General features: G+C 39.4%; 3 protein-coding genes across 3 annotated transcripts; all 3 read right to left on the bottom strand.

Annotated features, from left to right (window-relative positions):
• Nucleotides 1–4,480: 4,480 nt before the first annotated feature.
• Nucleotides 4,481–36,916, bottom strand: LOC121520097 (NACHT, LRR and PYD domains-containing protein 12-like). Its single transcript, XM_041803368.1, has 11 exons — nt 36,647–36,916; nt 34,248–34,358; nt 21,938–22,048; nt 18,951–19,026; nt 18,613–18,829; nt 16,606–18,385; nt 16,356–16,523; nt 16,110–16,277; nt 12,425–12,592; nt 11,941–11,987; nt 4,481–7,277 (listed from the first exon to the last, which is right to left on the bottom strand). Exons 2-11 carry the CDS (start codon nt 34,349–34,351, stop codon nt 6,748–6,750), a joined length of 3,369 nt encoding a protein of 1,122 aa, XP_041659302.1. The 5' UTR covers nt 34,352–34,358; nt 36,647–36,916; the 3' UTR covers nt 4,481–6,747.
• Nucleotides 36,917–52,229: 15,313 nt separating this feature from the next.
• Nucleotides 52,230–85,472, bottom strand: LOC121520116 (NLR family CARD domain-containing protein 3-like). Its single transcript, XM_041803394.1, has 10 exons — nt 85,455–85,472; nt 73,301–73,376; nt 72,963–73,179; nt 70,956–72,735; nt 70,706–70,873; nt 70,450–70,617; nt 70,192–70,359; nt 63,955–64,122; nt 61,307–61,353; nt 52,230–52,777 (listed from the first exon to the last, which is right to left on the bottom strand). The coding sequence occupies exons 2-10, from the start codon at nt 73,301–73,303 to the stop codon at nt 52,245–52,247; spliced, it is 3,252 nt and encodes a 1,083-aa protein (XP_041659328.1). The 5' UTR covers nt 73,304–73,376; nt 85,455–85,472; the 3' UTR covers nt 52,230–52,244.
• A 29,618-nt stretch (nt 85,473–115,090) lies between these two features.
• On the bottom strand, nt 115,091–116,366 carry LOC121519853 (the record flags this gene model as incomplete). Its single annotated transcript, XM_041802929.1, has 3 exons — nt 116,309–116,366; nt 116,108–116,208; nt 115,091–115,729 (listed from the first exon to the last, which is right to left on the bottom strand). Coding segments are annotated over exons 1-3 (798 nt in total), but the record flags the coding sequence as incomplete, so codon positions are not given.
• Between the last annotated feature and the right edge of the window lie 4,402 nt (nt 116,367–120,768).

Here is a 120,768-nt window from a genome sequence, read left to right as displayed (position 1 = left end):
CAGATTAGTTGTTTGTACACTCAAAAAACGAATGCGCCAATTTTGTCAGTTTTACGTATTTCAATTACATAACAAATTTCCATCCAATTGAATTAAGTAATTCTAACATAAAACATTTAAATAACTCTAATGTAATGAAATTGAAAAAAAAAAAACAAATGTAGCTCATAGAATTTACCTAATTTACTTAAATTCAGTTTATGTAATTTCTCTGAATAAATTCTATGTGACTCAAATATGTTGATGTACCCAAAACCATGGGTGAGACTGTCAGTGCTCTGTTAGCACCGGCAGGCAATGTTTCCACCATGAAATCCACTCGTGGCAAAGTCCATTCTACCAGAGTGAGAGTAACTAAACTGATCCACTGCCTGGATCTAGTAATGTCATTAAAAGGCTTTAAATTATTGAGAGATGTGGCTAATGGTGGAAGTCTATATTTTCTGAGTGCGTTTCTAGTTCTGTGTTGTGGCAAGCAGGGGTAGGAAAAGGTTCTCAGACTAGTTGAGTGACTTTGACAACTTTCTGCACAAGAAGCATTAACAGCTATTGTTTACTCTGCACCTCACATTCAAACAGGGTGGTCTGCAACATTGACCCCCTTCACTCATAGTGTCACACTTCAAAAAACAATTCTTGCTACAAAAACATGAACTAATGAACCAAACATGCATAATAACAACTTTGCAACACTATAAAAAAATTATGCATGTTTAGTTTATTAGTTTATATTTTAGTGAGGGGTTTTTGAAGTGTGACACCATGAGTGAGGGGGTCAATGTTGCAGATCACCCTTTTTGTATGCATCTGTCCGTAATTCAGAATAAATAGTGTAGCTACTGATGCTTGCCGTACAAGACCTTGTCAAGGATCCATTTCTCATCACTGCCTGCCATAATAGGAAACTAGAAAAGCACAAAGGAAACTCACACCTCCACCTTTAGCCACGTTTCTCATTATCAAAGTCCCTTTGAAAAGGAATGCTGGATCCCAACAATGATCTAGATAAGTCACTCCCTCCCTGGTGGGGTGGCGACACAGTGAAGGAGAGCATTAGCTTTGCAATTTGTGCAAATCATGCGACAAGCATTGCCTGCAGGTGCCAACAGATGCACTGACAGTCTCACCCATGGATTCTTCAAAATTCTGAAATAGCTCCTCCCCTCAAAGAACTAAACATACTAAGCTATCTCAGCTTAACATGATCATTACATTGCATCTTTCAGCTGAATAGTACAAACCACTAATCTGATTTAGTAATGTCAACGTTTTTTGACAAAACATAAAAGAATAAGTAATGATTACTAAAAAGTTGAAGTAGAAACAAAATCTGGGTTTACACTGTAGTCTGTACTAAACCTTAAGCACTCATAACTTTCTGACCTAAGTACTCTACACAAAGGAATTGGAGTTATTTGAACTGAAGTGCAATTGTTCTTTACTTAAAAAGCCTTTTAAGTACAATGCAAAAATCTCTATTTTACTCTACTAGAATCATAAAGTTGCTTGTTTTTTTTCAAGGCAATTGGTTTGCATGCTTTTTTTTAAGTAAGGATAACTAATTGGATTTTACAGTGTACTTGTAGTAAACATGGGCAAGCCCAGGTGGGGCCAACATGGAACCCATGGACAAACCCACATGGGACCCATATGGGAGCCCACATATAACCCATATGGGGCCCACATGGAAATGCTGGCTGGGCAATTAAGAGGACAAGAGGCTGGCAACTTCAAATTCAGTTTACATTTATTAAGAGTTTGTCAGATAAGAAAGTCCAGCTAGACTGGTCTAATTAAAGGCAATCAAACAATAACAATAAACACAGCTACCACAGGAATGTGCAAAAATGCTTCCACCATCTCATTTGATGCAGTAGTAAAACAGTAGATGCTCTTTAATACTTCACACAGTCCCAAATAAAATTTAACTCGCACAGCAAAATTGGATAAATCACTACAGTTAAACAAACACAGCAACCAAGGGGACCGATGCCTGCAGAGCAGCTACACGTTCTGTATTTTACTGTGACTTGAGGATTGCACTTTGCGCATTAATATTGCACGTAGCCCGTTCAGCAATTAACTAATCTTAAAAATAACAGAGTGGGAAAAGAAACAGTAACAGATTTAACTAACACAGCAGTCCTAAAAGAAAATAAACAATGCGTCAAAATACTATACACACATATGTAAAAAATACAATTCTTTTAAAGAAAACAACTGGAAACATACCTTAAATTTGTACACCAAGCACTTAATCAGCAGTGCGACTAATGTTGTGGTAAACCCAGCTAAAAACATAAAAAACAAAATTACAAATCTGGCCACATGATTCAACAGCTTTGATTTGATTTGATTGGATTAAAGCAGATAAACATTTACTGTAATCAGCAGGTGAACTTTACCACCAGTACTAATGACTACACTAAAACAAACTCATCCTATGCAGTCATTTACAAGAGAGCACAACAGTGATTTAATAAATAATCACATGTGAAACAGCCTACCAGTGGTAATGCTTCAAGATGGCATTGCTACGAAGTGTCCGTCCGACACCAAGTTTTCTTGGCGCTACAAAACAAATACATATCATTTAATGAGTTTTCTTGTGTGAGCGCTCATGTTGCCTAGCCAGAGTTATGATTTAACCATGTAGATTGCCTACCGCAAGCAAATGTTTGTCATGCGTGTACTCCAAATGGCACTTCCTCATTTAGTGACCCGCAGCAAAGGGAAAGAGAGAGGAAGAGCCCTGGCTATGTCACCCTTATACAGCCTCCCACAGGGAAACAGCGACACAACATTACACTAAGAATGATTAAGAAGGGTTGAAAACTTTACACTTCCAGTTTTGTGGAGGCTGTTTCCTGGTTGGATGCAGTCACTTTTTGAAATCCACATGGGATGCTAAGCAACCTCAGCAGCCTCCAGAGAGTTCCAGAAACACCAGCAAGAAATAGGCCTGCATACAAGCAACAGCTTTAAACAACAGAGAGACATGTTTACACCTCTGTTTCTGTATGGATCTGATAGGAATGCACCATATTATCAGCAGATATCAACATTTCTGCCAATATTTACTACTAATATTTGAACTCTAATAATCTGCCTAAATCAGCTGTAAATATTATAAACAAATAAGTGAGAGGAGTTTTAGTCTGGACCAACAGACCTTTGTAAGCAGAAGTCTTTTTCTTTATTCATCATTCCTTACACTTCAAAGTTTGTTTGAAGGATTGAAATGTGTTCATGAACCTACTTTAGTTTAGTTAACCCACTTTGTTTAAGTACATTTTCAGTCAATAATATCATTCATTTCATATTTTGGCATCTCAAACCCTAAAAATGTCAGGTGGTGAGACCATCTGCTCCCTCCAAAAGCAAAAAGAGACCTTGCAGCTCTGAGCCTGAACCTCAGAGCAAAAAGCTCCAACCTGACCTCGTAAGTCAAACTCTCTTCATCTTATCGTCACAGAAAGCCTACTCACTTATTTTTCTTTGATTTGAGCCATGAGATCCACTGCTGACACCAGAAATGTTTCTCACAGAACGCTCCAACCTGAACATCTCAGCAGACATCCTCATGCACAGTTTACAGAGTGAGACTGAGTGAAAATAGAGCTGCATGGCTGTGCTTTATTTCAGCCACTAGAGGGCAGTGAAGCCTTTCTGCTGGCCTTTAACTCAAACTGTAGGAGGAGACAGACACTCAGACACTGTTCACTTGGTGACAGCCAACCTGATGCAGATTAGAGTTAAGGGAGCATCTCTACTCCCTGTTTGAAATGGATTTCACTGGAAAAATTAATGATTTTTGTCTCTTAATGCACTGATTTGCACTCCAGATGATAGTGGCATTTACTGATTGATGCTTTTGTGATGCCACAGCATCCCAGAGCTGAATTTTTTCACCATTTAGAAGCTCAATTCCTACTAAGTTCTCTTTCTAATAAAAACAAACAAATGTTGGCCTGCTTGTTTAAACACAGACTTCTGTTGTTTATGAAACTCAAAATGTTGGATTAAAAAGGTTTTTATAGCTTTCAGGCTCTGCTGGAATCATCTTATCGTTTTAACTTTTTAAATGTCAAAATCATTCATCATACGTTTTGTTCATATTTTATTCCTGGTGAAATGAGGTTGACAGTTTCTGGTTTAAAGGTGACCCTGTTAGGCCCTCAGGTTAGACCTGAATCCAGAATCCGGCCCCTGCTGTGATTGAGTCTGACACCCCTGCTCTACGTGGACTAATTTGACAAAGTGTCTTCTTTGGAGCCTTTCTAGTAGGAAAGTTTGACAAACTGCCCCCTTTGGTGCCTCCAAGTGGGCAAAACTGGACAAGACTTCTGCAGCGGTGCCCCACAAAGTCCTGCAGGTGTCCTATTTATGATTCTTGTCCTTGGCCCTCAAACATCCTGAGTCTGCTGCTGCTTTCAGGCATCAAACTTCAAAATGACTCCAAAGTCTTTTCTACACATGATTGTTTTTCAAATGTGTGTAAACTGTATTTATTCATTGGAAATGTCCATTTGGCGTCTGCTCCCTTCTATTATTTTGACATTGACATGTGATTTGATGAAGCTGTGAGTCTAACATCCATATTTGTCCTTTTGTCTCTCACAGAGAACGCTTCTGATGGAGCAGCTGACCTGCAGGAAAAGCAACATCTTCACCCTCCTGCCTCTTCATCACCTACACTGTAAAACCAAACTAGTTGAAATGAGCTGACTGAGCAGCTGAAAATGACTTAGACTCACTTTTACTTGGACATTTATGTTGGTTTCACTTTTTGAAGGTCAGCTACACTGTGGAAACTTTTCCACACTTGAAAAATCAATTGAAAGCCAACTCATAACAACATGTTTAAGTAGTTTAGTGAAGCTACATGTAGCACAGCCACTACAGTTTTCCTTATTTCTAGCACAGACTTTAATCTTCAACATTTATGCCACTCAAGGTGTGCCAGCTGAAGAGACTACAAGTTACACTAATCAGAGAGTGACCTCTGGATCAGGAAATCCTCTTCCATCCAGATTCTGTAGACTATCCACAGTCGGGAATTCTCTGACTCAGTCAGCAACTTCACTCCTGGTGCAGAAGTGCCCAAAGGAATTCTGGGCTATTCTAGCCATGTTGTTGTTGTAACCTCCTAAGGCCCTGCATGCACATATGAGGACATTTCATTTTGGCTTTTCTACAACATAGCAATCATTTCTAAGCTTAGAATTTGTCAGAGAATAAATCAAATGCATATTGAAGTTGAAATCATTTGCAGGATGATGGCAGAATTTCCTGTTTGGATATTTTTGGGAATTTGTTTGAAAATTTTCACCAAAGTTTTGGGATATGTTGGCATATTTTTGAGTCTTTTTTGGAAGTTTGTGGAAATTTGCTTTATATTCTTTCTCTGGGTATTTATGAACATTTGTTTGGAAATTTTGAGGCCATTTCATGGAACTTTGTGACATTTTTATTTTTAAATTTTTGGCTAATGGGGGAGGGTTCTTTGAATTTTTAAAGAATTTTTATGCAAGTTTCCGGGATTTTGTTTGGATGTTTCTGTCACTTTCATGGAATTTCGGGGACGTATTTGTACATTTTTTTGGAATTTACCTGAAAATTTTCAAAAATTTACACAGAATTTAAAAAAAAAATTGAATTATGATCAAGTTTCACTGAAACATTTTGGGACTACTTGAAGACATTTGTAGGTATTTTTCACGGAAAAAAATTCTTTAAAATATATTGAAGATTTTTTTTTCACAAAATGTTTGTTATTTCTTTGAAATATTATGGAACATATGTGGAGTTTGGACAGTAAAATTTCCAAGAAATTCCTGTCCTAAGACCACGCTGATGTTTTAGCTTATAAGGTTCTACTGATCCAAAATAAGTGGGAGAAACTAAAATTGCATTCCGTTCACAGCTCCTCATTGATGAATTGTATTGTAAAACTTTAAAATCAGGTTTGTCCTTGAACCTTTTCCAGTGTTCATGTTTTTACCACAGGTAGAACGGGAACATCATCACAGCTTCATCATCACACACACAGACTTCCAAAAATCAATCCTGAGAGAGCTGCTTCAAAGTTGCTTTTGTTTATGACCAAAATAAAAAAGATCAATGAAAAATAAAAGTTCATTTGATAGGGTTTCTGAGTACAAATCATTCACAGCTATCTAAGCCTGCACTCAATGACAGTTTGCGCTGTGACCCATCTTCCTGGCTGTGCGTCAGCTGCTCATTTTACTAGGCCAACGCCCTCACCACCTGTGGAGGGCGCCCACAAAATGAAAGAAAAGTCAACAATGTCAAATGAAAGCATGTCAATAAAAACTCAAATGTGGCTCCTACAACAATGTTGGCTCAATTGTACGCTGTATGAAACATTTTTGAAGCGTGTTATTGTTCACAGAGAAAGCCGCTGTGTGTGGCACTATTTTACAATGTGAGCTTCGGCTACAGGCTACGTGCTCTTCCACCTCAGAGTATCTGATCAGCTGTTTGTGTCTGTGGGCTTGGTTAGACCAAACAAGAAGTATGGAAGCTAAAACAAGACTAAAATGGACTTGATCATATCAAAATGACTGCTGAGCAGTTCAACAGTGACATATACACCAATGCAAGTTCAACTAGTGAAAAGAATTACTGACAAGCTTTGAATCAAATCAATCAGGTTAATCAGAGCTGATAAATCATCTAGTGTGTAGTCTGACTAAGCTTTGGATTCAGACAGCAGAGTTTGAGCTACAGAGAACACAGAGACACTGAGGAACCTTGACCTGACCTTAACCCAAACCCAGGATAGAGCGGTTCAGTGAATGTGGTGTTGAAGGTGTGGAGGTGGATCAGTCTGTCAGAGGAGACTCTGTAGAAGGACAGAGAGCCAGCAGGATGGTCCAGATACACCCCTACTCTACCAGAGGATGAAGAGGAGGAGATGTATGTTCTTATGTTATTGTGATAGACACGGTAACCACCATCAGAGCAGCTCAGACTCCAGGACTGATCATTCCATCCAAACAAACATTCTTTCTTGTCTCCTCTCCGTCTGATTCCTCTGTAACTCACTGAAACATTAACCTCTCCTCTCCACTCAACCTCCCAGTAACAGCGACCACTCAGACCAGTCTGACACAGCAGCTGCTCACAGTCAAATCTGTCTGGATGATCAGGATATGGCTGATCCTCCTCCACACGTGTCACCGTCCTGTTGTTGTCAGACAGTTTGAGTCTTCTGTCCACTGTGTTTGTGTCCACTTCCAGCTCACAGGCGTCTGATGGAGAGGAGACACAACACAGCTGATGGTTATCATCTGATCATTCCTAAACAAGGTTACTGACAGAGTCAAACTAACATTTCATATTCAGCCCTGAATCCTGTTTATCAGCCCTGAAATTCTACTTCCTGTTTCTATTTGAATGTGAACAGACCACAGTGAGCTGCAGCTCCACAATCACAGACAGACACCAAACAGTTCAAAGTTCAGACATTTCTATGGCTTTGACTTTAGATTCATGTGTTTCATTTCACCTCCTGTGTCCAATTTTGGCAGCTATTTTTAATTTTAGTCTTAGTTTTAGTCTTTACATGAAATGCATTTTAGTTTGAGTCACATTTAGTCACATTTTAGTCATTTCTATCCTTTTTAGTTTTAGTCTAGTTTTAGTCCATAAAAAGTCCTCACATTTTAGTCTTTACTTTTAGTCCAAGCATTTATTCTCTGGCCTAAATCTGGTACCAAACCCAGGTAGTGTATTCTATGCACCCGGCCAAACCTGGGTCCCTGCTTTCTACAGCTGAGAAACAGAATAACTACAGCTGCATTGTTTTTGACAGATTTATCCTCAGTGGATTTCATTACATTTTAGTCTAGTTTTAGACATCTTGATGAAAACTAAACTTTTTTGTCCATTTTAGTCATCACAGATCTATTTTTGTTAGTCTTAGTCTAGTTTTTCTCATGGAAAAAAGGCTTTCAATGAACATTTTCTAGTCAGAGTTTTCGTCGACGAAATGAAAACTGTTGTTGACACAAATCAACAAGTTGCTCCTCCATTTCTGACGTCCATCTAACTTTATACTTCCTGTTTACTATCATTGCCATGGCTGTGCTGTCGTTTTACTTCGTCCTTTGGCTTGTGTCTGCTCAGCTGTCCTCCGTGTTCACCACACATAACAGGATTTATGATCCTAAATATTGAACATGGGACATTGGGACTGCAGAGGTCACATTAACTGAAAATTCTCTGTCACTGACAGAACTTTTTATAGGATGACAGAAAACTTGTCCACCATTTTTTCTGACTGGAATAATGATGATGACCCTGCGTGCCAGCACACACTCTAAGAAATGAAATAGTGATGTTGTTCATATTATATAACTTTGTTGTGTTAAAATTACTCAAACGTTTTAAGTTTATAGAGAAGATTTAACTAGGTTTCATTGATATAACTTAACTCTTTCCCCGCCAGAGTATTAATAAAAAGTTGCCAGCCAGCGCCAGCCGTTTTGATCATATCCACTAATCTTTGAACATCTATTGAAAATGTTGTGTTAGAGGTATGTGAACACTGCAAAAACACCAAATGAAAGAATAGAACTTCAGCTTTTAAACACAAAAAACTATTTTGTTCTATCTTCATTCGTTCTTGAGTAATCAACATTTGAATATTGGTAATTTTCATAAAAAAACAAAATTTTGAACAAAAAACGGAGAAAAAAGCTTTTTTATCAAAGACATTCTTTATGAAGATAAAACTGATTTGATAATTACATTTTTGACTCTTTTTCATTTACAAATAGTAACATAGTATTCAAAATAACAAAATAGAATAAAAATACACATAATAATGATAATAATTATGAGTTTGAACATTAATCACAGTGTTAGGGATCACCAAAACTTTACATCAAACTCTACACAAAACATCTCAGAAAGCACTAGATTTCTTATCAACTTTACAGATTTTCAAAAATCAATAATAATTCATCCATATATCAATTTAGCCTTTCTATAAACCCTTTTATATTGCTCATTTTCAACAAAAACAAATGCACAAAATATATTTTTGGCTATAATGTCAACACTATGAATGACTGATTGGGATTGATTTATTGTGATTGGTTGTGATTAGATTGTTTGTTCAGGCATTATAATGTGCCTTTGAATGGTACACTGTGTACCTGAATGTAAGGGGACAACACAGCCTTTCATCTGTTAACCAGTACATTTCAAGGTCAGGCTTACAAATGATACCAGTGAGAAAAAACTGCCTCAGGAAGGTTTTCACTTCTGAGACTGTTACTGGTTTCCATGCATGAATATGAGCATGTGGTGAGGCATCAGTTTCAGCCTGAATACACTGATCTGCATACAGGTTAGTCTGGTTGACTATGTTCTCCACAAGTTCATCATAAATAAACAACTCTGCAAAATCACCTGGTTGCTCTGAATCAAGAGCTGCAGCAGCATTGATAGGCCCAGGGCTCAGAGTGAAAGGAGTATTTATTGGTTACCAGTCCTTTTCAAGCCACTCATTACCAGGTTCGGGAGCTGCAGCTGGATGGTGGTCAGGGGCCCTTGCTTGTTGACTGGCTGCACCATGCCTTCGTGTTTGACCATGTTGTCTTCCTCCTTGCTGTGTTTGATCTGTAAATAAACATATGAACATATATTTATTTATCCATCTATCCAACTATCTGTTTATGTATATATTTATATATTTATCTATATGCGTGTGTGTATGAATATATTTATCTATCTATGCATGCATGCATGCATCTATCTATGCACTTATTTATTTATATGTGCATGTGTTTGTAGATGGGTGAATGTACTTATTTATTTATCTATGCATGTATCTATCTATGTATGCACGTATTTATTTATTAATTTATACAAAAGCCACATAAAACAATGTCTTACCCCTTGCACCTCTGGTATTTGGGAGCTGAGAACGAAATCTATGTCTTGAATCCCTCCACTCCGTGTCCAGAGTGTCCCAATCCGAACTCCCACTGTCTTCCAGATAACGACTAGGTGCCCTTTGTCTTGTCCCACGTCTGGTCGTCTGTCTTCCCCTGGAACGGCCGCGAAAATTGTCTCTGACATCTGTTTTACCTGGAGTCTCTCCGTGTCCGCCACTGTGTGTAACTTTTTTTTCCTCCCTCACCTCCACTTTCTCCATCGCTGTCCTTTAAGGCGTCTGTAACCGTGAATGTTTTCTGGGGAGCCGGCATCTTCCAAAGTGCGCTGATACTGTATACGAGTTGCCATGAGATGCATACAGTATACAGTTTGTGCAACTTTGTTGCAACTCAGTTTCCCAGGTTTCCCAGATGAGCTGCTTCTTCTTCGTTTGTTTTGTGTACCCGGGAGTGTGTGGTAATTCACAACATACGCAACAGCGCCCCCCCAGACTATGACGGTGAAAACACAAATTGATGGAAAATCTCATCAATGGCGGGGAAAGAGTTAATAGTTAGAGATTTCAAGGCCACACAACACAGTTGAGTAAAACGAACATATCTCACTTAAATCCAACACGCACGCAAAGATACTCTACTATGACACATTCTTAGACATGCGGAATTTAGCAAAACAACCATCGCCACTTGCACGCCATGTAGCAGCGCAAGTGGTGTAACAGTATTTTTTTAAATCACATATTGCTTGTTTGTATAAGGTTATAGCTATAGATATCAAGATGTAGCCAACACTTGGTTATTACTCAAATTACTTGAGTTTTGACAAATCTGAAGTTTTCCCAGAATGCCTTTAGGCACTAAACCTCTGTTTGCTGCTGCTGTCTTGGCCAGGACACTCTTGAAAAAGAGATTTTTAATCTCAAAGAGGTTTTCTCCTGGTCAAATAAAGGTTAAATAAAATATTTAAATAAAGTGCACCATGAGTGAAGTTTCTGTCTCAATTAAAATGATCCCGCCTACAGAGGGCAGTGTTTCTATTGTTAATGTCAATGAATGGAAGACAACACACTAACGTTGATGAAACATCATCTACTGATTTGGCAGATGACCAACAGCCATTATCGCAAATATCTGCACGAGATGATTCACCTCAGATGAAATGATAATAAAAAAAAAACATTTATGGAATCTAAGCAAGTTTTTTATGTGCAACTGCCAAAACTAAGTAAATGAGTAGGATCAACAAAACATTTTTATCAGTGCACTGTGCAGCCCTGCAACGTATATTGTATTTATTTAATTTTGTCATTAATCAGTACAACTTAGGTGTTGTATTAACACAAGCCTACCAACTTAATAATATTCATCTCTGTTAAGTTAGTATAACTCAGTCATATTAAGTAAACTTAATGTAGTGTCAGTAAATCCAACATAGTAATATCATGTAGCTTTAAAGTAAGAAAGTTAAGTTAGATTTACTTTACTTTGTTCACATTACCCATGTTTTGCTTGTCCATTTTATACACAGTTGTGTGGAACCGGTTGACATAAGTTAGTTAAGTAAAATCAACACTTTATTTCTTAGAGTGCACTCACACAGACAGACACACAGACCTTTTCTATTCTGCACACATGGTCCATGATGGAGGTTATTAAATCTATTCAAATATTCCTCTGCTAGCCTGTGGGCTCTATCACTGACTTGGACACCGTTGATTGTAAAACAGTATGATGGAATTGTTAAGACCCTGTCCATCAAAATGACACACAGCGAAAGTCTAATCCAGCCTCTGAGGGACTGAGCCGTAGTGTTTCCTCTCCTCAGAACTCTAAAACTGTTTCTGTTTGATGAATGTCAGTGATTGTGAATGTGGACGTTCATACTCTCAGACCCAAAGACCAATATGGATTCAGACACAGCCTCAATCATTGTTGCTTCAGATCCTTACCTGATTCAGGAGTCAAATTCATCATTGTGTTCTCACAAATCAAAAAATCAGACACTCACACTTCTGTAGACCTGGTTTCAGTCTGTGCTGTCCACCATGGTCCAGCCTGGAGGAAGAAACAGAGCCAGTTTAGACATCAGGGATGGGTCAGGATAGATTCAAACACTTTCATTCTTCATCTGACTTCATTTTCCTTTAGTTTTTCTGCTTGTTATGCAGGACTATCACCAGATGGTGGCAGTAGCACATCTGAGAGCTGTTTGATCACCATCATAAAAATCACCAAAGAAGGAGAGGTCCACTTCATTTTCAGTCAGTGATTTTCCTCCAAATTCATATCCTTATCTTATACAATAGGCCTGTACTCAAAAATCAATACTCAATATTCCTCTCTCTCTCACTCGCTCTCTCTCTCCAGTTTCCTACTGTATCCATCCACTATCCTATCAAAATAAAGGCATAAAGCCCTTGTATAGCTGAAGTGCTGAGAGCCAACTTTAGTAGCTAGTAACAGTCCGTCTCTCTGTGTCTTTCTGTCTGTACCTCAGTGTCTCCAGTCTGCAGTGTGGATCCTTCTGTAGAGCAGACAGTAGTTTCTCTCCTCCTTCTCCTGGATGATTGTAGCTCAGGTCTAGCTTTGTCAGACAGGAGAAGCTCAGAGCTGAGGCCAGAGAAGAACAGCCTTCCTCTGTGACCAAACAGCCAGACAGACTACAGACACAGAGACAAACAGAGACTCATAAAAAAAGGCTGGAACTGAGGCGTTACAGTCCCAGTATAGGCAGGTCATGAGACCAGCGAGATCTCTTTGTATGTTTAGTTATTTAGGGGGAGGGGCTATTTCAAAATTTTCAAAAAACCATGGGTGAGACTGTCAGTGCATCTGTCGGGATCGGCAGCAACGCTTCCACAATGTCTTTTATTGTGGTAAAGCAAATGTTTCACCTCACTGTGTCTCCACTCCAACAGTGAGGGAGTAAAGGGCTGATGTGGATAGCAGTCCAGGTTCAGGGATGTTTCTAGAAGATTCTTCACTGTTGGGAGATAGGGCCAATAGTGGAAGTCCATGTTTTCTGGGCACTTCTCTAGTCTCATTTTGTGGTGAGCAGTTATGTGGTATCGCCCCCAGACAAGTTGAATGATGTAAGCAAGCTCCAGCTCAGGAAGCATGAGCAGCTATTATTTACAGATACAGTCACATACAGACATGGTGGTCTGCAACATTGACCCCCTCACTCATGGTGTTATTCTGTATAATGCAATGTATATATACTTATATATATATATATATATATATATATATATAATATATATAATATATATATATAAATATATATATATTTTTTTTTAATCAATGTTGATGTAATTCTACCTTCTTTCAATGTTGCTCATATAGTTGAATCGAGGTTGATTCATTGTCAAAATTGATTGAAAATTCAACATTATTTCCATGTTGATCATAGCGAGCACTTTCAATGTGTTTTTCAACGTCTGACATCAGTGTTGATTGCAATCTTCAGCCTGACGGTATCGCAATGTTGATTCAATGACTTTTTGCTAACTGGGTTGAGTCTTCAACACCCCGTCCTAAGATCAGATCAACTTTAATGTTCCACAGAGTGAGACATTTGTCTTTGGCTCTTCACCCACACTGCAGCCAGAATGAAAAACACTTCAACATAAGACGCTGAGTATCAATAAATAACCCCACCCTAAAATCAACAGACAAAAGAGGTGTATAAGAGGCAGGATCTTCTAAATGCTGCTGAATGAAATGTGTCACAGCTATAATGGTATTATCTGTTACTCTGTTGTTCCTGTATGCAAACTGAAAAAGATCTAAAAACCAGCTGACCTCCTTTTTCACCAGATTCATCACAATTTACTCAAAACACTTCATTACAACTGAAGTAAGAGCTGCTGGGCCAAAGTCATGAATCTCTTTACAGCTTGGTTTTTAGGAACGGGAATAATAACAGAGCGCTTCCACATAGAAGGAACAGAATGTGTTTAGAGATTTCTGCTAGATGGGGCACCAGGCCTCTGCAGATTCTTTACTGCAGGATTTCAGGCCAGAGATGCCGTCTGGTCCTGGTGCCTTATCAGGACAGATGAGTGAAAAAAGTCTCTCCACAACATGCTGGTCAACAGTCACTAGAGTTGAGTGCAGCTAAAATGTCCACAGCTTCTTTTCGTTCCTGTGAGAAGTCTCTAGTTTCAAACCTGCAGTAAAAATCATTTCACTCATTTGCCCTTTCTCCCTCATTGAACACATTAATACTGCTCTTAGCAGGGGACATGGTCCTCATCTTTTTCATTGAGTCCCACAGGTTTCTGGACTTCCTACACCTTTCTAGTTGGGAGAATCTGACACAGTTCTCAATGACTGCGCTTACATGGACTTGAGTATCCCATTTTCTGTCGGGTTTTTTGAGTATCCAAGTTTCTCTTTGTTCCTGTATACGCCTGCAGAACCTGGAATATTATAGTATCCCGGTTTTGAGAAACCCGGTTTTGCTACCTGGAGAACTCCAAAAGAAAACGGGATACTGTGCAATGTATACCCAGTATCCCGTGTTCTGGCTGCTGTAGACTACGTGCGCAGGTGCAACTTTGATTGAACTTAAATTAACTTCAGATACTTGTAAATACTGCATCCGTGTGGCGGAGGATCAGCTGATCTCTGCCCGGAGAGAGTGACAGTTGAGCGGCTGTATCTGCAGAGGATCAGTCTGTGATCTGACAGCAGTCAAAACGCGCTCATATTTAGAAAAAATGTGAACTATCTATTCACATATCCATCTATTCATCCATCCATCCATCTTCTTCCGCTTATCCGAGATTGGGTCGCGGAGGCAGCAGCCTGAGCAGGGAAGCCCAGACTTCCCTCTCCCCGGCTACTTTGTCCAGCTCTTCCCGGGGGATCCCAAGGTGTTCCCAGGCCAGCCAGGTGACATAGTCTCTCCAGCGTGTCCTGGGTCTTCCCCCGGGGCCTCCTCCCAGTGGGACTTGCAGAACACCTCACCAGGGAGGCGTCCAGACCAGATGCCCGAGCCACCTCATTTTGCTCCTCTCAACGCGGAGGAGCAGCGGCTCTACTCCGAGTCTCTCCCGGATGGCCGAGCTTCTCACTCTGTCTCGAAGGGAGAGCCCAGACACCCTGTGGAGGAAACTCATTTCAGCTGCCTGTATCCGCGATCTCGTTCTTTCGGTCACTACCCACCACTCATGACCACGTGTGAGGGTGGGAACGTAGATCGACCAGTAAATCGAGAGCTTCGCCTTCTGACTCAGCTCTTTCTTCACCATGACAGACCGATGCAGAGACCACATCACTGCTGACGCCACACCGATCTCCCTCTCCATTCTTCCCTCACTACTGAACAGTTTAAATTTTCAGCCATGAATGAAACATGAGCGTAGTTTACTGAGAATGACCGCTTATGCCATGAGTTTGAGCTCTGTGACCTGAAGATGGAAAGACGGCACTCGATAAGCAACCCGCACATTCCATCAACTCCTCCCAGTCCTGACATTCAGAAACAATTACCTTTCCAGTATGTTTTTTCAAAATAAAAGTGTATCCCTTTTAAGACCCACTTTGAGCAGCCCCCATTTTCACAGACTTTTATTTTGAAGTAGTTTCCGGGAAAGTTATTTAGTGAAGTCAGTGAACTTTAAGATGCTTCGCTATTTCTTGGCGTCTCTGCCAAACTTTCGTAGAGTTTAATAATATTAATAATAATGATAATAATAATAATCGCCTAATAATGATAACATTTGAATATCAAGTTATAATAACCTTTTTCTTTTGATATCTCCCTTTCATTCCTTACCATCCTCTCAGTCTCCTTTTTTCTGCAGATAAAAGCAAGCATTCTGGATATAAACAAGAGCTTTGTTTTCTTCTGTTGTTGGAATGAGGTGGGTACCATTTCTGCAGCATTATGCTGGCATTTAACTGTTTTAAACCCAAAATAACGGTGATCTAATTTTTCTCAAATTTCAAACTTTATGGTGCTGTAAAATAACCTCAACTATCTGCACAGATATGATTCGGTGATGAGACACCGGGATACTAGTTTCTCTCATGTATACAGGGATATGAATAACCGGGTTTCTCTGTGCACGTGTAAACACAGTATCCCAAATATGATAAAAACTGGGATATGACTCATAACCGGGATACTCAAGTCCATGTAAATGCAGTCATTGTTGTTGCACTAACCTGAGAGAGTCCAGCCTGCAGTGTGGACTCTCCAGTCCAGAAGACAGCAGCATCACTCCTGAATCCTGCAAGTGGTTGTTACTCAGGTCCAGATCTCTGAGACTGGAGTAGCTGAGGACTGATGACAGAGCTCCACAGCTTCTCTCTGAGAGGTTACAGACACTCAGCCTGTAAAAGACTTTAGGTTAGTCAAACAAGAACTCACAAAGGTCTAGATAAATTAGACAGAAGTTGTGACATCCAGACCTGAGAGATTCCAACTTAGAATGTGGATCCTTTAGTCCACAACAAAGTTGCTCAATTCCTGAATCCTGCAGGTCGTTGTTACTCAGGTCCAGATCTCTGAGACTGGAGGAGCTGAGGACTGAGGACAGAGCTCCACAGCTTCTCTCTGAGAGGTTACAGCCACTCAGTCTAGAACAGAAACAGACATAGAAATAAGTTGATGTTTCTAAATACAGACTACTTTTATCAGGGCAGTTGTGAGTTCACCTACAGAGCTTTGTTGGAGGCTTTGGCCACTGGCAGCAGCCTCAGAAGAGCCTCCTCTGAAGCAGAGTATTTCTTCAGGTCAAACATGTCCAGATCTTTTTCTGATGACAGTAAGATAAAGACCAGAGCTGACCACTGAGCAGGAGAGAGTTTATCTCTGGAGAGAGGTCCTGATCTCAGGTACTGTTGGATCTGCTCTACTAGAGAACGATCATTCAGTTCATTCAGACAGTGGAACAGATTGATGCTCTTCTCTGCAGACAGATCCTCACTGATCTTTGTCTGGATGTACTGGACTGTTTCCTGTCTGCTCTCTGAGTCACTTCCTGTTTGTGTCAGCAGACCTTGTAGGAGATCCTGATTGGTGGTCAGTGACAGACCCAGGAGGAAGCGGAGGAACAAGTCCAGGTGTCCATTTGGGCTCAGTAAGGCCTGGTCCACAGCACTCTGGTAGAGCTGTGTCATTGTAGATCTGGATGCTGTTTGTTCTTCTTCCATCAGATTGACTCCAGAGTTGATGAAGGTCTGATGGACATGAAGAGCAGCCAGAAACTCCTGAACACTCAGATGGATGAAGCAGAACACCGTGTCCTGGTACAGTCCTCTCTCCTCTCTGAAGACCTGTGTGAACACTCCTGAGTACACCGAGGCTGCTCTCATATCCATGCCACACTCTGTCAGGTCTGGTTCATAGAAGATCAGGTTCCCTTTCTGCAGCTGCTCAAAAGCCAGTTTTCCCAGAGACTCCATCATCTTCCTGCTGTCTGGACTCCAATGTGGATCTGTCTCAGCTCCTCCATTATACTTGATGCTCTTCACTTTGGACTGAACCACCAGGAAGTAGATGAACATCTCAGTCAGGGTCTTGGGCAGCTCTCCTCTATTCCTGGTCTTCAGCAGATCCTCCAGAACTGTAGCAGTGATCCAGCAGAAGACCGGGATGTGGCACATGATGTGGAGGCTTCGGGATGTCCTGATGTGGGAGATGATCCTGCTGGCCTGATCCTCATCTCTGAATCTCCTCCTGAAGTACTCCTCCTTCTGAGGGTCAGTGAACCCTCTGACCTCTGTCACCATGTCAACACACTCAGGAGGGATCTGATTGGCTGCTGCAGGTCGTGTGGTTATCCAGAGGCGAGCAGATGGAAGCAGGTTCCCCCTGATGAGGTTTGTCAGCAGCACATCCACTGAGGTGGACTTTGTGACATCAGAGAGGATTTCAGTTTTGTTGAAGTCCAGAGGAAGTCGACACTCGTCCAGACCGTCAAAGATGAACACCACCTGGAACTTTTCAAACCTGCAGAGTCCTGCTTCTTTGGTTTCAGTAAAGAAGTGATGAAGGAGCTCCACCAAGCTGAACGTTTTCTCTTTCAGCACATTCAGCTCTCTGAAAGTGAATGGAAATGTGAACTGGATGTCCTGGTTGGCTTTGCCTTCAGCCCAGTCCAGAGTGAACTTCTGGGTTAAGACTGTTTTCCCAATGCCAGCCACGCCCTTCGTCATCACTCTTCTGATTGGTTCATCTCTTCCAGGTGGAGCTTTAAAGATGTCTTCTTGTCTGATGCTTGTTTCTGCTCTGTGTGCTTTCCTGGATGTTGTTTCCATCTGTCTGACCTCGTGTTCATGGTTGACCTCTCCAGTCTCTCCCTCGGTGATGTAGAGCTCTGTGTAGATCTGATTCAGAAGGGTTGGGTTTCCTGCTTTAGCGATCCCCTCAAACACACACTGGAACTTCTCCTTCAGCTTAGACTTGAGTTTATGTTGGCAAACTGAAGCAGGAGTTCCTGAAAGAACAAGCAACAAATGATGTGAATGAGCTGATCCTGCAAAAAGCTGTCATCTAAAAGAGAGGCTGTGCAGTTCTTCTTCCTCCATCAGTTTCATCCAAAAATCTCCTCAGATGTTCAGTGGGTATGTGCAGAATATTAAAGCAGAGTGTGGAAATGTAAACCTCCTCTTCATCTCTCCATCATCTTAAATCTACGTTTCCTTTTTACTTTGAAAAACTTACTGTTCCTCAGACAGTCAGCCAGCTCGTACTGCTTCATTCTCCTCAGGAAGTTCTCTGTGATCTTCACAAAAGCCTCTCTGCTGCTCCTCTGCTCTTCATCTTCACCAACCAACACCTCCTCATCCTCACTGTGACGTTCTGGGTTCTCCTGACTCAGAGCCTTCTGAAATCTCTTCAGTTCCTTCTTCACAAAGGTGATAATGTTCTCCTCCAGCAGCTGGAACACAAAGACAATCTGAATGTTTAGAGGACAGCCTGTGTTTGATCAGACAGACTGAAAAACACTTTACCATGATATCTAGATAGATGTGCTCCACTGGAAATGATGATGTACACACCATAAATATGGAGTCCAGCTCTGTTTGATGCTGCTTGGACTGATCATTGAAGAACTCTGATGTTTCCAGCTGACCTCTGGAGAAAAAATATCAGCTTTAAGGACATTTAATGACAGAGTTTGAGAGCTCAACAAAATGGCACAGGGTAAATGTAGGAGCTTTAAATGATAATCACACATTTACTCTGGTATGGATGTAGGCTTATTGAAAGAGATCAGATCCTCAATAACTGACCCCCTAACACCTCTGACTTAAACCCCATTGGCTCAAAGGAGGTCTCCAAAGTCTTGGCAGTCTGCTGTGGTGGCCCCTCTACTCAAAGATGGAGACCCTCCTCTAGTTGTCAACCTCAGGCTACTTTACAGAACTACAACTACCCCCTGGAAGAACTTGGAGGTGCTGACCCTCATCCTGTCCATTTCACACTTGGCTTTGAACCGGTCTAACAGAGGACCCTGGCTGAGGACACCAACAAAACCACATCATCTGCAAAAAGTAGATTCTGAGTCCCTCAAACCAGAATGTGTCTGACTTAAGAAAAAGGGATCCATCATCCTGATCTGTAGGGATGAGAACCAAAATCTGGTACCAACCTGGCACCACATTTAAAAGGTCTGGAACCTAACAGGATGAACCAGAACACAGATTTCTATGCTTCATTTTGGTTCCTGCCACCTCAATGCAACCCCCTTCAAAATGAAAGGCACTAAAATACCTTATGGAATTAACATACAGGGTTTTTCCTGGTTCAGACTGAGGCAGAGGTGGTACCATTCTGATCATGGACACTCTGACCTTTCCAGAAGGTTCTGGGGGCGTGCTCCCCAGGGAGGAAAAGTTGTGCTGTAACACTTCACTTTTCTCAAGTCAGCGTTAACCACACACAAAGGGGGAACTTTTAAGGAAAATAGAAAACCTTTTAAGATAAAGAATATTTCACTATTAAATAAACAACAGCTCTGAACCAAAATAACCAATAAAGCTCTCAAGCAAGCGTCATAAATTCAAAAGATCTCACATTTAATAAATCACAACCAAAACAATGCGCGCACCGCGCGTAAAGTTAAATCAAAACTGGGTCACAACCAAAATAATAATTATAACACCGTCTTTATGATTTCTAAATAAAATACAAGTCCCAAACTAACGAAAACCGCAAACTTGTCCTTTTCCAATCACTTTTAAGTGTCTTTTAGGAGTTTTAAAAGTCCGTGACGCACGCAAACGTAATAGTCCTTACTCCATCAGGAAACGAAGAAAAAAACGCAATAAATCCACTGATAGAAAAAAAACCCCGAAAACAAAAATATGCGATCGATCGCCGCTACTGGTATACCAGGCTAAAATGTACAAAAAGAGTCGGTCTCACCCAGACCCAGGAGTGTATCCCACGGGAAAGCTTTCTTTGTCCGGCTCCCGGCGCATGCTCCAGCGTCCGCACAGAGAGGTCCAGCAGGAAGATTGCAGTGTTGTTGTTTGTAAGCTGCTATCCGGTTTATTATTTTGAACTTAATGCTTAATTTCCAGACAGCTAGTTACTTTTTTATCTTACTTTCAGGCTCTAGTTCTTCAGATATGCCTGCTTCTTTGTCTCTTTTCCCGGTCCTCTGCCTCTCCGCCTCTTCCCCCACGACACATCCTCCTTATATTATCTCGTCTTTTTTTTTCCTCATTATTTTGATCACATATTAAAACAGATAAATGACAGCAGGTACCCTCACTCCATACCATTACATATACAGGGAATAATTTCTTACATATTTAAAGAAAACCTGCCGTTTTCATCATTCCTTTCATTATCCTTTCGTCACATACACTCATGAATTTATTTATTTGGTGACACCGTCACAGTACATTTTAAAGTTGATAACATCAATCTAGTGCACTTTGAGAGCAACATTAAGAGGCTAAATCTATAAAAATGTTTCTCTATAAATTATTTTTTGCTCTTGTAGGACTTAAACCAGAGACACACAGATTCTGATTCGATCTGCCCATTCTAGTTTCCAGCTGTTTCCTGGTCTGACCTCCTGATTTAGATTTTGGATGATTCCAGGTTTTGTCCTTAAAAACTGTCATTAACATCAAAAGCTTTTTACTCTTTTTTTTAAAATTTCATGTCCAAAATTAAAAAAAAATCTTAAAAACTGTTTATGTCAGTCATGTGACCCTCATAATGATGCAGTTTTTCTTTAATTTAAAGTGTTTAAAACCATACAGTTTCTGTTCAAAGACACATGTTAAGTCCAGTTCTGACAGTCTCAAAGCTGTTAAAATGATCCAGGTCCTCATGCAGGACCTCTGCTCACTTCAGCTGTGATTACATTTTTCTTGCAGCTAAACTAAACTGTGTCCAGTGATTTTTTTTTCTCTCTGTACCAGAACTGTGCAGGTTGTTGACAAAAGAGGAAAACTGTCCTATTTTGTGTGCCTGGAACTTTTTTACAGAATTATCTAAAGGTGTTTTGTGTATCATTGATGGTTAAATTCATTTTTAATTTTCTACTTACAGGTACAGTGTGTAATATTTCACCAAGTAACATTAAGCAGAACAAACGTGATAAAACAGGAAGATAATATTCATATTTAGCCCCATCTAATGTTTTATCATCTGAATATATACAATTATTTTAGTTTTTATAAACTTAGATTTTGCTTGTGTCTACAGTACCACAGAAGGGAGCAAATAACAGATAAACATCTTATTTAGCACCACTGGTTTCCATGGTTACCATCAGAGAAGTGAGCATGACAATCTAGAACCTGTTGTTGCTGATGATCCTAATTTTTTTGCAGACTGCACCTTTAAGCACATCTCAGAGCATGCACTTTTTTACTTTTACTAGAATGAAGGAGTTGAACAAAAGAATTATTTGGGATCCACTGGTTTTCAAAAGACCCTCTAAGTTCACTGCCTGTGGGCCCCTGGGACTCACCACACTGATAACATGTCAACGTAACTGTCAGTTTATTTCATCATTTCTTACCTTCCATCTGCAGATCGTTTTAAGGTAATAGAGCGACCATTAGACCGGTCACTCTTCATGGACACACAGCTGGGTTCAGGAGAGTCTGGGCTCTGCTCCTCCATCCTGATACTGAAAAACAGCAAGATATGTTTAATTATCAATATGTGTACATAGAGATGATATGTTTATGGGTCAGTGACATATAACCCTTCAATCATTGAGGTTGCACCATTTGACATATGCAACTAATTTTAATTTAAATAGCTTAGCACTCAGACACATGTTATATTTGTATTAAACAAATGTTTTTAAAGTAACATGAAGAATTTTTATGGTAAAGTAAAATGTTGCTGTTTTACCTTGGTTGTACCACCTGACAGTGAAAGTGTACCTGCCCACCTGTGACTGAAAAATATTTTTATCTTTACTTAAAAAGGATCTACAAACAATTCCCCTCTGCCATGAGTGTCAGCTGGAGTCAATGATACATTATAGTATAATCTGTTTTATCACTTCAGTCTAAAATAGTCCCATGATTACAGTTGATCCACGCTGACATTTAAGAACTTGCAAATTCCAGGACAAAAGTTTTCTGACAGTGTCAGTAATGAGATAATAAATATGGAATTAATTTTATAAGTCAGATGTACTGAAAATATTAGATTTATTTAATAAAAGAGTTAGTGCTAAATATTAGAGTTGAGGACATGACTTTGATAGGCAGAATTTCATGGAAAAAAAACTTTCAAAGTACACTTTGAGTACTTTTGCTGTGGTGTTACTAGTGCTTTTTATTTCATTTTAAAGAACTTTTGATACATTTTTAGTTGTGTCAAACTTTTTTGTCTCTCTAACATTGTGACTGCTTGTTGAGGACAGGCTAAGTAAGCATGTTTTCTGAGAATTGACTCTACATTTTTATAAATTCTGAGTTATGATCATTTAAATAGTGGATGGAACTCCCACCGTTATCAGCTGTGACTGCTCCTCTTACAAATGATGCCTGCATGACACAGGCGGTACCAACATGGACATATGTGTGTACGAGCAGACCCTCCCACAGAACTGGCTGGACCCCTGATAAACCCACAGAACGGACCCTGATAAACCCAGAGAATGGACCCTGATAAACCCAGAGAATGGACCCTCCCCAGTTGTGATTTATTGATGATATCAGTTCATGTATGTTGGATCAGCAGCACTGGTGCTAGCATCCCGGCTAACAGTTACCTCATGTTGGAGCTGAAAAGTGTGTTACGCTATTATTGGGTTCTGATGTTGGATTATCACCACTTTATATGATCCATGATTACGACATCATTTTGCCATTTTTAAACCAGTTTTGCCCCTTTTGTTCCCATATTTCCTCATTTTACCCATTTGTGTCCCCTTTTGTTCAAATTGGCCACTTTTGGACATATTTGCCATTTCATGCCATTTCTGCTGCATCCTTTTGCAACAATTTGCCTATTTTAGCCTCCTTTTTTGATTTTTGGTTTAATTTCTCGTTATTTTCTTCTACTTTTAGTTTAGATTTTGCATGTGTCTACAGTACCACAGAAGGTAGCAAATGACAGAAAAGCATCTTTTTTTTTTTGCACCAATGGTTTCCATGGATACCAACAGAGAGGTGAGCAGTACAATCTAGAATCTGTTGTTGCTAATGATCCTAATTTTACAGACTGCACCTTTAAGCCCATTTCAGAGCATGCACTTTTTACTTTTACTAGAATAAAGGAGTTGAATCAGATGCTGGCTGGCATCTGTCTCTACAACTCTGCTTTTACTGCTTTTACTGTTTAATCCTAATCTCTTGGTGTTTTTATTGCCTTTACACCTCAGTAAGTAGATTTGACTTACCTTTATGGACTACTAAAGACCAGGACCCATTTATTTTCGTAAGCCATACTTTCTGGGGCCAAATGGCAAATAATACATCTGAGTGTGCTCTTAACATCTCAAAGCTGAAGAAGAGCATCACGTCTTTGACAGCTGAGGTTATGGAAAAATTAACCTTATTGTGGAATTTTCCACTGTGGCCACGATTCAGGCCAAGCACCTAGCAGTCCTGAGTACTTCCAGTCATGGGTACGTAACACAGCCTGCCTTTCTTGCTGCTCCGTTCCAGTTGCTCCAGAAGTGGTTGGCGACTTCACTGTTCCGTGGTTCGGTTCCACAATTGCTGATGTTCTGGAGGCTGGGACTGCCTCAGCCCTGCTGTGGGATCTATGGCTCCACCTGGTAGCTAAGCCCAAAACATCAGCGCAACCGACTCACTGTCACGTAGCCCCGGATGCACAGGTGTGTGACGGTGGAGCTAAAGTGGAGGCTCTGGAAAGCTCCACTCCCAGACAGCTGGAGCTGTGGTCCGTAGCATGCAGGGATAAGCATAGAGCTAAGCCTACTTTGCCCCTCTCTACACCTACGGGCATCCCGCTGACCAGTCAGTTTTGACGCCCTGAGCAAACAGGACTTTCCTCTGCTGGGTGAGCATGACATCCAGCAGCCAGCGGTGAAGACCTCCACCGCCCACTGCAGGCTGCTCAAGGAGGCCGTCATGAGAAGAAGCTCCAGAGGAGCCCTTCTAGAGGAAATGGGGCAGCCAGCTGCCGGGAAAGAAGCAATCCCTGTGCTCCAGTCTGACCGCACACATGGCTGATAGGATACTGCTGCTCGCTCAGCATTCCATTTGTGGATAATTTTACAACTTTCTTGAATCATCCCTACCTCTTCCGACACAATGGAATACACCTAAATGTCTGCGGATCACGGCTCCTTGCCATGAACATGTACGGTGGCCCTGAAAGCTCACAGCACTGCAACATAAGGAAACACATGCAAAAAGACAAAACACAAGCAAATTAAGAAAACATCGTCATCAATTTGACAACACATGCGAAGCATTTAGAAAACATGCTGCAAAGACCACAACACAACACATTAAAAAAACCCGCTGCAAACACCACAACACAACACATTAGAAAAACACGCTGCAAAGACCACAACACAACACATTAGAAAAACGCGCTGCAAACACCACAACACAACACATTAGAAAAATGTGCTGCAAAGAACACAACACAACACATTAGAATAACGTGCTGCAAATAGACCGCAACACAGTGGAAGTGTTTCCAGAGGACACTTAAAAGTGATGCACACATTCGGACACACTTGTTGATGTTGTTGACCGTAGATAAGGATACGTAGATGATGTGTCCACAGCTATTAAACGTAGCCGCTGTGCATCTGCCGGTCCACCATCTTGGAACAGGCGGGATTAATGAAAGCTCAATATAAACAAGCCTACTTCGCCTGTAAAATCTGCCCTACCTTGCTTAATCCTGAACCAATCTACATGAAATTTGTTTTGTTATAAAGCTGAAACATCATACTGACTACTTACTGGAGTTAAATCGAGGTACTGATTGTGGGTCTCATCAACTTTAAATTTAAAAAAATCCTATTATGTCTATGATGTGTACAGGGAATATCGAGTAATTGAATATTTAGAATCTATAATTAGATAGTTTTTGTTTCTCCAAATAGATTTATATAGATAATTTCTCTCCCTCTCATCTTGCAACTGGCCTTTACTCTAGGCTACATGCAGGCATACACTGTGAGTCATCACGCCTTTTCTCACCTGATGATTTTTGAGTTTGCAGTGCATATTAGCCATGTGAGGACACAACGGCCGATCTCGGCTTAATTACTCATGCAAGGGATGAATTTCTGACTTAAACACCTGCAGAGCCAGCAGATTCCAGTAACATTTTCTGAGCGGATCATCAGATGAGAGGCAGAGAGAGAGAGCTACATGAGGAAAACTAAAGTCTCAACAGGTAAAAGTCCCGACGAGTCACGTGATTTCTAATTTCTTGTGTTTTTCTTCTTTATGGTACAACAAAAAGTTGCAAAACAAAGAAGGAAAGACCAAAGTTAAAGTTGAATGTTCCTGGCTTCTTTGATCATCTTTATGTTGTCTAAAAAGCCTAAATCAAACTGATACTAGACTGACCGTACAGAGAATTTTCCAGCATTTAAGTCAAATACCAGTCATCTGATGACTTGATTTATTGGTTTGTGGGATAGCAGAAAATTAAGGCAAATATTTTTGGAGTGGGCGATAAGAACTGCGTGCTTTACTAATGCCAAAATGTTTTATATCACTTAGTTGTATATTTTAAGTATTGTATTTAATGACATTATTAAAACAACACTGAGTAAAAAAATAAATACTTAAAGCCAGGAGGTGCTTTCTGCCAGCAACATTAAAATGACCAGTCTGACTTTTAACAATCAGATGATGGTCAGTATTACACATAGTGAAAGATTCCACATTTCCTTCCAAAACAGCAGGTGCATTGTATTTTAAATAAGGTAACAACTTACAGTCATGGACAAAATATTGGCACCCCTGGAATTTTTCCAGAAAATACATCATTTCTCCCAGAAATTGTTGCAATCAACAAATGTCTTTGGTATACACGTGTTTATTGCCTTGATGTGCATTGGAACAACACAAAAAAATCAGAAGAAAAAAGACAAAATTGACATAATTTTACACAAAACTCAAAAATGGGCCGGACAAAATTATTGGCCCCCTCAACTTAATATTTGGTTGCACAACCTCGGAAAAAAATAACTGAAACCAATCACTTCCGATAACCATCAACAAGCTTCTTACACCTCTCGAATGGAATTTTGGGCCACTCTTATTTTGCAAACTGCTCCAGGTCTCTCAGATTTGAAGGGTGCCTTCTTGCAACAGCAGTTTTGAGATCTCTTCATAGGTGTTCAATGGGATTTAGATCCAGACTCATTGCTGGCCACTTCAGAACTCTCCAGCAATTTGTCTCCAACCATTTCTTGGTGCTTTTTGAGGTATGTTTGGGTCATTGTCCTGCTGGAACACCCATGACCTCTGATGTAGACCCAGCTTACTGACACAAGACCCTACACTGCAGCCCAAAATTTTTTGATAGTCTCAGATTTCATGATTCCTTGCACACAGTTAAGGCACCCAGTGCCAGAGGCAGCAAAATAACCCCAATTTTGACTGTAGGTACTGTGTTCTTTTCTTTGTAGGCCTCATTCCATTTTCTGTAAACAGTAGAATGACTTCCATTTCCAAAAAGCTCTACCTTAGTCTCATCTGTCCACAAAAAGTTCTCCCAGAAGGATTGAGGCTTACTCAGGTACATTTTTGCAAACTCCAGTCTGGCTTTTTTATGTCTCTTTGTCAGCAGTGGGGTTCTCCTCGGTCTCCTGCCATAGCGCTTCATCTCATTCAGATGACCATGTATGGTCCCAGCTGACACTTTTGCACCCTGAGTCTGCAGGACAGCCTGAATCTGTGTGGAAGTTGACTGAGGATGTTTATCCACCATTCCGACTATCCTGCATTGCATTCTTTTGTCGGTTTTTCTCTTCTGTCCACGTCCAGGGAGATTAGCCACAGTGCCATGGGTTATAAACTTCTTGATTATATTACACACAGTGGACTAAAGAATTTCAAGATCTCTGGAGATGGTAATGAAATCTTGAGATTTTTCATATTTTTCCACAATTTTGCTTCTTAAGTCCTCAGACAGTTCTGGGCTCTTCTTTCTCTTCTCCATGCTTGGTGTGACACACACAGGCACACAACACAAAGGTTGAGTCAACTTTTAGACATTCTAACTGGCTTCAGGTGTGATTTCTAGATTGCCAGCACCTGTTACTGCCACAGGTGAGTTTAAATGAGCATCACATGCTGGAAATAAAATGATTTACCCACAGTTTTAAAAGGGTGCCAATAATTTTGTCCGGCCCATTTTTTGAGTTTTGTGTAAAATTATGTCAATTTTGTCTTTTTTCTTCAATTTTTTGTGTTATTCCAATGCACATGAAGAAAATAAACGTGTATACCAAAGACATTTGTAATTGCAACAATTTCTGGGAGAAATTATGTATTTTCTGGAAAAATTCCAGGGGTGCCAATATTTTCGTCCATGACTGTATAATAAACAACCCGGTTGGAAGTCCTGTACATATTTAAGGCCAGACCACTAACATCAGAGCGAGGAACCCATCATATCTGTGGGCGTCAGCACACGAAGTTGGCTTTTTCAATGCTGTCTGCCCATATAACTCTGTTGAACTCTCACTCTTTTGCCCGCGCCTAGATGGCGGCCCCATAGACGTACCATCAGATAGCGAACGCGTCATCTACGTCTTGATATCTATGTTGTTGACGTGGATTTTAAGTCACAGTGGTGTTGGAAAATGAGAGAAAAAGTAAGTGTTTTTGATTTATTTTAACAATGTGATCACATGATTCAGATATGAGCCTGTAACTATCGTTAGCCTTTTGCTTGTAATTAGCCATGTCAGCAAAACCCACCGGTAGTATTACTTGCTCTTCCCCTATTAAGGGTTCTGACAGTAACTATAGCCAGCTAACAGCATGTTTCACACTATGTACAGTCTATGGTTTCACAGCGAATTAACCGTGTGTATCATTTCATCAGGTTATGAGAATTGGCAGGCTAATTACAAGCAAAAGGCTAACTATAGTTTAACAGCAGTTCACTGCAATAGGCTAATATCTGAATCATGCGATCACAATATTAAAATAAATCAAAAACACTTACTTTTTTATCCCATTTTCCAACACCACTGTGACTCAAAATCCATGTCAACAACATCAACAAGTGTGAACGGACGTGTGCATCCCTTTTAAGTGTCCTCTGGAAACACTTCTGTTGTGTTGTGGTCTATTTGCAGCGCATTTTTCCAATGTGTTGTGTTGTGGTCTTTGCAGTGTGTTTTTCTAATGTGTTGTGTTGTGGTCTTTACAGCGCGTTTTTCTAATGTGTTGTGTTGTGGTCTTTGCAGCGCGTTTTTCTAATGTGTTGTGTTGTGGTCTTTACAGCGCGTTTTTCTAATGTGTTGTGTTGTGGTCTTTGCAGCGTGTTTTCTAAATGCTGGGCATGTGTTGTCAAATTGATGATGATGTTTGTGTGCGTCACTTTTAAGTGTCCTCTGGAAACACTTCCGTTGTGTTGTGGTCTATTTGCAGCGCGTTTTTCTAATGTGTTGTGTTGCAGTCTCTGCAGTGCGTTTTCTAAATGCTTCGCATGTGTTGTAAAATTGATGAAGATGTTTTCTTAATTTGCTTGTGTTTTGTCTTTTTGCATGTGTTTTCTTAAGTTGCAGTGCTGTGAGCTCTCAGGGCCACCATGAACATTGATCTGGTTTTAATCTCCAGTAAGGCAAAGCACACCTAATGTTTGGTGAGTCTGTTCCATAACTCTAACTGCAACACTGTTTCACAAATTCCTGTTGTAATCACCCACAGACACAAACCCCATCATTTCCCTCTAATACTCAGAAATTTAGACCATTTAGTATCAGTATGGACTTCAATCATCACTCCCCAACACTACAACTAGGATTATTTTATTATTTCAGGTGATTTCATTACACATGTTGACAATCAAAATGACCAGAATGCCAAAAATTTTCTGAGCTTGCCTGATGCTTTTGGCCTCTCACAGCATGTATCTGGGCCCAGTCATAATAAGGGACACTCTGGACCTAGTTATATCTAAAGGCCTGACTATTTCTACACTCTGTGTTAGAGATGTTGCCTTGTCTGATCATTGTTGTATTTTCTTTGATGTATCTGCCTCTCCTGTACGGCAAAATACTGTTGAAATAATCAAAGAATGGTTTATTGATGACAACACAATTGAGAAATTTGAGAAAATTTTAAATGAGTGACCTGTGCTGATGATCCTGTGATGGATTTTAACTACAAATGACAAAATATTATTGACAGCATTGTACCTGTCAAAAACCAAAACTCTTCAAAACCAAAGAACTCCATGGAGGAATACAGTGGTCATTAGACAGCTTAAGAGACAGTAGCTGGGTTTCCATTACACTTGGAAATGTGCAAAATCGAAATAGCACAATAAAAAAAACTGGTAATGGAAACACCTGAATTTCGAAAAAACCCTAAAATATCGCTAAAAAGTTTTTTCAGCTTTCATGAGGAGGTTTTTCAGGTGTTTCGGTATAGAAATATATCGAAAAAGTGCAATGGAAACACTTTTTCTGCATTTACAAGTCACGGGACGTGACATACAGTGTCACGTGATCGATCACTCCGAGACAACATGGCGTGGTACGCGTAGACAGAAGAAGAGTTCGAGACTTTTCTTAACATCATACTTCTACCCTTACGCGTGGCTTTTGCCATACATACGGACTTTACCTCTGAACTATCATCCGTTGCCGTCGTCTTTTGTTCAAAATGATCAAGGCAACCGCCGTAGATGTAACCAAAACCGTGAGATGAGATTTTACGAGAATTGCAAGGCCTACGCCCAAAACTCCCTTCAATGGAAACGCATTCAAAGAGCAATCGCACTTAATCTAAATTTAAAAAATATTGCTTTTATTTTGCGAAAAACTGTAATGGAAACCCAGCTAGTGTCGGCTATCTGAACGGAAGTGGAGAAAAACAAACTTTAGATTCACTACAACATTTACTAGGATACACTTTATGAAGAAATCAAATTAGCTAGACAGTCTTATTTTTCTAAAATCATTAATGAAAACATCAACAATAATAAAGCACTCTTTTCTACTGTTGACAGACTTATCAACTCACACAGGCAAATCCCAGCACAGATGATTTCCACTGATACCTGTGAACAGTTTGCCTCTTTCTTTCACAACAATATCATCACCATTAGAAAAAATATCAGTACCTGAAGAACATTAAATACACTTCACCCCCAGTTACCCAGAAACAACATCATTAATGCCACCATGTCCCACTTTGACCCACTGAATCTCCAAATGTTAGAAAATATTGTTCAGCAGTCAGACCCTCCACCAATGCTTAGATCCCATTCCCACCAAACTGTTTAATAATGTTTTTTTAACTGTTTAGCTCCTCTGGTGTAGCAAAATATCAACTGCTCTCTTCAGTCTGGCATTTTCCCCTTATCTCTCAAAACTGCCACGGTCACACCTCCTCTAAAGAAAAGTCATCTCCATGCAACAGTTACTGCAAATTATAGACCCATCTCCAACTTACCATTTCTCAGCAAAATACTTGAAAAATCAGTTTACTCTCAGCTTACCGGTTACTTAACCACTATCAATATTTTAGACATTTATAGTCAGGTTTCAGATCCCTCCATAGCACAGAGACAGTCCTACTCTAAGTTCTCAATGATATCCATTCAGGGCGCATTCACACCAGAGCTGTTTGGTCCACTTTAAACCAGTGTTCAATTTGGCAGCTGTTTATAATTGTAGTCTTAGTTTTAGTCTTTACATACAATGCATTTTAGTTTTGGTCACATTTTAGTCATTTCTATCCTTTTTAGTTTTAGTCTAGTTTTAGTCGACAGAAACTCAAAACATTTTAGTCTAATTTTGGTCCATACAGTCCTCACACTTTAGTCTTTACTTTTAGTCCAAGCATTTATTTTCTTGTCTAAATCTGGTACTGAATTATGTTGGTGTGTTCTCTGCACCCTGCCAAACCTGGGTCCCTGCTTTCTACAGCTGAGAGGTAGAAGAGATACAGCTACGTTGTTTTTTTGACAGATTTATCCACAATGGAAAAGTATCATGGATTTTGAATGTCTGACAAAAACAACATCACATTTTAGTCTAGTTTTAGTCATTTCAGTTTAGTCAGCACAGGTCTATTTTTGTTAGTCTCTAGTTTTTGTCAAGGAAAAAAGGCTGTCTGACATTTTTAGTCAAAGTTTTAGTCTACAAAATTAACACTGCTTTAAACGAACTCTGGTCTGTTTTCCCGGGGAGTCCGGTTCAGAGTGGTGTGAAAGCTCAAACGAACTCTGGTGCGGACCAAACAAGCAGACTCTGGTCCGCTTGAAAACAGGGGGTCTCGGTCCGCTTCCAAATGAACCCTGGTGCAGTTCGTTTGAGGTGTGAAAGCAAAGCGGACCAACTTGTGAACCAAAGGAAGGAAGTGGCATAAAGCGTAATGATATATGGATTTATATGTGATTTAAAACATTCACATACATGTTGGTATCTCAGCTGGCGTCTGTGTAGCCATAGCAACACGTCGTAGTCTGTGCTGATTTATTTGTCTCATGTAAACAACAACATGCTGGACAGCTCACCACCTTGCTGCCTGCTCATGATGCCCCAATGCAAGAGCAGAAACAGTGTTAATTCAGTGTTTTTCATTGTTTATGTGGAAGAAAAGTCCAGCAGAAGGAGATGGATTTCCTGTTTGTCTTCTTCTACACCTTCTGTCCTTTTGGTCACCTTTTGTTTGTGAATACAGTGCTCCTACTGGGCAGAGGTTGTAGGTGTTCAGACGGTTTGGTCCGTTTGAGCCAAGAGCAGTGTGAATTCGAACCAAACCAAAGGAAAGTGCAACAGTGCTGCAATTTCTGTTCCAAAATGGACCGAGTCTCCCGGACTATCAGGTGTGAAAACGACCTTAAACACAGATCCTAACAGATTATCCATTATTGTTCTTCTTGATCTCTCCACAGCATTTGAAACAGTGGACCACAGCATTTTATTAAACAGATTAAAAGAATGGCTGGGGCTGTCTGGATCAGCCCTAAGCTGGTTTAAAACATACCACCAAAACAGGCAGTTCTTTGTCTCTGTTGGAGACTTCCATTCAAATAAAGTGAGTGCTAAGTGTGGAGTTCCCCAAGGTTCCATTCTTGGACCACTGTTATTTAATCTTTACATGCTCCTGCTTCCACTGGTCATTCAGAAATACAATATAAACTACCATAACTATGCAGATGATTCACAGCTTTACATATCTCTATCCTCAGACGACCTTAGTCCCATAAACTCCCTTACTCAGTGTCTAAAAGACTTACACATTTGGATGGCAGAAAATTTTCTTCAGCTCAACAGAGACAAAACAGAATTCCTCACTTTTGGTCCAAAAACTCAAAGACAAAAAGTTTCTACTCATCTCAGTTCAGTCTCTCTAAACTCTAAGAATGAAACACAAAGCCTTGGAGTAATACTAGACAGTGATTCAAATTTCAAAAGCCACATCAATCAAATCACAAAATCTGCATTTTATCATCTTAAGAACATATCAAAAATTAGAGACCTTCTGTCAGCATCAGATGCAGAAAAATAGTTCATGCATTCATTTCAAGTAGACTGGACTACTGTAATGGTTTATTTACTGGCTTCACAAAATCCTCTGTTCAGTGATTACAGCTTATTCAGAATGCTGCTGCTAGAGTCCTGACCAGAATGAAAAAGTCTGAGCACATCACTCCTGTCCTCAAATCCCTCCACTGGCTTCCAGTACAAAGTAGGATTGATTTTGAGACTCTGATACTTGTTTACAAAGCACTGAATGGCCTTGCTCCTCAGTACATCAGAGACACGCTGATAAGTTATTAACCAGTTAGAACTCTCAGGTCTACAGGTGGTGGTCTTTTGATGGAAAAAAATATATAGTTTTTATTATAATTAATTATTATAAATTATAAATTCCAAAGCAGGGAGGCTGCTTTCAGTTTTATGCCCCTTGTAAATGGAACGCCCTGAGAGGGGCTCCAACATTAAATACTTTTAAAAGCAGATTGAAAACTTTTCCTTATGAATCAGTTTACAGTTAGATTTCATTGCCTGTTTTCAGTGTGTGTGTTTGTGTGATTGTTGTGTGATATAAATCTGTGTGAATAATTTCAGTGGACATGTTGAGCTTTTATTTCTGCTTAGAATCTGTATATCATGTTCTTCATTTGAAATACAAAGACAATACAATCACTTGTTTTTGACTGTGAAGCACACTGTGTTGCCCTGTGTATGAAATGTGCTGTTTAAATAAAGCTTGATTTGATTTGATTTTACTTTTACCAGTCTTTTTCACACAAGTATCTGGACTTCTACTGAAGGACAGAATGTGAGGACTAAATAAATAACTGACGTACTGATAAACTTTACCGTGTCTGATGAAAGAGTCTGAGACTAAATGTACGTTTTAACACTGCTCATTCATTGCTGCTCCACTACATTATGTCATTAAACTGTAATTGTCATTCAAACATTTCAACAACTCTGGGTCAAAAACTGCTTACCTTCAGGTGGAACACCTGTCCAGACAAAGATCTGTTCCTGTTTATAGAAACTAGCCCTCATTGGCTCATAAAACTGTCTTATATAAGACCAAGTTAACATCATTAATATTTCAAGGAACAAAAAAGTAATTTGTTATCCACTGGTTTTCATAAGACCCTCTAAGTTCACCGATAACATGTCAACATAACTGTCAGTTTATTTCATCATTTCTTACCTTCTATCTGGAGATTGTTTGAAGTTAATAGAGCGATAAGCAGACCGGTCACTCTTCATGGACACACAGCTGGGTTCAGGAGAGTCTGGGCTCTGCTCCTCCATCCTGATACTGAAAAACAACAAGATATGTTTACATATAGATAATATGTTTATATAGTGATGATAGGATGATGTTAGCTGTTGTTCAATAGTGAAGCTCCTATGAAACAGTGATGATGATGATGATGATGATGATTGAAAGAGAATACCCTGTTTGATCAGCAGTGGATCATAAGTGACCCTTTGCTAAGCCACTCCCTAGAATAGTCACTATCCAATCAATGCAGGATTAGTAGGAGTCTATTTTCAGACTGAGCCCCTGATAAAACCAGAGAATGTTTCCTCCCCAGTTGTGATTTATTGATGATATCAGTTCATGTGTGTTGGATCAGTAGCATTGATGCTAGCATCCTGGCTAACAGTTTAATCATGTAGGAGCTGAAAAGTGTGTCAGGCTATTTTTGGGTTCTGATGTTGGATAATATCACCACTCTTTTCCATCAATAATTTCCACATCATTTTGCCACTTTTAAACCATATTTAGCATTTTTCAACCATTTTTGCCACTTTGTGCACATATTTGCAATTTTTTACCCATTTCTAAAACATCTTTTTGCAACTTTTTGTCCATTCTGCCAATTGTTTGCCATTTATACAATGTTATGCCACTTTACACCCTTTGTTACATTGCTTTTTTCCACCTTACCCCATTTTTCCTCTTTTCACCTGTTTTTGTCACTTTTTACCCATTTTTACCCAAGCTGCCTCAGTTTCTTCTACTTCATCCTGACATTTGTGCACATTATGTCCTAGCCATGAAGTCTAACATTACTTTCTTAATCATTAAGTTCAATGTTCCCATCCAGTCAGTGTATTTTCTGGCAGTTCTATTTCCTGTTTGAAACCAGCCTCAGAAATTGGTCTCAAACTCCAGTTATTCTGATTTTTCGTGTTTGACAGAAAATGTAAAAAATGTGCTGTTTTCTTGTTTCAGTCATGTAAATGGCTTAAACAGGGAAAAAAAAAACAAAAAAGTCTTTTTTTTCAAATCCATTATTTTGTTGTCTTGCCTTTATGAAATACTTGAGAAAAAGAAAATCCTGTGACCCAAAAGGAAAGGTGAACATTTCAAAATAAAAGCCCTCATGTCATATTTTAGCCTACATAGCCATTCACTAATTTTTACAGTATAATAATAGGAAATTTACTTGAAGTAAAATGATTAAAAATGTCAGTGGTAAAAGTTCTGGTGATTTAATGGACTATATTAATATTAAGAGGAAAATAAATGAATATGAATAAATAAGCCTGGACTGATTGAGGTATTTATCCATGTACACAGATTTAACATTTTCTCTCTCATCATTTATTTATTTCTGAGGCTGAGGATTGTACCACCAAGGTCTCGGCCTTCGGCTGCCACGCAGCTCACAAAGCACCCGACTTCTATGGCTCCTCCCACAGGTGGTGGGCACATGGGAGGGGGGCCCATGTTGCCTCTTCTAGGCTGTGCTTGGCCGGGTCCCGTGGGTGCCTGGTCCGGCCACCAGGCGCTCGCCATCGAGCCCCACTCCCAGGCCTAGCTTCAGGAGAGGGCCCCGGTGACCCGCATCCAGCGGGGCAGATTAGAGTCCATCACGTTGTTCTGCCATATGAGTTTTGACCCGCGCTTTGTCTGGTCCCTCATCTAGGACCTGTTTGCCTTGGAAGACCCTACCGGCCTCATAAAGCCCCCAACAACTTAGCTCCCAGGAACTTCAGGACACACAAACCCCTCCACAACAATAAGGTGGCAGCTCAGGGAGGGGCCGTGGAGGGGACCTTGGGATCCCCCGGGAAGAACTGGACGAAGTGGCCAGAGAGAGGGAAGTCTGGGCTTCCCTGCTAAGGCTGCTGCCCCCCACGACCCGACCTCGGATAAGCGGAAGAAGATAGATGGATGGATGGCATTTATTTATTTATTTATTTAGTAAACACAATAATAAATAAACCTTTCCACCCAACAATACAATCACTGATTGAAAATGTGAGTCCTGCTGTGTACATAGATTATTCTGTTGGCCTCCATGGCCCCCTATTAGTCAGGGCAACAGAAAGCGCTCTCCTTTATCCCCTTATGGGCGGCCTTGTGTCTGAGGAAATGCTGTTTTTATCCCGTGGTATGTGAGCTAGGACTCAGATGATGCAGTTTTTCCTGGTGTTGATGGTCTTATAAAAGAATGTTAGTTTTAGTGTCTGAGTCAGTGTGAATGGAGCCTAGCTCTCTCTCTGGATCACTAAAATAAATAAATAACTTCTCTGTCTCAGCTTGGACTAACCTCCCTTTAGGAAAACTAAAGTCAGACTTTAAATCCATACCTGGTCTTCCTCTGTCCCCCAGAGCTCCGTCAGACCGAGCTTCCGTCCCACACAGATGAAGAAGTGTTGTTGTTGTTGATCCGGATGAGTCTGGTTTCCATTAGTCCTGAACTTTTCTGATAAGACCTGATGACTGCTGACTCACGTTGAGATGTTTCTGCATGAAAACGAAAGTAACTTCAGAGTGGGGGAGGGGAGGGCTGCACTCATCTGATACTGCAGTCGGTAGTCAAACATTAGAGATTCCCTGTGTCCCAACTTTTCTTTGAATTCAAAGCTGTCAGCTGGGGAGGCAAGGGTCTTTTTTATTCCCTCCTCGGTAGATCCATCCATGAGCATAGACTACAGAGGCTACAGTCCTCAATGGACTCAGGACCAGGATCCAGTCATGAGTCTGGATCTGTTTGGATCATCTCTCTCTCCAGCTGTCCTATCACAATGTCACATGATCAAATCATCACCTTCATCAGACAAACAGTCCTGATGAAGGTCTAGTAGTGGAACGTTCCAGATAAATCTCCCTTTGTTTTCAGGTTGGACAGTCAGCAGGAGTTTTCTTTGTCTGTTTCATTTTAAACCAAACATATTTGGACAAACATGAAACGTTGTTGTTTGGAAGAATCATTGTCAGCGGTCAAAGAACACAGAAATGACCAGAACCTTCCATCACAGATACGCTGACGCTGTATTTGAGCAATCTGGACTCAACTAAATGTTGTGAGATTAAGACAACAGTTGCCAACTGTCTAACTTGCACAAACATGTTGTCAATGTTTTGTCTAAATTGCACAAATACAAGTACATTTGTCTGAAACATTGCCAACACAGTTCATCAATCAGAAGTTTAACATGAGTAGAGCAACGGGCCGTTGTTTCCTTCAGCGGTAAACTTAGTAAAACTAACTCAGTCTGAGCGCCGTAGAGTCACTGTTAGCTCCAAAAACTGAAGTTCTAGCTCCAGATAAACACGCCATGTTTGTTATCTGACAGCAGACAGAGCAGAGACACACCCTCGCTCACCAACACACACACATTATCACACACACTCATCTGTACGTCGTGTCCAACACTGTTAAAGCTAATTAATGCTTTTGCCCTCCTCTGGCATTTTTGGCCATTTTACTCAATTTTACAGCTTGTGGCATGATTTTTTAACAGGAACTTTTCTTTCTAGTTACATTTTTGAAATCCAACATGTTTTACTCTTAAATGTCATTCATACTCTCTCAATGAATTTTGTACCCCTGAACACCTTTGAGGCAAAAATGTTCACGTACAAAAAACTGCTATTAAATCACCAAACATCAATACAATATTTGTTTCTACTTTTTTCCAACTGGAAATGGATCGAGGAAAATATCCTTTCTGAATATAGCAAGTCTGTGTCGTTATCTTTTATTTTATATTATATTTATATTTTAAAATAGGCAATTCTTTAATCCAGTTTTCTTGTGCTGTAGTAAAAATCTGTCAGAAGCGTTTATCCTTTAATGGGTCATCTTTACCATCATGCCCTTTATGGAATAATCTCCTATTAACAGCTGGTGGTAAAACACTGAAAAACAAAACATGGCACCTTTGAGGAATAAACCAGTTAAGGCAGATAATGAAGGATGGTGAAATGGTGCCTTTTAACCAGTTAAAAAATAATTTTGACCTCAGTGATGTCGACTTTTTCTCATATTTACAACTAAAATCAATGGTGGAGCTACTTGGCTCAAAAAACACCTCCACAGGCCTTAAAAGTGACTTGGATAATAAACTGAGGGAGATTGCTTCAGGGAAAAGATTAGTTTCTAATCTATGTAGTTTGTTTTCCACTGCCTCCCTGGACAGCTTATCCTCCATCAAACATCAATGGGAGAGAGACTTGGGCGTATCTCTGACCTCTGTACAGTAGGAGACTATTCTTAAAAACACATCAGCCTTATCTAAATGTGTAAGATATAAAATAAGTCAAATTTAAATTTAACATAGGTCTTATATCACACCAACCAGATTAAAGGAAATCAATAATTCCCTTTCACATTTGTGCTGGCATGGCTGTGGTGAGGCAGGAACACTGATCCTCTTGTGGCGCTGTCCCTCCGTGAAGAGTTTCTGGAATGAGGTTATCTCAAGATTGATTTTAATTTTGAAAGTAAAAATACCACACTGTCCATTAGTCTGCCTTCTTGGCACTAGAGTAAGAGACATACAGTCAACGCTTACACAACGAATGATCACACTAGCCTTTTTGTCAGTGAAGCGAATTATTATGATGAATTGGAAAAAACGTAAATTACATTGCTTTAACATTGACAGTTGGTCAAAAGAATTCATGGATCTATTGTCAATGGAACGGGCAGCCTCAGCTCTCTCTGAGTTTGACTGTGGAGGTGAAGGACCCTGGAGCTTTATTAGTAACCCTCCCACCACCACCACCACTGTCTACTGTCTACTGTCTATCATTGTATGTTTATTGTAGTTTGTCGATTTATGTGATGAGTTTGTTGATTTATGCTGTCTACGTGGTGTATGAGCATAGTGTTTTTTTTCTGTCCTAAAAAAGAAATAAAAATATTAATTTAAAAAATAATATTTTTTTTTCTACCAAACATTCAATAATTTTCAAGATTTTAACCCTTTAAATGCCAGTTTGATTATTTGAAATATTTTCTTTTTTTTACTACAAAAAACAGAAAAAGTCAATTATTTTCCATAAAATTAATAGTAGAGAGAAGGGGCTTTGGTGCTGATGAGAGTCTTGGATGGGTCAAAGATTAGAAACAAAATTGATTTGATTGCACTTGTTTTTTTTGTTTTTTTTTTGTAGTGCCAGCTTTAACATTCGGGCACCCTCTGGACACCTTCGAGGCAAAAATGTACACGTACAAAAAAACTGCTATTAAATCAGCATACATCAATATTTGTATCTACTTTTTTCATTAATATCTTTAACAACTTCAGACCTGCTGAAAACTACCAAATATTCAATTATTCTCAGAATTTTGACCCTTTTAAACTTTCACAAAAACTCTCCATAATATAACTGGCAAAAACACAAGAATTTGGTGCATGGTCCTACAATCAGTAAATGGTTGAATCTGGTGGAATACACTAAAAATGTCAAATTTCACTATATTTCTTTACATTGAAATGCTGACATTAGAGAATGCATGATTTATACTGCAATGCCAGTGAGATTAAAAAACCTGGTTTTAATGGAAGTCAATGGGGACATTGTTGCCTCGAGGGTGTAAAGAGGGTATTTCTGACATTACGTAAAAAATATGAATGCAATGAAATCAATTTTGTTGCTGATCTTTGACCCATCCAAGACTCTTATAGCACCAAAGCCCCATGTTTCTACTATTTATTATATGAAAAATATTTGACTTTTTTTGTTTTTTTGTAGTTAAAAAATAAAATATTTCCAATAATCAAACTGGCATTTAAGGGTTAAAATCTTGAAAATTATTGAATGTTTGGTAGTTTTAAGCAAGTCTGAAGTTGTTAAAGAGATTTATGCAAAAAAGAAAAAAATATTGATATATGCTGATTTAATGGCAATTTTTCTGTACGTACATTTTTGCCTTGAAGGTGTCCAGAGGGTAGTAAATCTGAGGAGGGCACAAGTGTTAAAGCTATTTCTCTAAATTACAGTAAAAACAAAACAAACGTGTTATTGACAGAAATATTTCTTTTGAGCGTTTTAAACATGGGTGTCCTTAAAGAGGATGACAAATAGCTTGATTTTACTGATACAGCTCTTTATTTTTTGGTCTTCTGTAAGTAGTTTTAAAATCACTTTCAAAACAATCTAAATTCTTGTATTATTATTAGTATTATGGTGGCAATGAGTGCATAATGTAGTAGGCTATAAGGGACGAATGTTGCACTCATATATTTTTTTCCATGATTAAAAAAAAGTGTAAAATCTCGTTTCGTCACAACACCGTCAAGACACGGCAAATATCGACGGAGATTGGGAATCAAAAACACCAGGGAGGAAGAGACGTGGTAGAAGCATAGTGTAGAAGCCATGGGAGAAAACGCACAGCCAATGGCAGTAGAGGCCACCTGGTGATGTCAGAATATGCAAATTAGATGAGTGAATTTACACCCATCACAATCTTTGGGTCATACTGAAGATTTTTCTCATTTACAGTATGCCGTTATCTCTAACTGCTTTCAAGCTACAGCCTTCTGAAATCTTGATATCAAAATTCAATATTTTCTTGAAAAAACTCTGGGGCCCAAAGGGTTAATAAAATTGATCAATTTAAAGTTAGTAAGCTCACAGAAAAACTTTTGTCTCAGAATTTGCAAGTTTTTAAATGTCAGGGTGGCACAACTGTAATCAGGGGACTTTTACTTTGAAATCAAGTGATAAAAACAGATTTTAGCTCAGTTTAACCTCCTTTTAACTCCAGCTGACACTCATGGCAGAGTGAAATGGTTTACAGAGCCTTTGAAAGTAAAGATCAATTATGTATTTCAGTCATATTTATATGGGTACATTTTCAGTGTCAGATGGTTCAACCAATGGAAAACCACACAAATATTTTAGCATGAAATTCTTGATTTTATTTTGAAAATATACGTGTCCTCTTTAAAACATTACTAAAAGTAACAACATGTGTCAAAGTATTTCCTGTTTGATTTGACATTAGTGTCAAAGGTCAGGTGTCAAACTCCAAATAAATGAAGCCTTCTATGTCATTGACCCTCCTACAGTCATTAAAGTGGTGAGCATCTTTTCACTGAGCTGACTACAAGAATGACATCAAGTCTATTCTATCCCTACACACATTTTCTTTCAAAGACAAGATTTTGTCTTCAGATGTGGAATTGCACCAACAAGACTCTTGGTAAAACTGCAACAAAAACATTTTCCTTGTTTTGTGCAGAGTTGATTTTCTGCAACAAGCCGCCCATCTGTATCAGCCTCGGTGGTACCACAGGGCACAAAGAGGCCTCTTCCACCACAAGCTGAAACTTCAGCCAAGAAGCTCCAGACTGAAGAACAGCGCACCTGTCCTGAGTCTTCTCTGGCCACAGTAACCAAAGAGGCTGTAAACTCTGCTCCCTCCAAAAGCACAAAGAGACGTTGCAGCTCTGAGCCTGAACCTCAGAGCAAAAAGCTCCAACCTGACCTCGTAAGTCAAACTCTCTTCATCTTATCATCACAGAAAGCCTACTCACTTATTTTTCTTTGATTTGAGCCATGAGATCCACTGCTGACACCAGAAATGTTTTTCACAGAAGGCTCCAACCTGAACATCTCAGAGCGTCCCTGATGACGAGCTCTGTGAGCAGCCCTCCAGCCCCTCAGCACCTGGCGTATCTGTGAAACGCAACATCACATTCAAGCTAGTGAGGTAAAGCTCAGAGCTACCAATACTAGTTTCTCCTTACTTCTGCACACTCTTCCTTTCTTTTCTAACCTGCTCCATACAGCAGACATCCTCATGCACAGTTTTCAGAGTGAGACTGAGTGAAAATAGAGCTGCATGGCTGTTCTATTTTTCAGCCACTAGAGGGCAGTGAAGCCTTTCTGCTGGCCTTTAACTCAAACTGTAGGAGGAGACAGACACTCAGACACTGTTCACTTGGTGACAGCCAACCTGATGCAGATTAGAGTTAAGGGAGCATCTCTACTCCCTGTTTGAAATGGATTTGACTGGAAAAATGAATTCTTTTTGACACTTAATGCACTGATTGGCACTCCAGATGATAGTGGCATTTACTGATTGATGCTTTTGTGATGCCACAGCATCCCAGAGCTGAATTTATTCACCATTTAGAAGCTCAATTCCTACTAAGTTCTCTTTCTAATAAAAACAAACAAATGTTGTCCTGCTTGTTTAAACACAGACTTCTGTTGTATATGAAACTCAAAATGTTGAATTAAAAAGGTTTTTATAGCTTTCAGGCACTGGTGGAATTATCTTTTTAACTTTTTAAATGTCAAAATCATTTATCATAAGTTTTTTTTCACATTTTATTAGTGGTGAAATGAGGTTGACAGTTTCTGGTTTAAAGGTGACCCTGTTAGGCCCTCAGGTTAGACCTGAATCCAGAATCTGGCCCCTGCTCTACATGGACTAATTTGACAGAGTGTCTTCTTTGGAGCCTTTCTAGTAGGAAAGTTTGACAAACTGCCCCCTTTGGTGCCTCCAAGTGGGCAAAACTGGACAAGACTTCTGCAGCGGTGCCCCACAAAGTCCTGCAGGTGTCCTATTTATGATTCTTGTCCTTGGCCCTCAAACATCCTGAGTCTGCTGCTGCTTTCAGGCATCAAACTTCAAAATGACTCCAAAGTCTTTTCTACACATGATTGTTTTTCAAATGTGTGTAAACTGTATGTATTCATTGGAAATGTCCATTTGGCGTCTGCTCCCTTCTATTATTTTGACATTGACATGTGATTTGATGAAGCTGTGAGTCTAACATCCATATTTGTCCTTTTGTCTCTCACAGAGGACGCTTCTGATGGAGCAGCTGACCTGCAGGAAAAGCAACATCTTCACCCTCCTGCCTCTTCATCACCTACACTGTAAAACCAAACTAGTTGAAATGAGCTGACTGAGCAGCTGAAAATGACTTAGACTCACTTTTACTTGGACATTTATGTTGGTTTCACTTTGTTTCTACTGATGAGTAAAAAAGACAAAGAAGGAAAGAGAAGAAGAACATTCAAACCTAGAGGACTTATTGAGAATGAAGGAGAGGTTTAAGATCATGAAAGCGTGATATTAGTTTACTATTCTAAAACACTACTACCAACCTACTTAAAGGATGGAGATGAGGATGTGAATGGCTTAAACAGCATTTCAGATTTTTCTGGATTAGATGAAAAATCTTAATGTCCCTGATCAAAATCCACTAACAGAGGTGTTGGTGGGTTTCTACAATGACCAATAAGGTTAGGGGTGAAAGACAGCAAACTTGTCAGTGCTCAGCTCTGATTTCCTCAGCTCTGAATTGTTGTTTGGTTGGACACATTGCCTTCTAGATGTGGTCTGTATCTGACTCCCATGTGAACTGTTGTCAGTCCTGAAGTGACCCTCACACACCAAAGAACTACAAAGATGTCACATGAAGAGTGATGTTCTTTTAAAGCAGCTCTGTTGTGATACCACTGCTCAGGTTCTGCTTGTACACAAGTGTCATTTAAAATACTCATAAGACTGTTGAGCTGTTGTAAAAACCAAATTTATCCCAATGGAGGATCGGTAAAGGCTTATCTGATCTTATTTTGGGGTTATGATGGTGTGTGTGGCAATAATCATAATAAATAGGAGTGTGAGAGCATGGGCAGGAAGTGAGTGAAGAAAAGAAGAAAAGAGGCAGAAGAAGCTTCAGGTTTAACACAAGACAGCACAGCTCAATGAATGTATGATTGTAAAGTTTATCCCTCTAAAAACAGCAACATTTCTCCACATTCAACTCTAAAACATCATTAAAATAACTGTTCATTTTTTAAAGCCCCATTTTTACCACATTTAGAGCATTGTTCCCAACGTTTGATAGATATATTTTAATGTGAAAAATATATGAGAAATAATTTAGCTCTCAAATGAAAACCTTATTGACAAGCACAAATCTTAAATGATTTACTCAGTGTTTAATGATTTATCTAAATGTTTCATGTTAAATACAATGTTGATTGTAAATGTTTATTGATAATCATAAATATTAAGTCTATTCCTAAATACTAAATAATAGATAAAAGTTTGATGTGAATTATAAATCTTTATTAATAATATAAATGTTAATATTTTTCTAAATATCTAATAATATATACTGTATAAATGTTTAATGTGAATTTAAATGTTTATTGATAATATAAGTGTTTAAATTTGATCTAACTGTAACAGACAGGGAAAATTATACTGCATAAAATATTGTCCTCTCATTTTTTTTTGGTATCTAGTATATTTTGTTGGTGTATTGAGGGTTAATTTCACCAGAATCTTCTGTTTTATCATGTATTTTAAGTCTTTATTCTGAGGTACTGTATTAGTGGCATTACGACGCCCTCTGGTGGCAGTAAGGGGGTATATTGCATCATTTCCGCCCTTTCGTCAGTCTGCTTAGAGCTCCACTGTGAGAGGTATGTATTCACTGTAGCTCATTCATAAAGTGCAAATATAAAAGTTCTGTCTGATTGAACTGCTAAAAACAGTTTGGTTGTTGTAAATATCTGTACAGGAGATGAATGAGTGACTTTTTCTTGTGTATTTAGTCTGTAAATCAGAGTTAGAGAGAGCTAGCTTAACACGTGTTAGCTATGTGTGCTTGTGTGTGCGTGTGGGCTGTCGCAGCCATCACATCTTCTATGAGACACGTTTTGAGCATTTCTTTTTGTCACGTTAGGCGTGTTGTGAAGATAGAACCCATGTTGGCAGCGCTTTGCTCTCTCTGAATTCATTCAGATTAAAATGGAGTTTGATGAGACCAGCCTGTGTTCTTGTCTCCTTTGAGCACCTGAACACAACGCAGCGAAGGAAAACAATAGGAGCAGCCGAGTGCCGTTCATAGCAGAGATATTAGTCTGTAAATGAGGAAAAAGGTGATTGAAAACAGTCTACAGAACAGTCAGACTACAGCTGGAGAAGAGAGAAAGCCACGGAGTCTTTCACCAGGAACAGTAAAGCTTTTAGCAGCGTCTTTGTGAGTTCACTGATAAAAGCTAGCGTGGCTAGCTATATTAGCTTGTGCTATTAGCACCACGGGGATTCACAGGAAGCTCCTGGTTTCTGTGCAAATATGTGAAGTTCATTTTTAATTCAGGCTGGGATTATTTCGTGTTTGAAAACCTTTAAAGAAGAATATTTCATGCAGTATTAAGTGTATAAACTTGCTAAGCCAAAAGCGTCATCCTTTTATTTGTGTCCTGATTTCATACTGATGTGAGTGAAAGCTATTTTCATACTGTGCTGTTTTGTTTTACATATTCAGTGATGATTTAAAGTTAAATTACAATGGAAAAATGCCTTTTCATTTGAAACCTATGATTGTGAAGTGTGAAATGCATGATGATATTCCATATTTTAGTTTATGATTTTCAGTAATGATTTAAAATAAGGAAATGCTGTTTTCTTTATTACCATGTTAAATATTCATTCATTCATGGGTTAAAAACACTAAATTCATGGTTGACTGATGAGAGTCAGTAAAGACAAATACTGTACAGTTAAAATTATTTTGTTTATTGAATTTCTATGTTGCAGTAGAAATTGTGAGAACCTGGAATGAAACCCATTATGGCCATATAGAGTTAGAAACTGATGACCTGAAAGTAATAGTCCTGTTTCTATACAGGCTAGGTTTTTGAGCTACCCTGGACCCCCTTAGATTGGATTTGGATTCACCTTGACGAAGGAGATGGCGAGCCAACCCTGAACCCGTTAGAAGGAGACCGTCGTTCTTCATCTTCACCACTAGAGTGTGCCAGTGCGGTAGGACTGTAAAGCTGATTTTTTCCTGACTTTGGATTTTTCTTTTTAGAGCTCTTGACTGACTTTAAACACCCAACAACGTTTACTGACCTTGCTTCAACAGACCAACATTCCAGTTTAAAGGAAGAACTGAATGGACACTAACGCTTCAGTGTTAGATACTTTCAAGGGATTTGAGTATTTTCTGTTGTGTTGTGAATACTGTTAAAAGGCTCTGTTTATTGAATGCACTTCAAATACCTTTCAGTACATATCCTTTGTTCAAAGTGCACCCTAGCTTCAGTCATTCATTGTGTCTGTCAAATAACTTTCATTACCACTCCAGCACCGAACCTAGACCCTGGTCCATTAAAACCTAACATACTGTTACTCCAGGTGGGTTACATTAAATATAAAAGTTAAATGGTCAACATAAAAATTAAATATTTAGCTCACCTTTCTAAATATTTAGCTAATATTCAAATCCACAGCGCCTCTCAGCAGAAGTACCAAAATAAGAGCTCAATGTGAAAATACAGGTGGTGGCAGGCAGAACAGTTTGCCGTCAAAATGTGGAGTGAATCAGCAGAGAATATTGGAAGGGCCGTCTTGACCACAATTCAAAGTTTCAGCAACACTTCTTCAGCTTTGGGATCGACCTCAGAGCCACAACAGCACTCAGTAAGTTTCTTATCACACGTTGTATTTTAATGTCTGTAGACTCTGGTGTTAGCATACATGCTAACCGATAATAACTAATGTCAGCCTAGAGGGGGTAAACTAAGTCTGTGTAGTTAATGAAAAAATCAGTGCTTCATGAACTAAAGCCTGTTTATGTCATTTATGTTGCAGACAGAAGATAATATAATTTCCAACATGTGTCCTAAGTAAGGGTTAATGCCCGACAAGGTGTCCAATTATCAGGGATTAATGGACGATGCAGAGGTGTGAACCATCCTCCGCTTCGCGTCGGTCGGTTGCCTCCGCATCATCCATTAATCCCTGATAATTGGACACCTTGAAGGGCATTAACCCGCTTATACCATGGTCACTTGCCAACAAAAATAATGAATAAAACTACAAATTTATGATTTTTACGTTTTGTGATCAAAATTGAAAGTTTTACAAAAACAACTTCTTTTCCCTAGCAACGCCTGAGGGCTTGACTAATAACTGGAATAGCCATTCCAATCCCATAACGTTCTTAGGGAATGTAAACGTTATTCACTACTCCAGTAAATAGGCGGGCCATAGATACAAAGTCACACTGGAACAAAAATATAGTCCGCTCAGCGCACTTTCTTAACGGATTTATCAATGAAATTACATGAAGACGAGTGAGACGGAGAGTCATGTGATCAGACAACAAACTGTAAGTTAACATGAACAGTCATCTGATAAAATCTCAGTTTTAGCTGTTTGAATACACAGAAAAATTCCTCCTTCTGCACTATGAGGTCACAGACGTAAAACAGAGCTGTCCACGTCCTGCAGGTGCTTATTGTCCGTCAGACACATCAATATTTATCAGATATTATCATGCCGGTTTATCAGAAGCGTTTCCTTTGGCTCTGTACAGAAATAATGGCTCCTTTTCTTTTGTTTGTGTTACTTGAATCTTCTGACAATAGTTTACAGCAGTTAGAACAGGAGGGAAGTGAGTTTTTTGCGACACTCTCCTCTCTGTGTTAAGGTGATGGAGAGAAGATGTACGTCTGTTAGCAGAGTCGGTTTGCTCAGCGTTTCTAACATACATATCCAGTACTAGACCGAATTATTAACGGAGGAATAATCACACAGTGGGACATCAGCTCTGCTCTAACTGGATCTTGCGCTCTCTCTCTCTGAGAGGGAGAAAACTTTATTGACACACGTCAATAGACACACAGCACATGCGCATTTTGTCACATATATCCAGAGTACATCACTGGCTACTATCACTGCTCATTTACATAAGTAAACACAGAACAAAACCTCTCATTACAACTGAGAGCACATAGTCGTGTTTCTGTCAACAATGTCGGATAAGAGATGAGACCGTCTTAGGTTACAGGTCTTAAACCTTGAGCCTGTCATTTTATTTATTTCAGTAGAGTGACAGTTGATGGCTATAGGCTGCTTAGACTGGCAGCGTTGTACTCCCTGCTCAGAAATATGACTGTTTCGGGTTGCTATAGTTACTCCCAACGGAGTAATGGCTAGCGGCTGCTGCGCATTAATTTGGAACAGTGAAAAGATTTTTTTGACCGGGACTACTTGAGAAGTTCGAAAGGTGTCCGAATATCAGAAGTTAATTGACACCAATGGAATTTCCAGAGCCAATCAGAATCGAGTATTCACCAAGACCATGGTATAAGCGTAGTTAACTCAGTGTTTTTGATCGTTGTCTCCACCAATACTGCTCTCCGACCCTCCACCTCCACCTTCACACCACATCACCTGGTAAGCTCTGTTATTGGTGGATAGATGTTCTTGAGATTGGTGTAGCATACCAACCATATTTAGTTTTTCATAAAGGTGCCATATTGAGTCAATAATATTGAAGAGTCTAATGTAGTCCAACTGTAGTCATTTTTTAACTCATCAGGGTATCAACAGCTCAACTGTATCAACAGGATCAGCATTTTTCTCTGTGATCCATCTACAAGTAAGTTTTCATCAGAATGTTATGTTTGCTCCCTTTTCCCCATTTTGATTGAGCTGCTGTGTTCTATAGATTTCAGTTTTAGGAGCATCCATTTAACCATATCAGTGATTCTGATAATTCACATTTTTATAGCATTTACATCAATGAACCAGTGGTTCCTAAATAGTGTGCCATACGTATTTGTATAAGTCTTTATTATTTCTACAACTATACAACATGTTATGCCCCTCTAGGGGTGGCCAGGACACAACATGTAGATGACCTAAATCACTCATCTCTCAAATTGCCACACCAACTAAAGTTCAAGGGTTTTAACAAAATTATAATTTATTTTCACAAATTTAAAAGGGGCACAATAACAAATGACTCTGAATACCTCAGGGTGAAATTAAGAGAACTAAGGAAGGGAGAGACGTTTAAATTAAACCACTAACAACGTAAATCAATCTCCTTGGTTACTACTACTAAAAGATACACTAACAAATTTCACCCCTACCTTACCATATTACTTAAAGACTATTTAAGTTGACGATTTATGGAGCTTGGCTACGATGATGCTGTGGCGTGGCCGGTTGAAAGATGAATGAAATGGGGGTTCCACCTGTGCCGCGGTGACGTCACTTCTCCTCCTTAAATCCAAGACGAGCTCCTCAGCGGCCTACCAGCTGTCCGCACGGGACCCAGATCAGCCAATCCTCAACTAGCGATGGCGCACCTAATTGACCAGCTAGTGGTCTCACACATGCTCCAGGCACAACCACATTAAAAAAAATAGATACAATATACAAAAACAACACAGATTACGACCACGTTCGTAACAAACATCTAATGAATAGATTTAAATGTATTCTCTCTTTACTATATGCTTATTTATTTACATCTTTAATTCTATAACTTACAAATAGACTCTTATTAACAAGAGTTTAGCAGTGAACAGTAATCAGCAGTAATGGCAGTTGGATGGAATTAATTTTAAATTCATTAATTTAACATTTGACCTTGTTTGTTCAACTGTGACCTGTCAAGTTTAAAAGTATGTTGTTAATTTTGTAATGTTTAACAAAGTTTTGAATTAAGATACTTTAACACATGAATGTTAGCTATAAGCATGGTGGTTTCTCCCGTTGAATGACACAGATTTGCAAGAACTTTATGACACCATTAACCCTCTTGAAAATGACAGCAGTAATGGCAAAACATTGTTTCAGAGAACACAACAGTTTATTTGTGATAAACTTGTGAGAGACCTAAACACAGTAGGCACAACTGGGTAGTAATATCAAAAAACTCAGTTCTCAAGTAGAATCCTCTCCTTTTATTTTCAGGATGAGAACAAGAGAGGAGGAGAGGAAGTGGGAGGTCTGCACTCTCCACTGAGAAAGGTATGGATCAGTTCATCTCATGTTATTACATTCATGTTATTGATAGAGTGCAGTTATATTGTCATCTATTGTTAAGTCTGAAGGACAAATGTCAGACAACTCAACTATTATAGTTTGAGAGGTGATAAGGGATTGCTAATTCTTTAGAAGGAGTAGACTTTAACCAGGATGGTGTATCCGTCAGAATACAAGGATGAGGAGACATGTTCTAATTCAACTGCCTGAGGTACAGCAGTATCTCTTTACCTCAGATCCAGGATTGTTGAAGGTTACAGTGTTTTTTACCACAGGTAGAACGGGAACATCATCACAGCATCATCATCACACACGCAGACTTCCAAAAATCAATCCTGAGAGAGCTGCTTCAAAATTGCTTTTGTTTATTAACAAAATAGAAAGATGAATAAAAAACAAAAGTTCATTTGATAGGGTTTCTGAATACAAATCATTTACAGCTATCTAAGCCTGCGCTCAATGACAGTTTGTGACCCATCTTCCTGGCTGTGCATCAGCCGCTCATTCTAATAGGCCAGCGCCCTCACCACCTGCGGAGGGCACCAACAAAATGAAAGAACAGTCAACAATGTCAAATGAAAGCATGTCAATAAAAACTCAAATGTGGCTCCTACAACAATGTTGGCTCAATTGTATGCTGTATGAAACATTTTTGAAGCGTGTTATTGTTGACAGAGAAAGCCACTGTGTGTGGCACTATTTTACAATGTGAGCTTTGGCTACAGGCTACGTGCTCTTCCACCTCAGAGTATCTGATCAGCTGTTTGTGTCTGTGGGCTTGGTTAGACCAAACAAGAAATATGGAAGCTAAAACAAGAATAAAATGGGCTTGATTATATCAAAATGACTGCTGAGCAGTTAAACAGTGACATATACACCAATGCAAGATCAATTAGTGAAAAGAATTACTGACAAGCTTTGAATCAAATCAGTCAGGTTGATCAGAGCTGATAAATCATCTTGTGGCTGGTTCACCTCATATCTGACTGACAGAACCGAGCACGTTGCCCTGGGCAAAGCAAGGTTGCACACTTACAGCGTCCCGGTGCTTTGTCCTTCAGGGCTCAGTGCTGGGCCCCACTCTCTTCACCCTCTATCTTCTCCCCCTGGGCAATCTTATCAGTAAGCATGGGATATCCTGCCATTGCTATGCTGATGACAGCTCTACTTAAGGACAGCCCCCACTTCTCCTTCTCCCCTTCCAACATCCACACTGACCACCTGACTGGAGGAGATAGAGGCGGGGATGAAGTTCAGTTTTCTTCACCTGAACAGCTCCAAAACAGGAGCCATCCTAGTTGACACACCACATCAGCTCCACCCTGCCACCATCACCAGTATCAACTTCTCTTTTCAAAACATCCCCCTTTCCACATCTGTCACCAACTTGGGTGTTAAAATGGACCCTCAACTCACCTTTGACATCCACATCAAACACCTCTGTTTAGACATCATTCTACCACCTCAGGAACATCGCCAAACTCCGTCCAACACTCACCCTGGCAGATGCAGAGAAGCTCATGCACGCCTTTGTCTCCTCCAGGCTAGACTACCTTAATGCACTCCTCATCTGGATCTCTGGCAAGAACATCCAGAGATTGCAGTACATTCAGAACAGCGCTGCCAGGATCCTGTTGAGGGTCTGCAAACATGATCACATCATCCCCATTCTGAATCTCTTCACTGGCTCCCTGTCCCACTTAGAATTGAGTACAAGGTCTCCCTCATCACCCATCAGTGCATTCATGGACATGCCCCCAATACCTCAAGGAACTCCTCACACCCCCAGACCTCCTCATGCACCCTCCGTTCTGCAACCAAAAACACCCTCCAAGCCCCCAGAACCAAGCTCCGCACTATGGGTGATCAGGCCTTTATCTCTGCAGCTCTGAGGCTGTGGAACGCCCTCCTTGACCACCTGAGGGCCCCAAAGACTGCAGATGCTTTTAAACAAGACCTAAAAACCTATCTTTTTAGGAAAGCTTTTTGCTAAATGCCTTTTATAGGTTCTCCTTATACTTACTCTTACAGTATAATTTTATTGTATTATTCTTCTTCTCTGTAGCACTTTATTATTATTAGTGTGTAGTCTGACTAAGCTTTGGATTCAGACAGCAGAGTTTGAGCTACAGAGAACACAGAGACACTGAGGAACCTGGAAGTAACTCAAACCCAGGATAGAGCAGTTCAGTGAATGTGGTGTTGAAGGTGTGGAGGTGGATCAGTCTGTCAGAGGAGACTCTGTAGAAGGACAGAGAGCCAGCAGGATGGTCCAGATACACCCCTACTCTACCAGAGGATGAAGAGGAGGAGGAGGAGGAGATGTCTGCTCCTATGTTATTGTGATAGACACAGTAACCACGATCAGAGCAGCTCAGACTCCAGGACTGATCATTCCATCCAAACCCACATTCTTTTATCTTTCCTCTCCGTCTGATTCCTCTGTAACTCACTGATACATTAACACATTCTCTCCACTCGACCTCCCAGTAACAGCAACCAGTCAGACCAGTCTGACACAGCAGCTGATGACAGTTAAATCTGTCTGGATGATCAGGATATGGCTGATCCTCCTCCACACGTGTCACCGTCCTGTTGTTGTCAGACAGTTTGAGTCTTCTGTCCACTGTGTTTGTGTCCACTTCCAGCTCACAGGCGTCTGATGGAGAGAAGGAGACACAACACAGCTGACGGTTATCATCTGATCACTCCTAAACAAGGTTACTGACAGAGTAGCATCCCTCCTGAATGACGGTCAGCTCCTTAACTGATGATTTTCGTGGTTTATTTAATTTGTCAAAATATTATAAACTGTAGTTGCTGAAGTCACAAACTCACAAAAAATCACTGTAATACCTAAATGCCTGCATAAGGGGTGCTAGGTTTTCACTCTCTGCGTTGCTCTGATTGTTTTTGTTTGCTCTGTTAAAGACCCTGTAAAGTGAAAATAAATCTGTATAGTAGTAATAATAATAATAACTTTATTTGTATAGCACCTTTAAAAACAGAGTTTTGCAAAGTGCTTTGCCAATAAGCAGAAACACAATAAAACAGAGCATCATCATAACACAAGCAAAAACATAAAGACAAAACCACATCAACAGGGAACCCGTGAAAGATAAGGCCAGCAATGTAACATCATTATCGTCCTAGTAGACCCATTACAAAGTCCCGAAACATGACGAGCTGAAAATACACAATGAATCCTTGATATATCAAATTCCACTGTGGAATTAAAGACAAAGAATAAAAATATAACTAAAAACCCAGAATAACCTAGATGAATCCAGGCAACACAGGAACCCAGCTAAAAGAGACCTAAAAAGAGACCTAAGGACCAGAACTGTAAGAGCAATAAAATAAAATAATAGGGGGATAAAAGGAATATGAATCAGAGCAGTAAGAAGTAGAATAAAAGCAATTAAAATGTGTAAAGATAGTGAGTCATAATACAAAAATTAGAAAGCTAGTGGTGGTAAAATACTGTTCATGATAAAATCATAACAACAATATTAATCAGTTATAAGGACAAGGCCGCATAAAGAGGTCAAGAGAATAAAGAGGAGGAGGGGGTAAGAGCTCTGAAAATAAATGGGAGAAGAGAGGAGATACAGTAGCAATAAGAAACAAGCAAGGTAACAATAAGAAGCAGAGAGGAGCAGACATAGAAGCATTAAGGTAAAATTTCAGGAAGCAGAGGGAAATTTAAAGAGAAAACTGATAGAAGGAGGGAAGACGTAGTAAAAGACTTTAAAAGACATTAGACGACATCCCATAAAAGCAAGTCTATAAAAATGAGTTTTAAGAAGTGATTTAAAAGATGTCACTGATTCTGCATGTCTTATCTCCTCAGGCAGGTCCTTCCAAAGTCGAGGCGCCCTGACAGAGAAGGCCCTGTTACCTTTAGTCTTTAGCCTCAACCTTGGAATGACCAGGAGGCCCCCGCCCAAGGATCTAAGGCTGCGGCCTGGCTCATAGGGGGTTAAAAGTTCAGTTAAATAGCTTGGAGCCAGACCCTTCAGTGCTTTAAAAGTGATCTTAAAATCAATTCTAAAACTTACAGGGAGCCAGTGTAGGGATGCTAAAATAGGGGTGATGTGATGTCGTCTGTTAAAACCGGTAAGAAGCCTAGCTGCTGCATTCTGAACTAATTGAAGGTGGGAGAGAGACTTATGAGTGATACCAGGGAGAAGAGAATTACAGTAATCGAGTTTGGAGAAGATGAAGGCATGGATGACTTTTTCAAGGTCTGACTGGCTGAGTACTGATTTTAATTTTGCGATGGTTCAGATATGGAAAAAGCATGATTGGACAACTTTACTGATATGGGATGTGAAGGTGAGGTCTGAATCAAACATTAGTCCTAGATTTCTGGCAGAGGGTCTGATGTTTTCTGAAAGAGTACCGAGACTGGAAAGCATGAGGTTGGAGGAGTTTTGAATGTTAAAAAGTAAAATTTCTGATTTTGAGTTATTGAGTTGTTGAAAATTCTGAGCCATCCAGCAGTTAATATCATTTAGACTGTCAGTAACGGCAGCTAGGCTTCTCGGGTCCTCAGGTCTCAGGGGCAGGTATATCTGTGTGTCGTCTACATTGTAGTGAAAGGAGACCCTGTGATTCTGAATGATTTGATTTGACCAAGGGGCAGCATATAAATGGAAAATAAAATCGGGCCTAAAACCGAACCTTGCGGTACACCACAGGTAAGAGTAGAGGTAGAGGAGTAGTGGTTACCTATGGTGACCGCAAAGGTTCGCTCTAAAAGATAAGAATAAAACCAGCTAAGTGCAGTGTCCCTGATGCCCACCCAGTCTCTAAGACGTTCTATTAAAATACTGTGATCAATGGTATCAAAAGCTGCACTGAGATCTAAAAGAATTAAAATGGCTCCCTCCCCTCTATCTGCTGCTAAAAACAAATCATTGGTCACCTTGAGGAGGGCCGTCTCAGTGCTGTGACCTGCTCTAAAACCAGACTGGAACTTCTCAAAGAGGTTATTGTGAGACATAAAAGATAAAAGCTGAGTTGAAACCACCTTCTCTAAAACTTTGGATAAAAATGGAAGTTTTGAAATTGGTCTAAAATTATTTAAGTCAGAGGGATCAAGGTTGGGTTTCTTTAAAAGTGGTTGGACCACAGCGTGTTTAAAAACAGAGGGGACTACACCTTCTGCCAAAGAACTATTGATTATTGATAAAATACTGGGCCCAACTGTGCTAAAAACCTCTTTGAGAAATTTGGTGGGAATAAAATCAAGACTGCACGTAGCTGTTTTCATCTGGGATAAAATTTCAGCTAAAAAGGACAAGGACACGGGCTAAAAACTGTTAAAATAATTTAAAATATCTGTACTTGTGTTTCAAATCTGGGCTGGGGTTCTAATATTATCCCTGATGTTCTTTACTTTGTTATTAAAATAAACTAAAAACTTCTCACATAAATTGTTAGAAGCATCAATAAAATGGGAAGGGGAGGGGGTGGTGATTGAATCTAAAACCTTGAATAAAACTCTAGGGTTAGAATGGTTGACTAAAATTATATTAGAATAAAAAGCTGCCCTTGCATCTTTAACTGCCTTTTGGTAGTTCTTCATTGCTTCCTTCCAAATATCTTTAAAAACTTGCAAACCTTACTTTTTCCATTTCCTCTCTTTTTTCCTACAATCCCTCTTTAGCTCATATAAGGACTCTGTCAGCCATGGCTGGGGTATACTGCTTGGTCTTTTTTCTTTAAAAGGTGCGACAGAGTCCAGGGCAGATTTACAAGTATGGTTAAAAAGAGCGACAAGCTCTTCTGTGTTAAAATTTGGGTTAAAGGCAGTTAAAGACGCAGAATCAAAGATCTCCTTAAACTTACCAGCAGACTCTGAATTAAAAACTCTTCTAAGAACAGGTGCATTTTTAGTAAAAGCTGGCTGGGATAAAACCATGTTAAATAAAAGCAGTTTGTGGTCTGACACACAGATATCCTGAGTAATAAAACCATCAGGATTAAGACCACTGTATAAAACCAGGTCCAGCGTGTGGCCTTTAGAGTGAGTGGGTTCCTGTACTGCCTGGGTGAGATTAAAAGATTCAAGAGTTTCCATAAAATCAACAGACAGAGATTGAGAAGGACAGCATACATGTATATTAAAATCACCTAAAACAAGAATTCTGTCATGTTTGGAAACAAAATGTGATAAAAACTCAGAAAACTCTTGAATAAAAACACTGTTTGGCCTTGGCGGTCTGTAAATTATGATAATTAAGATTGGATCTTTTGATTTAATGATAAAAGTGAGATGTTCAAACGAACTAAAACTGTTATTTAAAATACGGGAGCATTTAAAAATGTTCTTATAAATTACAGCAACGCCCCCTCCCCGGCCTGAAGGCCGGGGCTGCTGAAGGTAGGTAAAATCAGGTGGTGTCGCTTCAATAAGAGGACTGTGGTCTTCAGGAGTCAACCAGGTCTCAGTTAAAATAAAAAAGTCTAAGGTATTCTGGCTGATAAAATCATGACAAAAATATATAACCTATAACCTATATAGTATAGGTTTGTTGTTTGACATGTCACTGTGTTATGCACCAGTAGTTCAAATTTTAGTCAAATTAAACATTTCTAAGTTTATGAAATCAAGCTTCAAAATTATAAAAAAATGAGGCAGTAACATCTGCTCCAGGATGGTGTTAGGTGGTGGGCCGAAGCCGTGTATTTCTCAAACTCTGAAGATTATTTTACTATTTATCAGATTCTGTTTGTTGTCACTCAAAATACTTGCACTTTTTTTTTATACTATCGTAACCTAAAGTTCGTTATCTTTTCAGGCAAATGCCGCTGCCTACTGTAACGTTTGGCCAATAGCAGGCTGCGATTCATATGGCATGGGCCCTATTGGCGAATCAGAGAGCGTGTTTCATTGAGAACTGGTGTTCAACACTGGAGGACGGTGTTGGTACACCTTTACATGCAGTATCAGTCACCTGAAAGTTGTGCTGCTGTCCATATATTTGGCAAACTAAAGGTAAGTTTATGTTATTGTAAACAGTGACTGTGAACTTCCCTTTTCTTGTAAACATTATTTTCAAACGTATGTCTACTCATTGTGACAGTAAAGGTAGCATGAGCTAATGTGAAGTACCGTGCGTAGAATTATCATAGCTAGCATGATGCTAATCATGTTATCAATTACTAAAATGGTAAAAGTATGAAAAACCTTAATTACTGGCTTAAGATTAAAGGTACTAAAGGTAATGATGTCCTCACAGGAACAGTAACACATTTTACTGCTCTTTGTTAAAGTGGGGGGTCAGCCTGTCAGTGCTCAGACCATATGCTGCACACTGCATCAAATCAGTCTGCATGGCTGTCATACCAGAAGGTAGTGATGTGCAATACCACTGATTTCCTTTCCGATCCGATACCAAGTAAAATTCAGGCTGGTATCGCCGATACTGATCCAATACCGATACTTGCCGTGAATTCTTAATCTTTTTAGGTTCAGCTATGTGTGTAGACTCTCAAAACAGCCTACACTAAAACTAAAGAATTAACAGTTTTCATACACTTGCCATTTCATATAAAAAGCTATGTTACTCATTGAAATTGCTATTAAAATACATAATTTAATGACAATAAAATAAATGTCACAATAATTGCATAAGTTCATCACTACTACATTTCAAAATATTCAATTAACCATCAGTCAAAACAAATGAGACTGAAAATAATACAAGAAAATATTTTATAGAAACAATGTTATTATCTATCTTATTTATAAAATGTTTTTCAGTTTTATCTTAGCTTTTTTTTAGCCCTCAATGGCTGTTTAATTGCAAGTATAATGTATATTTTAGTAACACCTAGCCTATGTAATCCACTTCAAATGATTTACTTTACAGGTAGCCTTACCTGACTAAATCTAGGCCTACTGAATAGATGTGAGGTGATCTTAGGGACATAGATTTTTACTCAAAGCTGAGCTCATGCAGTTGTTTATTGTGGCATTTATTTATTTTATTATTAATTTAATATCCATATTTATATTAATGAACATTTGTATAGAATAGGATTCCGTAGCTTTAAGAATGCAGGGAACTCCCGTTGTTTGATCATTAAAATAAAACCTAAGTCTAGTAGACAGACGTATATCACTACACATCTCCAACAGCTCCTTATTCTTTCTGTTCTTTCTGTACCTGGATAGTTTCTGCCTGCAGCACCGGGACTCCGAGAGTGACGTCTGTCTCGACCTAGCAGCACCTGTCTCTCTCCTCTCCTGCTCTCTGGATCGCCTCATCATATTCTGTTTATGGTTGATTCTCAGATGTTTAACTATCTTAATACTTAAGTGTCTTCTCACATACATCACGTACCGCGTCATTGCTGTTTATGGAACTGAAATATGTCCCCACATGACTGCGTTTTAGCGAGCAGCAGCACGTTGTGACCAGTGATGCCCTTATAGATCATGCATGTGACTGACAGGCGGAAGAAGAAGTAGTTCCCACTAACTGGGAATCATTACAATAAGTTTGCGACAGTGTTTTTAATCTCCACTGTATTCCTGTTAATGGCAAACTACACATTTGTCCATATTTTTTAAAATATCGATATTTTTGTATGAGAATCGATTCTAAAACATAAGTCTCTGGTATCGGAGGGATCGATACTTCAGTATCGATCCGCACATCATTACCAGAAGGAAGCCTCTTCTAAAGATGATGCACAAAAAAGCCTGCAAATAGTTTGCTAAAGACAAGCAGACTAAGGACATGGATTACTAGAACCATGTCCTGTGGTCTGATGAGATCAAGATAAACTTATTTGGTTTAGATGGTGTCAAGCATGTGTGGCAGCAACCAGGTGAGGAGTACAAAGACAGGTGTGTCTTGCCCACAGTCAAGCATAGTGGTGGCAGCGTCATGGTCTGGGGCTACATGAGTGTTGCCGGCACTGGGGAGCTACAGTTCATTAAGGGAACCATGAATGCCAACATGTACTGTGACATAGTGAACAAGAGCATGATCCCCTCCCTTCAGAAACTGGGCCGCAGGGCAGTATTCCAACATGAAAATGACCCAAAACACACCTCCAAGATGACCACTGCTTTGCTAAAGAAGCTGAGGGTAAAGGTGATGGACTGGCCAAGCATGTCTCCAGACCTAAACCCTATTGAGCATCTGTGGGGCATCCTCAAACGGGAGGTGGAAGAGCACAGGGTGCGAATTTTGTAGTCCATCAATGTTAAATTGCAGTTTTTACACAAGGAACATACGTCATGTCCGTAACATCTGCTAAGGGAAAGTGCGGTCGGATTCCTTAATCACAACAGTTCTTTTCCTATCCTCTTACTCCCACCTTTCCTTGACCCTGTGACGTTTTTTTGGGGGTTAAGGAAAAGTGAATAGGAAAGGACTTAGGAGGTAATTTTTGGGACTTTTCGAAAGGACCCAAAGTCTATTTTCTGGCTTAAATCTTTGTTATGATGCTTTAAATGATCCATAGACCACTATAGCTGATAGATTTGGCAAATTTAGCTCACAATGAAAAAAAGAAAGCGTTTAACTGATTGTTAACTTTCAATAAAGGCAATGACATCAGCTAACAACAGACTGTACTGAGATGAACTGCTCTGTGATGTTATATTTTAGTGTTAGAGGGGCGGGGTCATTCCCCACTGTGGACTCATGACATCACCAGCCCACATATTGGCCCCGCCCACATTAAAACCAGCCAAGAAAGAGGTTAAAAACCTTCTAACAGTCTAAATCCAGAATTCAGTCACATTTAGAGCTCAGTGTTTTCACATGTTTACAGCAACCAGATTCCAACATTTCTAGAGTGTTATGACACAAACTTTGGATCTCACTTTACAGGGTCTTTAACTTTTCTAATCGTAGTCATATTACCTTGTGTTACTTTTGTCACTTCCTTTCTAGTGCTTTCAAAGTAAAAGTCTGCTACTGTTTAAACAGGAAGTAAAGTTACCTCAGCTTAAATCAATACAAAACCTACAAAATAAAGCACAGGAAAAAAAATGTCATATCCTTAGAGAAACTTAAGGCTCAACATTTACACTAAATTTGGTTACTGACAGAGTCAAACTAACATTTCATATTCAGCCCTGAATCCTGTTTATCAGCCCTGAAATTCTACTTCCTGTGTCTATTTCAATGTGAACAGACCACAGTGAGCTGCAGCTCCACAATCACAGACAGACACCAAACAGTTCAGAGTTCAGACATTTCTATGGCTTTGACTTTAGATTCATGTGTTTCATTTCACCTCCTGTGTCCACTGTGTGGCGCTATATTCCATCCACCAATACTCAGTAGCACACATGATGGTGCTGTATGTGATATGAGGTTGTTGTTTGACATTTGGGGCTTCCTTTAAAATATCTGGGGCATTCTGGTGCCTCTGGAGCGTGTGGCGCCCCTAGCATTTCCCTTTATTGCCTATGCCACAGGCTAGCCCTGAGTTGCTCCTCCATTTCTGACGTCCATTTGACTTTATACTTCCTGTTTACTACCGTTGCCATGGCTGTGCTGTTACCTAAGTTCTCCTTAGGTGGGCCTGCTTTCTGCTTGACTGCCCTCAGTTTTTAACACACACAACAGGATTTAGATCCTAAATATTGAACATGGGACATCAGGACTGCAGAGGTCATGTTAACGGGAACTTCTCCGTCACTGACAGAATTTTTTATAGGATGACAGAAAACTTTGAAGGCTGTCTGCCATTTTGACCGACTAGAATAACGAGGATGACCCTGCGTGCCAGCACACTCACACAGACAGACACACAGACCTTTTCTATTCTGCACACATGGTCCATGATGGAGGTTATTAAATCTATTCAAATATTCCTCTGGTAGCCTGTGGGCTCTATCACTGACTTGGACACCGTTGATTGTAAAACAGTATGATGGAATTGTTAAGACCCTGTCTGTCAAAATGACAGACAGCAAAAGTCTAATCCAGCCTCTGAGGGACTGAGCTGTAGTGTTTCCTCTCCTCAGAACTCTAAAACTGTTTCTGTTTGATGAATGTCAGTGATTGTGAACGTGGACGTTCATATTCTCAGACCCAAAGACTGAGATGGATTCAGACACAGCCTCAATTATTGTTGCTTCAGATCCTTACCTGATTCAGGAGTCAAATTCATCATTGTGTTCTCACTAATCAAAAACTCAGACACTCACACTTCTTTAGACCTGGTTTCAGTCTGTGCCGTCCACCATGGTCCAGCCTGGAGGAAGAAACAGAGCCAGTTTAGACCTCAGGGATGGGTCAGGATAGATTCAAACACTTTCATTCTTCATCTGACTTCATTTTCCTTTAGTTTTTCTGCTTGTTATGTAGGACTATCACCAGATGGTGGCAGTAGCACATCTGAGAGCTGTTTGATCACCATCATAAAAATCACCAAATGTATTTATAAAGACTTGGTCTTTACTGTGTAGGTTATAATGAAGACTTCAGACAGCTGCTTATAGAGTTAGAGTCACGCTGTTTAATCCCCACTCATTGGTTCATCAAAGAAACTGCTGTCTCTACATTTTATACAGATGTCAAACAAAAAGACATTCCTGCAAATACGTGTGGACTTAAAGTGAAACCATAATATTCTATAAAAGTAAGAAGAACAGGAAGAGAGACAATAGAGAGGGACATTTCAGGTTTGGAAGTTAAATATTATTGTATTTTTATTTGTCAGTAGCTCAGTGATTATAAATACATTTGTTTATTTTATTTCTTGGCTCTATGAGGATCTGGGGCCTCATCTGTGAAGCTTGCTTATGCACAAATCGGGGCTTGAAAGTGGCGTACACCACTTTCCACACAAAGGTTGTGATTTATAAAAATAAACTTGGCGGGAGAATGTGCGCACCTGTGTGTCAACTTTGATCCTTCCACACAAACATTTTGGAGACGGGGGAAACTTGTGGCGCAGATGGTGAGGTGGTGAATTGAAGCCAGTTTCATCTCATACATTTAATGTCATCACATATCAGACTTATAGACCCGCGTAATCATAAACACCCAAGTCTGCAGTGTCATAGATGTGGTCCTTGAGTGAGCCATTAGGCCTACTACTGTATGCACAATGCTCATATATCATACTTTCATCTACAAATGATATAGAGCGGTGATAGCACTGATTGATTAGTATTAATTGTGAGAAGGTGTATAACAATCAGTCTAATTGCTGAGAAAGCATATAAATAGTGCAGTGACACTCGAGCATAATGCTTGCAGTGGATGCGCTGGCACTGCTGGAAGATCACTCAAATGGTAGGATCAGGATGGAGAGTCTTTAGGGACCACAAAGATGTCCTGACCCATGATGATGACTGGCTAATAAGCAGATTTAGATTCCCTAGAGCAGTGCTCTTGGATCTGGGCTGAACTGGGCCCAGTGTTAGACAGAAACACCCGCCGTAACTGCGCCATCCCGATGCATATACAGGTGCTGACCACTCTGGGGTTTCTGTCAACCGGCTCCGTCCAGCGGGAATTAGCGGACAGGTATGTGTTTGATATGATTAACAATATATAATTTTACATTTTCCGTCTGAAGCCCCTTTTGGGTATGATATAATACAGTTAAATTCTGTCCTTAGGTCTGGGATATCACAGCCATCCCTCAGCACACTAATGCCAGCCATTTTGGATGGCATTATAAACATGACCAGTAGATACATCGGGTTTTCTTACATTGTGGGTGAACAGGCCAACATTTAAAGACAATTTGCAGCAATGTCTGGTTTCCTAAATGTAATCGGTGCAACTGACTGCACTCACGTTGCTATAAGGGCTCCGAGTGAAAATTAACTATCTGAACCGAAAAAATGTGCATACAATCAATTTAAAAATTATGTGTACCTCAAACATGATTTTGACAAATTTAGTGGCACAGTGGCCTGGGTTAACATATGATTATGCATCCTGCAGCATAGGGAACAGATTGCAGATCGCTCTGTGGCACTCACTATTTACAGCGGTGACGACTTGCTGCCACTTGTTTTTCTTTTAATAGTGATGCCACTACTGTCACCACCAAATAAAATAGTTTTTCTGGCCTCCACCTCACCCACAAGCACCTCTATTTCAGTCTCTGTGAAATTCCTTTTCCTTGTCGTCTCTGCCATGCGTAAAATGCAGACACAGCCTCAGCAGGGTTATTTATATGCATAAACATTCCTGAGGTACTTTGCATTGACCATTCATGGTAAAATGTGGGTGTGTAGAGGGCAGGATGCGAGATGAATCCACCTGCACAATCTTTCAGGTGGACTGTGATTTGTAAAGGGAAAAGTGCTTGCGGGTGTGCATACGTATGGTTTTATAAATCAGATTTTTTTTGCCGCATTCCATTTTCAGCTTTTGGGTGCACGTACACTTTTAGTATGGATCCTACACAATGTTTTATAAATGAGGCTGCTGGAATTGTCAACTTTTGTCCTTGTCCAGATCACATGATTAGTAGTGAAATTATTCCAGTCCCCGTGAGAATCTGTGACCCATAGGACTCCTGAAATAATGTCACCTCTAGTCTAGAGCTGCTCCTAATGCCTGAAAAGGCAGCAGATACTGGGGCACCGTTGGTAGGCTAGTGGTTCTGTCCACATGCCCCATGTGTAGAGGCTGTTGGCCTCACAGTGGACAAGGGGGTGGCTCCTTTCCATCATGTCATTGCCCTCTTTATCTCTCTCTCTCCCCAGTTTCCTACTGTATCCATCCACTATCCTATCAAAATAAAGGCATAAAGCCCTTGTATAGCTGAAGTGCTGAGAGCCAACTTTAGTAGCTAGTAACAGTCCGTCTCTCTGTGTCTTTCTGTCCGTACCTCAGTGTCTCCAGTCTGCAGTGTGGATCCTTCTGTAGAGCAGACAGTAGTTTCTCTCCTCCTTCTCCTGGATGATTGTAGCTCAGGTCTAGCTTTGTCAGACAGGAGGAGCTCAGAGCTGAGGCCAGAGAAGAACAGCCTTCCTCTGTGACCAAACAGCCAGACAGACTACAGACACAGAGACAAACAGAGACTCATAAAAAAGGCTGGAACTGAGGCCTTACAGTCCCAGAATCCAGGCCTGCTCATGGTACTTTGAGTCTTCAACACCCCATCCTAAGATCAGATCAACTTTAGTGTTCCACAGAGTGAGACATTTGTCTTTGGCTCTTCACCCACACTGCAGCCAGAATGAAAAACACTTCAACATAAGACACTGAGTATCAATAAATAACCCCACCCTAAAATCAACAAATAAAAGAGGTGTATAAGAGGCAGGATCTTCTAAATGCTGATGAATGAAATGTGTCACAGCTATGATGGCATTATCTGTTCCTCTGTTGTTCCTGTATGCAAACTGAAAAGGATCTAAAAACCAGCTGACCTCCTTTTTCACCAGATTCATCACAACTTACTCAAAACACTTCATTACAACTGAGGTAAGTGGTTGGGATGGAGAAGAGTGAGTGCCCAAAAATACCTTTAGATACAGTCCCATTTCTGAATCAAGAGACATGGAGAATTAATAAAATTAATGATGTATGGATAAAAAACACATTTATAACCTGGTCTAAAGGAAAGGAGTTGAGAATTCCTACCTTGATATCAAGAGCAATTAGGATTGCAAATAATATTGAATTTCTCCCATCTCAATTAGAAAAAGGGTTTAAAAAGTGGGAAGAAAAAGGTTTGATTGTGTTGGGTCAGGTATTTGAAGAAGAAAATCTTATGTCCTTTGAACTAGGGGTGCGCGGTATATGATGGCTTTACCGCAGCTTGTCACGATCACCGCCTGTTAGTTCTTTTTTCTGTTTATTTTGCACATTTTTTGTCCTGTTTCATGTTGCATGTTTTAATCTCTTTTCTGTCTGTTTAGATTCACGTCCCTGCCTGCTCCGCCCCGCCTCCGCCTCCCTGCGCTGTCTCCTGTGTCTCACACCTGCTTCCACTCACCTGATTGCACCGCGCTGCATTCTCTCCCTCATCACTCATTAGTTGTAGTATTTAGCTCACTCTCACTCTCACCACAGTGTTAGTTCGTTGTCCGCTGTCACAGTAGCATGTTTAGGCTCTCTTCTACCGCTTGTTTTAGATCTCGACCTCGTCTTGCCTTCTGACCCATCTCCTAGCCTTTTGGACCTCAGTACCTTTGCCTGTGAGTGACAGTTTAACTGTGATTGACCTTGGACTGAATAAAGACCCTGATTTTTGCCTCACGGACAACCTGTCTCTGCCTGAGTCTCTGCATTTTGGGTCCTCTCCTTCTGTGTTTGCCTAGTTCTGACACAGCTAAGTCAGTGTGTTGTCTCTTTTAGTCTGCCTGGGGCTAACCGTAGACTGTAGAACGAATTGGACAAACCCTGTGTGACGCCAGTCGTCTGCTTACAATAGGCAGACTCAAATGGCTCTTGAAGCCAATCCGTGGAGGCTTCCATATTGAAATCAAGGTTTCAACCAAACTTTGTATCAATCTAACGGCCCTCCCACCAAGTGCCACTTCCTGTCAGCCTGCTAGCTAGCATTCTGGTTGACAAAAACAGAGCCTCTGCCTGCCGAGCTATCTGAGATTTAAATGAGACATGCCAATAAGCTTTCATCCTAAATATAATCCAAACGATTGTGGTACAAAAAATTTCATCCTCCATACAGTGGGAGCACAATAAGACACTAGCTAATGAGACACGTTTGGTGTTTTGAACCAGGCTGTACACCAGTTGATTTCTAGTGTCAAAACCGGCTGCTTAACATGTGTGCAGATGGGACTTCCGGTGTTCCTGTAGCCAGCCTCAAGTAGAAAGTCGCGGTATTGCAATTTTTTGCACTCCCGCATTGGCTTCATTTTTCAGGACTGGAGGTTGCCCCCTGGGGCTAACACAAGCTAAGTGCAGCTTTGGCTGGTCGCAGAGGCCAGTGCTGCAGCTCTTCCTCTCACAACGGCATAAACAACCGTTTAAAAGTTTATTTTAACCTATGACTTTCTTTTCTAAGTCCACGGTGAGTCAAAGATCCAGGCTGTGATATTAAATGAGGTCAGAAAAGCTGCTGTAAACGTGCTGTATTCTCCGAATGGCAGCCAAAGCTAAGCTAACTCAATGCTAAATACAGTACTTCCATCAAGCTCTTCAAAATAAAAGTCTGTGGCTGTTATTGTTCTGAAACATTTTTATTGTGAACGTCTTCACTAGGAAACGTGTTCAAGTCATTAGCAGCTTTACACACCTCCTATACTATACTTGGATATAAATTGATTATGACATCAAAGGCTTGTTTCAAGGGGAGAAGGGGGTTAATAACACTTGGATTTGGATTAAAAAGCAGTATTTAATTTTGTAATACTGTGATATAATACCATTATCGTCAAAGGCAAGAAAAATACCGTGATATGATTTTTAGGCTGTATCATCCAGGTCTACTTTGAACAACTTAAAACAAATACAACCTTTCAGCCCATGATTTTTTTTCTTTAAGTATTTACAGCTTAGACACTATTTACAGACACATAAAGAGTGGGACAAGCTGTGTGCCTCACCATCCAGTTTAGAGATTTTTTTTTTTTATGTTAACCATGAAACGAACCATTTAAAAGGCTATCATATCAGCGCACCGGTAGTCGAGTGGTTAAGGCGCATGCCATATACACAGGCGACCCGGGTTCGAATCCGGCCCGTGGCACTATTTCCTGCATCTCTCTCCCTGTTTCCAACTCTATCCACTGTCCTATCAAATAAAGGCCAAAAATAAGTCTTTAAAAAAAAAAAAGGACGATCATTTCGCTCATTTACAGAATGTTACAGGAAGAATCAAATGATTTTAAGGAGAAATGGGAACTAGAGATGGACACCATTATTGAAGATGAAGATCGGATTAGTTCATCTATAGACGGATACAAAATAACAAGCAGCCCCACTTGGAATGAAATTGAATGGAAAATTAAGATGAGATTTTTCAAGACTCCTCTAGTCACCTCTAAATTTGGTAACTCCTCTGGTCAGTGTTGGAGGGGCTGTGGTCTGATAGGAGACCATACCCACATCTTCTGGGATTGTCCTAAATTACTAAATTTCTGGCAAAATATTAAACAAGAAATTAAAAAATCTTTAGACATAGATGTACCTCTAGAACCATTTTATTTTATATTAGGAATTCCCCCCAAAAATACAGAAGATAAGAATAAGATTGTATTGTTAAGAGCTCTACTTCTTGTTGCCAAAAAGATGGCAACAGTCTCCTGGCTAAAGCGGTGACACAGTGGAAGCAAAGAGTTAAGGATGTCTATAATATGGAATTCATAACAGCAAAGCTAAAATTAAAAACAGAACATTTTTTAACCAAATGGTCCCCAATATCTAATTTTTTTTTCAGTTGATGTGTATTATGAAACAAAGGTAATGTCTTTGCCCAAATAGCATGGTCATCCAAAAGGAGAAGGACACTTTCATACAGTTATGCTCTCTACGGATGGACAGAGTACATCACCCCTCCTCATACTTATTAACTGTAAATGGACGTTGTATGGACTCCTAGACTCTTGGACTGCCCACACTGATCTGCCTGTGTTGTTATTAAACATCTGATTATACTGTTACATGTTATCTGCTGATGATAAATTAAAAGAGGTTAAAAAAAAACAACTTAAGTGCTGCTGGGCCAAAGTCATGATTCTCTTTACAGCTTGGTTTTTAGGAACAGGAATAATAACAGAGCGCTTCCACATAGAAGGAACAGAATGTGTGTCCAGAGATTTCTGCTAGATGGGGCACCAGGCCTCTGCAGATTCTTTACTGCAGGATTTACATAAACGGCCAGAGATGCCGTCTGGTCCTGGTGCCTTATCAGGACAGATGAGTGAAAAAAGTCTCTCCACAACATGCTGGTCAACAGTCACTAGAGTTCAGTGCAGCTAAAATGTCCAAAGCTTCTTTTTGTTCCTGTGAGAAGTCTCTAGTTTCAAACCTGCAGTAAAAATCATTTCACTCATTTGCCCTTTCTCCCTCATTGAACACATTAATACTGCTCTTAGCAGGGGACATGGTCCTCATCTTTTTCATCGAGTCCCACAGGTTTCTGGAGTTCCTACACCTTTCTATCTGGGAGACTTTGGGCGCACTCACACCAGGCCATCCGTACTGCAGCTTGGCCCATTTCAGCCTAAAGTTTGGTACATTTGGCCAGTGTGAGTGCAATCGTTCCATGCTTTGGTGCAGCACGCTTCGCAGCCACAGCACTGAAGGATGAGGTGGGCTTAGGCACGGCACGGTTGCAAATAAAGGAGCACAAGCGCGGAAATGTGGCGTAGCGTGAAGTAACAACAAAAGGACCTTCTTTGTGGTGTTTATTTTGTATTGAGTATTTTATTTTGTTGAACTTCCGGTTTCCGGAGCTGGTTGCTGGCTGCTAACTTTCCTTTGCTTCTCCTGAGGCTGTCGCCCTGCCCCCCTGGTGCTGTGGAGAGTCACACCTGCAGCGAATCTCTAATTGACGCGCACTACTTAAGACCGGCTGCAGCTCTCGACAGCGCCTGAGTCTTGTCTACCTTACCACACGGTAAACGTCTGCTCCAGGCTCCTTCTCAAGATCCTCCAGAGAAGTTTTCTTGTGTTTTTGATGATTCTAGTTATCTCCAGTGTTCGTATTTCTCTTGTGCTTGTCGCTAATGTGCCTCTCCTCCTTCTTCCAGTGCCTCCTGCTCAGATCACCACAGCCAGCTCCAGCACACTCTCACTCCCTCTTGGACTCTTGGAATCCCCCTCCCCTCTTCACTTACCTGCACAATAAACTGTTAAAACTGTTTCCATCTCCGCACCTGAGTCCTACCACTACACAAACATCACACTTCTTCAGAGCGCAGAGAGCACACCAGGCAGCAGCAACTGCATGCTGGAGACAGCAGGATTTTTCTAGAAAGATAGTTGTATTTGTATTTCATTGTATTTCAACAAGTTACTTTATAAGAGCTGAAGAATTTAACTTTGCGCGTCTCCACTACGACCTTATTCTAACGGATCTCAGTCCAGTCCAGGTTTCTCACCAGTTTCTAGTAATGTCAGGCTTTAACCACTGTGAGAGGATTTTTGTTTTCCTGATTCGGAAATGAAGCTACTTCCCTTGACCCAGTCACAAACAGCAGCTCAAAGGATAACAAACACCTTTCATCCTCCGTGTGTAAAGGAGAGTCTGCCAAATACGCAGACAAGTGTGTGCCAGGGTTAATCACACAGGTGATTTAACCTCTCTTATTATAAAATTATAATACCATACTGTCATCCACTGAATTAATTTACCTTGACTTCTATTTCATGTCATCAAGAAGTGAAATTGTGATCTTTCTCACTGACATTTGAACCGAACATTGTGTATTAATCCTGTGGTGTTCTCGTCTCCAGCACTCATCAGATTTCTAAAATTGCTCTCGTCACCATTAAAAACATCTTTCATCTGAACACTTAATGCTGCTCTAGACACAGGCTGTCCTAGGACATTAGAGCTTGTTTGGTGCAGCACTGAAAGTCATCCAAACATACGCAGAGAAAAGGCTCAGTTCATGGGACATAAACAAATGCCAGAAGAATTCAGATAGTACACGGACACACAGAAGAACGACTGCATAGGGCTCATACAAGTGAAAATGTCTGGGTTTCATTCAGCAGAAGTGCCTGGAGCTCTGTTCAGGCTCCAGATTATATGCTGTGAGTGATAGCTCTCCCCTGTGAACCTCTCTCATCACTGGGCTCCGTATCGTTAATGTATCCTGCTGATCCCAAGTCAGGTGAAATAACTCTGGTGTTAGATAAAATATCATATAAATCTTTTGCTGTTTTACAGCCAATAAAAACAATACTTTGATAAACTGAGTCATCAACACGTATAAGTTCATCAATGCTGGATTCCTCTTGTGATTACGTTGGTGCATGACGTATCCGTGCCCAGGCCTGGATGCGTTGAGCAATGTGAGTGCGGGCCAAAGGGGGGACAGGGGAGGGGGTCAAATGGGCTTCAGCACAGTTAGAATACAGCACGGTACAGATGGCCTAATGTGAGTGCGCCCTTTGACACAGTCGTCATTGTTGTTGCACTAACCTGAGAGAGACCAGTCTGCAGTGTGGACTCTCCAGTCCAGAAGACAGCAGTGTCACTCCTGAATCCTGCAGGTCGTTGTTACTCAGGTCCAGATCTTTGAGACTGGAGGAGCTTAGGACTGAAGACAGAGCTCCACAGCTGCTCTCTGAGAGGTTACAGCCACTCAGCCTGTAAAAGACTTTAGGCTAGTCAATGAAGAACTCACAAAAGACTCAACATATTAGCTGGCAAACTTAACAAAAGTTGTGACATCCAGACCTGAGATATTCCAACCTAGCAAGTGGATCCATACGTCCACAACAAAGTTGCTTGATTCCTGAATCCTGCAGGTCGTTGTTACTCAGGTCCAGATATTTGAGACCGGAGGAGCTGAGGACTGAGGACAGAGCTCCACAGCTTCTCTCTGAGAGGTTACAGCCACTCAGCCTGTAAAAGACTTTAGGTTAGTCAAGAAAGAACTCACAAAGGTCTTGACATATTAGCTGGCAAAATTAACAAATGTTGACACCCTTACCTGATAGACTTCAACTCAGAAAGTGGATCCATAAGTCCACAACAAAGTTGCTTGATTCCTGAATCCTGTAGGCCGTTGCTACTCAGGTCCAGATCTCTGAGACTTGAGGAGCTGAGGACTGAGGACAGAGCTCCACAGCTTCTCTCTGAGAGGTTACAGCCACTCAGTCTAGTACAGAAACAGAGGTAGAAATAAGTTCATGTTTCTAAATACAGACTACTTTTATCAGTGCAGTTGTGAGTTCACCTACAGAGCTTTGTTGGAGGCTTTGACCACTGGCAGCAGCCTCAGAAGAGCCTCCTCTGAAGCAGAGTATTTCTTCAGGTCAAACACGTCCAGATCTTTTTCTGATGACAGTAAGATGAAGACCAGAGCTGACCACTGAGCAGGAGACAGTTTTTTTCTGGAGAGAAGTCCTAAACTCAGGTACTTTTGGATCTGCTCCACCAGAGAACCATCATTCAGTTCATTCAGACAGTGGAACAGATTGATGCTCTTCTCTGCAGACAGATCCTCATTGATCTTTGTCTTGATGTACTGGACTGTTTCCTGTCTGCTCTCTGAGTCACTTCCTGTTTGTGTCAGCAGACCTCGTAGGAGATTCTGATTGGTGGTCAGTGACAGACCCAGGAGGAAGCGGAGGAACAAGTCCAGGTGTCCATTTGGGCTCAGTAAGGCCTGGTCCACAGCACTCTGGTAGAGCTGTGTCATTGTAGATCTGGATGATGTTTGTTCTTCTTCCATCAGATTGACTCCAGAGTTGATGAAGGTCTGATGGACATGAAGAGCAGACAGAAACTCCTGAACACTCAGATGGATGAAGCAGAACACCGTGTCCTGGTACAGTCCTCTCTCCTCTCTGAAGACCTGTGTGAACACTCCTGAGTACACCGAGGCTGCTCTCATATCGATGCCACACTCTGTCAGGTCTGGTTCATAGAAGATCAGGTTCCCTTTCTGCAGCTGCTCAAAAGCCAGTTTTCCCAGAGACTCCATCATCTTCCTGCTGTCTGGACTCCAATGTGGATCTGTCTCAGCTCCTCCATCATACTTGATGCTCTTCACTTTGGACTGAACCACCAGGAAGTAGATGAACATCTCAGTCAGGGTCTTGGGCAGCTCTCCTCCCTCTCTGGTCTTCAGCAGAACCTCCAGAACTGTAGCAGTGATCCAGCAGAAGACCGGGATGTGGCACATGATGTGGAGGCTTCGGGATGTCTTGATGTGGGAGATGATCCTGCTGGCCTGCTCCTCATCTCTGAATCTCTTCCTGAAGTACTCCTCCTTCTGAGGGTCAGTGAACCCTCTGACCTCTGTCACCATGTCAACACACTCAGGAGGGATCTGATTGGCTGCTGCAGGTCGTGTGGTTATCCAGAGGCGAGCAGATGGAAGCAGGTTCCCCCTGATGAGGTTTGTCAGCAGCACATCCACTGAGGTGGGCTTTGTGACATCAGTTAGGATTTTAGTTTTGTTGAAGTCCAGAGGAAGTCGACACTCGTCCAGACCGTCAAAGATGAACACCACCTGGAAGTCTTCAAACCTGCAGAGTCCTGCTTCTTTGGTTTCAGTAAAGAAGTGATGAAGGAGCTCCACCAAGCTGAACTTTTTCTCTTTCAGCACATTCAGCTCTCTGAAAGTGAATGGAAATGTGAACTGGATGTCCTGGTTGGCTTTGCCTTCAGCCCAGTCCAGAGTGAACTTCTGGGTTAAGACTGTTTTCCCAATGCCAGCCACGCCCTTCGTCATCACTCTTCTGATTGGTTCATCTCTTCCAGGTGGAGCTTTAAAGATGTCTTCTTGTCTGATGGTTGTTTCTGCTCTGTGTGCTTTCCTGGATGTTGTTTCCATCTGTCTGACCTCGTGTTCATGGTTGACCTCTCCAGTCCCTCCCTCGGTGATGTAGAGCTCTGTGTAGATCTGATTCAGAAGGGTTGGGTTTCCTGCTTTAGTGATCCCCTCAAACACACACTGGAACTTCTCCTTCAGCTTAGACTTGAGTTTATGTTGGCAAACTGAAGCAGGAGTTCCTGAAAGAACAAGCAACAAATGATGTGAATGAGCTGATCCTGCAAAAAGCTGTAATCTAAAAGAGAGGCTGTGCAGTTCTTCTTCCTCCATCACTTTCATCCAAAAATCTCATCAGATGTTCAGTGGGTATGTGCAGAATATTAAAGCAGAGTGTGGAAATGTAAACCTCCTCTTCATCTCTCCATCATCTTAAATCTACGTTTCCTTTTTACTGTGAAAAACTTACTGTTCCTCAGACAGCCAGCCAGCTCGTACTGCTTCATTCTCCTCAGGAAGTTCTCTGTGATCTTAACAAAAGCCTCCCTGCTGCTCCTCTGCTCTTCATCTTCACCAACCAACACCTCCTCATCCTCACTGTGACGTTCTGGGTTCTCCTGACTCAGAGCCTTCTGAAATCTCTTCAGTTCCTTCTTCACAAAGGTGATAATGTTCTCCTCCAGCAGCTGGAACACAAAGACAATCTGAATGTTTAGAGGACAGCCTGTGTTTGATCAGACAGACTGAAAAACACTTTACCATGATATCTAGATAGATGTGCTCCACTGTAAATGATGATGTACACACCATAAATATGGAGTCCAGCTCTGTTTGATGCTGCTTGGACTGATCATTGAAGAACTCTGATGTTTCCAGCTGACCTCTGGAGAAAAAATATCAGCTTTAAGGACATTTAATGACAGAGTTTGAGAGCTCAACAAAATGGCACAGGGTAAATGTAGGAGCTTTAAATGATAATCACACATTTACTCTGGTATGGACGTAGGCTTATTGAAAGAGATCAGATCCTCAATAACTGACCCCCTAACACTTCTGACTTAAACTCCATTGGCTCAAAGGAGGTCTCCAAAGTCTTGGCAGTCTGCTGTGGTGGCCCCTCTACTCAAAGATGGAGACCCTCCTCTAGTTGTCAACCTCAGGCTACTTTACAGAACTACAACTACCCCCTGGAAGAACTTGGAGGTGCTGACCCTCATCCTGTTCATTTCACACTTGGCTTTGAACCGGTCTAACAGAGGACCCTGGCTGAGGACACCAACAAAACCACATCATCTGTGAAAAGTAAAGATACGATTCTGCGTCCCTCAAACCAGAATGTTTTTGATTATAAAAAGGGATCCATTATCCTGATCTGTAGGTATCAGTCCCAAAATCTGGTATAAATCTGGCAACACTTCCAGAAGGTCTGGAACCTAACAGTGTAATAAGAATCCAATGTATGTGATGAAATGAAAACCTAAGGCTGCTGACATCACACCCTCTAAGGAGGAAGGATAACGGAAGTCGTAACCCCCACGGCTACAATGGGGGAGAGGCCCTTTCTTCTGCCTAAAATTACTTATGTTTATAAAGCCTTCCTGTCTTTGGAGATTCCCAGGCATTAAGACTCTGAAACTGACACTTTGATGAAAGACAGCTTCCAAGGCACATAAACACCTTAAAATTGAAATCGCTGATTGGCTGATCAACTTTTCGGCCCAAGTCTTTTCTTCTACCCAAAAGCCATAAAACTCTCACCTTTGAACTGGGTGTCATAAAACAGACACACTGCTCCTCCTAAAATCTTCCTTACTTACTCTGAGCAACATCAGATGCAGATCGTATGTCATACTCTGACAGATTAAGACTGTGGAAGTTAAAAGCTTCAAATCTGTCTTAAAAATCAGGTTTCCCAACAGGAAATGCTCATATTTGTTTGAGTCTGTTCCTAAGTAATACAAGGATGTTTTCCTTATGGCTCTAACTCTTTCCATTCTTAATTTACGACCTTCAGAGTCTAATTTAGAGGTATTTCTTCCTGACAGTCCAAGGCTGAAGCTCTTTCATGGAACCACAGTGACATCTAATGGTCGTTTCGGTTACTGCAGTCACACCCACATGCAGAAACATTTTCTTCATGTATAACTGTGTTTACAGTCATGGACGAAAATGTTGGCACCCCTGGAATTTTTCCAGAAAATATATAATTTCTACCAGAAATTGTTGCAATCAACAAATGTTTTGGTATACATGTGTTTATTGCCTTTATGTGCATTGGAGCAACACAAAAAATCTGAAGGAAAAAGACAACATTGACATAATTTTACACAAAACTCAAAATAGGGGCCGGACAAAATTGTTGGCACCCTCAACTTAATATTTGGTTGCACACCCTTGGGAAATAATAACTGAAACCAATCGCTTCCTATAACCGTCAACAAGCTTCTTACACCTCTCAACTGGAACTTTGGACCACTCTTCTTTTGCAAACTGTTCCAGATCTCTTAGATTTGAAGGGTTCCTTCTTGCAACAGCAGTTTTGAGATCTCTCCATAGGTGTTCAATGGGATTTAGATCTGGACTCATTGCTGACCACTTCAGAACTCTCCAGCTTTGTCTCCAACCATTTCTTGGTGCTTTTTGAGGTATGTTTGGGGTCATTGTCCTGCTGGAACACCCATGACCTCTGACACAGACCCAGCTTTCTGACACTAGGCCCTACATTGCGGCCCAAAATTTTTGATAGTCTCCAGATTTCATGATTCCTTGCAGACAGTCAAGGCACCCAGTGCCAGAGGCAGCAAAACAACCCCAAAACATCCTTGAACCTCCACCATGTTTGACTGTAGGTACTGTGTTCTTTTCTTTGTAGGCCTCATTCTGTTTTCTGTAAACAGTAGAATGACGTGCTTTTCCAAAAAGCTCTACCTTAGTCTCATCTGTCCACAAAATGGTCTCCCAGAAGGATTGAGGCTTACTCAGGTACATTTTTGCAAACTCTAGTCTGGCTTTTTTATGTCTCTTTGTCAGCAGTGGGGTTCTCCTCGGTCTCCTGCCATAGCGCTTCATCTCATTCAGATGACCACGTATGGTCCCAGCTGACACTTTTGTACCCTGAGTCTGCAGGACAGCCCGAATTTGTGTGAAAGTTGACTGAGGATGTTTATCCACCATTCCAACTATCCTGCGTTGCATTCTTTTGTCAATTTTTCTCTTTCGTCCACATCCAGGGAGATTAGCCACAGTGGTTATAAACTTCTTGATTATATTACACACAGTGGACAAAGGAATTTCTAGATCTCTGGAGATGGTCTTCTAACCTTGAGATTGTTCATATTTTTCCACAATTTTGCTCCTCAAGTCCTCAGACAGTTCTTGGCTCCTCTTTCTCTTCTCCATGCTTGGTGTGACACACACAGGCACACAACACAAAGGTTGAGTCAACTTTTATACATTCTAACTGGCTTCAGGTGTGATTTCTAGATTGCCAGCACCTGTTACTGCCACAGGTGAGTTTAAATGAACACCACATGCTTGAAATAAAATGATTTACCCACAGTTTTAAAAGGGTGCCAACAATTTTGTCTGACCCATTTTGTGAGATTTGTGTAAAATTATGTCAATTTTGGCTTTTTTCTTCGAATTTTTTTCTATTGCTCTAATGCACATAAAGGCAATAAACATGTGTATGCCAATTACATTTGTAGCTGCAACAATTTCTGGGAGAAATGGTGTATTTTCTGGAAAAATTCCAGGGGTGCCAACATTTTCGTCCATGACTGTATAACCTACTAACTATGTTTCTGATGTTTGTTGTGTGATAGTTTACTGATGTTGTTGTTCTAAAAATTGTTGTAACCATCTAGACTATACTTGCTCCAATTAACCTGATATTCTGGTGGAGAGTGGATTTGATTTCTAGGATGACTGAGGATACAGACCCCTCCTCTTTCCTTCTTAATGAGAAGCCATGTTAGAACACGCAGGCAGTTCAAGAAGCAGTTCAACAAGAGAGTTCATGGGAGACGCTCTGTGTTCGGCCTCCTGGGCTCATCCTTAATCCAAGTCTGCGCCAAGTCTGATAAACCAATCAGACTTAGAACTCTAATTTTCCAGCACAAGATTTTTCTAACTTTTTAAAGCCTTTGCGCTAACTTTTTGTAAAGCAGAGTTTTTGTTTTTCCTTTTTTCCATCCCTCCATCACTGTGAGCCATAGTCACGTGATGTTGATGTTTTGAGACGTTCATTCGATATCAATTGGACAATCAAGATCTGTTTTTTTTTTTTGGAACAAGAGACAATCCTCCCCAGAGTCAGTGGACAACAATCTGTATGGACGTGTTCATCAGGCTGAACGACCCATCGGTACTGTGGCGACTCAGCTGAATCCATTCGGGTCAGAACAGAGCTGGCACGCAGTAGCCTGGGCGTTCAGAACTTGCCAGGCGTCCTCCTCCAGGCTGCTCCTCTCCTCGCTAACCTTCATCAATGGCAAACACAGTAGGATCTAATTCACTTCTCTGGTGCGGGTGTCTCCAGAGTTCCAATAAAATTAGTTCAGATCTATTTTTCTTCCAAATTCACACTCCAAATTTGACACCATTAGTTCATTTTTCCATCATAATCCTCCCTCCACCAAACTAAGTTAGCATCCTTTCTTTTTATCATATTTAATCATGTTCTGTTATTCATCCACATTATATTTATATAACCGCATCATTTATGTCTGTCATTTTGTGATTTTATAATAAATTGTCAAAATACAGTCGTGGTTCGGGAAATCATTTTGTATTAATAAGAGAAATTGAGTCACTGATACCAGGACTCATTGCTTTAGAAATGAGATTGATTTACAGTTAATGCTCTTTCTAATTAATTAAAAGTCTTAATTAATTAATAATTACAGAATTTTATTGGTTATTAAATAACCAATCCGCATAAGCGGTGGTGCCCTATTTTTCTATGAGGTTTATTGATAATATTAAATCATCATCAAACATATTATATTACAACAGAATGAATCAGAACACAGATTTTGATGCTTCATTTTGGTTCCCACCACCTCAATGCAACCTCCTTCCAAATGAAAGGCACTAAAATACCTTATAGAATTAACATACAGGGTTTTTCCTGACTCAGATTGAGGCAGAAGTGGTATCATTCTGATCACCTTCACTGACCTGTAATTTATCCTTATTCCTTATCTGACCACGGTGTCATAAGTTCGCAGATTACACTCTCTGCTGCTCCTTCCAAAGCCACTAGGTGGTGCTTCAATACCATGCTACTTAAAAATAATGACTTTTGTGACCATTTTAGAAGTGCCTTCACAGTTTTCATCTCAGAGAACAAAAACTCTGTAGATGATCCACAAGTTTTGTGTTGTGCAATTAAGGGTTTCATTAGAAACACTACTATCTCCTTTGCCTCTCATTTCAATCGCGCAAGACTGAGCAGAAAAAATCAATTTGAAGAAGACCTGAAAAGACTAGAACAATTCCAGCATAAGGAAGGGTTTAATGTTGCTAAGAAAAAGGAAACTTAGTTAAAGCTAACCTGAACAGCCTACTACAAACAAGAGCTGAATTTCAAGTTTATAGGACTAGAAGTAATTACTATTTTCATGGTTGAAGGCCTAGTCATCTTTTAGCTATGAGTCTGCAGAAATATGAAAGATATTCAAATATCATGGCAATCAGCACAGAACAGAGATTGCTCACGTCTCCCAAAGATATAAATGCAGACTTTTCTTCATTTTTCTCTGAACTTTACAGATCTGAGATAACCTTAAATAGAGCTAATTGTGGATCCTTTTTCAAAGATCTTGATCTCCCAGCTCTTACTCAAGAAGCTGCAGAGAAGCTAGGTGCTCCAATAACTATTAGTGAATTAAAGAATGCAGTTGCAGGAATGACAAAAGGTGAATCTCCGGGATGGGATGGGATTCCCCCAGAGTTTTATCTCACTCTCTGGAAATTGCTGGGACAATACTTGTTAGACATGATTGTTAAATCTAAAGAAGTTGGTGCCTTTTTAATAACTTGAACTCTGCCTTAATTTCTCTGTTGCAAAAGCCCAACAAAGATGTTACTTTATGTAGCAACTACTGGCCGTTATCCACCCTAATGCAGAAATCAAAATTTTTGCGTGGATCTTAGCATCACGTTTAGAGCCTCACGAAGCACATCTAATTCATTCTGACCAGACTGGCTTTGTGAAAACACGTCTTGCTTCAGATAATGTTTGTAGACTACTTTAATAATCCATACTGCCAAAGATTTACCTTCTCCATGTGCTGTTTGAGCCTTGATGCAGAAAAGGCCTTTGACTGGCTAGAATGGGATTATTTATGGGAAGTTCTGCAGTGTTTTCAATCAGGTACTAATTTCATCAAATTCATGAAACCATTCTACAATAACCCAAAGGCAATGATCAACACAAATGGTATTATATCAGATCAAGTAAACATATCATGGTCTTGTAGGCAAGGCTGTCCACTAAGTCCCTTTTGCTCTATCATTAGAGCCTCTTGCTCAGAAAATTCATCAACATCCATTTATCACTCCCATCACTGTTCATGATACCACACATTCTATTTCATTGTATGCTGATGATATTTTGCTTTGTTTTAACAGGTAATTTCTTCCCTCACTCTAAAAGTTCTGTTCAGTGTTGGGAGACAGGGCTAAATACCCCAATAATGGAATTTGTGTTTGTAGTTTCATTTTGTAGCAAACAACAATGAAGAATGGCTCGCAGATCAGCAACAAACTCAATCAGAAGAAATTTGAGTGGTGATTGTTTAATCTAAACCTTACATATGCGCTCATAAAGACAGGGTGCTCTGTAAAACATTGACCCCCTCACTCATGGTACCGCACTTCAAAAAACACTTCTCACTAAAAACAACTAATAGACTAAACATGCATCATTTTTATAATGTTCATGTTCATTGCAAAGTTGTTATTATGCATGTTTAGTCTCTTAGTTGTTTTTAGTGAGAAATGTTTTTTGGAATGTGACACCATGAGTGAGCAGGTCAATGTTGCAGACCACCCTGTCTGTATGTGAGTGTACCTGTAGTTGTGAATAGCTAGTAGTTGTTCATGCTTGCTGTACAAGGTTCAAAGTTATCCAACTTGGATCACTGCTTGTCACAACATGATCCTAATAAAGTACTCAGACATCACAGAATTCCACCATTAGCTGTAACACCCAACAGTTAAGAATCTGCTATTAATACTATGGGATCCAGATCATCTGATTACTTCCTCCCTGGTAGGGTGGGGTCATGGTGAATCAAAGAAGGATTAGCTTCACCACGTGTAGAGGTTATGATGGAAGCATTGCCTGCCGGTGCCAACAGATGCACTGACAGTCTCACCCATGGTTTTTTGAACATTTTGAAATAGCTCCTCCCCTTAAAGAAGTGAAAGGATGGAGTTACACAAGGGGAAAAAAAACTCACTTAAAAATCACTGGATTATCAAAGGTTGAAGAGGAGTCACCTGACTCGAAGCTGTAGTACACAGATGTCTGAAGGTTCATCACCAGGTGAGAAGATCTTGATTGCCAAGGATTATCTACAGCTGGGACACCTAACAAGCTGCAGCTGTGACCGTACATGAGTGATGGCAGCTGAGTTGATACTTAAGTGGGTGTGGTTAAGTTTTACTCCAGCAGAATTTACTCTGCGTTTTTACTCCAATTTTCGTGGTCGCTGGTGATAAATACACTCAATAAAGAGTAAACTTTACTATTTTGAGTAAAACACTTTTTCCTCTGGAAAAATTACTCCCCAGATTTTCCTGTGTACAATTTCTGTTTAAAGAAAAATGTTAAGTCCAGTATTGACAGTACCAAAGCTGTTAAAATGATCCAGGTCCTCATGCAGGACCTCTGCTCAGTTCAGTTCTGATTATTCTGTTTGAAATTTGCCTGGCGGCTAAACTAAACTGTGTCCAGTGATTTTTTTCTTTCTGTACCAGAACTGTGCAGGTGGTTGACAAAAGAGGAAAACTGTCCTATTTTGGTAAATAAACAAAAAATTGAAACAATTAAATTTTCAAGGAGCAAAAGAATTATTTTGGATCCACTGGTTTTCATAAGGCTATCCAAGTTCACTGCCTGTTGGCCCCTGGGACTCACCACACTGATAACATGTCAACATAACTGTCAGTTTATTTCTTCATTTCTTACCTTCCTGGATTATTTCTATGATGATGGAGAGATGATGATGAATGAGAGAAAACAGTGACATGGTCATCATATCTATAGTTTTATTCTATAATTTCTTACCTTCCAGCTGCAGATTGTTTGAAGTTAATAGAGTGATGAGCAGACCGGTCACTCTTCATGGACACACAGCTGGGTTCAGGAGAGTCTGGGCTCTGCTCCTCCATCCTGATACTGAAAAACAACAAGATATATTTAATTATTAATATGTGTATATAGAGATGATATGTTTATGGGTCAGTGACATAACTCTTCATTCAATGAGGTTCCAACATCTGACATATGCAACTGGTTTCCAATTAAATAGCTATGTAATCAGACACTTGTTATTTTTTTATTATCCAAATATTTTTAAGTAACATGAAGAATTTTTATTGTAAAATAAAATGTTGCTGTTTTATCTTTGTTGTACCACCTGACAGTGAAAGTACCTGCCCACCTGTGACTGAAAAAATATTTTTATCTTTACTATAAAAGGATCTACAAACAATTTCCCTCTGCTATGAGTGTCAAATGGAGTTAAATCAGTGATGAATTATTGTATAATCTGTCATTTTAAAACACAGTTTCATGATTACGGTCTAGCCACGCTGACATTTAAGAACTTGCAAATTCCAGGACAAAAGTTTTTTGATGACCTTACTAGCTTTAAAAAGAAACATTTCAATAAAATGTATTTATTTGAAAGATTTCAATCAAAAATTCATGCCAACGTATTCCAACTTTAATTTCTCAAAATTAAAATGTAATTTTTAACATTGTCAGTAATCTGTTTATTTATTCACCTCTTTATTCACTCCACCTGACAGTTTTGGATATGAGATGCTAAATATGGAATGAGTTTTAAACGTTAAATATATTTTAAATATTAGAGATATTCTATTAAAGAGTTCATGCTAAACATTAGAGTTGAGGACATGACTTTGATAGGCAGAATTCTATGGAAAATAAATTTAAAGTCAACTTGAAGTGCTTTTGTTGTGGTGTTATTAGTGCTTTCATTTCATTTTATAGAACTTTTTATACATTTTTTGTTGTGTCAAACTTTTTTGGCTCTCTAACATTGTGACTCCTTGTTGAGGACAGGCTAAGTCAGTCCCTCCAGGAGCTCGCGGGCTTTTTTTTGTGATTATTGCAACCTAAAATGCCTGATTTTGCGGCAGCTTTTCTAAAAAATTGTGGTGAAAGTTGCGATAATTTGAGGGTTCTTTCATTAACACCACAGGAACAAGGACATTTGTAAATTAGCTAGAACAGTCTTTTCTGAGTTTTAAGCCTTAAAAAGCTCCCGGATGCAATGATTTAAACAAAATACACTTTATTTGCAAAATGCCTCAAGTGTTTCAAGTGCAAAAAACACCAAAAAATGTCAGTAACACTGCCAAACGTGTTCCTTAGGTGCATGCTAAACAAAAATAGATGATAAAAAAATAAGTACATCTGTAAGTGATGTATAAGATTCTATTTAAGAAAGTGCAACACAAAAAGTGCAAAACAAAAAGTGCAATCCATTCATTTCACAGAACCAGAATCAAACAGTACACAAGCAAAGTAACCCTGAAATTCACATTAGGTGTTCATCAGAAAAGGAATTGTGCATCAGAATTCCAAGAATTGTCAGAACTTTGGTCTATATCTGCTTGTACAAGCAGAAATATTCATCCATGCTAACATGTGCTGAAAACAAACATATTTTGTTAGAATTCACAACTTAACTAACTCAGCACAGAGTCATGAACAACCACAAATGAGGGTTAGTCAGTGAATGAGAAAAATCCTGAAAGATACCTAAATATCTTTGATGTCTTTCATAACATTTCCTTAAAGTCCCCTAAATGTCCTCAATGTCCTCTCAAAATGAAAAAAAAAAAAAAACCCTGAAAGCTGCCTAAATATTCTCCATGTCTCCCTTGGAGGACAAAATACAGAAAGCCACCTAAACGCCCTCCATGCCTTCTTCTGAATCTATCTCCATTTCGCCTTTTTCAAAAGCTCCACTGTTAAGTCGCTGGTTGTGGTACAAGAAGACCAAAGCTTTGAGGTTACTGTTAGAAATGGATCTCCTTCGGCTTGATAACACCATCCCAAAACACATCAAGATCAACTACTCCACACACTGAAGCCCTGAGTGCTGCTGGACCTAGACGGGTGAAGTAGGCATCCAGCTCATCTTTGGGGACAGCACTGAAGCCTGGGATGTGTTTGCAGCTAAAAACACTGTCACTCATAAAGGAAGTGTGCTGTGGGTCAAACACTCTGACTTCCTCAAGGAATTTGATAGCAGGTTGTCCATCTGACATGTACTTGCTGAGTTTCTCTTCTGCATTGTTGTATGCCTGTTCCACTATGCCAAGGATGTGTGTCTTGATAGAAAAGGAGAGATCAAGTCCTTCAAAGTAGCTGTTACAGGCTTCAAACTGTAGCTTTGTTTGCAGCAAAGTTCATCTGCAGGTCTTCAAGGTAGTCAAAAATCTTGGTGGTAATCGGCCTTCTGCTCTGAAAAATGTCCAAAAGCTGAACAATAACTTTGCACTTGTCTGCCATGATGCTGATCTGGACCTGCAGACTTTGAGCCATGTCTGCATTTTGTAGCATTTCATGGAGCCTTTCCATAGACTGTGGTGTGCTTCTGCCACAAATCTGTGAATATAAAAACAAAACTGGCATTAGTTTTAATGTATTGGCCTAGAGTAAAGCACAAATAAACTGATGGGCATGGTTGTTGTGAAAAAATAATTTTGAGTTTGTGTGTGCATGAAAGTTAAAATGAGCATGGGTCAGATAGGATGTTAGGTATTTAAAAGACTTTGAAAATAAATAGGAAAAACAATCTTACATTAATTTCCATCTCTATGAATTCCTTGTACAATCCAAAGTGCTGTGAATGGTACTGCACTGCACTGAAACTAGAGTTCCACCTTATAGCACATGGATTTGGAGCCATGGTTGCCTTTCTGCCAGCTGGGAGTTTTTTAGTCATGAACTGAAGGAATCTTCTCTTGCGGGAGCCAGCTTGATAAAACATCTGTGAGAAGCACAGCATAAACAGGTTCAGCTGGTCAAAAGGCTTGTGAAAGGCACCACCGATGAGGTTCATTATGTGTGCCATGCACATAATGTGTAGTGAGTTTGGGAATAAAGACTGCAGTGCTGCTGTATATGCTTTCTTCATGTACGCTGCATTGCCTGTATCAAATGCAATCACATTCTCATTGGCAATGCAGTATTCTTGCAGACATTTGACCACAGAAACAGAGACGGTAGAATGGTTGCACTCCTCTGGGAAGATAGTGTCTGCAAGGTAGGCCAGGATCCTCCCAGATTCATCCTTTTCCAGGGGTGCAATGAGGAAGGCAGCTGTCTCATCAAATATCACAGCAACAGGCTTTTGTGCAAGATGTGTTTTGAGTGCTTCTTTTTCTTTCTGGTAAACTGCACCAAGGTATTTTTCTTGAAGCTGATGAAATCCAGGGATGGCTCCTCCATTGACTACCTTTTCTTTTAAAAATCTCCTCATTGCAGGGTGGTCACTCTTATAGAGGGGAATATTGACTGCAGTGCATGTTGCAACCCAATCTTCACAAATCTGTTGAAGAGGGACACATATTTATGTCAAAATGACATGTGATAAAACTGTTGAAAAGTTGAGTTTAAGAAAATAATACCCTACTATGGCCACTATAAGATTAATGCGTGATATTCCCCATAAAGAATGCTCTGCATCGAGTGACATCTGACACACAGGCAAGCACACACAGAGACCAACAGGCACACAGAGAGACAGATACACACAGAGCAGCTAAACATGGGTTACATTCTATCTTACACCTTAGAGTAAAAATAAAGATTAACACCAAGTTAAGTGACGATTTTTATGTGAGCTCGTTTTTTTTAACTCTTTCACTCGCACGCTCTCGCTCACACACACGCACACACAATAGATGATACACTGAAAGACAAGCATGCCTCCACAATAGTTATTTTTTCTGCACTAATAATTCCATAAAGAGTACATCCGCGCTTACCTTGACCCTTTCAGCTCCTGCTATTGTTCTGGATGCAACAGCCTCTGTCTTTGTGACTTGTCTGTCCACTCCGAGTTTCAGTCGTTCTCCTTGCATGTTTTGTGGTTGAAAAGTGTTATTGCAGGCAGTGCAGAATAGTTTACCTCCGCTTTCATGTAATACATCTGGAAACTGACTTGCACAAACTTTGGCGGTGATATTTGTTGGTAAATGTGAGCGTTTCGCGTCACACATTTTCAACTTCTCAACCGTCAACAAGGAAGTAAATATGATGACGTATAAGTCACGTAAAGGGGGTGGGGGACAGGAGGCTAAGGTGATTGGTCAAATTTGCGGGAAAGTTGCGGTGATTGAACAAAATTGCAGCGTCTCGCAGAATTCACGGGGATTGGTTGACTTTACGTTAATAGTTGCGATCGCAACATCGCAAATTCCTGGAGGGACTGCTAAGTAAGCATGTTTTCTGAGTACAGGCTCTACATTTTTATGAATTCTGAGTTATGATCATTTTAATCGTGGATAGAACTCCCACCGGGCAAGGTGAACATTTCAAAATAAAACTGATGAACTCAACTGTAACCATACATATTTTAAAACACTTTAAATGTTTATATTTTTCCATGATGGAGAGATGATGATGAATGGAAGACAACAGTGATGTGGTCATCACATCAATAGATTTTATTTGATCATGTCTTACCTTCCATCTGCAGATCGTTTGAAGATGTTCCAGTCACTCTTTCATGGAATTCATGGCTTGCCCCTCCTTCCTCCTGATACTGAAAAACAACAAGATATATTTAATTATTAATACGATTATATAGAGATGATATCTTTATGGGTCAGTGAAATATAATGCTTAATTCATTGAGGTTGCACCATCTGACATATACAACTAATTTCAAATTATATAGCTAAGTCCTCAGTTGTTGTGTTTTTATTAAACAAATGTTTTTAAAATAACAAGAAGAATTTTTATTGTAAAATAACCATGGTTGTAGCACTGGACGGTGAAAGTGTATCCTCTCACCAAAGCAAAACTGTAATTATTCTATTTTTTTTATATATATGATGACTTATTTACCTAATCAAAAGTAAAGTACATATTTTAAAACACTTTAAATGTTTATATTTTTCCATATAGACACTGCATGAAAAGAGAGATTTCCAACAATTCTCGGCCCTGTCACTTTCCAGGGAACTTCACATGTTCCAACTTTTCACGGGAATTCATGGCAAGCCCCGAAAATTGCCAGAAAATGCCAGAAACAGACGTAGGCCTTGTCCACACGGAGACGAAAACTATATATTGCCGTTTTGTTTTGGAACCATTTTCTGTAAAGATGGGATAATTTCAGGAAATATCCATGTAAACACGGGACAACTGAACCGACTGAAAATGCTGTAGTACATATGCCAAGCCTATGCGTGGCGCTGTAACGCTGCCACGGAAATGCACCAAAGTAGAAGAAGAATATCACAGAAAATTATTGCTCTCCGCGTTGGATTTAAGAATATATGGTGTATGCGTTTCGCAGTGGTGGTAAAGGAGCATTAGATTTTTCTGTAAAAGCCATAAGAGCCATAAGCTCAGTAGCTTCTGCAGCATGAACACAACCGTGTAGTCAGCTATTATTGTTTTGGCCGAACCCGCACAGGCGCTTTAAGGGAGCTACACTGTGTGTGACGTAATCGTTTCAAGGAAGATGCAGATATCAGTCCACACGGAGACGAAACAGTGTTTGTTTACAGATTTATGCACTATGGGACCCGTTGTCAAAAAGTAATGTTTACAGTCACTCAAAACGCCATTTCCGTGTGGATGAAATGCCGATACGACAAAAAACTTTTGCGTCTCCGTGTGGACGGGGCAATAGAGTTGCAGTTTCAAGCTGAGAAAGGTTCCCCTCCTGTGCCTGGTAGTATTTCATACACACTAAAAACTCCTGTGTTAAAAACAACCCATTATGTGTTGTTTTTAACCCAACCTCAGGGTAGAAAGTGACCAGCACTTTCCTGGTTAGAGTTTAACCAGTAAAACTGTTATACATTTAACTCAGAATAATGGGTTGAATAGTTAACCCAACAGTTGGGTATATTAACCAGAATTCCAGGTTATTCACGGAATATAGGGTTGGGAGATAGGAAGGAAATATGCATTATTTGGGTGTTAGTCTAGTTCAATTTTGTTGTAAGCAGTGATATGGATTGGCTCACATACAACTTGCATAGGTTTGTCAAGCTTTCCTACAGAATGTATAATCTATACTCAATTATCCTTAACCACAGATGCAGACCCATACAGACAGAGTGCTCTGCAACAATGACCCCTTCACTCATGGTGACACATGTCACAAAAACACTGCTCACTAAAAACATCAACTAATAAACTAAACATGTATAATGTTTGTTGCAAAGTTGTAATTATGCATGTTTAGTTTATTAGTTGATGTTCTTAGTAAGAAGTGTTTTCTGAAGTGTGGTACCATGAGGGAGGGGGTCAATGTTGCAGACCACTCTGTCTGTATGTGACTGTATCTGTGATTGGGAATAAACTATAATTGCTCATGCTTTTTGTGCAGGAGGTTGTTAAAGTCATTGAACTCGCTTTGGAGTGATCACTGCTTGCCACATAATGACTCCAGAAAAGCACTCTGTAAATACAGACTTCCACCATCACCTCTCTCCCCGACTTCTGGATCCAGACAGTGAACTGGTTGAGCTGATCAAAAAACTGAAGTATCAAAAAACTGTCTTAAACGTTATGTTTCTAACAGGACATGTTCATATTCGGTTGAGTCTGTTTACAAGGAATAGAATGACGTGTCATACTAATCTCTGGCATCTTCCCTTACTGAATTATGGTTTTATGATCTAATTTAGTTGTATTTCTCCAAATTGACGAACAGAGACTGAAAATCGTCCCTAGATCAACATTGCCACCTTGTGGTCAAGTTCCATCACACCCAAATGCAGAAACATTTTCTAATGTATAATTGTGCGTATAAACAATTAACTGTGTTTCTAATGTTTGTGTGATAGTTTATTGATAGTATTGTAGAGTTTTTATAACCATGTTGTGTTATCTCTACATTATGCGATTAACTTGATGATCTGGTGGAGTGGATTTAATCAAACACTGGGAGGGCTTCAAAACCGAAACCCCTCCCTCTTGTATAAGAGTAACTTCAGAACTCACAAGAGTTCAGTGTGGAGTTCAGTGTGGAGTTTGGTGCAGAGTTCGGTGTGCAGTTCGGAGAAAGTGCTGCAGAGTGAGTTGGGTTCAGATCAGAAAGCGGTCAGGTCTGGACAGTCCAAGAAGATGCTCACTGAGGAGAGCTCTGTTGAGTCTCCTTGGGCCTCCTAGGCCCATTCTTGATCCAAGCGTTGTGCCAAGTCTGATAAACAATCAGACTTAGAATTTTTCTTATCCAGTACAAGATTTTTCCTAACCTTTTTATAGCTTCATGCTAGATTTTTGTAACTTAGAGTTTTTGTTTTTCCTTTTCATCACACAATCGACTTCACTGTGAGCCAGCAGTCACGTGGTGTCGATGCGTTTGAGTTTATCCGGTTTTTTAATTGGACGATCAACAGCTGTTTTTGGAACGAGAGACAATCCTTCCCAGAGTCCGTGGACAAGAGTCTGTACAGCCGTCCCTACAGTCTAAGCGACCCATCGGCGCAGCGGCCCAGCTTGAACCCATCCGGGTCGGACCAGCGTTGGCACGCAGTAGCTTCGGGCATTCAGAACTTGCCAGGCACCTTCCTCTGGGCCCCTCCAGACGGCTCCTCTCCTCCTCACCTCCATCGAACAGCTGGTATGATCCAATTCATCTCTCTGGTGCTGATGTCTCCAAAGTTCCAATAAATTAGTTCAGATCTATTATTCTTCCAAATTCACGCTCCAAAGTCTTAACGTCGGTTAAAATTTTTCCATTAGGATTATTAGAATAATCCACTCTCACCAACTAAGTTAGCATCCTTTCTCTTTACCATATGTAGTCATGTTCTGTTTATTCATTTACATTATCTATTCATATCACCTGTGATTTCTGTCTGTTATTTTGTGATTGTATAATAAATCTTCAAAAGACAGTCATAGTTCGGGAATTCATTCTATTAAGCAGAGAAATAGAGTCAATGTTATGAGAATTTACTACTTTAGAAATGAGATTGATTTACAGTTAATGTTCTTGTTAATTAATTTAAGGTTTTGATTAATTAATATTTACAATATTTTATTGGTTATTAAATAACCAATCTGCGTAAGCGGCGGTGCCCTATTCTTTACGAGGTTTACTTGATAATATTAATTTATTATCAACAAATTTTTACTACAAATAGAAAAGATGACTAGGGCTGCAAAATTCCTTGATTTATCCGGGTAATTTGATTAAAAAAATTACTTGAGGCAAATTATCTGCCTCAAGGAAATCTTAAATCAGTCATATATCCATATACGCCAATGCTGTGTCGCGCCGTGTGTTGCACGGCGTGTTGTGTTTCGCACGGACCGCTATTTATGTGGCACAATGCCCTTGTTTTCGCTGTTACAATAACTTAACATGCATGATACGAGGCGTGAAAATCACGAGGGAAGAGAAGTTGATGCCGTAATATTTACAGGTAGGCTACTCATCCTATGTTTTTACACAGCCACCCAGCCAGCATTTCCATGTGGGCCCCATATGGGTTATATGTGGGCTCCCATATGTGTCCCATGTGGGTTTGTCCATGGGTTCCATGTTGGCCCCACCTGGGCTTGCCCATGTGAACTGCAAGTGTGGATCAGCCCACATGAGACCCATATTGGCCCCATCTAGAGATTCTTTAAATTGCCCATGTTTACTACAAGTACACTGTAAAATCCAATTAGTTATCCTTACTTTAAAAAAAGCAATTGGTTTAATTGCCTTGAAAAACACCAAGTAACTTTAACTTTACGACTCTAGTAGAGTAAAATAGAGATTTTTACATTGTACTTAAAAGGCTTTTTAAGTAAAGAACAATTGCACTTCAGTTCAAATAACTCCAATTCCTTTGTATAGAGTACTTAGGTCAGGAAGTTATTAGTGCTCAAGGTTTAGTACAGACTACAGTGTAAACCCGGATTTTAGTTCTACTTCAACTTTTTAGTATTCATTACTTATTCTTTTATAATTTGTCAAAAAAATGTTGGCATTACTAAATCAGATTAGTTGTTTGCACTATTCAGCTGAAAGATGCAAAGATCAAGTTAAGCTGAGATAACTTAGTATGTTTAGTTCTTTGAGGGGAGGGGCCAGTTGAAAATTTTCCAAAAACCATGGGTGAGACTGTCAGTGCATCTGTTTGGACCAGCAGGCAATGCCTGTTACACAAGTTGCACACATGGTAAAGCTAATGCTTAACATCATTTTAACTCCACCCCACCAGGGGATTAGTTGTGTGTCTAGATCATTGTTGGGATTGAGTATTCCTTTAAAAAGGGTCTTTTCTAATAAGAGATGTGGCTATTGCTGAAAGTCTGAGTTTTCTGAGTCTTTCTCTAGTTTCACATTATGGCAAGCTATGATGAGAAATGAATCCTTGACAAGCTCTTGCACAGGAGAGATCAGCACCTACACTATTTATTCTAAATTACAGATAGAGGCGTACAAACAGGACAATCTGCAACATTGACCCCCTCACTCATGGTGTCACACTTCCAAAAACCCCTCACTTAAATATAAACTAATAAACTAAACATGCATAATTTTTTATAATGTTCATGTTCAATGCAAAGTTGTTATTATGCATGTTTGGTCTATTAGTTCATGTTTTTGTAGTGAGAATTGTTCTTAGAAGTGTTACACCATGAGTGAGGGGGTCAATGTTGCCACTCTGACCACTCTGTTTGACTGTGAGGTTAAAGGAAAAAAAATAGCTGCTCGTGCTTCCTTATTAAAGGCTTGTCAAAGTCATTCAACTAGTCTAAGCATGATTATGCACTGCTGCTCACCATAACAAGAAACTGGATAATCACTCACAAAGATAGACTCCAATCTAACTTATCTCTCAATAATGGTGAGCCTTTTAAATACCATTACTAAATCGAGGGAGTGAATCATATTAGCCACTCTCACCCTGATAGGGTATAGACATAATGAGGTAAAGCATTAGTTTTGCTAAATGTGGATAGAATGATGGAAGCGTTGCCTGATGGTGCCAACAGATGCACTGACAGTCTCACCCATGGTTTTGGGTACATCAACATATTTGAATCACACACTCAAAAAAATGATTTTTCACTGTCATAGGTATTAGTTGAACAAATCAAATTGGTTTTACTCAATTTAACATATTTCCAAACTTTAGTTTAGCTGTGATAACTAAATATGTTTAGTTCTTTAAGGGGAGGGGCTATTTCAAATTTTTCAAAAAAAAACATGGGTGAGACTGTCAGTACATCTGTTCGCACCAGCAAGCAATGCTTCTATTGTATCTTCCACACGTGGTGAAGCCAATTATTTACCACACCATGTCTCCACCCCACCAGGGAGGGTGTAATCAGCTGGACTAGATAACCATCTGGGCCCAGGAAAAATTTAAAGGTCTCATCACTATGAGGAGAACAGGCTGATGGGGGAAGTCTGCATTTTCTGGCTGCTTTTCTAGATTCATATCGTGGCAAGCAATGATGAGAAATGACTCCCAGACCAGTTGAGTGAGTTTGATAAGCTTCTGCACAGGAACCATTAAGTTCTATTATTTATCCTGGTCCACAGATGCATTTAGATACAGACAGGGTGGTCTACAACATTGACCCCCTCACTCATAGTGTATCTAGCTGAGGGGTCAAGAATAAATCATAGCTGTTCATTCTTGTCTTCTTACCTGTTTGTTGCAATAAGAACCTAGAAAAGCACTCAAAAGACTCAGACTTCCACTTATATTGGTCTTATCTCCCAATAGTGAAGAGTCCCTTAGAGACACAACTGGATGCAGACAGTGCTTCAGGTCAGCCAATTGCTCCCTCTCTCCCTGGTGGGGTGGAGACATAGTGTAACAAAGCATTGGCTTCACCACATGTAAAAGTGATATTGCAGCGTTGCCTGCTGGTGCCAACAGGTGCACTGACAGTCTCACCCATGGTTTTGGGTACATCAACATATTTGAATCACATAGAATTTTTTTCAAAGAAATTACATAAAACCAAATTTAAGTAAATTAGATAAATTCTATGAGCTACAATTGTTTTATTCAATTTCATTACATAAAAGGTATTTAACTGTTTTATGTTAGAATTACTTAATTCAGTTGGATGGAAATTTGTTATGTAATTGAATTACATAAACCTGGCAAAATTGGCGAATTATTTCTTTGAGTGCATAGAATTTATTCAAAGAAATAACATCAACCGAATTTAAGTAAATTAGGTAAATTCCATGAGCTACATTTGTTTTATTCAATTTAATTACATTAGAGTTATTTAACTGTTTTATGTTAGAATTACTTAATTCAATTGGATGGAAATTTGTAATGTAATTGAAATATGTAAAACTGACAAAATTGGTGCATTAGTTTTTGAGAGTACTGCCACCTACTGACCGAACTGTTATGTAAACAAATCTCATTGGTTTTATGTGTTTCATTTGAATTCACTCAAACGGAAAGAATCACATTGGTTTTATCTATTTAGAATAACTAAAGGTTGGAAATTTGTTAAATTGTGGAAAACCAAGTTAATTTGTTCAAGTAATACCTATAACAGTCGAAAATCATTTTTTTGAGTGTAAGCTATCTCATCTGAACATGATCACTGCATTGCATCTTTCAGCTGAATAGTACAAACCACTAATCTGATTTAGTAATGTCAACATTTTTGATGTTACAGCTGCCGCCGTCTGGGAATCTTTACCTCCTTATTTGAGTGTGTGTGTGTGAGTATTTAAACCTGAACATCTGGGGTTTTTTTAATGTTACTTCCCTTTCCCCTAGTGAGCTGGTTGTAACATAAATGGGGGCTCGTCCGGGATTTAAATCCGTTAAAGGAGACCCGGTAACTAAAAGTTATTGTTAATTAAAGGTAAGATTGTGTTTTGATTAAAAACTTTGCGTGTGTGTAACTGGTAAGTTCTAAAATGGCGTCCTTTGATCTTGATAGCTTCTTGGCAAAACCTTCACTTGATCAAATTAATAAATGCAGAAAAGATAATTTGATCACGATAGCTACCCACTTCAAGGTCTCATTTTCCAAACCAATTCTAAAGAAAGAATTAAAATCTTTAGTCATAGGTAAGTTGGTGGAGTTGGATTTGATTGTGTCGCCGGTGCATAGTGAGTCACCTGTGTGTGCACCTGGTTCTGAGGGGGATGGTAGCCTCAGACCTGCAGCTGAGGAGAAAGCTGCTGATTATGCTGCCCAAAGAGAGACTGGTGAGGTTAGTGAGCGGCCCAAAACGCCGTTCACTTTGCCTCGCTACAACCCTCTCTCCAGCACTGATTCTCTGGGTGAGGCCAGATTAAAAGTCCGTCTGGCAAGACTCCAGATTGAGGCCCAAGAAAAAGCTGAAAGCCGGCAAGCTCAGCTCAAACTGGAGATCCGGAAAATGGAGATCCAGGCCGACAAAGCAGTCCGCCTGCGTCAGCTGGAGCTGGAAGCTCAGCTGAGAGAAACTCCAGCACCTAGCGCATCTGCGGATGCAGGTATGTCTCCCTCCACCAGCTCTACCCGTGAATCTTTTGATATTGGTAAACATATTTCTCTTGTTCCTCCATTTAGAGACACTGAGGTTGATAGTTATTTCGCTGTGTTTGAGCGCATTGCGTCTGCGCTCCAGTGGCCTTATGACGTGTGGCCACTTTTGCTTCAGTGCAAAATCCATGGAAAAGCCCAGGAAGCTGTAGCTGCTCTTCCTTTACAGGAGAGTCTAAATTACGATTGTGTCAAAATGTCAATTTTACGTGCTTTTGAATTGGTCCCTGAAGCTTACAGGCAAAAATTTCGGAACTGCTTGGTCTCCCAACTGTCAGCATGCGTTTGACAGCGCCTAAGTCCCTCCTTAGCCACGCCCTCGTCCTCGCAGCTCCCGACTTCTCCCGTCCATTCAAATTAGAGGTAGATGCCTCTGCCGTGGGAGCCGGGGCTGTCCTATTACAGGAGGATAGTGATGGAGTAGATCACCCAGTGTGTTACTTCTCCCGCAAGTTTAACAAACACCAGGTTAAGTATTCCACTATAGAAAAAGAAACACTTGCTTTGTTGTGGTCACTTCAATACTTCGAAGTATACGTAGGTTCAAGTCCTCTGCCAGTGGTGGTCTTCACTGACCACAACCCACTAGTTTTCTTAAAGCGCATGTACAATCACAACCAAAGACTCATGCGGTGGGCACTGATTGTGCAGGACTACAACCTAGAAATTCGACACAAAAAAGGGACAGAAAATGTTGTTGCTGATGCGCTGTCCAGATTATACTGATGACTTTGTGAACTGTGCATTTTTGTAACAAACCTTGTTGTTATAGGTTTGTATCTTAAGGGGAGGGGTGTTACGGCCGCCCCCGTCTGGGAATCTTTACCTCCCTATTTGAGTGTGTGTGTGTGAGTGTTCTTGTTTGCCTGGCACTCTGCAGCTCTCAGGTTGCCCCTGCTGCATAGACTTATTGCAGTGATTCCATCCACCTGTGCAGAAGAAGCCTGATTGGCCTGGAGGTCCTGCAGCCCAATCCACCAACCAGAAGAGAGTGCAGAGGATAAAAGGAGCCAGCCACCAGAGGACAGCAGCATATTCATATTGTGTACTAGTGACCAGCAGCATCATTACACTACTCTTCTTGTGAGACTTGTGATTCACGCTCACTTGACGGACTTCTGACTCACGCTCACTTGATGCTCGCTACTGTTGCGCTTTGAACCAGCGTCGCTTTCCTGCTTCAACAGCCGAAACAGCTCTCCACAAGCGGCTACAGACAGAAGCCTTTACCCTGCTTACTCCCAACAGAATCCACGAACTCGAGAGGTGAGACACATGTGGGACCAAGGCACTTGTTAAAAGTTAAAAGCACCTCTTTCTTTCTCTTTCTTTCTCCTTCTTCTCCTATACTTGTTTAAATCTCTTACAGTTGCAAATTACCCCATTAACACAGTAAAAATACTCCTTTCATCAATACTGTTGAGCACCCAGCGCAGCAGCCCCCCCCCCCCTCCAATCCACAGCCCTCTTTCTCCCCACACCAGCTCCCACTGAACAATGACTACTTCAAAACCCCCCTCCTCTGCAATGGAAAGAAAACAAATTTGGGTCACAGCTTTTACATCACAGGACAAAACGGACAAGAAAAAACTCACCACAGATCCAAAACCCCAGAGAACCACCCACAGCAGAAAAAATCCTCCACCCGAACCCTCAATTAAGTCTTTCATCGCCACTACCCTGCAAGAACTGGAAACAATGGACAAAGTTTTACCTCCACTATCCAACCCTGCAACAAAAGAGAAAACCCCACCACCTCAGAAACCACCCCTCCCCAGCAAGCCTGATCAACCTCCACCCATCACCAAACCACCAGCTGAGCCCTCTGCCCCCCCTCCAATTCCCCCCACCACAGAAAAAATAGACAACCTCATCATCAAGAACATCTTTGAACAACTCAGCCACCTCTACAATGAACTCAGTAAATACATCCAGCCCACCCCCCTCCACAGTGCCGTCACACAGATGCAGTCAACTCTCAACTCCATGGAACAAATCCTCCTCAACAACCAGGACCCCCAGACCCCCCTCCCACCTCTCTCTGCCACCTATTCTGATACAGTCATTTCCAACATGCACAAATATCCATCCTTCAACTCCGGCACCAGAAAGAGAGCACGAAGAGAATCATCTGAAAACAAACACATCACACCAGTTGTCATTGAAAATTTTCAAACCTCCAGCACCCCATTTTCCACAAACCAGTCCATCATACAGGAAATCAAAAAACAAAAACCCAAAGCGCAACTTCAAAAACTGGTCCACATGCGAAATGGCAATATCCTCATCTTCCCCAAAGACATCCCCTCCCTAAACTCACTTCTCTCCCCCTGGCCTGAAGGATCATTCCAAGGTACACAATTCATCTGCAGACTGGCACGTAAACCAGGATCCACACCCTCACCTGAAGCACCCACAAAACAACTGGTCATCAAAGGCATCCACACAGACGTCACAGAAGACTACATTAAGCAACAACTGGAACACCAAGGCATCACAATCTCCAAAATCCACAGAATCACCAGCAGAACCACTCAACAGCCAACCACATTCATAAAAGTCCTCCTCACCAACCCCTGTCAAGCCGCTGGCCTTCTCCACGAAGGCTTTTACATGGACATGTTTCAGTACAGAGTGGAGAAGGCCCGGCCCCCACCTACCATCCGTCATTGCTATAAATGCCAACTGTTCAACCATATATCCACCAACTGCAATAACCCCACAGTCTGCCTCAGATGTGGAGAAAACCATCATCATAAAACATGCCAAAAAGAAAAAAGAGAAGCCACATGCGCTAACTGCTCTGGATCACACTCTGCCGCCTCCAAAACCTGCCCCGTCTACCTATCACACATGACCCCAACCTCCAGAAAACCCCCAGCAGCCGGACCTTCAGCCAGAAAAACATCCACCCCCAACATCCCCAGTCTACTCCATACAAACAGCACCCACCTCACCCACCTCCGTGATGACCTGAAGAAACTCTCAATGGACGACAACAGAATTGAACAAATAATCCAGAGCATCAGGAAACACACCACCTTCACTGCCTGAAACCTCTCCATCAACCAAGACCAACAAACCCCACCTACCTTAAACTGTCTCCATAATGTCACTCACCACCTTCCTACACATAAACACCCGAGGAATCAGAGGAAATAAAGAAGAATTAATCCATCTACTCAACACCAAGAACATATCCATCGCCTCCATAAACGAAACTCTTCTCTCCAAATCATCCCGCATCCGCATCCCCGGTTACCACATCATCAGAAAAGAACGCCAAACAGGACATGGAGGAGGAGTCGCCATCTTAGTCAAAAACCACATCAACTACAGTCAAACTGATTTTGGTCTCTCATCACAAGAACTCAACGGAAGTGAATATGTCGCCATAACAATCAAACTCCACTCCCATCACACTATCACCGTCACCAGCATCTACTGTCCCCCTGAAATCAAACCCTCAGCCCCCCTTCTCAAAGCTACCTCCAACCCCAGCCTCTCTCTAATCATGGGCGACCTCAACTCCAAACACACTGACTTCCACTGCAATAAAACCAACTCCAATGGAACAGCACTCAAACAGATTCTACAGGACACAAACTTATCAATAATCAACACAAATAAACCCACCCACATATCCCCACTGACTGGCAACCCAGACATCCTGGACCTCATCTTATGCACCCCCGACCTGGCCACAAGACTCCACAGCTTCTCCACCACCAACCATCTCTCCAGTGACCACCTACCAGTACTCACCACCTTCTCCTTCCAGCTCCAATCAATCACAACAAAGAAATACAACTTCAGCAGAGCAAACTGGGACACCTACAAATCATACATAGAAGGAAAACTTAAGGACACCACCCCCACCACCCCCTCCTCCACCTCCCAAAACCTGGACCATCAAGCAACCCACCTCAGCCAACTACTCACCCAAGCCAGAGAAAAAACTATACCCCTTAAATCAACAAAACCCCCTCCACAGTCACTACCCCACCACCTTCTCCAGCTCATCAAACACAAATGAAAACTCCGCAGAGAATACATCCGAACCAGATCACCCCTCACCAAAACAGAAATCAACAAAATACAAAGTAACATCAAAACACAACTCACCCTCCACCAACAGAAATCCTGGAACACCTTCTACAAAAAACTCAACCAAGACACAAACCCCCGCATCGTTTGGCAGAAAATAAAAAGCATAAATGGAGACATGGACAATAACAACAACACACCACATCTCAAATCTGCAGATACAATAATCACCAACAACATAGACAAAGCCACACAATTCTGTAACCATCTAGAAACCATCCATTCATGTCCAAATCAGCCACACTTTGACAACAACTGGAAAATCCACGTCGACAAGGAAATCTCCAAACACAGCACAACCTGGACCAACCCAGCCAACACCACCACAGAGCCCCATCCCCTCACTGACCCAGTTACAACAAAGGAAATCCAGCAACACCTCAAGAAAATGAAAAATAAAGCCCCTGGAGAAGACACCATAGACACCATCCTCATAAAACAAGCCCCAGTCATCTACCTTCAGCACCTTGGACAGCTCTTCACCTCCTGCATCACATCTGGTCACTTCCCTTCACCCTGGAAATCTGCCCTCATCACCATGATCCATAAACCCGGTAAAGACCCCCACAACCCCTCCAGCTACCGCCCCATCAGCCTCCTCAGCCACATTGGAAAACTCTTCGAAAGAATCATCACATCACGCCTCACCCATCATATCAACACACTCGGACTTTTAGCAATACACCAAGCCGGTTTCAGGAAAGGAAGAACAACAAAAGACAACATAATCAGACTCTCAGAAGACATCTGCCGGAACTTCAACAAAAAACAACTCACCATAGCAATATTCTTTGACATTGAAAAAGCATTTGACAAAGTATGGCATAACGGACTCATCTACAGACTTCTAGACAATAGACTCAGACTCCCCACACCCACACAATCCATTATCTTAAGCTTCCTCAACAACCGCCAGATAAAAGTCAAAGTCACCACCCCCTTCACCCCCCAAGCAGGCATTCCCCAAGGTTCAGTCCTCAGCCCCCTCCTCTTCCTCATCTACATTTCCGACATCTACTACCCCCCACCCACCATCGCCAAAGTCTCACAGTTTCTCGACGATCTCTGCTACTGGTCCACATCCAAATCCCCACAGCTCGCTGCCTCAAAACTCCAACAATGTATCACTGAAATAGAAGACTGGTCAAACCTCTGGAGAATCACCCTCAACCCTGTCAAAACCCAATGTGTCATCTTCACCAAAAACCAACACCAACAGTTCAACAACATCCACCTCACCCTTCACAACCAGCCCATAACCATCAGCAAAGAAGCAACATTTCTCGGTATCACCTTCCAAAGCAACATGACCTGGACCAAACACATCAATAACCTGGAACACAAAGCCAACAACAGACTCAACCACCTCAAAGCCCTCTGCGGAAAGCATGGCGCCTCACCCTCCACAATAACCAAAGTTTACCTTGCATACATCCGGCCCCTGTTTGAATACTCCGCCCCTGCCTGGATCACCGTAACAGACCACCAACTCAACCGCCTGCAAACCATCCAGAACAAAGCACTGAAACTGGCCCACAGACTCCCACCATTCATCAGCACCCACTACGTCCACTAAATATCCGGCATCAAAACTATCAAACAACGACACCAAGCAATAGCCATCAAGTATATCTCATCTGCCTCACAAAACCCTGCCCTCAGGAAAACCATCAAAGAAGCTCACCAATCAGTCAACATCCCTCTGTCACTCATCCTTCAGTTTAAAGTCCCCCAGCCTCCCAACCCTCCATAACCCTGATCACTGCTGCCTGAGACAACACACAACATGAACTTACACTAAACAACACTACACAACACCATACAATACCACACCACACATTACACAGCATGCACACACTCTGATCATTCACATTCACATTTACTCAAAAAAAATAAAAATAAAAATAAAAACAAGCACCCCTCAACATCCCCGCCCTCTCTCTCTCTCCCTATCTCTCTCTCGCTCTCTATTTTTCTCTCTCTCTCTCTCTCCTCTTCTCTTTTTTTTTTTTTTTTTTTCCCTTGGTACCCACATGTGTCTCATCCTCTCGAGTCCTCTGCCTCCCTCTTCTTCAGCCAGAATCTCAACCCTACCATGGACAGAAAAGGGCGCAGGCCCTGAACTGTCCCTCCAGGCTCAAGACTACCTTTGACCTTTGACCTTTGAGGACAGCAGCAAGCTGTAACCAGCCATGCTCGTGTGCCTCTTGCTAGCTGGCATTATCGTTTAACTATTGTATCTCTGTAACTTTGTTGAGGCACTAGTCTTTTGTGGTTTTTGTATAGCCTAATACACACCTTATACACACATTTAGTTTATCTGTTAGTTTGTTTGCTGTTTTGTAATTCCTTTTGTTAATTTGGGTAGTTAGGCTTTTGTTTGCTAAAACTCAGTTAGTTTAATAACTCTAGGTTAGAGTCTCTTTTTGTTCTCGTTTTCCATTTTGCACAGCACTCTTTAGCCCTTAGGTTGCCTCACTTTTGTTTGTCAAACCAACTTTACTTTTGTTAATAAATAACTTTATTTAAACCTTGAACATCTGGGGGGGGGGTTTATGTTACTTCCCTTTCCCCTAGCGAGCTGGTTGTAACCTTTGACAAAACATAAAAGAATAAGTAATGATTACTAAAAAATTGAAGTAGAACCAAAATCCGGGTTTACACTGTAGTCTGTACTAAACCTTGAGCACTAATAACTTCCTGACCTAAGTACTCTACACAAAGGAATTGGAGTTATTTGAACTGAAGTGCAATTGTTCTTTACTTAAAAAGCCTTTTAAGTACAATGTAAAAATCTCTATTTTACTCTACTAGAGTCGTAAAGTTAAAGTTACTTGGTGTTTTTCAAGGCAATTAAACCAATTGCTTTTTTTAAAGTAAGGATAACTAATTGGATTTTACAGTGTACTTGTAGTAAACATGGGCAAGCCCAGGTGGGGCCAACATGGAACCCATGGACAAACCCACATGGGACCCATATGGGAGCCCACATATAACCCATATGGGGCCCACATGGAAATGCTGGCTGGGAAGTATCTGGACTTCTACTGAAGGACAGAATGTGAGGACTAAATAAATTACTGACATACTGATAAACTGATGATGATGATGGTTAAGGAGGAATACCCTGGCTGTGTCCGAAATCACTCCCTATCCACCATATAGTGCACTATATAGTGGATAAGCCATTTTGCAGTGGTGTCTGAATTTTGCTATTCACTATATGGTATACTCATTCTATCCCACAATGCATTGTGAAAAGTAGTGAACAACCAATGCTCACTAGCCCAGCAATATTTACCAAATTGCATCGCGGTTGATACTCTCAAATATGACGAACAAACGAAAGGAGCATAGGAACACATATAAAATATTTTGTCATATACTTTTTTTGTTTGTTGATTTTAACCAAAGTATATAATCTGTAAAAAAACAAAAAACAAAAACAAAAACAAAAACGTAAGGAATCAAAACAGAGCAACATTTCCCCCTATGAGGACTACAAGACATGAGACCATCATCTTTATGCAAAAATAAGTGATAATACATACAAAAAATTATATTATTAAACCACTTAAGACTCAAACTTTTTGTCTATTAGTATTTATTTTTTAAAAATTTTTGTGAAAACAAGTTACATTTTGTATCAGTTTTCAGTGAAATTCTACTGTTAATGTCTATCCTTAGCTGTTGTTGCTAGACATTTTAATTGTTGGATGGCAATGACATTACTGTCCGCTGCCGGAGTAGTGTCCGAAATCATTTTGTGTATTCACAGTGAGTGCACTATATAGTCCACTATGCATCTCATTATATAGTGGATAGGGAGTAGGAAATTACTGTGGGGTTGTGGACACAGCCCCTGTTTGATCAGCAGTGGATCATAAGTGACCCTTTGCTAAGCCCCTCCCTAGAATAGCCACTATCCAATCCAATGCAGGATTAGTAGGAGTCTATTTTCAGACGTGTGCTCAGCTCTAATGAAATATCCATGTCCACTGTTCTTCACATTAAGGTATGTCAATATTTTTGTTTAGATGACTTCAATCAGTCAATAATAACAATGTTCCACCTCATCCAAGCTCAGAATAATAAACATCAAATGTCCATTTCATTGAGGTTACTCAGGTTCACATGGTTCAAAAACTCCATGTTTTCATTCATGGACCTGAATGCAGTTTCCTGTCTTTATACTCACTATGAGCTAGAGCTCCATCTACTGTTCAAAGTCAGAAATACACTCAAATTATTTCAACACACTGTGGCTCCAACACTTCTCAGTGACCATGTTAGTCCTCATAAACTGATGAACTCAACTGTAACCACTGTTCATTTAAAACTATAAAATCAAACCCTCCTGGATTATTTCTATGATGATGGATGAAAGACAACAGTGATGTGGTTTTATAATTTCTTACATTCCAGCTGCAGATTGTTTGAAGTTAATAGAGTGAAAAGCAGACCGGTCACTCTTCATGGGCACACAGCTGGGTTCAGGAGAGTCTGGGCTCTGCTCCTCCATCCTGATACTGAAAAACAATAAGATATGTTTAACTATTGATTATATATTTTTCATAGTAAATGTTTCCGGTAGTACCGTGGGCCCTGGAGAAACGCAATTTCAATCATCTGCATATGTCACATATATTGCAGAAGTGACAATAAAGCTACCTTGAACCTTGAACCTTATATGTCTGCATAGAGATGATATGTTTATGGGTCAGTGACATATCAGGCTTCATTCACTGACATTGTAACATCTGACATATACAAATAATTTCAAAATTAATAGCTAAGTATACAAATATTTTTAAAACAACATGAAGAATTTTTATGGTAAAATAAAATGTTGCTGTTTTACCTTGGTTGTACCAACTGACAGTGAAAGTGAGGCCAAAGTCTGGTACCCAAACAAACCAGACTTTGGCCTCAAGTGCACTCGGATCCAGGACTGGGCCCCCCTAGTGTGAAAGCCACCTAAGTACTGTATTTTCCAGACTATAAGTCGCTCCGGAGTATAAGTCGCATCAGTCAAAAAATGTGTCATGAAGAGGAAAAAAACATACATAAGTCGCACTGGACTATAAGTCGCATTTATTTATAAATTTATTTCACAAAATCCAGACCAAGAACAGACACTTAATCTGGAAAGGCAAGTTATTCAACCACACAATAGCACACAAAACAACAGGCTGAATAGGTGTCCGGTATGTTAATGTAACACATTAACAGTTATTCAGCTACACAACAGCATAAAGAATACACCTGGGAGGCTGAATAGGCTAATTTAACATAATAAGCCAGCGAGTCCAATAAGCAAGTTTCCAGTAAGCAAGTTTACCAAGCTCCCAATCCCATTCCACATCACTGAATCCATTGAATTCTTCATCGTCGGTATCGCAGGGGCAGCATATAGTTGTCACAAGCCTAGAGCGCCCCCTCGCGGCTGTAGACGGTAATGTTTTTTCCTTGGTTCATGTTGGTCAGTATGAAGTGACATTTAAAAACATGATAAATTATATATATTTTGATATATAAGTCGCACCTGACTATAAGTCGCAGGACCAGCCAAACTATGAAAAAAGTGCGACTTATAGTCCGGAAAATACGGTAAGCATCTTTTCTGAGTACAGACTCTACATTTTTATAAATTCTGAGTAATGATCATTTTAATCATGGATAGAACTCTCACTGTCATAGACCTCAGTTTATTATCAGCTGTGACTGCTCCTCTTACATATGACGCCTGCGTGACACAGGCGGTACCAATGTGGTCATATGTGTGTACGAGCAGGTCCCACATAATTTGGCTGGGCCCCTGATAAACCCAGATAATGGACCCTCCCCAGTTGTGATTTATTGATGATATCAGTTCATGTGTGTTGGATCAGTAGCAGTGGTGCTACACTCTTAGAAATAAGGGTTCCAAGGGTTTTTTTTTGAAGGGCAGAAGTTCCACCCAGAACCATTTGCATCTGAAAAACCTTTTTTTTGAAAAAGATTTCTTCAACAGTTCTTTGTAAGACTAAGGGTTCCTGTAAGAACTGTTTCAATACAGGGCACCCTTTCTGGAAGAAGGAGTTCTTCGAGGGCTGTTGAAAACATGGGTATTAGAAGATTCTCACCCTCAAATATTTAAATGTTTAGCCATGTTTCAAATAGTATTTTTAATGCAGATGTATCTGTAATACCCTTATCAATTCATTGTCTTGTTCTGCCACAGTCTTAAACGTCTTTTCCATCATTTCATGCCATACAATCCCAGCCAGCATGTCCATGTGGGCACCCATGTTCCATGTGGGTTTGTCCATGGGTTCCATGTTGGCCCCTGGGCTTGCCCATGTTTACTTCAAGTACACTGTAAAATCTTATTAGTTAACCTCACTTAAAAAAATCATGCTAAACGATTGCCTTGAAAAAACCAAGAAACTTTAACTTTATGACCCTAGTAGAATAAAATAGAGATTTTTGCATTGTACTTTAAAAGGCTTTTTAAGTAAAGAACAATTGCTCTTCAGTTTGAATAAGTATTAAAAATTCCTTTGTGTAGAGTACTTAGGTAAGGAAGTTACAAGTGCTCAAGGTTTAGTACAGACTACACTATAAACCCAGATTTTGTTTCTACTTCAACTTTTAAGCAGTCGTTACTTATTCTTTTATGTTTTGTCAAAAAACGCTGACATTACTAAATTAAATTAGTCGTTTGTACTATTCAGATGAAAGATGAAATGATCATGTTAAAGACCCTGCAAATTACAAATAAATCTGTATTTAGGTTTGTCGTATGATAGAGCACTGTGTTATGAACCCCTGGGTCAAATTTCAGTCACATAAAGCATCTCCAAGTTTATAAAATCAAGCTTCAAATCATGAAAAATGAGGCAGTAAAATCTGCTCCTGGATGGTGTGGGCATGTCTGTCTTAAATGAGCTGAAACTGTGCCCACTCAGGACACAGGTAGTCTGCAGCATTAACCCCCTCACTCATGGTGTCATACTTTGAAAAATAATTTCCCTAAAAACATGAACCGATAAACAAAACGCATAACTATAACTTTGCAATGAAACATGAACATTATAGAACGGTACAAGAGTACAAGACTGAATTCCTTTGCACCAAATGACCCAGAAGTCCCTGCTCCAGGTGACTGCTTCCTTCCACAATATTGTAGCGTTAGAGGGGCGGGGTCATTCTCTACTGTGGGCTCATGACATCGTGAGTCCACATATTGGCCCCGCCCACATGAAACCAAGCCAGGAAAGAGATAAAATGGCCTAAATCCAGAATTCAGTCTCATGTAGATCTGAGAGTTTTCACATGTTTACAGCAACCAGATTCCAACATTTCTAGAGTGTTAAGACAAAAACTTTGGATTTCACTTTACAGGGTCTTTAAGCTGAGATAACTTAGTATGTTTAGTTCTTTGAGGGGAGGGGCTATTTCAGAATTTTCAAGAAACCATGGGTGAGACTGTCACATCTGTTGGCACCAGCAGACAATGCTTCCATCATAACTTCCTCACATGGTGAAGCCATTAATTAGCCCCACTGTGTCTCCACCCCACCAGGGAGAGAGCAATCAGCTTATCCTGATCACTTTCTGGATCCAGTGGTACCTTGAAAGGACTCTTCTGTGTTAGGAGATAAGGCCAATGGTGCAAGTGTGTATACTGTGGGTGTTCTAGTTTCATACTATGGCGAGCAGTGATGAGAGATGGCTCCCAGACAATGACTTGAACAACTTACACATGAAGCATGAGCTGCTATTATCTAATCTGAGCGAGATACAGACATCTTGGTCTGCAACATTGGTCCCCTCACTCATGGTGTCACACTTCAAAAAACACTTCTCACTAAAAACATCAACTAATAGACTAAACATGTATCATTTTTAATAATGTTCATGTTCATTGCAAAGTTGTTATTATGCATGTTTAGTGTATTAGTTGATGTTTTTGCCTGATCTGTAGAGTACAATGTGGTCCAGTAGAGGACAAGAGGGTTATTGGTGAAACCCTTATAAAGTGGTCCCTGTGTGGGTTCTATATGAAACCCTTGAAATATAAAAGGGTTCTCAGTGGAACTCCCTGTGTGGGATCTAGATGAAACTCTTAGAGGGTGAAAGGGTTCTGGATTGAGCCCTCAGTAAGGATTATCAATGAATCCACTACACCATTGCAGGGTTCTTTGTAGAACCTCTCATAGAGGGTTCTGGGTGGAACCTTTCACAGATGGTTCCAGGTATAACCCTTTGGAGGGGTTCCCAGGTGGAACCTTTATAAAGGGTTCTAATAGGCACCAAAAAGGGTTCTCCTATGAGGATAGGCTGAAGAACCTTTTTTGGTTCTATTCAGCACCTTTACTTCTAAGCATGTAGCATCCTGGCTAACAGTTTCCTCATGTTGGAGCTGAAAAGTGTGTTGAGCTATTTTTGGGTTCTGATGTTGGAATTATATCACCACTTTTTTTTCATCCATGATTGCCACTTCATTTTGCCACTCTTCAACCATTTTTGTCATTTTTGCCCATTTGTAGAACATCTTTTTTCAGCTCGTAGCCCATTTTTTCTGCCTGTTGCTATTTTTGCCCATTTTTGCCCATTTGTGTCCCTTGTTGTAGAAAGTATGCCACTTTTTATTGATTTTTGCCCTTTTAGCTCATTTCTTGCCACCCTTCATTGATTTTTTTTGGCTTCATGTCCATTTATGTTGCCTTTTGTCCATTTTTGTCCATTTCTGTCTCTTTTAGTTCTGGTCTGAGTTTAATGTGAATGTATTTTGGTTCTGATCTAGAAAGTTCCTGCTGGTCTTTGGTTTTTCTCCTGTCTCTTCTGTTTCTCTCCAGCAGTGCAGGCTGTGGCTCGGGGGCGTGGCTGACTGACTTTCTGGCTGAGTGCAGCGGCACACCTGATGTCACTCACCTCTCCAGAAAGACCGGTTCAGCCTCCACTACTCTGCCAGATAACTGCGTCTCATTCTGTAGAGCCAGAGTCCAGCTTTCTAGGTGGAAGTTTCTTCTAGTGTTTGTTAGCACGCCATCCATTCTGATCATATTTTCTTATGTGCTTTTTTTCAGATCGGTGCCTCGCTGCCTCATTCTGCTCAGGTCTCCAGTACGGCGGTCAGCCAGCCTCCAGCAGCCACAGCCTGCAGGGGTTCTTTAGTTTTCTACATTTTTTCTGTGTCTGGGACAATGAACGAACCTTTTATGAACTGTCTAGTAGTCTCCTGCTTTCTGGGTCCAACTAAACACTCAGACCAGAACACTTTACTCACAGTTTTTGTCACCTGTTTTCCCATTTATGGAATGTTATGCCACTTTACACCTCTATAAACACATTTTTGCCACCTTATGCCATTTTTGCCACTCTTCACCTGTTTTTGCCACTTTTTGCCCATTTCTTCAATTTTTTTTGGGCCATTTTTCACCATTCAAGCCACTTTTTTGACTGTCTTAACCCATTTTTGCCACTTTTTACCCATTTTTACCCAAGTTGTCTCAGTTTCTTCTACTTCATGCATCCTGAAATTTGTGCACATTATGTCCTAGCCATGAAGTCTAACATTACTTTCCTAATCATTAAGTCCAATGTGCCCATCCAGTCAGTGTATTTTCTGGCAGTTCTATTTCCTGTATGAGACCAGCTTCAGAAATTGGCCTCAAACTCCAGTTATTCTGATTTTTCATTTTTGACAGAAAATGGAAAAATGAGTCGTTTTCCTGTTTCAGTCATGAAAATGGAATAAACAGGGAAAGAAACTCAAAAAGTTGGTCACATTTTGTTTTCATTTCCATTATTTTGTTGTCTTGCTTTAATGAAATACATAAGAAAAAGAAAATCACGTGACTCAATGGAAAGGTGAACATTTCAGAATAAAAGCCCTCATGTCATAATTTTAGCCTACATATCCATTCACTGATTTTTACAGTTTAATAACAGGACAATGTGCAGGAAACAAAGTATTAAAATGTCAGTGGTAAAAGTACTGCTGATTTAATGGACTGTATCAGGGGTAATCAAATAAAATTCAAGGAGGTCCAGTCAGAGAAAGTATATTAAACCAAAGGTCTAGAACATCATAATGTCTAACTTGAGTTAGTATGATATGTGGATCTGGGTGCGTTTTCAGGGACTTGTTGCACTGATAAAATGTGATTTTTTTTTGTTGTTTTTTTTTGTTTTTGTCCACAGCTCACCTATTATTATTACCTGTTTCTGTGTCTGTGAATTTCCCTTTACGGCCCTATGAAATCCGTTTTATTTTTTGCCAAATTCCGTTTTAATATTTTGGAATTCCATTTTTTAACCTTTCCACTAATTTTACCATAAAAAAAGAGTGTCCTGTTTATGTAAATAAATAAAATGTTCACCAATTAAATAGAAACGACCTTAAGTTTATTGAAAAAGGGCCACAGTTGGCCCAGGAGCCACCGTTTTGATAATCCTGATATAAAATAACTATAACCAGTGTAACAGTGAGATACTTCCAACATAAGACACATCCACGTGTAAAATCACATCCTAACTGATGTTTATAATGTAAATGAAGAAATCCTTCTGTTCTCTCAAACAGGCAGTGATAGTAACTTAATAAGAAGGCCACATTAAAGTTAAATGTTAAAAGTAAACCTGCTTCCTAACTTTTCTTTACTCTCACAGTCTGTAACAGTCCACGCAGTTTGATGCTGCGTTGTGTTTTACTACTGACTGTAACTTTTCTCTCCTCATCTCTCTCCATCCTCACTGTCCATCTGTCTGCTTCATATTAGACTGCATTAATTCAGACATGACAGTTTTCTTGGAGGTTCAACAACATTATGTCATCCCGTACTGCCCCGCGTTGAACTAATGTTTGCCGGTGTTTCATGCTGCTGCTCTGACATGCTGTTTTTGTTTAGGAGTGGGCAGGGTGAGTGTTACATGAGGCACAAGTTGTGCCACGCTTGTCCAACCGGAACATATTCCTCAGATATACGTTCCTCTTAATAAAAAACACAGCATTTCAGTCAAATTCTTTCAAATTTAAGAGATGTCCACGTTAAATAGTAGATTAAACGGAATTAAACGGAATTACTCACCTTTGAAGCCCTGTCCTGTTCCACTGCATCAGAATATTCCCACAAAAATAGTCTCCAAATCTTCCTAAGATATCCGTAAATCCAATGACACTCAGCATCTTGTCCAAAACTCATAAGAAAGGTCCATAAATCATGACTAAGTATAGTTGCATTTGCAAAAAGACGTCCACCCTGTAAATTTCCTCCTCCTTTTTCATTATATCTGCATATTCCTCCCCCCGATTGTTTACATCTCTCCTCAGCATGGCCGCTGGGGTCTGACCGTTTGATCGACACCTCATTTGAGCCTATCAGAATTTGTATATCCAAACCACAGGCTCTAATGTCCAACCAGCGACCACAGTTCAGAAAAGACCAGCCCGGACTCCTGCCCTCCAAACTTTCAGCCAATGTGAACCAGCTTCTTTTTGACTGACTAGTCGTTTAGCCAATAGAATGACCTTTCCTACGATGTATCACATGTAGGGGTTTGGATTAGATTACATGACGTAAATGCGCCATATACATCCCACTGTGTTTTGTGGCCTAAAAGGACTGTTACAATGACTGGCACAATACACACGGACTGTAGATTGCATGCAAATGTAAAATCAGTTGTAAATAGTGTAATGTAATTAGTTTGTTGTGTTTTATATATATATTATTTTTACAACCAAAGCACTTGTACTGACCTCTTATTTTCTACAATTTTAGCAGCAAAAAGAGAAAAATGCACAAAATGTCCCTTTTTTTTCTGCAACAAGTCACATTTTCACTCTAGGTTTCCTGCTCCTGCCCCCTCCTTTTTAAAAAAAAAATTTGATTCATGGAAGTGAATCAAATTTTTATATAAAAAAAGTATAAACTAAGTATAAACTAAGCGTAACTTGGCACTTTGTTTGTATTTTCTATTTAGATGCTCTTGTACTGCAGGGAGGGCCCGCGGTGACCCAATTCATGTTTTCCCAGGCAGTTCAGAAGTGGCTCCGCTACGCACTGGACAGGGCAGGGGGAGCTGGACGCCTGCACCGGTAAATGTGTTATTAAATGTAAATGTAAATGTGTTATTAAATGTAAATGTAAATGTAAATGTGTTATTAAATGTAAATGTAAATGTGTTATTAAATGTAAATGTAAATGTGTTATTAAATGTAAATGTGTTATTAAATGTAAATGTAAATGTGTTATTAAATGTAAAGGTGTTATTAAATGTAAATGTAAATTTGTTATTAAATGTAAATGTAAATGTGTTATTAAATGTAAATGTAAATGTGTTATTAAATGTAAATGTGTTATTAAATGTAAATGTAAATGTGTTATTAAATGTAAATGTAAATGTGTTATTAAATGTAAATGTAAATGTGTTATTAAATGTAAATGTGTTATTAAATGTAAATGTAAATGTGTTATTAAATGTAAATGTAAATGTGTTATTAAATGTAAATGTGTTATTAAATGTAAATGTAAATGTGTCAGTAAATGTAAATGTGTTATTAAATGTAAATGTAAATGTGTTATTAAATGTAAATGTGTTATTAAATATAAATGTAAATGTGTTAGTAAATGTAAATGTGTTATTAAATGTAAATGTGTTATTAAATGTAAACGTAAATGTGTTAGTAAATGTAAATGTAAATGTGTTATTAAATGTAAATGTGTTATTAAATGTAAATGTGTTATTAAATATAAATGTAAATGTGTTAGTAAATGTAAATGTAAATGTGTTATTAAATGTAAATGTAAATGTGTTATTAAATGTAAATGTGTTATTAAATGTAAATGTAAATGTGTTATTAAATGTAAATGTAAATGTGTTATTAAATGTAAATGTGTTATTAAATGTAAATGTAAATGTATTATTAAATGTAAATGTAAATGTGTTATTAAATGTAAATGTGTTATTAAATGTAAATGTAAATGTGTTAGTAAATGTAAATGTGTTATTAAATGTAAATGTAAATGTGTTATTAAATGTAAATGTGTTATTAAATGTAAATGTGTTAGTAAATGTAAATGTGTTAGTAAATGTAAATGTAAATGTGTTATTAAATGTAAATGTAAATGTGTTAGTAAATGTAAATGTAAATGTGTTATTAAATGTAAATGTAAATGTGTTATTAAATGTAAATGTGTTATTAAATGTAAATGTAAATGTGTTAGTAAATGTAAATGTGTTATTAAATGTAAATGTAAATGTGTTAGTAAATGTAAATGTGTTATTAAATGTAAATGTGTTAGTAAATGTAAATGTGTTATTAAATGTAAATGTAAATGTGTTATTAAATGTAAATGTAAATGTGTTATTAAATGTAAATGTAAATGTGTTAGTAAATGTAAATGTAAATGTGTTATTAAATGTAAATGTAAATGTGTTAGTAAATGTAAATGTGTTATTAAATGTAAATGTAAATGTGTTATTAAATGTAAATGTAAATGTGTTATTAAATGTAAATGTAAATGTGTTATTAAATGTAAATGTAAATGTGTTATTAAATGTAAATGTGTTATTAAATGTAAATGTAAATGTGTTATTAAATGTAAATGTAAATGTGTTATTAAATGTAAATGTGTTATTAAATGTAAATGTAAATGTATTATTAAATGTAAATGTAAATGTGTTATTAAATGTAAATGTGTTATTAAATATAAATGTAAATGTGTTAGTAAATGTAAATGTAAATGTGTTATTAAATGTAAATGTAAATGTGTTATTAAATGTAAATGTGTTATTAAATGTAAATGTAAATGTGTTATTAAATGTAAATGTAAATGTGTTATTAAATGTAAATGTGTTATTAAATGTAAATGTAAATGTGTTAGTAAATGTAAATGTGTTATTAAATGTAAATGTAAATGTGTTATTAAATGTAAATGTGTTATTAAATGTAAATGTGTTAGTAAATGTAAATGTGTTAGTAAATGTAAATGTAAATGTGTTATTAAATGTAAATGTAAATGTGTTATTAAATGTAAATGTAAATGTGTTATTAAATGTAAATGTAAATGTGTTATTAAATGTAAATGTGTTATTAAATGTAAATGTAAATGTGTTATTAAATGTAAATGTAAATGTGTTATTAAATGTAAATGTGTTATTAAATGTAAATGTAAATGTGTTAGTAAATGTAAATGTGTTATTAAATGTAAATGTGTTAGTAAATGTAAATGTGTTATTAAATGTAAATGTAAATGTGTTATTAAATGTAAATGTAAATGTGTTATTAAATGTAAATGTAAATGTGTTAGTAAATGTAAATGTAAATGTGTTATTAAATGTAAATGTAAATGTGTTAGTAAATGTAAATGTGTTATTAAATGTAAATGTAAATGTGTTAGTAAATGTAAATGTAAATGTGTTATTAAATGTAAATGTGTTATTAAATGTAAATGTAAATGTGTTATTAAATGTAAATGTAAATGTGTTATTAAATGTAAATGTGTTATTAAATGTAAATGTAAATGTGTTAGTAAATGTAAATGTGTTATTAAATGTAAATGTAAATGTGTTATTAAATGTAAATGTGTTATTAAATGTAAATGTGTTAGTAAATGTAAATGTGTTAGTAAATGTAAATGTAAATGTGTTATTAAATGTAAATGTAAATGTGTTAGTAAATGTAAATGTAAATGTGTTATTAAATGTAAATGTAAATGTGTTATTAAATGTAAATGTGTTATTAAATGTAAATGTAAATGTGTTAGTAAATGTAAATGTGTTATTAAATGTAAATGTAAATGTGTTAGTAAATGTAAATGTGTTATTAAATGTAAATGTAAATGTGTTAGTAAATGTAAATGTAAATGTGTTATTAAATGTAAATGTAAATGTGTTATTAAATGTAAATGTAAATGTGTTATTAAATGTAAATGTAAATGTGTTATTAAATGTAAATGTGTTATTAAATGTAAATGTAAATGTGTTATTAAATGTAAATGTAAATGTGTTATTAAATGTAAATGTGTTATTAAATGTAAATGTAAATGTATTATTAAATGTAAATGTAAATGTGTTATTTAATGTAAATGTGTTATTAAATGTAAATGTGTTATTAAATGTAAATGTAAATGTGTTAGTAAATGTAAATGTAAATGTGTTAGTAAATGTAAATGTAAATGTGTTATTAAATGTAAATGTAAATGTATTATTAAATGTAAATGTAAATGTGTTAGTAAATGTAAATGTAAATGTGTTATTAAATGTAAATGTAAATGTGTTAGTAAATGTAAATGTGTTATTAAATGTAAATGTAAATGTGTTATTAAATGTAAATGTAAATGTGTTATTAAATGTAAATGTGTTATTAAATGTAAATGTAAATGTGTTATTAAATGTAAATGTAAATGTGTTAGTAAATGTAAATGTGTTATTAAATGTAAATGTAAATGTGTTATTAAATGTAAATGTAAATGTGTTATTAAATGTAAATGTGTTATTAAATGTAAATGTAAATGTGTCAGTAAATGTAAATGTGTTATTAAATGTAAATGTAAATGTGTTATTAAATGTAAATGTGTTATTAAATGTAAATGTAAATGTGTTATTAAATGTAAATGTGTTAGTAAATGTAAATGTGTTATTAAATGTAAACGTAAATGTGTTAGTAAATGTAAATGTAAATGTGTTAGTAAATGTAAATGTGTTATTAAATGTAAATGTGTTATTAAATATAAATGTAAATGTGTTAGTAAATGTAAATGTAAATGTGTTATTAAATGTAAATGTAAATGTGTTATTAAATGTAAATGTGTTATTAAATGTAAATGTGTTATTAAATGTAAATGTAAATGTGTTATTAAATGTAAATGTGTTATTAAATGTAAATGTAAATGTGTTAGTAAATGTAAATGTAAATGTGTTAGTAAATGTAAATGTAAATGTGTTATTAAATGTAAATGTAAATGTGTTATTAAATGTAAATGTGTTATTAAATGTAAATGTAAATGTGTTAGTAAATGTAAATGTAAATGTGTTATTAAATGTAAATGTAAATGTGTTATTAAATGTAAATGTAAATGTGTTATTAAATGTAAATGTAAATGTTAGTAAATGTAAATGTAAATGTGTTAGTAAATGTAAATGTAAATGTGTTATTAAATGTAAATGTAAATGTGTTATTAAATGTAAATGTAAATGTGTTATTAAATGTAAATGTAAATGTGTTATTAAATGTAAATGTAAATGTTAGTAAATGTAAATGTAAATGTGTTAGTAAATGTAAATGTAAATGTGTTATTAAATGTAAATGTAAATGTGTTATTAAATGTAAATGTGTTATTAAATGTAAATGTAAATGTGTTAGTAAATGTAAATGTAAATGTGTTATTAAATGTAAATGTAAATGTGTTAGTAAATGTAAATGTAAATGTGTTATTAAATGTAAATGTAAATGTGTTAGTAAATGTAAATGTAAATGTGTTATTAAATGTAAATGTAAATGTGTTATTAAATGTAAATGTGTTATTAAATATAAATGTAAATGTGTTAGTAAATGTAAATGTAAATGTGTTATTAAATGTAAATGTGTTATTAAATGTAAATGTGTTATTAAATGTAAATGTAAATGTGTTAGTAAATGTAAATGTAAATGTGTTATTAAATGTAAATGTAAATGTTAGTAAATGTAAATGTAAATGTGTTAGTAAATGTAAATGTAAATGTGTTATTAAATGTAAATGTAAATGTGTTAGTAAATGTAAATGTAAATGTGTTATTAAATGTAAATGTAAATGTGTTAGTAAATGTAAATGTAAATGTGTTATTAAATGTAAATGTAAATGTGTTATTAAATGTAAATGTAAATGTGTTAGTAAATGTAAATGTAAATGTGTTATTAAATGTAAATGTAAATGTGTTAGTAAATGTAAATGTAAATGTGTTAGTAAATGTAAATGTAAATGTGTTATCAAATGCTGTTATATTCTAATAAAAATGTGTTTATATGTACTTTAAAGTCATCAGGTGTAGTCATTTTTTTGCCAACCCTAAAAGGTTTTCATCACTTTTTCACACCCTGGCTGTAGATAAAGCAGGGTTTTTAGGCCTGGATATTCAGCTTATTACAGTTGAAATTGAATTGAAAACACCTTGATTTATAGTTGAGTAGAAATGTCCACGTTAATAATAATAATATCTTGAATTTATATAGCGCCTTTCAAGAAACCCAAGGACGCTTTACAGGAACACATAGACATGGACAAACTATGTGAGGGGTGGGATGAGTGTAAGGGGTGGTTTAGTGAAGACTGTAGGCTGTGGTGAACAGGTGGTCCTTGAGACGTTTTTTGAAAATGTCCAGAGATGGAGCGCTACGAATGTCTGCAGGAAGAGTGTTCCAGAGGGTGGGGGCTGCAGCACTGAAGGCTCTGTCTCCATAGGTTCGGAGTTTGGTTTTGGGCATGGAAAGTAGGCCGGTGATCAGAAAGGTACTGGGGAGCCAGAGCATGGAGAGATTTGTATGTGAGGAGGAGGACTTTGTAGTTGATACGGGACTTGATAGGGAGCCAGTGGAGGTGGATGAGGGTTGGAGTGATGTGTTGCCAGGGTCTAGTGTGGGTGAGAACTCTAGCTGCAGAGTTTTGGACGTACTGAAGCCTGTCCAGGGTTTTGCTGGGAACTCCAGACAGGACTCCATTACAGTAGTCCAGGCAGGAGGTTATGAAAGCATGAATGAGTGTTTCAGCCACAGAATCAGGGAGTGATGGTCGGAGTCTGGAGATGTTCTTGAGATGATAGAAGGCAGATTTGGTGACAGACTTTATGTGGGACTGGAAAGAGAGGGTGGAGTCCAGGATGACGCCCAGGTTTCGGACCTCGGAGGATGGACAGATGGAGGTCCTGTCCACATCAAGCATGAGATCTCCAACCTTCTGCAGCAGCGCTTTGGGGGCCACCACCATGAGCTCTGTTTTATTGCTGTTGAGTTTGAGTTGGTTAGAGGTCATCCAGGCTTTGATGTCGTGGAGGCAGTTTACCAGGGAGTGGGGAGGGAGCTGAGTGGATGGTTTGGTGCTGAGATAGAGTTGGGTGTCATCTGCATAAGAGTGAAAGCTGAGACCGTGTTTGTGAATAATCTGTCCAAGGGGAAGCATGTAGATGGTTAAAAGGAGAGGTCCAAGAACAGAGCCTTGAGGCACGCCTTGGTTAACTGGGGTGGGGGATGAGTGAGAGGTGCTGATGGTAACAAACTGTTTTCTTTGTGAGAGATATGAGTGAAACCAGGAGAGAGCTGTACCAGTGATGCCAAGATGGTGAGACAGGCGGTCAAGGAGGATGGTGTGGGATATTGTGTCGAAGGCAGCGGTTAGGTCAAGGAGAATGAGGAGGCTGATGTGTCCAGAATCTGCAGCTGTGAGGAGGTCATTGGTTATTTTGATAAGGGCGGTCTCAGTGCTGTGGTGAGTGTGAAATCCTGATTGAAGAGGTTCATGGAGCTCATGGTTGGACATGTGTTGCTGGAGTTGGGCAGCGACTGCTTTTTCGAGAATTTTGCTGATGAAGGGAAGGTTGGAGATCGGTCGATAGTTGGAGAGGTCCTCCGGGTCTGACCCAGGCTTCTTGATGATGGGGGTTACTGAGGCAGTTTTGAAGGATGAGGGGACAATTCCAGATGATAATGAGGTATTGATGATGTCTACCATGATGGGGCACAGAACAGACAGAGATGCTTTCACCAGTGGTGTGGGCATGGGGTCGAGGGAGCAGGTGGATGCCTTGGCCTTCTTGACCCATTCAGCCACTTGGAGAGTGTCCACGGGTGTGAAGCAGGAAAGACGGCAGTGAGGCGGAGGAGCGGTGTCCTGATGTGAAGTGAAATCCTGAGGTGGAGGTCCAGATGAAAGTTGCTGCTGGATGGAGGCAACTTTATCCTGGAAAAACTGCAGGTGCCCAGTGCAGCGGTCGACGTTGGCTGGGAAATGAAGGTTGTCAGTGGGGCGGAGAAGGCGATTTATTGTGGAGAAGAGCATCCGGGGATGGTTTTGCTGGTCACTGATGAGGGATGAGTAGTAGCTGGACTTTGCTCTGGAGAGAGCTTCTTTGTAGGAGCGCACATGCTCTTTATAGGCCTCCAGATGGACGGTGAGGCCAGATTTTTTAGAAAGTCTCTCCAGCTGTCAGCCAGAAGCCTTCATGAAGCGGAGTTCAGCAGTAAACGTTGTTTCAATATTCCTGATAATTGAAATACCATTGAAATTCTGTTGTTCTATGTTCAGAATTTCAATGTTGTTTCAATATTAAAAAATGGTGTGACATGATGTAGAATCAACATCATATTTCAATGTTGATTCAATGACTTAATGTTGAAAAAATAACATTGGTTCAGTAGAGTTTCAATAACTGCTTGCTGTCTGGGTACTCAATTACAATAACCTGAGTAAATGTAATTAGTTACTTTCCAGCCCTGATTTCTGTGTTTTGTACATAAATGTTAGCTATTCCCATTAACACATTAAAAACATTAATTTTATTTTTTAGTTTGGATGCTGCTGATGAGGAGGGTCTCCAAAAGAATTACTGACTGATAAGAAAAAGAGGAAGAAGTCCATCTCCTTCACAAATGTCCACTCCTACAGACTTCAGGACCTTCAGGGGCTCCAACAAGTCCTTCTCCTAACAGTCCAGAACAGAGAGGGGAGACAGGAAACTCTCTTCATCTGTGTGCAGAAAGGTAAAACCCAGAATATCCCAGCAGTGACAGAGGAGTGGAGGACTTCCTGATCTCCCAGAGAGAACCACAGTCCTTTTCAGATCCACAACAGTCCAGCTCACAGCTCAGGTTACTGCATACATGCCAGTGGGTCCAGAGTGTGACTCTAATAGTCACTACCATTATGTACAGAGATGATCATCAGTGGACTAAAGAGACAGTTCATACACACTGGTCAAATACATGAGTCTAGTTTAACTCATTTAAAGAATCAACTGAGACAAATCACTTCAGCCTTCACTAAAGTAATGTAATGTAATGATGTTATATGTTAAATTTCTCTCAGTATCTATAATGTGGTTTGAAATAAAAGGAACAAAATCTCAAGGTCTGTTACCTCATTTTTCTCCACTGGGGTTTAGATCAGTGGTTTATGTGCAGATTATCTAGAGTTGACTGCATCAGTAACAGTGATCATCAGTTAGGGGGTCCCCAATCACAATTTGATTAGGGCCCCAAGTAAGCTTGCCAAAGCACGACGAGTCTGAAGTACCATCTTCGGGCAAAACGCATCTTTGCTAATGCTAGCAAAGACGCTAACAACAACACAGGTAAGCCCTGATAGCTAAAGTTGCTAATGTGCTAATGTCAGCAAAGACACTAACAACAACACAGGACTAACTATGCAGTCCAGCAGACCTGGATTTGTCCCCACTAGACAACATTAATTAATCACTAATGGGTCACCAGAGACTGCAGACCATGGACCTCGTTGATGACAAGGGGCTTCAAGACATCATCCGGGTCGCCTCGGATGACCCGTACCACAGAACACCTACAAGAACTACTGTCACAAGAATCTGACATCAAAAGACTGAAGTGTACCAGACCTCCCATGACCTCAAAACTTTGACAGGACAAGTACCCCCATATCTCCAAAATCTTTAGAAAAGTTCTGGACTTCCTTTCACACCGCAGTGTGAATTTAACAATGACACATGACCAGGGCGGCCCACAGATGTTGGGTCTGATACTGAAGTTATTTATTTGTGCCACTTGTTCACCTCTTTAACCACTTTTCCTGCAAATTATTCCACTTTTCATCAATTTTGTGCACTTTTTACCCTATTTGCCCATTTTTACCAGTTTTCACAACATTTTAACCTCTTTTCATCACTTTTTTTTCCCTCCATTTTTGCCTCTTGTGCTCTCACTAAATCTTCACTGAATATATAAGTTCACTTCATAGTCACAAAGAGTTTGGTCCTATGTTCATGTTTAGCATAAAAAATAAGAGACAAAAACAGTGATTGATTGTAAAATCATTGTAATTGAAGGAAACAAGTCTGAGATTTATCAGCATTTTAACATTTCATTCTCTCGATGTTGTCTACCATTTTATAAAGAGTAAAAGAAACTTTAATCAGTCATTTTTACCTTACAGTGACATGGAAAATATTATCTAAAAAAATAAAATGAAGATTTCTTACCTTATAGAAGATCCCACTGGATCATCAGGCCATGCCCCGACAAACTCAACAGAGGTGTTCTCACTCACATCAAAGAATCAATCTGTGGTTAGATGGACCCTGACCTAACCAAGAGATGTTGACAGTGTCATACAACTGTAACCTAACACACCTGCTGAGTTGTTCTGACTCACGTCGATGAAATCAACAACAGCATACAGGTGTGCCTTTACAAACCGGTTCAACCACGCCGTATCCTCCAGTCACTGTAGGAATGTCTCTGAAATTGTTTTTATTTCACTGAACAAGAATCAACCTGTTTTTATTCTATGATGAATTATTACCTCCTGTTGCATGAAATGACTCTGCCCTCTGACTCTGATACTCAAAGCTTTACTTCTATAAAGACATGAACTAAAGCAGGAACTTGAGATCTCAGGACTTTGGAGATCCAAAGTTTAGAAAAAAAGAGCTTTGGTATTTTCTGTAGTGGAATAAATTTATGAACTCTGATATAATTTATTTATCATTTTATTTGTCAGGGACAGTACATAGGCATTGTTGTATTTAATTACAGTGCAACAGATGCAATGTATAAAAGACTTCTAGCCATGGCTAATTTGCAGTCCTTGTCCCTGGTTAGGCTTTTAAGGAGTGACACCCATGATACAACAGAATAAAATGGACATAAAGACTAACAATGACAGCAGACATAGATGGACAACCACACAGAGGCTTAAAAACACTAAGGCAGACATAGACACGCAGACTAATGACACTAAAAATAACAGCTAAGAGCAACAGGTGAAGTATTTAAGAACAAAGAGAAAAAGAAGAAGTGTATAATGAAATATGGTGGATGATGTAAAACACATCAAACATGTAGCTCAGTGTTCACAGATTTCCTTTGAGCTGTTGTTTTACCGTGTTATTGAACACTCTGGAGTCAGTCAGGGTTTTTATTTCTGATGGGAGAATATTCCAGATCTGTGGGCCTTTAGCTGAGAAAGAGGACTGACCAAATGTTGTTTTACAGTCTGCAGGTTTACAGTCTCCACTGACTGCTTCTCTTATAGTGGCTCCTTTACTGGAGTAGTTCTGAATGATTTCACTGACCAGTTGTGGAGAAAGATCATTCACACACTTAAATGTCAGTTTAATGAATGAGAAATGTACGACGTCTTCAAAGCTCAATAAATTATACTTCTGTTAACTTTACAATGGTGCCATTTCATCCTCTTCTGATCCAGAGTTTTTAGGGTCTGTTTGTTCAAAGATAACAGCGGTTTCATCGCTGATAGGAGTACCTACCTGTGTTTCTACAAGCTAAAGTCAATCAGATTCAGCTACATACGGCCGCAACGCTCGCCATCTTCAACCAGGCCTGCAACCTGTTTTCTTTTTACTGGTTTATTTTCTTATTGCCGGCTTGTGTGTGAGTGTGTGTGGCCCACAAGGTTAATTACCATTAAAATTCCTACAAGAGCTCTTTAAGGTGTTCAGTAATATTCTTAGGTCAATATTAATCTTAAAGGTGTTCAGTTTTTTATCTAAGGTAAACATTAAGAGTTAAGGAACTCACACTCAGTGAAAAGGAAAACTTAAAAAGGTTAAAGGAACATTACACTGATTTCATAAAACTCATTTTGAGAAAGGTCAGTAAACCAAAAGGTGAACAATTCATTTCATTGCTGATATATACATATACATATATATATATATGTATATGTATATATGTATATATATATATATTTATGTATTTGTGTGTGTGTGTGTGTTAATACATTTTGAAGTTAATTCATTAAGACATAGTTGTCTATAGTTGTTCCATAGACCGGGGACCCCCACTGTACCTGGAGGTGGCTGAACACAGCCATGAACATTCAAGAATAGTCATGTGGAGACAAGGCCGCCCATTAGGGGGAAAATCATGGTCCATTGTAAAGTTAAGCTGTGGTATATGCTTAACAATGAAACAAATATCTTCTTAATTCATTTATGTAGTAAGTAGCCCTCT

This window comes from Cheilinus undulatus, linkage group 13 (genome assembly GCF_018320785.1).
Source record: "Cheilinus undulatus linkage group 13, ASM1832078v1, whole genome shotgun sequence".
Lineage (NCBI taxonomy): Eukaryota > Metazoa > Chordata > Actinopteri > Labriformes > Labridae > Cheilinus > Cheilinus undulatus.
This window is presented reverse-complemented; position numbering and strand designations above follow the sequence as displayed.

Excerpts from the sequence above, each read along its gene's own strand:
- LOC121520097 (XM_041803368.1), bottom strand. The coding sequence starts at position 34,351 with ATGGAGGAGCAGAGCCCAGACTCTCCTGAACCCAGCTGTGTGTCCATG. Across the intron at positions 18,386-18,612 it reads GGCTGACTGTCTGAGGAACA|GAACTCCTGCTTCAGTTTGC; the intron begins GTAAGTTTTTCA and ends TTGTTCTTTCAG. Across the intron at positions 16,524-16,605 it reads AAAGCCTCCAACAAAGCTCT|ACTGAGTGGCTGTAACCTCT; the intron begins GTAGGTGAACTC and ends TTTCTGTTCTAG.
- LOC121520116 (XM_041803394.1), bottom strand. Across the intron at positions 70,618-70,705 it reads TCTGAGTTGAAGTCTATCAG|GCTGAGTGGCTGTAACCTCT; the intron begins GTAAGGGTGTCA and ends AGTCTTTTACAG. Across the intron at positions 64,123-70,191 it reads TGCAGACTGGTCTCTCTCAG|TCTGTCTGGCTGTTTGGTCA; the intron begins GTTAGTGCAACA and ends CTGTGTCTGTAG.